The following is a 140552-nucleotide window of genomic DNA, read 5'->3' as shown; positions in this document are numbered from 1 at the left end:
CAATTTACTGTGGAAAACTGTCAAAAATCTGTCTTTCTTACCGTGAAGCAGTGAAAAACAGATGAAAATGAGCCTGACTGTCTTCACCTCCATCATCTTGTCTGTGTCAGCTGAACCTCATACCTTGTCCCACTGACAGCATTTCCAACTGGGTCACCTACATGTCATGTTTGTCAAAATAACAATGGTGTCATGTCAAATAAAGAAAAAGAGCAAACAGGTGAGTTTTGTTTCCCTTACATTTCATTTAAATGCAAGCAATGTTGTTGTCAACTTTTATTTGGTTTCACTTGTTAGGTCTGTTTATTTTTGGCAGTTTGGCCCACCCCGAACAAACCTTATAAATGCACACTTCAGCATGCAATGGGCCTGCATCAGTAGGCCAACTCAAATCTACTTCATGCACAATACAAAAGGGTCAAGATAAAGCTGCAGAAATCAGATTGAGAACATTAGTGGATGCTGATTGAAACACAATGCATGAAATGATTTCCAGTGTAGGCTATTTTTGTTTTTGAAACAGATGTTAATCAAAAACGCAAAGGAGGAACTGGGAGAGTTTAGACTTATAACATATTCTCTTTTGTATTAGTGCATCATATTACAGAGAAGTACAGTCAGAATCATAGGATCATCACTGTCATCAAGACTGTCTTTAAGGAAACATCTCTTAAGCTTAAGAGGTAAAAACAGATTTTACAATCATCTTTGCTTTAAGATGCTTTTGGGAAATGAGGTCCTGGACTTAGACTCAGGAGAAGGTCAAATAAAAGAACTTGTAGGACAGAGGAACATGTTTACAAGAAACCTCCAGGGTAGAGTGAATACTGTGGACCCAGCTGTTGCAGTATGCAAATATCTGTTGCGTAACTGACAAGTTGGGAGGAGAAACAACAGGAGTTTCAAGAAAATCTCTCAAATATTCATTTCAGTGCCTCAGTGCCCTACAAATTAAATTACCAAGATCATTTTAAATAAAAGAAATGAACACAAAATATCAAATTGTAAAGGTGGACAGCTCAGTGTAAAAATGGAGACGCGTTACTTTTAACTGCACAAATACAACCAACCCTCAGCCTTTCTCTGTAGTAATAACTGATGAGGAATATGAGGAATCACGTTAACAAATAATAATTCTGAAAAGTCCCCAAAATATTTAAAGACAATAATCATAATCAGCATAATCGGGATGTGTTGTATGACTGCACCCGGGGTTATGAAGATGACTAATATGAAGGAGATCTAAGTGCCAAAAAGCAGGCGGTCAATGTTGAAACCCACCTGGATCCACTCCTCCGAGCTCTGGTTTCCACCCAACTGCTGCTTCACCTGAAGGCAGAGGATCTGTAGGTCCCTACCCAGGCTCTTCAGCTCCTGCAGGGCCTCGTCCCCATATAGCTGTCCCTTCTGTTCTGGAGCCTCGCTGTCCTCCAACACCAGAGGGGAGACTTTCATTTCTATTGCAGGAGAGGAGGTGAGGGAGGAGGTGATGGCAGCTTTGACTGTTTGTATGGACTTGTGCAAAGATTTTCTGTATGATGCCCATGCATGAATCAATTAAAACCACATTCTAGGTCTTACATTCTACCTTGTGTGGCAGGATATTGGATGACTGTGACAGGTGGCCCAGGATGTGAAGAACAAGCTAGGGGCCGGAGAGTAGTAAGAGGAAGGACATTCTTCAAAAAAGTACCTAGTTTACAAATTACTTTTGGCTTATCTAATTGTAATAACAAAATTAATTTAAACATAAATGAATGGTTTAAATACTAGCCTGTCTGTACTTTTAATTTTCATGCAACAGATACTTCTCCAGTTTAAACTCTTGTTTAATTTAATTTTTCTTGTACAAAAGTAGACTAGAAACCATCAGAGACAGACACAGGAACACAGTTGTTGTTTAAAATAACATGATTTAGATAAAAAATAAAAGCTTTTGAATTAATAATTTACAGCAATGATGGAGCGCTACATGTTTTTTTTTAAAGTATAATCCAGAGATATATTCTCCCTAAAAGTCACACAACTGTGTTCATCGAATTCTAGGAAGGAGTCTCGCCTTACCTCTGTAGGATCCTTTCAAGGAAGGATTGTTAACTTTGAGAAACACTAAGAGGGTGCATGGCGCCTCACTGGCACCTGTAGCATCATTGACAGATAAACAGCAGCTGGTAAACCCTTATTTCTTTATTTATACACAGCAGCTGTGATCAACTGGTGAAATAATTGGTTTACTCCATTTTACACTGCCTGATGAAAAGAGTGTGAATATCTATCAGTGTTAACCCTCTATGGTACGATGTTGCCATTTGGTAACAAACCCATTTAATTCCTTCTACACACACACAATACCTCCCCTTTTATGATTTAGTGCATTGAAAGAGAGGTGGGGTCCTAAGAGAACCAATAGCAGTGTTTAAAGTTGTCACATTACTTTCTAGAGGGAATTTTGAAGCCCCTTTCTGCAGACCTCTTCACAGGGAGGAGCCTTTGACTCCTCAAAAATCATCTAAAAAAGTATTTTTACGACATTTTCGACGGGGAAAAAAATACATACTCAACAATAAGTGAGGTAAGTTCACTATTCTGTAGTTTATTGCACTGTACTTGATCATTTAATAATGTTAAACTGTTAAAATGTGGAAGTTGCCATATGGCAACACCGTACCATTATTATTAGCTACCATTGAATTGCTAGCCTGGCATGTTGATAGCATTTTGGATTAAGTTATAGGCCTACATTGTTCAAAAGCATATTGTACCATGTGGACTCATTTAGTTATTTTTTCAGGTCCATCAATTTGACAGATACACATTTGAATGTTAGATGTAGTAAAGTTAAAGTTATTAGCAATTACACTGGTATACACTGATCTTCTAGAGTCTACTATAATAATGCACTTTGTGAGTCCTTTTCGCATTGCATATGATTATATTTGACACTTTTTTCTTCCATTTACAGAATGAACGCAACAGTGTTTTATGGTTCCTCACGGAAGAAAGCCAAACTAGCCCTTCCTGTAGATGGTAGTGAGGATGAATTAGGTTTTAGTGATGAAGAAAATGAGCAGCTTGCAACCAAGCAAGGAGAGAGTGAGGATGATGGAGACAGTGAGAATGATGAAGACTATGAGCCAGAGAATGAGGACAGTGGAGACAGCATGGACAGTGGAGACAGTGGAGACAGCGAGGACAGTGGAGATAGCGAGGACAGTGGAGACAGCGAGGACAGTGGAGACAGCGAGGACAGTGGAGATGGCCAGGACAGGGAGGACAGTGAGGGTGAAAGTGCAGACAGTGGAGATGGCCAGGACAGGGAGGACAGTGAGGGTGAAAGTGCAGCTATTATTTATGTATTGCATTAAATTGGTAGATTCATAACATACTAAGGATATTTGTTTGGCAAAGACGGCAGCATCAAGACACTCAGATCAAATCAAAACAATTATTCAAATGATATAGCACACAAATTTGAATGAAATGATGAAAAATATCTTTTTAAATGGTTTTAACTTTCAAATGAGATGCATTTTTAACTGTTGATGCAACTGGGGACTGTTGAGACTATAACCTGAGTTTTTAAATAAAGGTTTTTACAATCATAAACAAAACTCTCCTGTTTTCATTAATTTCCACTATCGTAAAGTGTTGCCGCATGGCAACATCAACAAAAAATTACAAAAAAAATTATATTTTTTTGAAAATGTCTCTTGATTATGTTTACTTGGTCTATTTTATGACAAAGCCCTGCAGAGCTGTTGCCCTGCATTGTTAAGGGCTCTTCCTACTCTATTACACCTGATTCAAATGATCTGCTAATTATCAAGCTCTTAACAAGCTTTGAGTGCTTGATAATGAGCAGATCATTATAACCAGCAGAGTAGGAAGAGACCTTAAACATGCAGGGCAGTAGCTCTCCAGGAGCAGGATTGGACACTGCTGATCTATTTTATTTTAAAAACCGAGCCAACACCAAAGTCACCACTGTGAGCTCCTGTTACCTGGTTAGTGAATCACCTGAAGAACCTAAGAGCAGAAAGACTTTGCAGGAAAGCTGGAAGTAAAGTTTAATAGGCTGGAAGCTGAGATAAATAGTCAAAAAGGCCTCTAAGAGGAAATGCTCTGTATTATTATCATTACTACCTTTATATAAAATGAAGAGAAAGCAGAGAAATTTTTAAAAGGCAGAAAAAAGCAGATTCACAGCAGAAATGCCTTTAAAGCAGTGGTGGAAAATAGTGGTGCATGGTGAAAATGGTATGAAATGAGTATTTCTACTCCATCTTGGAGGGAAATGCTGTACTTTTTACTCCACTCCAGCTTTAGTCACTCGTTACTTCACAGATTATGATCGTTAATACAAAATATAATCAACTAATAAATTATGGTGTTTTATTATAAATTCACCTACCCATCAGTATATATAGGCTAGTCATTAAAATTAGTTCCACCTTTACCAGCTGCAACATTGAAGTGATGAACACATTATAAAAAAATTATATTTTATATATTTTTGAAATTAGCCAAATACTGCACAGCGCTTACTTTTACTCTCGGTACTTTAAGTATATATTTTGATGGTAATACTTTTGTACTTTTACTAAAGTAAACATGTGAATGCAGGACTGTTACTTGTAACAGAGTATGTCTGCACTGTAGTAACTTTTACTTAAGTAAAAGATCTCAGTACTTCTTCCACCACTGCTATAAAAGACCAAACAGTTTGACATTTGGATGGTGGGTGAAAGCATGCAGAAGTCATAGAAATTCAAAGTGGAGATGAGATGAGATGAGAGGAGAGGAGAGGAGATGAGACATCTCATCACACCACAACTGGACTGGACTGTGGAATGGGCAATTTTAATTTAATTTTAATTCAATTTTTAATTTCTATTTATGCACTTATCTATCTATCTATCTATCTATCTATCTATCTATCTATCTATCTATCTATCAAGTATTGCAAGTAATGTAATTTAATTGCACAAAAGTCCTGCCCTACTGATCAGGTTTTTATTAGTAGTAGTATTAGTATTATTAATAATTTATTAGACTTTGCCCTGATTTCAGCACGCGCCAGCAGGAGTCTCCCGTTCCCATAGTAACAAGTCAGAGCCGTATGTAGACGGAGTTAGCGACACAGTGCCAACCGCTTTGAGACGTCCAACATCAATCTCTGCTGCTTTCTTTCCGCGACTGGTGGTGTTTTGTGTATTAACTAAAGGGTCACTAAGAATTCAGGCGGCTTTATATTTAAATATTAATATTAAAAGGTGAGGGGAGCAGCGTAGAGCTCGTCGTGTAGCCTAGCCAAACTCTGTCCGCCACAGACTCTGCCTGTGTTCTAGTGTCCGGAAGTTCTGAGGGGAAAAACTAAGAAAGGCATGAAAAAAAGTAGCTGGAAGAAACTTCTGACCAACTTTCTCCGAGCCCATTGAAACACAGCTTTCTCTCGGAAGTCCCACCGAGGGCACGGTGAACTCGTTTTGCTTTTGATATCTAATAATTATCTGTGTGCGTTAATTTATCGATGGGTCTGCCGACGCTGGAGTTTAGTGACTCTTTCCTGGACAGTCCGGAGTTCAGAGAGCGACTGCAGTGCCATGAGATAGAGCTGGAGCGCACCAACAGGTTTATAAAAGACCTCATCAAAGATGGAAACCTGCTCGTATCTGCCCTCAGAAGTGAGTACAACATGATTAATATTTTGTTTTCGGGGTAAGAGTGCGTGTTACAGTAAACAGTTGCACGGTCTGCTGCCCGATAACAAGGCAACCCCAAGGCCATCTATTCAGACAGAGCCAGTGTGGGGACTTAAGCACACATAAGACTTAAGTATCTTCATGCATTCAGTTATTTTGGGGTAAAATGAGCAGCACTGTTAGGTAGGTAGTTACACTGTTATGTATAGGCTACAGGTTTGTAATGGTCATACTTAAATTACCATGAAAGGTTAGAAACAAACATGTCCTTGTCTGGTTGTGTGTGATGGTTTGTAATTTGGAGATGCAGTTTTTAAACCTAGAGATGAGTGAAAAGAAGAATCATTGCTATTAATGATTTTGTTATTTGATGCATGGGCGGATTATGAGACAATGGGCCCCTGGGCACAGACATGTAAAAGGCCCCCACAACTACACAGGACTGAAAACACACACAAACTTTGCATTGATTTTAATCGGTTGCGATCATTTGTTGCAGTCATTTTGTGTCCCTTTATAGTAGCCATTTTCCATCACTTTGTATTTGTTTCGCCTCTATTGTAGTTATTTTTTGTTTCTTTTCAGCTCCTTTGCATCTCTTCCTGGTCAATATGTGTTAATTTGAGTGACATTTTGCTGATGAAGGGCAGGGGTAGGCCTGTTCAGTAATCTATCCATGATTAGCTGTAACATAAAGAGGACAAAATATCACATTGGTAATGTTAACATTTTTATCACTACTGAGATATTTCTCAATGAACAATGATGTTATTATTATAAGTCGTCTTTACAGTGAGGTATCTGTGTTGTCATGTACTGGTTTTAGAGTAACACAGAGCAAAGCTGGAATACCAACAGGGCAAAGCAGACTCACTGTGTGCCAACTGTTGACTGAAAATGGACTCAAGCACAGTATTCACCAGAAAAATGCCCCTTTGATTTCTCAGGGGCCAAAGTGACGTCTTCAGATTGTTTGTTTTGTCTGAGTAATGGTACGAAACCCAGAGCTAGTCAATACAATTAGCTATACAATACAGTCAGAGGTGTCACTTCCTCACATTATGTGAGACATGAAGCAGCAAATGTTTGGAATTTTTTTTCTTTATAAATGATTTACATGATTAAATACTAAAATAGTTAACAATTCATTTTCTGTAAATCAACTGATCCACTAATGGTCTCAGCCATTATGAGTTTGGTACCTTCTTGTGACAAAAAGATAGAGTATACACATAACAAACCAGTATTTGGCTGACAGAAAATCTGTCAAAGAACACATAAGTGATTCATGCTTGGACATTGTGCGTTTAACTGTTGCACAGTTTAATGGTGGTTGTCATATTCATATATCAACATCAACTAATGAAGACTTTGAAAAGCCAGGCACCTCCCATTTGTTATTAGTTTCTTTTGATCACGTCCAGTTTAAGCTCAGACACACCTACACTTTGTAGTTGCCTGCGGTTTCTTTGGCTCACCTGCTGGCTGAGGTCATTGTTGGTGTGAACACCGCTGCAGCCTGCCACAAACACACACACACACACACATACACGAGTGTGTTCGGCTGGTCTGTGAACAACTTGAATAACTACATCATTAACATGAACAGGTCAAACTGTGTACAGAACACTGGCGCCTCAATCACCAGAGTCACCACAATAGGACATTACCAAGATACAGTACTGCTGCTATTCATGATACGCTAACATTTCAAAATCAGAATGCTTTATTGATCCCCAGGAGGAAGTTGTGAGAATTGTGAAACCTTTATAGACCAAAAAGCCTTTTCAAAGTCTGGCCATGTCATCAGTGTGTTCCTCTCTTATCGGTGTTTTTAGTGCACCAAATGAGAGTTCACTGAAACTGAACAACGCTGTCATAAAAGTAAGTGAAACACATTAAAGTTTTGTAGGCATCCGACCACAAATTATTTGCATTTAAACAGTCCAACGTCACTTAATGGAAACATACAGCATGCAGTAGGTAGACTGCAGTACGTAAGATATTTTGAACACATTTCAGATACTGAGAATTCAGGGCCTGATTATTTTTCTTGACCATATAAATGACAGATGTATTATGTGTTATCACATTTTGTAAAATTTAATTAACACTAGAAAACATCATAATAGTTTTGTCCACATCTTTTAAATAACAATATGGAAACAACTTCGTTTTTGTTTCCTGCAGGATAAAACTGTTGACACTGCTTTTGTCTTTCATGCATTGAACTTGACCACCGTTGTTTGTCCTGATGTCCAGGCAGTAATCTGCTAAGAACCTCTACTAAAGGATAGTCTTATGTTTTTATAATCGCTGTATATAAAGCAGTGGTGTGATTGAAATAGTGCCTTCAGCGGCTGGCATGCAGACCAGTGTTACGGGTGTGTAAATGAGAGAACGCAGCCTCGTGGTGCCAAGTGTTGTTGCACCTCAGAGAATAAGAGGTGGTATTAAACTCTATTGGAGTGTTGTTTGGACACGTAAACACAGTTATCTGAGACTAAAGGCTGTCAAGTGGAGTTTGTTGCGGGGTGTGGCCGTTTGTTTATATCAGACTTTGACACCTCATGTCTTGGCAGTGGATGATGTGCAAGTGGCTTGTAGGAAAATACATTAATAGTTTATTACAGGAGGGAATAAATGATGCTGTTTTTAGCCTGCAGGGGAATGGGAGCAAAACTGGCAGAATGCAAACTCATGCCAGTTGAGCATTCTTGTTCATAAAATGGAAATAGTGAAACTATGTTCGGTATAATAAGTGATGGCAAAAATAAAATTGTGAGACTAGCTTTAAGTGACTGAATGAACTGCTTTTTGTTTTTCTCAGGTCTTTCTCTCGCTGTTCAGCGGTTCTCTCAGTCTCTACAGGATTTCCAGTTTGAATGTATTGGAGATGCTGAGACTGATGATGAGATCAGTATTGGTAAGATGAAAGTGTCCCCAGTGATCTACAAAACAAGATGTTCAGACTACAAAATATATCGAATATGATCCACGTTTGAGGTGTGAAATTTCTTTTACAGCTCACTCCTTGAAGGAGTTCTCGCAGCTCTTGAGCACCATGGAAGAGGAGAGAAAACGTCTGGTAAGGAAACGCATGTGTGAGAAAGAAAATTAAAATGCAGGTTTATGCTGTCCATTTTTGAAAAATAACATACGGAAAGTTTCAAAATGGAGGACATTTTGTTGGTTGAGACCTCGAAAAGAGGCCGTTTTAATCTCAAATTAGGGCCTAGTGGTGTATGGTAAATAGGTCAACTAACACAATGTAAAGCGTTGTTCTTATTTGTTCATATTAATGAGATGTAGCAGGGTCAACCTTTTATGTAGAGATATATATGTCAGTTTAAAAAACAATCCAACAACAACTTTGAATGGATATTAACAAAAAAGCTGTTATTTTTTTTACATTTCTGGCTTTTCTTTGTTCTGTACACCATCATCCACGACATAATTGACATCAATTAAATGATCATGAGTAATATATCTTTATTTTATAGAATAGAATAGAGTCCACTTCTTAACAAAGAAATGATACAGAGAAAGAATTCTGCTTGTTGCTCCGACTGTCAGTACTGATCTGAATACAACATTAGACTAATTGCCCTTTCTAAACCAAGTTGTTAACACCAAAGTCAGATCCAATAGCTTCCAGGATTTCAGTTTTAAACTTTAAGTCTGAGTCAGGCACCATGATGCAACGCGCTGACTTCCTCAAGCCTCTTGTCTTAATCTGGTTTTCCCACAAGTCTGATTGACACATTTGTTGTGAACTCTGTGCCAGCGGCGGTGAGTGCTCCATGGCGATTCGGAAAAAACATCTTTGACTCACAGACCCTCCATCAACCAGAGGGCTTTGTGTGGGAGTGATTGGAGTTTGGCACAGTCTGTGTGCAGGCAAACCTCTGCGCTTGCGCAGTGTATGTGCAGAGTATGCTACCTAACGCATAGCCCTCTGTGTGTGTGTGTGTGTGTGTGTGTGCTTGTGGCTGTGTACATGGTCTGGTTACAGAGGAACCATGTGGAACCTATTCTGCCAATTCCCCTGTGAGACTGTGAGCTGAGGCCTGACTGCCTGGGAAAGTCCATAAAAGGGTCCTATGTGTGTGTGTGTGTGTGTGTGTGTGTGTGTGTGTGTGTGTGTGTTTTAATTGTATGCTTTTCCACTGCATCATTGCAGATAGGTCTCAACCTCCACTAATACCATCATTATTGAGTTAAAGGGTAATTCCAGTAAAATGGATTCCTCTGAAATACCTACCTGTTGAACCTGAAAGCACTATTATTGCAGTGTAACAATGCCCCTCAGTCTCTTAGTGTTCCGTTTCACCCTGCATATTGTGATGTGGTGAAAAAAGAGCACTTTCCGGCGTGGCACTAAACTGAAGTGAAGTGAAAGTAAAGTCATGGTGTAGGACTGAGAAGCTATTTAAAGTCTAATGCTTGAATCAACCAGAGGGCCGAGACTTTGTGTAAACACTAGAGCACTGGTAACTGCTCTGTTGCCGTCGTTAGTGCTCGGCTCATGTCTAAACATCAACTTTCTCATACATACTATACAGTCAGCTGCAGAAATATTACCACAACAGTATCATGATTACTTTAGCTGTGATTGGTGAAATTTTGTGAAATTTGTGTGTGATCAGATGAAATTTTAGACATGTATTCATCTTGCCCAGAGGATTTGTTGGAATAGCTTTGGTGATCCTCTGACCTTTCATCTAGCACCATCACCAGATCAAAATTTTTATTTGTCTTCCACATCAGCCTCAGCTGTAGCTTGTGATTAATGCTAATTAACAAATGCTAGCATGCTAACATGTTCAACTAAGATGATGAACATGATACTTGCTTTGCATCTGCATGTCAGTATTGTCATTGTGAGCATGCTAATGTTAGCATTTAGCTCAGAGCACCACGCTTAATGCAGCCTGACTGAGCCGTAAGCATGGCTGTAATCTCTTGTGTGTCTGTGGAAAACAACCATGAGCAAAGTCCATAACATGCTCCATTATCACAGTCATAAACTGACTATAAACTGGGGTGTGTGTAGTGTGTCCCTATGATATTATTTGAAGGTAAACAGGAAGTAAATAAGCCAGTTTCAATCGATCAATTTAGAGATATTTAAAATTATTTTTGAAATCCCCTGAATGCAGCAGAGAGATTCTAATTCGGATCAAATTGGACCATTTCCTCAGGGTTTAATTTCAACATCTACTCCTAAATGAAGCAGAAATGTGTCACAAAACGTCACAAAAATAAAAGACAAGCATCTGCTTAACAATTAGATTTGACAAAACCTATTTTTAACACTGAAGTCACCACTGCAGCCCTCGTGGAACAGTGACTGAGTCGCTGCTGGTCTTACTGTTGACACACTGAGCTGACTGTTGTTATTTTTTCCTCTCAGATCCAGAACGCTGATGATGTGTTGATCTCACCGCTCGAGAGGTTTCGTAAGGAGCAGATTGGAGCTGTCAAGGTACAGCTGCAGGTGTTAAATTAATTGAAGGATAACTTGAAAGCTGAGTGGATTATTAACACAAAGTAACTGAACTGGTTAACTTTTCCTCTGACTCACAGGTGACATTTAAACTTTACACAGTCTCTGAGGTTTTAAAAGGCCAATACATGACGTTCAGTTCATTAAGCATGCTGCGTGCGTTAGTTATCTACCACTGTGGGTGGTGATCACACAGATCATCCTGCTCTGGTCTGGTCCCTGTATGTCTCTCAGTCAGTGGTCAGAGAATCTAATTTGTTCAGATAAACGATGGATCACAGTCCAGTGTCAGTAACAAGGTCATGGGAACGGACGCTGGGAGGGAAGACAGGGAGCGCGTCACAGACAGAGAGAAAGTTGAACTCAGTGAGGCAGCGTAAACACAAAGCCAGTCTGGTGTCTGGTTTCAGCAGCTGTCTCAAGGCTTATAATTCAATTTATCAAAAAAAAAAAATTCTCTTCATTCTCTCTCAGACAGAAATAAAGGCGGAGTTAGCAGTGGCATGCTGTTTACAGGGTCTCAAAAAATAGTCAGAGCAATGACCAACTCTGAAAGTGAAATCACAGCTCATTTCTGGGTGTTGATGGCAGCGTCTCCTTGGCCTGTAGAATGTAGCAGGAGTGTGTGAGCGGCACATCCTCACACTGAAGTTGTGGAGCAAGACAGAGTGGTTGGACATGTGGAGCTTAGAGCTGCAGCTGGTTTGGAAAATAGCTGTTGTCCTAAATATTTTGGCAGTGTCTCTTCATTTAGATTATTAATGGTCCCTCTGCAGCTCATGATAGCTGTGTGGCTTCTCAAAGCTCATCAGTTCATCCCAAAAATCATCTGAACTTGTCACTTATAAAGATCAGAGGAGTTGTGCAGGTATTTGCACAACTGTAGCAACCTCACTGTGTCAACTAATTTAATAGTTGACAGCTAATTGATTAATTAATTATTTATTGCAGCTCTAATACGAGCAGACTTAATTAAGATGGTGAGCACGGCAAACAATATACATGCTTGATAACAGCATGTCAGCATTGTCTTTAGCTCAAAGCACCAATGTGCCTAAGTACACAGTCGTAGACTAGTTAGTCTTGTTGCTTTTATTTATTTACTTATCAGGATGTTGGACTGGTTTAACTGTCAAGATCTGAAAACTAGCATGTCTCATGACCTCACCTATTTTTTGTTAGTTATTTACTGATCAAAATAATGAGTGTGCCAGTTTTACACTATTTTATTGAATTATTAAGTTCTTGAATGGCTTATGTTCCCATTACATTAAATATTAATGCATTTGAGAAGTTTTATGAACAATAAAAAAGGTTTTTGTAGAAAAACATGTTTATGTTCCTCAAAGTTAAGTATCATAAAATGTCATATCGACAGTGGTATCTTAACTGAGGTATCACATTTGAACTCGTATTGACAAATTTCAGCCTCAGTGGATGAGACTTAAGGACTGGGGGAAACATATATTCCAGTGTGACATTCTTTATGTGTCATGTAAAAAAAAGTGAATTTAAAGACCTTTATTGACAGATATAGAGATTGATATGGTTGCTTTTATTTATTGCTAACATCCTCTCTACGTCCCTGTCATCCTCTAGGAGGGAAAGAAGCAGTTTGACAAGGAGACAGAAAGATATTACTCTGTTTTGGAGAAACACCTGAGCCTGTCCTCCAAAAAGAAGGAATCACAGCTACACGAGGTAAACCATTCGATTTCTAAAAACGTGCACCGACTTCCTCCCACATGTGTTAGGTAATGAAAAGTATTGCATGGGTGTTGTTTCTGTTTCTGTTGCAGGCTGATTCACAGATGAGCAAAGACAGACAAGTTTTTTATGATGCTTCGCTGCAGTACGTCTTCAAGATCCAAGAAGTGCAGGAGAGAAAGAAGTTTGAATTTGTGGAGCCGGTGAGTTCACAGACAAACATTATGATCATGTTTAGCACAGTTTTAACTGAGCAGCTGGGCCGTCATAGCTCTGGGCAGCAGAGGGGAGGCACAGTAACGAACACAAAATGTTTCATCACAGGAAAATGTGACTGATGAGTCTATTTTTTGCAGTGATGTAAACATTAAGTCATAATTGCAGCCAAGCCAGTAATGATTGTGTGTACACACACAGATGTGATCAAGGAAAGACAGCGAAGTCAGATTCTGAAAAACACACATTACACACTGTTTGGCCGGTGATAAAAATGTTTTAATGATACATATCAGCAAAGCCCACTTCCTGTTGCTGTAGAAGCACTTCCTGCATGGAGATCTCTTCCGTCGGACAGAGAGGGAAACTCTTTGTTGTAGAGTAAACAAGGGCAGCAAAGCAAACAACAGACAGAGTTTCAGGGGGTTTTCTCCCATTTTGATTGATTGAGCAGATGACAGACAATCAGTCTTTTGTAATCCTCTCATTATGCTCTACACTCCCAAGCCCCCAGCTAACATTTTTCCTGTGGATTTCTCCCTCTGATCTTCAGTTATTAGCCTTCCTGCAGGGTTTGTTTACGTTCTACCATGAGGGCTACGAGCTGGCCAGTGAGTTTGAACCCTACAAGCAGCAGCTTCAGTTCAACCTGCAGAATGTAAGTTTGTATGTTTGTTGCAAACCTCGGGACCAAATGTGGACCTGATATCACTTCTTTTATCTGGTCAAACTCTTAAGCCAGTTAGAGAATGTGAAGTTTCAACTGCATCTGGCATTGTCGGCCCTCAAGTGGAAACCTCACACACCTGATACTTCTAGCATGTTGAAACACACAATTTGAACTACCTTCAGCCACAGTGTGAACACAGTTTGGCCTAGACTCGCAGACTCACATATTTTACTGCCTTGACAGCTACAGCTCACACTTTGTCTGAGCAAAGTCAAAGTTAAAATGATCAGAAGCTTAGTAGGAAGTCCTGAATCGATTACAAGTTTGTCTAGACTGCAAAGTTTCACTGGGCATTATCAATCCTTTCAGTTTCCCTTTAAAATGCAGTGTAACCTTGTACGTCATTTTTGCAGCCTCAAGGTTTGGGGTCTTACATGTATTTTTCTTTAAAAAAAAAAAAATAGGCACTTATTAAATGCAAATGAGAAATCAAAGTACTGCTCGATTAACAAAAATAATCATTACAGAATAACTACCTGTTTTAAAGGGGACCTTTTATGCTTTTCCTTATTTTCTGTCCTTGATAAACAGTGTGACAGTGATGGATGTTCATGTTACACTCGGTCAAAGTTTCAAATAATGAGGTTAACCTATGTAAAAGTATTCCCTGTGAGCAAAACCCTCAGGCTCAACCTCAGGCTTCAGACTATTGTAAATACTTTGTTTCCAACTGCTTTTTTTTGTGAGACAAGCTGACATCAGCTCATGACGCATTTCTTTTGATGCTCATTTGCTTCAGGCACCCTGCTGCAAGTGTTTACACTACATAGCACAATACATAAAACAAAGCAAACATGAAATCGCGATTGCTGAATTGTTAATTTCTCCCTGTTTTTAGATCATATTCCTGTTGGAACATGTCTGGTTGTTTTTAGAAGTTTTTATTGGTGATTTTTCAAACTAGATAGTGCTGCTATACTTCGTTACCATCTTTCTTGGGCTGCAGTGGTGGTGCAGAGACCCAGAGATCACAGACAGGTAATGTCTCGAAATGCTGACCAATCAAAGCAGACTAAGCTTTTTTGCGAGGGAGGCTTAAAGAGGCAGGTGGTTAAACAGAACGTCTCAGACAGAAGGTGAATACAGGTGTTGACACAGACAGTATGAGGAAAAGAAAGTGTTATATGAATATTAACGCATGTGAACCTGTTCTAGTACAAACCCAGAATGCTGTCAGGGCCCTGTGGCACTGGAACAGTCTGCCCGAGGAGATCAGGTCGGCCGAGTCAGTGATCTCTTTCAAGTCCCTTCTTAAAACATTCTTTCATCGGAGAGCCTTTCCTGATTTTACTTGTGTTTTAAGTTCATTTCGACTGTCTTTTATTTCCTTGGTTTTTATATACTCAAGTGCTTTTATCAGTTCTTTTAAAAGTTGTTGTTTTCAAGTCTTGTGTGTTTTAATTATTGACAAGCACTTTCTAACTCAAGATCATTATTATTATTATTATTACAAGTATGAACTTGAAAATGAGCACAATAGTTCCCCTTTAAGACTTGTAGTAATTTACTTAGCTGTAATTAATAATCTTTCCCTGACTAAACTTTTCAGATTTTATATGTTTCACATCTATAAATATGACTAATTTTAACGCAGTCTCCTTTGTATGTTGATAAGGCTCGCAATAACTTTGAAAGTACACGTGCTGAGGTCGAGAGGCTGATGAAGAGGATCCGGTCTGCAGAAGAAGACTTCAAAGCCCCCAGTTGCTTCACCATGGAGGGATATCTGTATATACAGGAGAAACGTGAGCTGCACAAAAATAATCTTTTCTCTTCTCTCAGTTAAGCTGTATGGAAAAGCAAATGCCAGAATTACCTGAGCAGACTTTCTTTTGTCGAAACACAGACACTCATACACCTGCCTGAATGTGTGTCATGTATTACAGGTCCTTTGGGCAGCGTGTGGACCAGATACTACTGCACTTATGAAAAAAGCTCCAAGCTGTTCACCATGAGCAACACAGAGGCCAGACCAGCCAGCAGACAGGTGAGCTGGTAGCACAGATGAATAACCACACATGTTAAAGCCCAATTGCTAAAAGGCATTAAGCATTAAAATCCACTATGGAAATGGTAATGTAGTTTTAAGCAGGCAACACAAGGACTTGATGCACCACCAAGAAAGTGCACTATCAACTTAAGTAACTGTTAATGCCACTTGCATTACTTACTTAAAGCTAGTGTCAAGTTTTTGTAAATAAATGTTTCTGATTTTTGAAGTAAATTGAAATGTGGAGAGTCGATGGGTTTAAACATGCAGACACCAAAATGGTCCTAATGAGCAATGCTGTTTTGTTGCTACGATATCAAAAGCTCAGACTTTGTGAGAATCCTTTGAGAGACCTTAGTACCACATGTCGAGTGCATATTGCACACACATCTGTCTGTTTACAGAACGGCGTGGTGAATGGGACACCTGAGATGTTCAAGCTGCGCTCGTGTGTCAGAAGGAAGACGGATTCAATCGACAAACGCTTCTGCTTTGACATCGAGGTGGTGGAGAGGTGAGAGGGGAGATAACTGAGAGACTGTGTGCCCACACACACACATGACTATCTGTGGATTAAATACATTGAGATATGGCTGCTGTTGGATTGTGCTCTGGTAAAAATTATCTCTGCTTGTCTGCAGACATGGCGTCATCACCCTGCAAGCGCTCTCTGAGGCCAACAGGCAGCTGTGGATGGAGGCAATGGATGGAAAAGAACCAGTATGAATATGTCCACCATTAAATAAATGATAACAATGATACAGCAACATCATTTGAAATGTCTTACTTGTCTTACTAACACATAAACATTGTTTCTGTCTTTGTTCAGATTTACACTCTGCCTTCTTTGCTCAGCAAGAAAGAGGAGAGTAAGTATCCTAATTATGCTGTTCTTCATTTAAATTAGAAGTTTTAATGTGTCTTGCAGTTTATCAGAAGTTTTGGTCACTGTTTGTTTCACAGCATTTCTCAACGAGGCCGGCTTCAGCTTTGTCAAGAGGTGTATTGAGCTGGTTGAAACAAGAGGTATTCCTCCTCCTTAAAATATTCATATGAGAAAAAGAATTCACAGTATTGTATGCATTTTTGATTTGTGACCTATTTCACAATGTGTGTGTGTAGGCATTACCACCCTGGGACTGTACAGGACTGGGGGAGTCAACTCCAAAGTGCAGAGGTTGATGACGAGTGTATTCTGTAAGAGACGGCCCACTTTTCTCTTTATTATGTTCCTGAGGAGAACAATGAATAGTAGGTGTACTCTAATCACTGCAGATAAATAATGTATTATCTACTCTCCTGTAGCATCCACAGCTCCCCCTGACATGCAGCTGGATGCAGACGCCTGGGACAACAAGACCATCACCAGCGGCCTCAAGAATTATTTCAGGTGACATACAGTACAAAGACGGCTTTTCGAATAACACCTCTTGTGAATTGTGAATTCATGATTTCTAATGTGCGTGCAGGTGTCTGGCAGAACCAGTTCTGACCTACAGGCTGCATAAAGAATTCATCAAAGCTGCAAGTAAGATGCCTTACTGACACTTTTAAAAGTACACACAATCTGTGTGGTTTGAATTTACTACCTCATACTTTGTACGTCATGTAAACAAAAGCACATTGTGTCACCATGTTATCATATCCCTTCCTCTGCACTCTTTCCTTGTTTGACAGAGTATGATGACCAGAAGTACAGAGTGAGAGCGATTCATGCTCTTGTACACAAGCTGCCAGAAAAAAACAGAGCAATGTTGGACATCTTAACCGACCACCTCTTCAAGTATGTACATATTATTACATACTGGGATTTTATTGGATCGAGTACATGCACTGAAACTTTACTTGACATCTTTTCTCTCATTTCTCTGTTATAAGATATTTAAAACACATGTGTGTGTGTGTTGTGTGTGTGTTCAGGGTTTCCTCTCACAGTGACCAGAACCAGATGACTGTGTCCAACCTGGGAATGATCTTCGGCCCCACACTGATGAGGTCACAGGAAGAGACGGTGGCTGCCATGATGAACATCAAGTTTCAGAACATCGTGGTGGAGATAATCATTGAAAACCACAACAAGGTGCGCGTACAAACACACACACACCCACACAAATACACAAACATACAGACACACATCTAACAGGCATGTTCACTGTATGTTCCTGACAGATTTTTGGTGAGGCCCCCGACCTGTCGGTGCCTTTACCTCAGGCTCCATCCTCTCGGTCGACTCCTCGGAGGAACAAGGCCATCTGTCTTTCGTCAGGGAAGAGGAAGGCCCGTCTTTATCCTCCGGCTCTCTGCCTGGCAGACAACGACAGTGAGTCTCTCTGCAGCTTACGTCTCCTTTATCTCATCCCTCATAAATACCTTTTCATGTCACAACATTTATTTGACATATTTGTTGTGATGGACTGACTTATATGTTGCCATTGTCATTCAGTCTCTTTATAATGTGACTTGTTTGCATTTCTCCCTCTAGGTGACACTTTCAGTAGTAGCCCCAGCACAACTCCGATGGGCAGTCAGGAGTCTCTGTCCTCACACTCCTCTGAGAAGAACGGATTGTCTCAGACTTCTCCTCCGTCATCTCCTGCTGCCGAGCCCAGCTCGCCCTCCGCAACACAGGTGTGTCCTCCAGCTGCAGCTTCTTCCTCCTCCCTGTCCGACAACGCCACAAACGTGACAGATCACAAACACCCGACAGACAGCGCCACCTCCCCTCACCTTACACCTCCCTCTTCCCGGACTTCCTCACAGATCACTCCGACCCAGCAGACTTCCTCTGTGTCCTCCTCCACGTCCTCTTTGCTCTCCACAGAGAGGAGTCTGTCCGTCAAAGGAAACTCGACTGTCTCCTTATCGTCTGTAAAAGAGTCAAGATCTCCCTCCATAGCCTCCACATCCACTGCCTCCATCCAGCACCCTTCAGCAGAGCGCGCCTCCTCTCTCAGGGAGGGTCGACCTGTTCAGAGAGTGTCGTCTGTCTCCTCTCTGAAGAGCACTCATTCAGTGGATCAAAGAAATGTATCCAGTGTCTCCCCCACTGTCACAGAAACTAAAGTGACGGACTCTACCTCTCCTTCTCGTCAGCTCAGAAAAACTTACAGGACTGCCTCCTCCTCCTCTTCCTCCTCCTCTTCATTATTCCCCTACAGGCTTTCTGCATCCTCCTCTCTCACCTCCCTGCACATCTCCGAAGGTGCGTACATTTCCACAAGATTCAGTGTGATGACAGTAAGAGAGTTTTAGGTATCTGTCACCTCCCTTTTTATGTTTAGTTCTGATTTCTTGTGTTTCTATCCCAGATTACAAAAGCTGTCATGGATCGGTACAGAGTCTCATGTCGCTGGATCCACAAGAGGCAATGCTAAGACGTAAACCTGCGCATGTCCGCTGTGGCTCCGATATAACCACCAGACACTCTGCAGCCGCCACATCCAGCAACGGATACCAGAGGCCTGGATCAGTGTGAGTGTCTGTAAAGTCTATCTTATACCTCTGACGCTAATCACATAGCACTTCCTCGCCATGGATAGATTACCCTTAGAGAAAACAAGAACACATGGTCTCAGCTACCCACAGATTAAGATAGAGGAATTGTCGCTACTGTATGAAAGTGAAAGCCAACTCCAGCTTTGTCTGCTTTGCGTTTTGCCTCACTTTGTTAGTGTTTTTTGGCATTGTATCCAGGTATTTTTGTAGCATCCTTATGGATGAGTGCTGCTTATGATTTGGCGCCTGGTCACCTCCTTCTTATAGTGTCACTGTGCCCAGGAACATCACAAACACAGCAAAATGAGAATAAGAAAATACAGACAGGGTGGAGTCTCTGCAGATAAATACACTGCCACACACTTCTACTGGGTCATAAGTGATGAGGGGTTTAGACGGGTTACTCTTATATGAGTCTATACATTGTTTTTTTTAGGAACAACATGGCCAAACGCAAGTATGACACTGAATATATGAAACGTTTTGGACCTTGAAGTAATGACTAAGGAGAAATCTGGACCCTGTGGCTTTTTAAATTAAAAAACAAAACAAAATCATTCACCCATGTTAATGGCATTGGCTTAACTTCAAATTTCAAAGGCATCTTGTTTTTCTACTATTTTTAACTGTGACTATTTTTAACTGTGACAGCCCAGACATCACTGTTCTAATTCTGGGTATGAATACTTTATTTTCTGATTGGTTCAAGATTTATCTGCTTTATTTAAGAAGAACACAGTTTAACTGTTTTGTGGGAGAGTGGGTTTTTGAAACTGACATGCTCACCTTCTTGGTAATAACTGGAAATTTCAGGGAATGCGTTCAGAGCAAATGTTGTGTTTGTGTGTTACAGATTATCAGTCAGACTCCCGCAGCGCGAGAGTTCAGTATTCTCCTCAGCATTAGACATATGCTCAGGAAGGTATGTTGATTTTGAGCTTATATTTGTATACATTTCAGTCTTGAAGTTTGCACAAATTAAAAACAAATTGAAACTTACCGATGAAAGAAATGCTCCTTAGCTCATTTTCTAAATCTCTTTTATTTACTGATTACTTTTATTCTCCCAGGGAGGCGAAAGCTCTTTACTCCTGTGAGGCAGAACACAGCCATGAGCTGAGTTTTCCACAGGGGGCGCTGTTCTCAAATGGTAAGTGAACTTCTCACAGGTTTCTTTGAAGAGGGGTCTCTGCATTTAAACCAGGTATTTAAATGTAGTACATTTAAATACTAAACATTTATAAAAGTACATGTCACATTTATAAAAGATTGTGTCAAATTCCTAAAGGGACAGTTCACCCCAAATCAAAATGCATATTTTCCCTCTTACCTGTTGTGCAATTTATCAGTCTAGATTGTTTTGTTGTGAGTGGGTGAGTGTTTGTGAGAAAGCAGACATCTCTACGGGCAATATCTCCAACACTCGGCAACTCACACCAAAACAATCTAGACTGATTAATAGCACTACAGGTAAGAGTAAGAGTATGCTTTCTTGATTTTGGGGTGAACTCTCCCGTTCAGTTATTTCAAAGTTAGGTAGAAGATTATGACCCACTTCATAATAATGTAACACAAATGTTAATCAACTTGCTCCAAGGACTTACATCACAAAATGAATACAAAATGGGTTTTTTTGTATCTTTTTCTGGCTTTATTTTAACACATTTCCTGTAATTTACTGTGTGACGGCCTCTGACCCCTCACTGAGATCGGGCTATGACAATTGCAAAATCATTGTTATGTTTGGAAACTTCATGATCTGGACTAAAGGTCTGTTGGTCTGAATAGTGCTCACTCAACATGTCTTTATATTAATGATCCAGCAGTGGGACAGATGCAGTTTACTGTTAACATGGGTTGTGCATGTAGGGAGTGTGTGGCGTGGCATTATAGAAGATGAAAATTGGTCGTTTCATATATAAAGGGCCTTGTCTTGACATGCAGACTTGTCTGTGTCTGCAGTGTACCCGTCTGTGGAACCTGGTTGGCTTCAGGCAACGTACAACGGCAGAACAGGCCTCATACCTGAAAACTACATCACATACATGTGACAGAGCTGATGATGTCATTGCCAAAATAACACAAAGATCTAACTTAGACTTTAGGGATCTACAGTGCAAACAGTAATCCTCTGTGCTGCTGATCGAAGATATAATATATTCATCATGTAACTGTGACTGCTATCACTGAACTACTGGGGCTAAGTATGAACGATGCATGTACTGTATGTATATCTGACTACTATATGTGAACCATGTTAAATGTTATTAACCATTTTATAGCACAGTAGATGTTAAAATCTGACTTGTCTGACTTTTCCTCCATTCATACGTGACAGTGTCACTTAACGTCATCAGCTCCTCTTTTATGTTTGTGTTCAACGCCGTACATACATGAAATGTGCCTGTAAGGTACATGAAAACAGTATTTTTTTTAATTAATCCTGGTAATTTATGGTTAAAGTGTCATATTAATGTTATAGTTGTGTGTCACACCTCTGTGCCTGAAACAGTATGAACTGATGGTCTAAGACTGAATCCTGCCGTAACATCTTCCTTCTACTGTCTGTCAATTTTCTTGCTGTCTAAATAAAAGACAAATACTTTGACCAGTTTGTATTTGTAGTTTTCGTTTACACTCAACAGCCACTTTATTAGGTACACCTGCTCAACTGCTCCTTAATGCAAAAAGTTAATCAGCCAATCACATGGCAGCAACTCAGTGCATTTAGGCATGTAGACGTGGTCAAGACGACCTGCTGAAGTTCAAACTGAGCATCAGAATGGAGAAGAAAGGTGATTTAAGTGACTTTGAATGTGACATAGATGTTGGTGCCAGACAGGCTGATCTGAAACTGCTGATCTACTGGGAATTTTCACACACAACCATCTCCAGGCTTTACAGAGGATGGTACGAAAAAGAGACAACAGCAGGAAGCAGCAAACCATTGCTTTGTCTGATGAGTCTAGTTTTCAGCTGCGACATTCAGCAGAATCCAGATCTCAATCCAATAGAGCACCTTTGGGATGTGTAAACGGGAGATTCACATCATGAATGTGCAGCCGACAAATCTGCAGCAACTGTGTGATGCTATCATGTCAATATGAACCAAAATCTCTGAGAAATGTTTCCAGCACCTTGTTGAATCTATGACACCAAGAATTAAAGCAGTTCTGAAGGCAAAAGGGGGTCCAACCTGATACTAGGAAGGTGTACCTAATAAAGTGACCTGTTAGTGTATGTTTATTATTTTGCACATTTATCATTCTTTCAATCATTCTTTATATTCTAGATATGAAGGCAAGCACTGTATGCTTGATTTGGCAAGGTGCAGGCATTTTTGTACTGAAATAAATATGCAAATAATTTGTATGTATATCACTAAATGTTTTAAAATGTGTAAATATTCTTACAAAGTCTCATGATGGACTGTATTATTTTTCAGGACGGTAAAATGGTTCCACAATCCTCGCTTTAAAAGATGTGCTCCCGACAAGTTTACTTTGTGTGCATTATAAACAGATAAATAACACATACTCATGCCATCTGCAAGCTACATTTTAATTTCAAATTCACATTCTTATTTTATATCAATATTTTGTGTATCTACATGTAATGATTGAGAGCAGGCACTTAAAACTCTTTGAGCTGTTGTTTTTTTATGTACAAGTCGGGGTGATTGGCAGCACTGCTATGAAGGTGTGCTGATCTCTCCCAGCCTCCTCAGCAGTCCGTCCAGTGTCTCCATGTTCTGTGATTTCTCCTCGAGCAGCTCGTATCGCAGACTGGAGATGTCCTGCTTGATCTCTTTCAGCTCACCTGACGGAAAAAAAAAACATACAAAAAAGTTTAATTTCAAAATGGAAAATTTACAATTCAGTGGAAAAAAATACTATAGATGTGATAAGAGTGGCTTTATTTCCAAAATGGGCATAGAAATTGAAACAAGCTCAGTTCAATTTTAGTATCATTGTGTTGATTTTACCTTCAGTGATCTCGTCACTCTCCTTGTCTGCTTGGGCTTTGATGATGTAACGCTTTATCAGTCGTTTCATGATTTTCTGCAACCAGAGATGGAAAGTTGCTCTTTGAACAGGTACAATACAAAGCGTAATAAAATGGGAAAAAATAATGTTTCAAATAGTCCCACATTCAAATTTTTATTTGGACAGAAAGATCCACAAGTACTAACTCTTCAGAAAATTATTTTATTGCTGAATTAACATTAGAAGTACTTAAATTTATAAATGTAACAGTGTAGTGTACTGTTGGGTTTCATTTATTTTGTATATAAAATCTAATTCTGCAGGCAGAGTAACTAGAGCTGACAGCTGACACATAAAAATTTAATTTTTATCTGACATGATGTGAAACACGCAGAAGTAAATACCTGATATCTGGATGACCTTGTAGAAGCACCATATCCTGAATCTTTGCCTGCTCCGAGCTAGAAGATTAAACTGAAATTAACTTAAATGAACACAAGTGTGACATTTTACAGGTTAAACTTCAGGTCTGAGGTGGAGCCTGTGGTGCAGCAGTGAATCCACTGGGAGGTGCTCAGGCTCTGCCTTTTAAAGCTCCACTCAATGTCATGGTCAAGGCGGAAACATGGTACCTGGTTGAGCTGTGTCTCTGTTTTCTTCTCACTGTGTCCTGCCACATACCGCAGGAGCAGGGACTTGATAGCCGTCGCAAGTCCCAGCATAGATTTTGGACTGGGGACCAGGTTAAAGGGTACAGGGAGCGTCCTTCCCTCCTCAAAGTAAGAGAACCAGAGTTTGGCCCGAGCAAACTTCCACTCAACATCAGCATCATCCTAAACACAAGAGGGAAACAGAAGGAAGAAAATATATTCTAATTTACTACCCACATGGGCCCCATACTCACAATCCAATGATGTACTGAAAAGTAATTTTGAGAAATACACTCATTTGCTTTCATGCCGGGAGTTAAATGAGCAGAACAATACTGCTGTCTGTGAGTTTGTACGGTAAATAATAAGCTACAGCCACCCAAACAACATTTATATGTGGGGCCCATGTGGGCAGTAAATTGGCTGGAAAAATGGGTCCTATATCGGACTGTACACATGTTCCATATTGGCCCCATGCCAATTGTCTAGATGGGTGGGTTAGCCCCACATGGGTCACGCTGGGGCTACGTGGGTTCAAAGTGAGTATGGGTCCAAAATGGACATCTTATCTGGGGCCCAAGTGGATAAGTCCCATGGACATGGATACCGTGGACAGTCTGATATAAGGCCCATTTTTCAGCCCATTTACTACCCACATGGGCCCCACACACAGCAGCATGTTAACTTAGTTTAACAAAAGCATCTGGGAAACAGCAGCAACTGTGAAGCTCAGTAATAGGTAACTATCTTGTTGTTTAGTCCACACAAAAGCCAGTGTATAAAAGAGTTAAGTTATGGTTTTACACGGGGTTATGTTCCTGACTAGGAACGCTGAGTCTCTGCTCCTGCGCAGGCAAGACTTAAGGAAGTCACTGCTTCAAGCTACAGAGCCAGGCTAGCTGTTTCCACCTGTTTCCAGGCTTTGTGCTAAGCTAAGCTAATCAGCTGTTGGCTGGAGCTTCATATTTATGGGAGTGGTATCAATCTTCTTAACTAGCTCTTGGCTAGAAAATGAAAAAGGCTATTTCCCAAAATGTTAAACTATTTCTTCAGCAGAGACTTTAAACATAATATTCGTGCATCAAAATCGTGCACATTTGATCTTCAACACATTCATTTTTAAAAAAGCGTTTACTACCCTAATATCAACTGAAATGAAAAGTTAATAAAAAAAATTTAATAGATATAAAAATTTCCAGTAGAGTTTATATTATCGTAACTCATACATCTTAATGTTGAACAACAGCGACAAACAGTGACCTAGCACATTCTGTGCCCTAGGCAAAATTTTTGGCGCTCCTACTCTGTGTAGTGCCCTAGGCAGCTGCTTATGTTGCGTGAAAGAAGATCTGCCACTGGTGACAAATAAACTAGAGCAGGGGTGTCAAACTCATTTTAGTTCATGGGCCACATACAGCCCAATTTGATCTCAGACGGACCAATAAAATCATTGCACAATAACCTATAAGTACCATCAGCTACAATATTTTCCCTTTTTTGTGTGAAGAATTGCAAGTACATTGTGTAGACGTTCATCTTTTTACAAAACAGACAAACAGCTTGAGATATCTTAAGAAAAATTTCAACAGTATGTCTCAGTTTTTCAGTCAGTCTACTACTCACTGTCATTACATGTGCATTTATCCACACATTTCCTGATAAAGATTCTTTTGAACTGAAGCTGCTGGTTGACAATATTTGGCACAATGTTCAATATCTTTAAACATGATCACAGTAAGTATGCATTGTTACATCACAGCACATTGTTTCACCTGCTCCTGAAACCTGGCACCTTTTAGTCTAGTCATCTAGTGGGCCAGATTGGACCCTGTGGCGGGCTGGTTCTGGCCCACTTGCCGTATGTTTGACACCCCTGAGCTAGAGTATTGTGTTTTACCTGAATTTTTACTCCTGGTCTAAACTACATATTACATAGAAAGTATTTTGACCACATAAGAACATGTGCGACATGTGAAGGCAGGAAATGCTGTGCAAATCTGTGAGCTTGTATCTGAAGCACATCATGATTCAGTATTCGGATGACAAACCTCAATCTCCTGGAAGGAGCTGTTAATCATGGCAATGAGCATGTTGAGCAGCACTATCACCATGGTAACATTGTAGACCCCATACAGCACGTAGCCAATGTTCTCAATGAATTTGTGCCCGTTATTGATCACGACGGACCTGACCTCGGAAAGTCCAAATATGGCCCAGAACAGCGTCTTGAAGCTCTCCTCCAGGCTGGAAGAGAAGGAGAGAAGGAAATGGAGGGAGATGAGAGGAAAGTTATTTTTGGATTCAAACAAACTGTTAATCATCAGAGCGGCGATGTAATAAAGATGCTCTGTGGGAAAAGCAACGGAAGAATAAAAGGTCTTAAGGTCATTTTGAACTATGTGTACAACTTGCAGAGAACAAAAGCTTGTTTAAGATGGATGACGCCTTCGCAAGGAGAACAAGTTGGTTCCCAACAAGGGTCGGGACTCCGCAGTGGGTCCCAAGATAAAGCAAAAGGGTAACAATCTGATAAACAAGACAAGAAAGATCGAAATCTTACAGACAATTTCTATTTTATTTGATTTATTTCTGACTTTTCTGTAATTTTGCTTTTGTTTTGATATATTTCTATCTCTTCCAGCCTCTAAAAATTCTTTGAATGAAAATAATCTAAGAAGGATAAAGGACTTTTTGGTAGCACCTCTGAGCTGGTGTCCACACCAAGGCTATAACCTGTAATTTGGAGTCCTTATAAAGAGTGAGGTATTTTTGTCAGTGTATTTAATTGAAGATGCTCTACTATCCATGATTTTAATACCTAAGAGCAGCTTTTCAATGTAAGTGATTACTAGAATGTGAATTATGCTTTTATAACATCCATGTTTCTGAAAACCAACCAAAATGTTTAAAGAAACTGATCATACAACTGACTATACAAGCTGATTTTCATAGCTGAAATAACAAATGCTAAACACACAGCTGCTGGAGGGTAGAAAACTTGTGCAAACAAATGCAGGTGTCTCTCACGTGGTGAAGGCGTCATTCTGCTTGGCCCCCAGGTAATAAGAGTACAGGTTGAACATGCCGATCATGAACGCCAGAAAGACCAGGATGAAGATGACCATGAACTTGAAGATGTCCTTGACAGTCCTCCCCAGAGAGATCTGCAGTGGGCCGAAGCTCTCATTGGCTGGGAGGATGTAAGCTATCCGAGAGAAACTCAGCACCACTGCCACAGCGTACAGGCCCTCCGATACCAACTGGGGATCTGACGGCAACCAGTAGATGCGTGCTGCAAAAGAGACGGTGAATGGGTCAGTAAACTTTAGTAATGCTATTAATACAACTTTTTGAAGGCAAGTGAAGGCAGCTATGCTTTTAAGGTAGGGCATTTTAATAAATTATTAAATTAGGTCACAGCATTCATCATTTCACAGAGTATTTATGTAACAGAGTCACTGGGCCTGAGCTTATTATGATTATAGGGATAGAAAAAACATTTTTTGGGTTTCTAATCTTTGTTTTTCAAATACAGATTATTATGAAATACACATGTCCCATCTGTGACTAAGAGATTTCAAGTAGATTATGTGTATTTTAAAGGACCAGCGTGTAGGATTTAGGGGGATATATTGTCATATTATAATACTGTGAGTATGTTTTCTTTAGTGTATAATCACCTGAAATAAGAATTGTTTTGTTTTTGTTACCACGGGGAGCAGGTACTCATCTACAGTATGCAGATCACCATGTCGCAGCACCATGTTTCTGGAGTAGCCCAGAATGGACAAACCAAACATTGGCTCTAGACAGAGACACCATTTAAGGTTTTTCGTCAGCCATCATAGATTACAGCCCCTCCGCAACAAGGGCAGTGCTGAAGAACTCTGGTTTCTTAACGTGAAACTGCATTATTCAGTGTGTTTGCCAGTTTTAATCCCCGGGTCTGTTTGTTTGGCAGAGGACGAAACCTCTGCAGACGATTCAGCTCTTGGTAAAAACCTCCTGAACGTCTGGGGCTTAAGTTATCAGAGAAAAGAGATGAGCACACATTAGCAGGTGCTGGGTTAGCAGCCCATCTCTGACATGCCAAACAGCATGAGAAGCACTTAATTGTAACACGAAACTGCTTATTCAGTGTATTTACCAGTTTAAATCACCTATTCTGTTTGTTTTTTGGACATGAAGAGACCTCTGCAGATAATTCAGCCCCTGGTAAAAACCTCCTGAAGGTCTGGATCAGAAATAGGGTGAGCACACATACCAGGCGCTAGGTGAGCGGCCTGTCTGTAATAACAAACAGTGTAGGAGAAACACTGATTTGTAACGTGAGACTGCTTTAGTCAGTGTTCTTACCTATTTTAATCACCAGGTCTGTTTGTTTTGGACAGTAAAAGACCTCTGTGGATAATTCGGCTCCTGATGAAAATCTCCTGAACGGAGGAATTCTAACCGGGATCAGTTTTACCTGGTTGCAATTGTCAGCCCTCATCACTAGATGCCACTAAATTCCCCTAAATCGTACACACTGGCCCATTAAGGAGTCACAAGCCAAAAATCTTTGGAACCACTCACTGAAATAAGCCACTGCCAAATTTGTCTTCAAGCTTCTTTTGAGAATTTGATTAGACTACTGTTTTATCCTGTTCCCAATAAAAACAGGCAGACTGCTGGTGTTCACAGCCAACAGACGTCATCTCTGTAGTGGAATGCATGCTCGTATATGTACCGCCTCATGCTAACTACTGTTTATACATTAAGTAAATTATGTTATTTAAAGCGTGGCGGTCTGTTAATCTGTGCAGTTGTGTGAGCATGCTCACCCAGTGTGAAGTAGTGTATCTCTGGGGGCAGTGTGACATTAATCAGTGTTGTGTAGTGTGTGTGTACATAGGTCTGGGCTAAGTCAGCGTGTCTCAGGGTGGAGAAGCGGCAGCTGAAGGAGGCGAGGAAGATCGCCAGCATCCCAAAGTCCAGGAAGTTCCACGGTTCGACCAGGTACTCCCCCGGCCCTTGACTCCAGATCTCCTTCACCTCAGCCCAGATCATACCTGCAGCAGCACAGCGACACATGATGTGACACACAGAAGGACATGACTTTCCTCCATCATGATGGTCTAATGCTCACCCATGACCCATGCAATGATGAGGGTCTCCATCCATGTGAAGGGTGTCGTGGTCATGCGGTAGAGCAGTAGCGGGTCAGAGCTGAATCCTTGGAGATGATGGTGGGTCATGTTTGGCAGCAGGGTGGTGCCTGCGAAGCGGTCAGCAGCATTCAGGATCAGTAGACCCAGAAAAATTGTGAAGGATGAAGCGTGGGCCACAAACTTCATGAAGGGGCTTCGCATCACTTTCCCAACCTGAGCGAGAAACATGAAGCAGTAGGAGGTTGAGAGAACCTGCGGGAAATTGAATGTGCAGTTCATGCATGTGGGATGTTGTGTGAGTGACATTTATGAGCATACATGTTACATACTCTGCTGCACGGAGCAATCCAGTAAGCCACAGCCAGTCCAGGCAGGCTTATAGCTACTGCCAGCACCACCAGCATTTTGATAGCAGTGGTTTGTTGTCTCAGGCCGGGCAGATTCTCATACCAGATACTCAGCAGCTGCTGCTGGCAGTTAGGATGAGCCACAAACTGATGACATTACAGAGTAGGACACAGGGATATTAGAGGTGGTGAGAGGATAAGAGAACAAGGATGAATACTTGATACACTCCCCCAAACCCAACGATTAAAGGTATTTCATTCAAGCTTGTCACTACAGTCACTTTTACTTGTTCATTTATTTGTTGGTATTTTGAAAAACTCTGTAACCATCATGTAGTGATGGAGCTGAGAGCTGAAACCCTTTCTTGTATGACCAAAAACAGGCCTGTGTGTGAGCATACTAACCTTCTTGAGTTCATATTTGATGGCTAATTTGAGTCGTGTGAGGGAAGGGCGACCTGGTAGATCGTAGCTGTCTTCAGAGTTCGTTTCTCCGCTCAGTATGGCCTCCACCTCCTCTGTGCTGCGACACAGATCCAGAAGGCCCACCACATAGTCTTTACACTGGCTCGACAGACAGCAGTAGTCGTTCTACAAACACAATGTTCTTCAGTTAGCAAAACATTTGAGATCTATTGCAGGAGATATGGTTTGATGTTGGGTTTACTGGTGTAGTCCACCCATCTGGCAGCACCCTACCAGTGAAAATCAATTTAAAAATCAGGATTCTACAGAAAATGCGGTCTAGATTTTTAGGAAATACAGTCAGTCAAATCCTGGGCCCTTTGCATAGGCGGGGTGAGAGAGGTGTCACAGAGCTTCCACTATGTATACATGTATTATTTTGCGAATACCAAACCTTTCATCCCAGGCTTTGGAGGAGACCTCCTCCAATTTGGGCTCTAGATATTCCCACTTTCCCCCCATTATGACACCCCTGAGTATACAGGCCTACTGTGTGACCAGTAACGATTATAGTTGTTATATGTGTGTCAGACCAACAGTGTCAACAGGGAGTACAAGATGTAGACCCCTGTCTGTTTCTGCCTTCTCTCTTAAGGCTCATAAAATGTTCTTGTGTTTACTGGCAGCTTTTCCTGGCAGCTGGTTGGAGGCAACATGGCAAATATAGTTTTTGTGTACTTGATGATGAGGCTGGTTTTAAGGGCACTACCAGGATGTGCACAGCCATGACAGAAATTATTCTGGTGGTGATTCTGATTCTTAATAACATTTGTACCTTAAATTCTTTCTCAATATTAGCCAGCATGGCCAGCTCGTTGCTGAGCTCCAGGGCTGCCAGCACCGGGTCTTCGTTGGACAGGGAGAGGTAAGCAGGACTGGCGAGTCCTCTGTAGGCATTGATCCGTGATCGGGAGTGGCTGAAGGAGTCAAACTGCTGCTGGTAGTTACAGGAGTCGCAGCCACAGAAGTAATCGTGAGGGGGATCGATGCGAGCACCTTTACTGAGCAGGGTGTGAACGATCTCGTATTCCTGGCAGTGCGCTGCAAGGATCACTGGAGTAACGTCATGAGAGAACCTGTGGGAATGCGCACACACACACACACACACACACACACACACACAAGGCCATTTACATAGTGCCAAAATTCATTAAGTTAGCATTTTGCCACTCCTGGTTCCCTCATCTCAAAGTCAATGGTGTTTTGATGAGATGCCTGAAATAATGTGGTTGGCACAAGTTTAAGAGACTTTCACGACATGAAATACATCAGTAAATACCCCACTTGAGAATTTTATGTGTCTTTAAAAAGGCGGTTTGTTTGCCACAGAGCTTATTTTCTGCAATAATCCAGAATCCAACAGAAAAATCCCATATAGGCTTCTCGATGAGGGAACCAAGGAGACATAAACTTCTGCATCTGCCTTCAGAAAGATCTCATCCCTATAAGCTACATTGCTCTCTTGACGAAAGGCTGATACCATAAATATGAAGCTATCACCAGCAGTTGCTAACATAGCCTAGCACCAAGACTGGAAACAGGAGGAAACTGCTAGCCTGGCTCTGTCCAAAGGTAAGAGTATCTATCTAACAGCACCTCTAAAGCTCACTAATGAGCACGTTAAATCTCATTAATTCAGTTTATTTCCTCTCCAGGGCCTGTTGCCAGGCAACTAGCAAAAACATCAGGAAGTTAGTGAACATATTAGTCTGACTCTGTTACATGCAGCATGCACAGAACACACTTTAAACAGTGTCATGTGTTTAAACATGTCAGGAAATTTAGGTATTTATTGCCACAGTGTTAAACTGCTGTCAGAAGCCACGACATTTTTTAATGATGCTTTAACTACCTTACCTCGTCCCGTCCTCATCATAAGCATAGAAGTCATCCAACATGTCTGCTTGAGCAGGGCTTGCTGTCAGACGATTGGCATCTCTGAACGCTGGGTGACACAACAGGGCCTCTGTGATGCGAACATAACCTTTACCTACAAGACACAAACACACACACACACACACACACACACAAAGCAAAGCGGTTAGTGTGGTTTGGTACGTGGCTCCTTTGACCTCAGTGCTGTTGCTAATTTTGTGGAGCATGAATCTCCTGTAAAAATGTAACAATGGTCTTTTTGTTAAGATATTTATTTATAATCTTTTTGTTGTCATGACTGTATATCAGTGCAAGTACCCTATACATGTATTTTTGGCCCTCTACACACACATCCACCGATTCACACATCTTACTGATGGCTAACAGGAGGGCGTCACCCACTCTGGACAAATCCGGCCTCCCCAGCAGCAGCTCCGTCACCTCCAGATGTTCGTTGGCTACAGCCAGCTGCAGTGCATTCTGGCCCATGTAGTCCACAGCATTGACGTTCAAGTTGGGCACTTGGAGCAGCATGCGCCGCACCTCTGGTATGTTGCCGTATTCAGCCGCCTCCAGAAAACGCTGCTCGACGTCTGACAGGCTGACTGAGGGAGCAGAGAACATGTAGGCTGGACCACGCAGGGCCTGGCGACGTTTCACAACACTGAGAGGAGCCATGAGCTGTCTCTCAGAGCTGCTGTGGCTGCCAAGAGAGTTGGGAGACGTAAACACAGTATTTAATGTCCACATCGTAACTTATATGCAAGCACATAAAGCTTTTTGGAAACCACACTTCAGTTCCCAGTTTCATCCCACATGTTCTAGGACTAAAGTGTTTGACAGGCTCAAGATGCAGTTAACAGGATTTAATCATTAATTCTCCATATGTGGTGGTAATACCAGAACAAATCCAGCTTCACTTGTCTTAAAAACACCCCGAGTGATCTGGTGCAAGCTTTTATTTTACAGTTTGGGAGATTTAAAGGTCCATTGTGTAGGATTTAGGCGGATATATGGGCATAAAGGGAATATAATATAATAAGTGTGTTTTATAATCACCTGAAAACAAGAATCGTCACATTTTTGTGACCTTAGAATGAGCTGTTTATATCTACATAGAGAGCATGTCCTTGTCCACAGATTCCACCATGTTGCACTGCCATGTTTCTACAGTAGCCCAGAACAGACAAACCAAACACTGGCTCTAGATAGGGCAATTTGCATTTTTTTTTCTGTTTGCAGTTTGCAAGTTTGCAATTTCTGCTTATTACATGCATTGTATCTTTTCAAAATATACTTTCGTTTCCACAGGAAATGTACAGTTTTTGCTGGTTACACACACAGTTTTCGGCAGCAAAAGCACGTGGTTAGTTTTAGGCAGCAAAAGCACGTGGTTAGGGCTCCCAGGTGGAACTCTGGAGTTTGTTTGACCCATGCACCTCCCCTCCCGCCTCCATTACATATAGTCTTTGACGCCTGTTATATTACAGGTATTTGCTTGCAGCATTACAAACTGCCGTCTATCAAGGTGCATCATATCATCGCGATGTCTCTCTGCAACTGTGTCTGACGCCAAAGTCCACTGACAAAAGAATTTGATGACTTCAGTTGTTCCGAGCTGCCTCTAACAACGTGTAACGTGAAACTGCTTCATCCAGTGTTTTTATGGGTTCATCAACACCCTTGTCCATTTGTTTTGGAGAGGAACAGACCTCTGCGGATCATTCGGCTCTCAATAAAAACCTCTATAACAATGAACACTGAAGGAGAAGTTTCAGCCGGCTGCAATCTGCAATCCACCCCACTAGATGCCACTAGATCCCTCTAAATCACACAACTCCTTTGATACCCAACAAGAAAACCCTCAACGACAAAAAATAAAATAAAGGTCAAATGTTGAATGATCTGATTTCTGATAGAAATATATCACAAACTTAAACAGGGACTTTTTATATTTGTAGTCTCAGTATTAGATGCTAATATACCAGTTTAGATTTTAAACATTACCCTATAGAAACTTCCCTGTAATGAAACATGTTTGGATAAAAATCTAAAAATAGATACCAACAGACATAAAGTGTACACGCCAAAGTTTGGAAATGTCATACTTTTAATCCTCAGTTACACAATTGTCTCAGGATTGAACAGATAGATAGCCAAAAGATCCATATATCTCTAAGTTACCAAAAATTATCCATAATTCTACTGTTATTCTAACAAAACCTGTGGCTGAAGAAGAACACACAAACATACCTGCCCACTACATGCACATCTGGCTGATAAGGCGCTGTAAATGAAAGACTCACGTGAGCCATCGACCGGAGCAACAGTTTTCCTCTCCAAAGTCATCATACATCAGCAGGTTGTCTCGACTCCGAGCCCTGGGGCTGTCGGTGTAACCCGCAGGTCGGCTGTGGTTCATCCCCGGAGGTGATCAACAAAAGAGGGTCCTGGTTCATATGAAGGGGTAATCAAGTGTCTGTGGCATGACTCTCCCTCCCTCTCTCGGTCTCCCTCCCCTCTGTGTCTCTGTGTCCTTGAGAAAGAATGCATCCTTCTGGGTCCCACTATACTTTTATTTACACGACTCACTGAACTATACAGATGTGGAGGGCAGCTCAGTGTTATGACTGAACACACTGAGGGTCAGTGGTGATACATGGCTATATTTGTCTTAATTGCATAAGCTGAATCTCTGGAAAGTACTCCCTGCTTTCGTTTTGAGAATACAGGCTAATTTGCAAAGATTAAGAACATAAATCAAAACAGATTATTCTCAAAATATTGTGCTTTCCCAACAGTTTTAAAGCTCAGACTGTTAAATGCTATTTTAAACCACAGTGTTTAGAGTACATGTGGAGTTTTATCAGTGTGTGTGTGTGTGTGTGTGTGTGTGTGTGTGTGTGTGTGTGTGTGTGTGTGTGTGTGTGCAGGAGAAACTGATGGCTGATGAACAGCAGATGAGATTCCTCAGAGTTTAAATTCCCAGTAGACTTTACTTCCTCTGTGCTCCCACTCTCCACTGATCTCAGTCCAGTGTGGGAAAACAACTTCCCACCGTGCACATACACACACACACATGCACACACACACACACACACACACACACACTTGTATACATACATATGAGTGTGTTTGTGTTTATGCATTTCTGTGGTCTGAAGCGACAGCAGGTCGAGGGTGAGTCACAGCACCCAGTGTTTTCATTACACACACATGTACACACTTGAATGCATTATATCTAATGCGTCCTTTTTCATTGTCCTCGCTAGCTTTGTCACTGATGTTATTACTTCTCCCTCTCTGTTTTCAAGCTGAATTTCACATGACATCACGCCGACACATCAACATTCAAAGATCTGATAAAGCAGAGTCTTTGATGTACCATTGTAGCAGTGAAAATTGCCTTTTAAGGCCCTGATTGCTGAAGATTAGTCACTTTGGACTTTTCAAGACGTAAGAGCGTCACATTTCGCGGGGAGGATGGCAGGGTGAAAGGGGGTAAATGCTGACAGATGTCACAGTGTGAGTTTTTGTTAAGACTTCATCCCCAGAACAAAACAGACCCCAGATCTGGAACGTAAACACTGTCAGCTCAAACATACACAATACTTATTGGGGGGCAATTAGTGGGCAAGCACCTGACCTGGATAGTCATTTTTTTCTGTGTGTGTGTGTTTTAGTGCCACTGATTCTGGTGATAACACTGTGGGATCCTTGGCTCTTTGTGTGGTCTGGTATTTGTATATTGTCTGGGTTAATGTACGCTTACACACACACACACACACACACACACACACACACACACACACACACACACATAGAGTTATCTGTGTGTGCTACTGTGTAGAAATAAGGCGATAGCAGATTGGAGGGGAAAGTTTCGGTGCTACAAATGAGTGTCCTGGTCTCTAGAGGGAAATGTGGCGGTCATGGGACACTCTTCATATCAGCCACACAATGGTGGGATGTTTTCCGTTTTTTTGTTTGTTTGTTTGTTTGTTTGTTTTCTGACAGCCAACACATTCTCACTCCGACCTCTTTACATATTGATGTGCTTCGTCGTGGACTTTCCACATCCACATACGACACGAAAGGTACCCTGGGTGCGTTAGCTGTTGACGTTCTGGGACACCGTGTCAAGTTCTGTTCTTTCAAGATACTTGCGTTTTTCACAGGAAATTAAAACTTACATACAGTCTCTTTAAAAATCCACGCACTACACAAGTACAACACCGCAAATTGATTCTTTCTTCCAACAACAAATACATATGATTGGGTTTAGGCAACAAAAGCACGTGGTTAGGTTGGGGAAAAAAGAACAGGGTTTGGCTTTAGAATCTTACGTGATGCAAACACCACTCTCTCAGATTAAAATCTGTGTTTGTTGCATCGTTAAACTATAAGGGCAACCGGTCAGCTGTAAACACAAGTGTGAACTGCAACAGCAACCAGCTGTGTATCATGCCAATGTTAAAGAACGCCTTTTTTTGTTGGTTCTGACGCCACAAGTCACTGTCCAAGCGCTGGATTTTGACGAGTGAGACCGGGCTGTAATTTTCATACAAAACATACGACGCTTTTAAAAACAGATGCACTGTGCAGTGAAAAAACATCTCCCCCTTATCAAGTCCACCAGACCCAAGGTGGTGAGAGTGGGCAGACACACCTCTTCCACCCTCATCCTTAGCATCGGAGCACCCCAGGGCTTTGTTTCGAGGCCCCCTTCTTTACTCCCTGAACACACTACAACTGTGTACACATCCTCTCACTGTCATTTTTTGTTTTCCTGTATACTTCTATTTTTACTTTCGTACTGATGCATTGTTTTTTTTATCACATCTAAAAAGGATGAGAAGAAGGAGGAGAAGAAAAATAAACAGTGTCTTCTCTGGATGTGGATGTTTTGCTGTAGTCTGTGCAGCAGTTGCCTTGACAACCTGACAACCTGACCTGCACTTCACTTCACCTTTTATTAAATAAGCATAATAATAATTCTACTTGAAGTAGACATACCTCTTCTTTGTTGTGTTTCTGATTCAATGTTATATTCTATCTGCCATATGAATTCCTAAATACTGACGGTATAACTGGTTTGTTGGACACCCACATGAAAATAGTGAACTGAAACATGTGTTTCTCTGTTACTGAGGAAAACAATCATCCGTCTGAAGTCCTGGCGGCATGCTGTGGAGGCTGCTGTGTTCATTACAGCCACCAATCCTCAGCTAGAGAGGCAGTATAGGTGATGCTTGATGAATGAGGTTTGTGATGGCTGGAGAAAGTAATTAAGTAAAATGTATTTATATAGATGTAGGTCACAAAGTGCTTCACAGGGGTGATATACAACAAGATAGAATACACAGAGCCTATGTGAGCCATGCAGTGAAAAGTGCACAGCCAGCAGAACTATTTGCACACACACGACAAAAAGAAGAATTCACACTACACAACAGCAATACACAAACATTTAAAAAGTACAGCTCTGGTGCACACAAGTTATCCTTTAGCTGGCTTTTTAAAGAAACCACAGAGTCAGCAGAGCGTCAGGGAGCAGGGAGAGCTTTCCAAAATGTTGGTTGCTACGGCCACAAAAGCTTGATCACCACGTGTTTTGAGGTGAGCGCGAGGGACAGACAACAATTGTAGCATATTTGATCAAAGCGAGAGCGCTGAAGAATACAGGTGAAGCTACCTAAGAGGGAGCCTGATCGTGTAATGCTCTGTCAGTAAGAATGAGAATTGATCTGGATCCTAAACTCAACAGGGAGCCAATGAGGGGATTTTAGTATAGGGGTAATGTGAGAGCGTCTATTAGGTCTAGTTAGTAGTTTGGCAGCAGCAGACTAATGGAGTACTTCAAAACTTGGACAGGCATGAAACTCTTGGCGAATGGTTGAATCAACAGGACAAAGGATAAACAACTGGGCTAGAAAACATCTGGTTCTCTCTGCAAACATTGAGCCCAATCCAACCTGTGGACGTAAAACTGAGGTGATTCCCAACATGCATTTCAAGAAAAGTCCAGTCACAAAGCTTCAAATTCCGTGTGTGCTGTGCTGATGGTGAGATGATGCTGAAGATTGTACTTTGATATAAACATTCATAGATTTAAATTATTACACTCTCAGATTATTGGTCAGATTTGGAGCAGGAAAAACACTGAATCCAGCAGCTGTTTCCCATGGGACCTGAACAAAACAGCACCCTCCTCTATCCTAACAGATAGGAGTGCATGTATACACAACAGAAGGTATATAAATCAAAATGTTAAACTAAAGTAAATAACCAAATTTAAATGAATCACTACTGTGGGCTGAAATAAACATCAAATATCACCTCTGATATTTTTAGATTTGTCCATAGGGTCTATTGTAAAATTGCAAATGTTACAAATACCTGCAGCCTGGAGCTCAAGTACAGTGTAGGTCTCAACTAACACACTATGTTGTGAGAGATTCACAGCACCGTCTACTGGGATGTGTTGGTAGTTCATTCGACCAGGAGCGTAAGTTTCACCTGCTGCTGCCAGTCACATTGTAACTAAGACTCGGTGCAGATGTACTCAGCTTGAGATGCATTCAGGGTCGCTGCCTTTCATACTAACCCTCTATGATTTGTATGACAGGAACATGGGGAGTGCTTACAGTTGAGTTTGTTCATCTGTATGTTGTTAACTGTAATATAATTTCAGATATATTTGCATTCCAGAGTCAAAGCAAAGTCACACTAAAAAAATATTTCTGTGAAAATGAGATGAAAATGAAAATGAGACGTCCTTCCATCCTTCCTTCCTGTTTTATTCAAACATCAGGCTGTACAAAGATGCAGTGCAACTTATACAATATGTGCTTTCTCCCTCTGTTTCTCCTCCTCCTCCTCTCTGTCAGTTATTGGTTGCAATCCTCCTGATCTTCATCGTGACAGACTTGATGGTGTGAGGGACCCCGTTCTGTCTCCAGGTGTCCCACAGGATGTGTGTCCTCTGCCCCCTGTTGTGCTCTGCATCTTCAGGAGAGCCGTTGAGGTTTGCCAGGCCGCACTGGTTGAACCACCATCCTGTGTGATTGTACTGAGCGCTGCAGCTCTCCACCGTGCGGTTGTTGATGGAGCAGGAAGGATTACAGCCGTCGTTGTCCACGTCTGAGGCGCTGAATGGAGCCGTGTCCTGGTTCTGATCCTGGTCATAGCCACGAAATGCATCACCTGTACAAAGACACACACACAGAGGCACACAGGCATGCAAATGTGCACATGTGAAAATATTCATAAAGCAAATCATTTGTCACTGAGGGTGAATTTTTTCTAAGTCTTGATTTATTAAGTTTTACCTGCGCTGCCTGCATATCTGCCCAGGTGTATCCCGAAGAACATGGTTTCAGTGTCCAGCTGGAAATCATCATAAGATGCATAAGAGGTGATGTCATCATGGGACACCAGAGCGATGTGGAGCTGGAACCGAGTATCTTTCTGGTTTACTATATGGTACACCTTTTTCAGACCCAACCAGTGTTCTCCTACACACACACACACACACACACACACACACAAACAGAGATTGTGCTGTTAGGATTAACATTGGTGAGAGCAAAATTAATCCACAGCATTTGATATTTGTAGGGCTCGTTCAAAGTGAGACAGCTGTAAATCTTACAGTGCTCACTTACAGATAAAATAAATCTTCTAAAACCAAAAATATAGTGTATATATAGCACTAAAGAAACATTTAACATCATATGGGTTTAATATGCAGCAAGTTCATGAGAGTAAGACCATTTACACAAAATATATAGCAATAGCATTCAAAGCACCCTCCTACTGTAAATCTTAAAGGGGACCTATAATGCTCAGTTTCAGGTTCATGCTTGTATTTTGAGTTTCTACTTGAACGTGTTTACATGCTATAATGTTCGAAACACACATTTCGCTGCCTGTTAATATACCTGTATTAACCTACTGTCCAAGATGCACCATTTTTACATTTGTCTCTTTAAAGCCCCCTCCTTGAAAAAGCCCAGTCTGCTCTAATTTGTTAGTGTTTTTGGATGTTAAGGCCAATTCACGGTTTCCATGACCACAAGGGTCCGCTTTGGTCCGTGTGACGTAAATCTTGTCATCCACCCATGTCCGTGAGCAGTCATGCAGACTCCCATGTGGACATCTGCGTGCAGTCCATTTCTTGTGACTGCACCGACTGTAGGCATAGCAAGTGCGCTGACTGCACATGCTCCAATCTGCAGTTTAGTCCAAAACACTAAAGCCAGCCACCTCACCATGAAGGTAGTTTTAAGTTGGATGTTTGACAGACATTCACTCCAGACCCAGCAGCATCGTTTAGTGTCACTTTCACCCGATGTCGGCAGCAGGAGGACCTCCCAGCCCTCCTGCTTACTGACAGGGGCTGAAGCAGACAGTTGTACTATGAATAGAACCGCGTGCGCATCCGTTTGACAGCAGCTCTCCATGGACGTTCATTACAGTACCCAGGGAATGGCTGTAATGAAATAGAGTCGCATTTCCTTCCATTAAAAATGAACAATGAAAGCTTCTAAACTAAATCTTTATAACCGAACATGCTCCAGCAGGAATATGGTTCAAAAATTTGGGAGAAATTAGCAAAATCAGCAACCAAGATTACATGTTTTCCTGATGTTAGCATGTAGCTACATGTAGCAGTGTTGGCTACGTAATGTAAACACGCAGTAACGCACCTGGAGAAGATGACCATATGAAATCTGTCACAACCTGATGTCAGCGTATTGTGAAAGTAGACAAAACCTCTGGAAACAGAGTATTCAGAACGGTCTGAAGCCTGAGGTTATTGCTCACAGGGGTTTACTTTTACATGTGTTTACCTCATTATTAAAACTTGGGCTACATTTAATATGAACATTCGACATAGTAAAACTGTATATGTGACAGAAGATAAGGAAAAGCAAACTAGGTCCCCTTTTATGTAACAGCAGACAGTGGTATTTTAGAATAGAGTGTGCTTCCAACTTTGTGTGTATACTTTGGTGCGCTTGTTTGATGTTTTTGGCCATGTAGTGTTTATCTTAATGTCTGTCTTAAAAACAGTTAGTGTCTGGGTCTGTACTGTTAACTGATGTTCAGCAGCAGTCAGCTGGCACATCTGGTATACAACAGCTGTTGTTCCTCACACCTCAACCTCCTCCTCATGTTGTTTTTTAAGCTTAAAACAGGAAACACGCGTCTGGTAATGCCTATAGTAACTTCATACAACCTGCAAGGTTTCCAAAGCCATCAACATAATCAGCCCAGGATCGTTTGAAGTCAGTTAATCCGTCAGTCCGCCGCTGCATCACCGTCCATCCACCTCCCATATAGTCCATCTCACAGAAAACCTGCAGCACATATCATATGATGAGTAATGACTGAGTGAGAGACTGTGAATGGCTGAAATTATCAGTGTATATCTACCTCAAATGAAGTGTCTGTGTTCTCTGGGTGGACGATGTAAATGCCGCTGGGGATCTTGGGGACGACTGACAGAAGATTGTCCTTGATGTTGCTGCAGTCTCGTCCTAATCAAAGCAAACACTCTTTAGTCATCAGGATGAAAATTAACATCCACTAAAAGATGAAGAGAAGAGATTTTTTTCACCAATTTCACCATATATTGCTGTACAATATTAAAGTGGCTCCCAGCTGGTCTAGAGTTCTCCTTAGTCATTAGGTTGAGGTCCACACAGTTTAATATGCATGGGTTTGGCTGTGTCTCAAGTTAGTTTGCTGTCTCTGTCAAGTACCTGTCCATTAGTCACTCACTCTACAGTAGGAAATGGCACTTCAAAATAAAAGTGCTGTGCCAAAAATTCACTGTTCTTAGAAATAAAGAGTGTTTTTTGTTTGTTTGTTTTTCTCAAATTTGACACGTTTGCAAGTCACTTGTGGCCCATTCAGAATAGACCAGCAACCCACCAGCTGGGAACCACTGTATTATTATTGTTACAGCTGTGTCCCTTTTCCCCTCCACTGTAGATCTGCCCAGGTGTGCTGCATTACTTAACGAGATGCATTGCACCTGGCATGGAGGAGGCAGTTAAGAGCTCCTGTGCCAGCAGCAAAGGAGAGAGGCCTCTGGTGTGGGGACTGCTGGTCCTGCTGCTTCTCAGCATGGGACTTTTGCTGTCTTGTTTGCTTGTTTTATTTAATAAATCTCACTTACACTATGCTACACTGCCTCCACAATCTCCAGTGGTACTGCTCCGTTTCATCCTTATCAATAAGCTTTCCCAAGACATACACAAATACAGACAAAATGAATGCAGAGTACAGACAAAAGGATCTGTTCATCTCTGTCTCCACATCTATTATTGAGCATAAATGAGCCTTAAGAAAGAAGATTTGTATTTTTGATTTTGGGGGCAAATTGTCCCTTTAAAGGCATAATTTTACGCATCAAGATCAGTGCACTCATCATGAGGATGTTACAAAACTGGACATTTGGAATTTGGAAGACGTGGCTATTTGCTGGACAGGAAGGGTCTAACAAAGCAAAGCTATTAAGTTGCATTATGGGACTTGTAGGATCCAGTGCTTTTGGATACACTAGAGGCGAAAAGTCAGGATATTTTGGCCTCAAATGTCTCTCGGACAACCCGGTCTCACTCTGAAATCGTTGCTCTGGCGCTTGCTTGGGCAATGACTTGTGGCATCAGACACTGACAAAAAGCTGTCCTTTAACGTCAGCATGATACGCAGCCAGTCGCCATTTAAAATCCTTAGTATGAGTGAAACCCCAAAAACCCTAGATCCTACACTTTCCATAATGCAACGTGATGGTGTCCTTTGCTAAACTCTTTCTGCCTGGTTAACATCCTTGTTTTTCAACTCCACAGCCCACAGTTTCTAATGCAGGCTTTTTGTTGTAAATTTAAAGACTGAAGGCCAGAGATAACTCCAATGACATCATCAGGGTTTCTTTGTCAGCAATTAGAAAGCTCTGTCAGAGACATCCCTCATAGTAAACTACTGTTCATGTGTAAAACTGATGGTATTGGTATGTATGAATGTCGGGTCACTGCATGTGTTTGTTGTGTGAGTTACCATGGGATTGCACAGGTTTGATGGAGTACATCTCAGCGTTGCTTCTCTGAACCTCGAAGCTGAGCGTCTGCACTTTGGTCATCAGCTCTGTGACCTGGAAATGTGACACGAGAGTGTTCATGCAGCCAGCCAATCAGAAACCTAGAAACTCTGTTACTGAGAGAGAAGACAGAACATGTTACCTGACTGCTGAGGATGTCCAGGGCTCTCTGTTGCTCCTCCATCACATCCCTGATCAGCTTGCGGGTGCTGCGTCCAAATCCCAACAGAGACTGCTGTAACTGACCTGCACACACAAACACACACACACACACACACACACACACACACACACACACACACACACACATGTTCTGAACAGCAGATGAGGATGATAGACATAACAATACCACCAGGAAGGAGGAAGACATTTTACCACAAATTGAATGTTTCTCATCTCGCAGCAGCTTGACAGTGATGTCACACGGGATGGAGCATGCGTCCCGACCTTTGACCCCTCTGGGAAGTTTCTCGCCTTTGTCAGGAGTGTCGGAGAAGTCCTCATTGATTATTTCTGACTCATTAAAATTAGCACTGTTTCCTGTGTCCTGGCAATAAATAGAGAACTGTGGTCAGCGTTTAAATCACAGGTGTAACTCTGCAGTTATACAATGCGTTATGTGTAACAGCCTCCATGTCGGACTTCACAGAGCAAAACAAAGTCCTGACCAGCTTCTGTATCTGATTCTGCCTCTGCCAAAGATGCATGTATGAAAATATTTAATATTTTCTGGAGATCAACAAAGTTTTAAGGTCAGACGCCCTGGTTGGCTACAAACACACACAGTGTAAACTGCAATATCCTGTCTTTAAATCCTGTAAGAAAACACTTGTAACAAGAAGTAGAGAGTAAAAAAGTGCATTTACTCAAGTACAGTACTGAAGTGTAATGTTGAGGTACTTTACTTGAGTATTTGCATTTGATGCTACTTTATACTTCTACTCCACTACATTTCAGAGAGGAAAATACTTTTTACACAACTACATTTATCTGACATCTGTAATTATTATTTTATATATTTTGCACTTTATCTCAACCATCACATATGATAAAAAAAACACGTGACTTACCAACTAATTTTAGAATTAAATCCTTACATTTTTATATTCTTGTAAGAAGTACAAAAAGAAAAAATAGAAAAACAATCTCTAGTCTAACAACTCAAAAGAACTTGTTTCTCACACCCATCTACATGTGTTGGTGTGTGCATGTGTATATTTATGGCACCCGTCGTCATGCCACCCTGAAAATGCATCCTCTGACTTACCAACAACTTATTATACTATGAAGCGATATTAATGTAACCAGTTAAGTTGTGTCCTGTTAACTCATATCTATGTCATTTTTTTAACAGTTTTGACTTCTTTTTTTTTTTTTTTTTTAAATATATCAACAATTCTTCATTATAACATTTTTATTTATATTTTTAATTTTCATATTCTTTCTCCCCCCTTTGTTTAAAATAGTTTGTCACTTCGATATTACTTGGTCATATAATTTTGTAAAGTGCAAATTTAAAAAATTGTTTCAAGAATTTTCTGAAATCAACTTTTTTATAATTCTAGTGCAGCAACTTTTCATTTTTGTTGTTTAACATTTTATAGTCTATGGTTGAACTTTTATTGTACTGCAGAACAAAGTTTTAGGACTCAGCAATCAACAGAAAAAAAAATCCAATCAGCTCCACATCAACCATCCACAACAAAGATGCTGTTCACACCGTATCAGTGATAATAATCTTAAATAACACCATAAAAGGGGCTATTTGATATAGCACATACTCCTCTTTGTATATTTTCCTGTTAGTAATCTATTGCTTTTACTTGTAATTGAGTAATTTTACTTACTACTTTACTGAAGTAAAGGATATCAATACTTGTGTTTAACACACACTCAAAATGACTACTGTAATGTTCTAATTAATAAAAGAAAAGAAAAATATAATCCCTGATCTACTCACAATGCCTGACTCATAGCCCTTAGATCTCTTTGATTGCATCAGCATTTCTTGAAGTAATTTAAAGTCATCTGCAAAAATAAACAGTACAATGATTCCTGATAGAAATGGGAGTGACAAAACAGATGACTGACTAAAGTTAAAATCATTTACCACATGCATATCATACATACTGTGGAGGAGAGCAGATGAGGCACAAGCAGCAGGAGGACAGTTGTTGTCCACATCATGTCAGTGTCGTCTGACTATGATTATTCCCTGAAATCTATCTGTTCCGTCACCAGCAGCCACTCCTTCATTTATGCTTTATTTTTCCACAGACTCTGCGCTTTTCCATCCCTCCACCAAGTCTTGCCTGCATCTGCTCCTTCCTCTCAGTTGTCAAACTTCACTCTCTCCCCGCAAGCTGCCTCCCTCTCTCCACCTCTGTCAGTCACTCCCACTTTTTCCTTGTTAACTCCCATGACAACATCACTAAATTTGTAAATGGGTTGATGACAAAAGCCTGGATGTGTTTCTGACAAGTGGCTGAAAATGCTGATTCCAGAGTTGTGGTAAAAAGCGATAACCTCCCCCCTCAGTTACCTCTATTACCAGGCGTTGTTATTTTACAGGTTATATCCTGCCACCAGCATGAGAAACAGATGTGGGGAGAAGGGAAATGAGCAGCTTGTTTTAATATAGGAACACTGTCTCTCTGCTTGTGTCTTTGCGTGGGAGCTGGAGGTAGGGTGCAGTGTAGTCAGGGTGCCTCCTGTGCTCAGATTTCCCCCTCTCTTCTCTCTCAGACCACTGACTCATACATCTGAAAGCAGCCTCCCAGGGGGTCAGACCAATTACTTCTGTTAACTGGGCAGTTAAGCAAGTGAGGAAAAGTGAAAAGAGCAACAGCACATTCCAGTCGGGGTCCAGCTGGAGCCGGTCAGCCTGTCGCTTCCCTTGGAAAACTTTGCAGTGAGAGCCAAAGAAAAGCTTCGCTGTGGTTCTGAACCTGCGTGAGTTTACAGCTGTGGTCAGTGAGAGGAATGTGAAAAGCCTGGTGCCGCAGCCTCGGGGGCCCCACATCTGTCCTATGTTATATGCTCTTGTAAAGCGGTCTATGCATGTGAGTGACACATTATATCTGCCAGGCCAGCTAATGAGAACATTCAGACAGCGGTGTCTCTTTATATAGGCTTCTCCTCGTGTTCTTGTAAAGGTATGACAGGTTAAAAACTGTTTGATCGGAAAAATAAATAGTTGGACATCTTCAGAAATACACTTGTTCACTTTCTTCTGAGAGGATTGACACCACTTTCATGTCTGTATCCTAAACACTTGTAAGGGCTAGAGCAGGGAAACAATTAGCTTAGCATAAAGGCTAGAAGCAGCTAGCTTGGCTCTGTCCACAGGTCAAAAGATCCACCTGCTAGCACCTTGAAAGCTCACTAATCAACACATTATATCTAGTTTGTTCTGTGCACTCCCCATAAAACCACAAATTATTGTTTTTACATTTTGGTTTTTATAAGTGTCAGCAAACGTATAGTGAGACACAGGATGCTGGTCTTTAGATATTATAGACTTTTCTTCACTTGAAAAAGGGAGAAAAATCTAATTAACATTAATGAAATTGTTCTTTATAATAGGTCAACAAATTAGAAGTGAATTCAAAATACAGTATACTGAACTACAACAGAACCAAGTGAGTTAAAGGTCCAGTGTGTAGGATTCAGGTGGATCTATTAGCACTCGCTAATTCCTGCTATCAGCTGTTTCCTGTTTATCCACCGCCAGTGGCTCGCATCAACAGCTCCTCCCACAAGTCTTCAACAGCCCCTCCCGTTGCGGAAGGCCGCTTCGGTCTGTTTAAACTAAAAGGATTCCGCCGATATGACTACCCTACAAGGCGGAAAATTGGGCACCTCGGATCAAATCGCCAATCCGGCTCTGTGTGTCTAAACGCTCGCAGCTTGCCGGCAAAATGGCCCAACAATTGCGGAAAATCTGGCAGTGTAAAAGGGGCTTATGTTACCTGAAGGCCATCAGAAATTCTCCTACACGCTTGGAAAGAAAGGGCTGAGGGAAGGGTTATTCAGTTGGTCTCAATATGAAACTTCACCATTAGAGGACACTAAATCCTACACACAGGTCCTTTAACTGACCCTCAACAAAAGCCCCTTTTACACTGCCTCTTCAAGGGGGGAATTTAACACCATTATGCCGCCTTGCTGTGCTGTGTAAAAGGTGCAATTGCAGAATGGGGGGACGGAGCTGTCTCACCTTTAAGTGGGCAGGCAGTAACAACGCCGAAACGATGTCTGTATAAATGGAACAGCTGGCAGGACGGGATTATAGGCAGCGCAGGTGTGATGTTTTGACAACGTGTTAGGCCCTGATCACACAGAAAGTGTTTTAGCAGCTGGAGGCGGCTTTTGTATATGTTTATTAATGAGAATTAACGTTTTTGCTCACAGTTTTTGTGTTGCGATGTGCTTTGCATTTTTGCACTCTAGGCACCTGCCGTCTTTGCTGTAGTCTGAAGTCCTCGAGGTGAAAAATGCCCAGCATCGTCTTCTATTTACAGTAAACAATTGAGGAGAAACTGGTGGTAGCAGTTGGTAGCGTTTGCTGGATACCCAGAGCTATGTGGCCCGACGATAGACAGCAGGATGCAAACTGCCCCCAACCGCCATCATGGAGGAGAAGCTCATGGACCATCTGGTGGTACTCCCCGTGATCCACCCTCTTTTTTAGGGTCTCATGTACCCACACAGATCTCTGTTTCCCTGTGACCAACAAACTATTTCCTGACAGCCTCTCACCCTCAACCAGAGCTACAGCAAGCACCCTCTGCCTCAACATTTTAGGAACTAGATACTAATAACTGTGAAAAAAATAAATAAATAAAGGGTACATTGATCACATAGGAAGGATAGTGTAAGGACATGATGAGGTGGTTGCCTATTAAAAGGTGCAACAAGTGTTTTTTACTGGTGGCATGCAAATGTTTTTTTTAAAAAGGCAATGTGGTGCGCCTCATGTTTTGCAAGCTGCAAACACTTTCTGTGGTTTAGGGCCTTGTGCATGCGGGAGATTTAAAAAGCAGCTAGAAGTAGTTAGCGGCTAACTCAAAGAAGAAGAACAGAGGCCAAACATGTCTGTCAAGAAGGAACAAAATGGGGTCAGAGAGCTCATTACCCTCCAAGCAAAGGACGAGATCAGCCGCCATTTAGTAGGGACAGTAAATGATTGTATTGTCATGTTATGCCATTGTTGTTGTTTATAAAGCACTGCTGACCTATATGTTATGTGTCACATAGTGAGACAAATGATGTTTTGTTATACGTCATGCTGCTTTTGCTTCCACTATGGTGACATGCTGTCTAAAACATCACACTGGCATGATGCTGCTGTTATTTGATTCTGTGTAAAAATGCAAATGCAGCACTTAGAAGTGACATCATAGCGGCCCAATCGTGTGATCTCTGTGTAAAAGGACCAAAGGCAACCTGACTTAACTAACAACACATGAGGGGAACATATGTGCTGGCTGACCAAACCAGCAGAAAGAAAATGATATTAATGCAACTTAAAATTCTCAAGTGTTGCATTGGAAAACTGAATAAATATGTATACTTTCTATAAAACGTGTGCATCTAAGAGAAATATTATGAACCTAAATGTAAAATCAAACTGTGTTGGTTGTTTAACAAACGTTGCCTGTAACTGAAAGGTCAAATTAAGGTGAAAGTGGGGGTTTAAATGACATCACCAAGTGTTTTTGTCTGCTGGAGTGGTTATTAAAGTTATTTTGGTTCCTTAATGTTCGCTTCATCACTCTGTTTTTGCTTTAATTTTGACATTACCCTCTTCAGTGCTCTCCAGGGTTCAGTCCCGAGCTCCTAAATTAATACTTGAGAATAAACTGACTTGCCTGGATAAATTAGACCAATTAACCACTCTGGCTGCTTTATATGTGCTGTGTTGTGAGGCACCTGGTAAGTCGCATGTGGCAGTGTAAGAGCACTGATGAAAAAGCACACAGTGTAGGGATGATTACGTTCTTAAGAAATCCTGCGGAGGTAATAATCACAAGACCAGAGAAACAGTTACATAACCGACATCTGTTCCTCCTCCACTGCAACAACAGCTGCACTGTGTTTGTGGATCATTATGAAAGTAATGAAAAACAAAATATATTACAGGTGTCGAGGTGTAACAGTGCCATCTGCTGCGCTGTGGTTTGTATTACATCACAGTTATTCTTGTGCTGACCTTTTGCTCGTTGCCAGGGTGCAGCTCAACACAGACACAACTGACAATTTACAAACCGTACATACTGTCACATGGCTGATGACTGGACCTCGCATATAAAAAACATTTCATACAGAGTACGATGCTTAATGAGACAGTCTTTATACTTTTTAGCTCATAAAACATTTTGCCACCTAAAGATACCAGATTAGAATGACAAAACATGAAAATATTTTTATTGTAATTGGTTAAACGGATCATTTAACACAGAATAAACATCAAATCAGCACTTGAAAATGTGTAAAATTTTATGGATGCCCGACTACTACAACTAAGATTAGCAAAATGTGAGCAAAAGACTCCAGAGAGGCATGTAAATCATGACAGCTAGCAAATTAAAAAATACACTTGGAACCAACTGCTAAAATCTAAATATAAATCCTAAGAATAATACCTATTAAATATCAAGTTTCCTCCTGATGTTTTCCCTTGAGCGAATGAACATTTTGTGTATATTAGGGGTGGAGGGGAAATCGTTACAGTCTAGTATTGCAATATTTTTGCATGGCAAGTATTGATTTTTTTTAATTACATTAATCATTAATATCACAAAATACATATTAAATGCTTGGTGGCTTACCAGAATAATAAAATCAATTACTTTCATAGCCCACTAGATACAGTTTGCCACACTGAAAATAGTTGAAGTGAGCTGGACAGACTGAAAACTTCATAGTAAAACAGATGTTACTGTTTTCCTTTTGGGGTGTCATTTGAAGCTGAAATGGCAGTAAATTGCAAGATATGTTCTATATATCAACTGAAGCCTCATGATGTTTACACTCAGTGAAATATTTAAAAACAAGACTGCATGTTTTGACAGTGGCAACAGTCACTGAAATAGCAATACTCTTTTTTATTTTATACATATCCTTTTCCTTAAATTGAACCTGACATACTCTTCAGTAGATGCTGAAATAAAGTTCTGTGGGTTTGAATAATGTTTGGCTGCACAGCATGAGTTCAAAATCATGAACAATAGCAGTCAGTTGCTTTTTAAAGGGTGCATTTGTGTAGTTACATTTATTTATCAATTTTGTTATTCCCTTTAGAAATGAAAAACTCCACCATTGAAATACAGAGGACCATCTCTTTGGAACAGTCTTCTCCCATCTCTGCATTCATCCTCTACATTATCGTTATTCAAAACACATCTGACAAGGACTCTTATTTGCAAAAACTCTCAACACTTCATTGATTTATTTGTAATACGTTTGTGGGGTTTTTGTAAATTGTACATCTTTACTCATTTTTAAATACTTCTTAGTCTGGAACTCTTATTCAATTATGCAATTTCTGTTTTTATCCATTTTATGTATGATTGTTGTTATTTAATAGGAGAGGTATCTTCATGAGCCATTTTTGGCTTCTTACCTCTCCTGCACAATGTTTTAACTTTTAATTTTTTATCCTTGTGTTTTATATACGCGTATGTGCAAATGAACTAAACTAAACTAAATTATGTGCATGGTATTTTGAACAATTATCCTCCTGATACCCTACGTCCTCATATGAGGTCGTCACATTTTTGATTTATTTGACCTTATACCTCATTCTACTTAACTCAGACCTGTTGTCCTTGTTCGTGGACACTTTTAGTGCCATCTAGTGGCAGTAAGACCACAATACACTAATCCATGTAAAAACAAGATGGCAGACATCTCTGCCAAGTCAGTCTGCAGCCGACCCCGACACAGAAGTGGACAAGGTCCAAAACCTGATCACATTTTATGGTTGAAACGTGCTTATTTATGATTAATAATGTTTATAGTTTGATATGGCAACAAATTTGACCAATTTTAGCAACAGTAACAAGCTGTTAATTAGGAAGTACTCATCTGAGGACGTTGGGACTTTAGTATCATTTCCTTTGAAGACGTTGGGACTTGATTATTGTCTCGTTTGAGGACACTGGGACTTGATTATCTTGATGATAAAGTCCCAATGTCCTCAAACAAGACAACAATCGCCTCGCTTGAAGGCGCTGGGACTTGATTATCGTTGACAATGTAAATGTATTATCAGGTCCTATTGATCCCAAATAGCTAGGAGAAATTTAAAAAGCATACCAAACAGAAGTTCAGATCTCAGTAAGTTATACATTCAAGAGGTGTACAGTTGAATAATGTCCACTGTGACTCCATAACTGAATATGTTATTGGATGCACAGTGCAGAGGGTAATAACACCAGTCCAGGCAGACATTTTTTCATGAATCCAATCTGTTGGCCAGCTGAGCTCCGGCTCACTGTGCGCATGTTTTCCACTAGAGGGCAGGATACTGTGGCTGCGGCTGCATGGAGAAACAGGCTCCGGCTGGGTTGGCCTCATCAGGGGCGGATGTTTTCTCAGTGCAACTTCCCAAACTCCCCTCCCCAACCCCAACCCCTTAAAAACCAGAGTAGACCCAGGCACGAAAAATGACTTCCAGGCTGATGTCTCCCTCTCTTGTATATCATCTTAAGCTGTCTCCTGTCACCTCTGCCTACACTTGGCCCTCTGCCTCTTTCCTTCAGCAGGAGAAAACCGCACTAACTGGAAACTGCACAGAGGAGAATTAAATCACGGCCAAAGGATATTAGGTGACTCTAATAGCACTGATTTCTGCTCATTTTAAAGGCTGAAAGTGGCTCTTTTGATGCATTTGGAGCTTTGAACACAACAGCAATAAATAGCCTAACTGAGAGTAAGTCTTGTGTTGATGGTTTATGTCTGTGCTCAGACTCAAATATTTCCCCCTGTAACTGCGGCAGCTTTAAACCCTGCAACCCCGCCCCTCAGCAGCACTATCACATGAATCTGGACTCCACAGTGGATGTGAAAAAAGTTTGGAGGTCTCGCTGAAATCATTTTCTCCAACTTCTCATATGTTTTTTTTTTTTACTTGAGGAGGCTTTTAGGTGGAGGTTTGCATCGGAAATCAGAGTCCGTCTGAGTGATTTCCCGGCTGTGATTTCTCCAATTTATTTTTTTCCCTGCAGGAATACGCAGAGACAGAGAGAGAGGGGGGAAACGGTCTGGCTGCTTGAAGGTATGTGGGAGGCATGTAACGTGTTGTACGCTGCTCAGATTGACTTAAGTCAACGATCACTGCTTTATATTGCGCTCAATCGACTTATATACCCGATGATTGAGTTTATTTTCACGGCTGAGTGACTTCCGAGATGTTACAGCTTGAAACAGACAGACAAGGACACAAAAAGTTCAAATGGGGTGGGGGTGGGGGGGTTTAAAAGTGTAAACAAATCCGATCATAACTCTCAGCACTGCAAGCGCATCTGGTATTAACGGGCCTGACGTTTATTCTCTCTGTTTGTTTGTGCGATTGAACTTTTGTTGACAGATTTGTTTCGACACCAAACTTTGGGCGACATGGACGCGCACCGCGGCGCGCCTCCGGCCGGGCAGCAGATCGTGCACGTCCGCGGGGACTCGCAGACGGAGCTGGAGGCCCTCTTCAGCGCCGTGATGAACCCCAGCAAGTCGGCCAGACAGCCGTCCTCTCTGCCCATGAGGATGAGGAAGCTGCCGGACTCCTTCTTCAGGCAGCCGGACTCACGGGGCCACTCCAGACAAGTAACTGCTGCGCACTGCACCATGCTGGTTTACACAGCAAACACTCGTGTGTCCACACATCCACCTCCAACTACATCACCCACACTGAACAGTAGCCTACACTGTACACGGGAGCAGGGGCGTTTCTAGGGGCTGCCTGTTCTCTGTTTGGGGGGTCCACCCCTTGATGCTTTTTTAATGAACTCTGGCCTCTTATTTACAGGGGGTGTACATCACCAGTTTCATCACAATATGATGTCATACTGATTCTTTCAACAACGATGCAATGTTTGCCGGTATTACAATGTCTGCCACGATTCAATGTGATTTAAGGGCCTGCAATTAATATGAAACAATATTATCTCCCCATTTAACAAAGTCAGTTACAGAAGCTGCCACCCCTTTCTTTTTTTGCTTTTGGCCCTAAAACAGCATTGTTTGTTTTTTTTTAAAGATATTTTTTTGGGCATTTTTTGCCTTTAATGGACAGGACAGTTAAGTGTGAAAGGGGGAGAGAGAGAGGGGATGACATACAGCAAAGGGCCACAGGCTGGACTCGAACCCGGGCCGCTGCGGCAACAGCCTTGTACATGGGGCGCCTGCTCTACCACTAAGCCACCAACACCCAAACAGCATTGTTTACACACACTATATGCTCGGTCTGTTGACCTGTAAAAATGAAACTGAAAAATATTTCAACACTGCTGATTTATTCCCGAGTATATAACGTTATCCTCTTCGTCCTTCTCTTGGCTGCTTGTCATCTGCTTGCCGCTGTTTTACTTTTTCAAGATAAAAGCGTATCCTGAAGATGACGATATGGATCAATATTTCACTTTGCATTGATGATACTGGATCATTGATCATTTAATCTCTATATTGATCCAGATTGATGGATTGTTACACTCCTATTATTAACCCTTAAAAACGTTATTTTCTCCTACATCAGGGGTAGGCAACCTGTGACCCTGGAGCCACATGTGGCTCTTTGGCTCCTCTCCAGTGGCCTCCTGTAGCTTTGACAAAAAGTTGTGTAGAAATTAATAATGGTTACTTCAATATTTTCATTTTCATTTCATCGTTGCTGGCCTAAAGTGACTTTCACACTCTTCATTTATAAAAATGTGTAGCCTATGGACTGAATAAAAAATAATTTAACTAGGGCTGCCTTTGACCAAGAATTTTCCAGTCAACTAACAGTCATGTAGAGCCATTAGCCTGCATGTTTACAATAATTTAATTATTAAGTTATATATTTTGGGCGGGGCAACACAATGGTTGAAGTTCAAGGTGTGAGAAAGAATAGTATCAGTAACATTGTTAACACTGTGCTACATTACAGAGAAATAGTATCAGTAACATTGTTAACACTGTGCTACATTACAGAGAAATACAGAACCATACTAATTAACCTTCATTAATATAGGCCTATATTTTATCTACAAGTGCACGTCACACACTGAGCGAGCCGCCTGTTAATGACGCTGTCAGTTACTTTATACTTGTACTCCTTTATTATACTGTTAACTCTACTACATTTATTTGTGTGCTTTAGTTACTTTGAAAACTCAGATTAATGATACAAAATATAATCAATTTATAAATGCTAAGGTATTATTATAGATTTAACTACCCAGTAATATATAAAGCCTTCAGCATTAAAGTGATTAATGCTGCACTCCCTCCCTTGCATGCGATCACAGAAGATGCCAATTTAAATGACACAAAATTTTTGTTTGTGATCAGCTTCAATACGGAATGACAGATTATTAATTAGGGGGCTTTTTGTTTTGATTATTAGACCTTTACTTATTTTTGAAATATACATATAGCCAATATATTTAGACCCGAGGCTGAGGTAAGGTAATCACCATGGGTCCCAGTGCACACTATTGTGACACTAGTTACTAGTTATAAGGCTCACACACACACACACACACACACACACACACACACACACACACACAACTGGCAACTGTTTATAAAAAAGCCAAAGTAGTCAAATTTAGGGAGCTTTGCTACTTTTTCCTCTTGTTCATTTCTCTCTTGTCCTTTCTTACTGCCACTTTTATGCTTAAAAGGCATGACTGCTTCTTGAACTTGCACCTAAACTAGCTACTGTATCGTAACGCCTTTTCACATGATCAAATAGAGACTTGACATTAGGCAACATCAACATACATGTTACCCAACATGCATCACTGCACCTGTGTATGACAAAAATATCAAAGAAAATAAGAAATTACTCATTTAATTGAATAGTTTTTAAATATATAGTTTATTCATGGTTTTTGTAGTTTATATAGAATTAGCATATAATTTGATATAGATCACTACTTAGTATTTTACAAAAAGAAAACCACCCACCCCACGGGCTCAAGTGCAACCACACTGCCTGCGCTGTCTATATTTATGCACATGTCCGGGGCTATTGAAACATTCAGGTCTGAAGCCTCGGACGCCCAGGCCTATCAACACTACTGGACTATATTACAGGGCTACTGTACTCAATACAGTAGCCCTGTAATATAAAGTGACCAACCAGAATAAAAGAAATGTGCTGTAATAAAATCTCATACCTGCTGTATTTCAGTAGTTAGTAGGTGTTCTCGTATGGAAATATATGGAATGATGTTTCATTAATATTTTGTCTATCTCCCTTCTCATGGCCTACCTTAGAGAAACAAAATACCAGGGTTACTCAATCCAATGAAGTCCTGAAATTGATCAATTAGATAATTAAGTTAAGTCACAATAAATGTTTAGACTCACTATAATTTCCATAATTAAGTCTGAAGATTATTTTTGTATTATTTGTTTGCTTGGTTAATGAAATAGTGGAAAAAATAATCACAATTTCCCACAGCCCACACGGTGCCTTAAACGTCTTGTTTTTTAATTCAGCATAAAGTCCAAAATCCAAGTGCCATCTGGTTCCATTATATTGGAGAGAAGGCAGACATCTCTACAGCTGATATCTCTAGGCAACTTATGCAAAAATAGCCTAGATTGATAAATAGCACTTCAGGTAAGAAGGAAAATATGTATCTTTGATTTTGGGGCAAACCATCTCTTAAAGGTGTTTGTGATGAAGAGTTTTCCCCAAGGAACCCATCTTCCTAGATGCAGTTAAGGTATATATCTGATGTTGATGCCACAGTGAGAGTTAATTCTCGTATTTTTCATGGTTATGTCCAGGTCACATTTTTGGCTGATCCCCCTCAGACTAGAAAGCAGTCACAGAGTTTCACCAGTACTTCCACAGGCTTTGCAAATTAGCTTATGCTAAATGCTGTGGTGTGTGGGGCTTTTTTTATGCTACATACGTGCCCTATACAAACAAACACTAAAATCCCAACTGGCTGATACAAACAATGCTGCCTCTCCAAATTTTACGTTATTTGTTTCATGACCTGCAAACACACACTGACTTTATCTCTTAGATTTGCAGATGTGGCTCGAACATTATAATTCCTGAAATTTGTGAAACTCCATCAGCACTACAAATCTAATGAGCTAGTAAATGATCTGTTCACGAGATTTCACAGAGAACTACGTGATAAGCTTGTCAAAGATATTGGACTAACTAACGTAAACGTCTTGGTAGAAATAATAAAACTGTATTTGTTTTAGCACCATGGCTCTCTCTGTTTACTATCCAAGCTTTTTCTTCCTGTTGGTTTATGTTTCTGGTTGCTGTTAGTGACTCGTTGTGGGAGTTGTTAACCCTGCTTGTTTCCCGTCAGGCCAGTTCGGATGGAGGCGTGTGCGGCTCCCTCACTCCTCATCACGTCCGCGCCCATTCCTCCCCTGCCTCCCTCCCAGTCAACTCCCTCTCCACTCAAGCAGCAGATGTAGCGGCGGCACCGATCATACCTGACGACGTGCCACTCCCCCACGGTTGGGAAATGGCCAAAACACCTACTGGCCAACGTTACTTCCTCAAGTAAGGTCTAACTTCTGTTTATCAATGTGTTTGATCTGTCGTTCTGCAGGATACTTGAAGGGTTTCTCTCTAGAAAGACCCAAAGAGTCTAACATTCTCATCTTTAAATCATTAAATAGTGAAAAATACTCCTCACAAGTTCCCAAAGCTCAAGGCAGTGTCTTCAGACAGCTTGCTGATTGTCCACACATCAAAGAGGTTCAACAAATAATGAAATAAAATTGAGGCTGAGCAGCAAATTTTAAAGCATTTTTGCTTGATGCCTGTTTAAAGATGATTCAAATATCAAAATTTTATCGACATGATTAAATCAACCAATCATTCCTGCACTAATCCTATTTTAAATGCACCAGGAGGAGTTTCTGTAAATGTTTATTGGAGTCTTATGCTGTTACCTCTTTAAGATTTCGTCACAGAGGGACTACAGTTACAAGTACAGGGAAACAGAAGTGCAGCAGTGCACATATAACCAGGACTCAGACTAATCAGTTCCACGCAAACAGAAAACGTTCCAACTAGTTTTGCAACCCGTGTGGTTTCAGCCAGTTTCATTCACGAGAGCACATGGCCTGACAGCTCACACTCCTGTCAAAGGCTACTGGTAGTACAGGTAAAGCAGGTCCGGGGTTAATACGTGCCTCGTGCTTCTTATCCATCAGGTTGCAGTGGTTTTTGACAGATGCAGATACGTTTAGACTTGTTGTGTGTTCGCAGTCACCTGGAAAAGACAACCACTTGGCACGACCCTCGACTTGCGCAGCTTCAGTCGGCTGCGTCTCAGCATCCCATCCCTGGCCCTCCGGTCCACGCCCACTCTCTCAGCAACCCAGCACCCACTACACAACCACAAAACATCAATCCAGAGACAGGTATCACTCTGCTCCCTCCGCCCTTCTTACTATCCAGTTTCTTTTAAAAGGCATAGACCTGCTTTTCACAGTTCAACTCCGTCAACAGTGGGCCAGGTCTTTGCTGCTGGTTGTGATTTCTTTGGGATTTCCTTTTTGGTCTCTACATCCATGGCTCTGGTGACTTTGATGGGAACTATAACATTCATACTGTAGATTACAGCCTGATGGAAACCGCTATAGAAGAGAGCTTTCAGAGAGCATCCCCCTAAAATGAGAGAGCTTGTTGGACTGTTGCTGTCTTTGAGATAATTGCACGCATGTCAAAATTTTAAAGGGTCAGTTCAACCAAATTACAAAAAAACAAATCATGATAGTTTTTTGCTTTAACAAAAAATAAACAATAAAGAGCTGAAATGAAAAGTAAGAAGAGACAGAGACAAGGGTGTCATGAAACGAAAGTCATTTCTTTAAACAATAGTTAGGTGCCCGTTAGGATATGAAAACAACTGTTTCGGCATGGTGATGCAGTGGTTTGCATTGTCGCCTCCCAGCAATAGTTTCTGGTTCAAACCCTGGGATGGGGAGACCCCTCTGTGCAGAGTTTGCATGTTCTCCCCGTGTCAGCGTGGGTTTTCTCCAGGTACTCCAGCTTCCTCCCACAGTCCAAAGACATGCAGGTTAATTGGTGACTCTAAATTGTCCAGTTGTTGTCTGTCTCTATGTATCAGCCCAGTGATAGTCTGGCGACCTGTCCACGGTGTACCCCGCCTCTCGCCCAGTGTCAGCTGGGATAGGCTCCAGCCCCCGCGACTCCTTACAGGATAAGCGGTTACAGGAAATGAATGAATGAATGTAATAATTGCTCCTGTTCATACTGGGTTACTTGTAGATTCATCCATGGATGTGCATTGGATTTTAGTGGATTTTGTCTCCCATAACTTACAGTGGAGGTGTGTCAGAAAGGGATCATATTGTATCCATTATGAACAGGAGGAATAATTACAGCAAGCAAAAACTGTTACCTTGTGCACATAGGCACCTGATTATTGTTTAATTACTGACGTAACATTACAACAATATACTTATTTATCTTGTAATAACGTGAAACATTTTACATAATCGACTCCAGACTGTACAGAATTCAGCTGCCAGAATTTTAACCAGAACCAAGAGCCATGATCACATCACTCCAGTTTCAGCCTCTTTACATGGGCTCCCAGTATGTTTTAGAATAGATTTTAAAATTTTACTTATTTTATTGTTTCTCTCCCAGCTATATTTCCAACCTCTTAGTACTTTGAGGTCCTCGGACATGTCTTTTCTGACATGTAAAGCTCTTTGTATCTCTGTTTTAAAAAGCGCTTTATAGATAAAAAGAATTATTATTATAATAACATTAGCACGTATCATGTAATAACAATAAAATACCTTCTAAAAATATCTTGTTATAAAAAGAAGCTTTTCATGTTATTACCTGATACTGATCTGTTTTTTTCTGGCATGGCAGTTCCACGCTTCGGCACAATCCTAGCGTGAGTCAAAATAATTTGCGGCACCTGTTGCACTGAAATGTAAAAACAATTAAACACCATTAAAGCAGCTTTAATATTTTTGTTTATGTTGACAATGTATTGCATGACTATCTGTATGTCAAAGAGGTCACTGGAAGTGGTGAACCCACCGAAAGTGACCACCCAACTCCGCAGTTCCCCTCAGCTCTACAGACCAATGTAGCACCCTTCAGCTCTTTGTTTTCAAGCCGCAAACTTAACTGTTTTGGTTCACTCTCACTGCTCTCATCAACAACTGTTCAATATTAAAATGTCAATGAATGCAGGTTTGATTTTTTTTTTTTTTTTTAACTGTGGATAATCCTCGCTGTGAACAGTTTTAATTGGAACTACTTTCTACTGAACAAATAGTCCCAATGCAAATGCTCCAGAATGTATATCATCAAAAATCAATAGGAATAATCTGGATTATTTAGAATAAGGGGGACAATGGTTCTGTCAGAAGCTGTCGCTATTGAATTTTAATTTTGTAACTTGGCTGAACTGACCCTTTAAGAGTATCCATTTTTTCCTACAAAGAGCAGTGTTGCATACTTTATGGCATTCAGGTGCACATAGGCCAGTACATTTTTACTCTACAGAACTATACTGTCGCTCTTTACCCACTAACCTTCCCCTCTGTATATTAAACCTCTACAACCTACAAGTTTCACAGACATTAAAAGACGTGGGCCAGATTTTTACTTCTCTCCTCTCAACGCTCCATGCACTCCATCCACCATTTGCCTTCTCACTGTGTACTTTCACTGCTGTTCAGGTCCACTGCCTGAAGGCTGGGAGAAGGCTGTGACTGCAGATGGAGAGGTGTACTACATCGATCACATAAATAAGACCACCTCATGGGTCGACCCGCGTCTAGGTAGCACACTATCAAATTTGTGTCTCCTGAATTGACAATTCTTGTTTGTCAATGAGAAGCTTTTTTTTTGTTCCAATGTCCACCATCAGAAGTTGCTGTTTGGCAACGAAACATAAGAAAGATCGCAAAGTTTTCAGTACTTTTCTTCATATATGTCATTGCTGAAATGTTGAAACTCGTAGAAATGTTAACTTAATTGTCAAAATTGTTGTTTTCCTATGAATTTTATGTTCCAGCCCAGAAGATGAACCCCGGCATCCTCGGCTTGGCACTGCAGCAAAGGCAGGAAAAGGAAAGGCTTAGATGCAAACAAGGCCTCCCTCCGCAAATCTCACAGGTCAGAGATCAAATAAAACTTGACTTGGATGTGCCGCCCAAAACTCAAGGGTTTCATTTTTGTGTCACGCAACACAAACTCTTACATTTAAGTTATGTCTTGAATTATCTGGTTGTAGGCTGTTTATTCAGTTCAGATTTCACAGTAATTGAGTTATTGTTTCATGCAAGCACAGTTTGAGTTTAACATGACATTATGCAAACCTTTGTTTGTTATAGGAGGCAGGAGGAAGGAACCAGATGCCCGGTGGGATGGACCATGACAGGAACGCACAGACACTTGTCCCGTCTCTGGATGTCAGAATCAGAGGCTCAAACCATGAACCCACACTAAATGGGTGCGTTCATGTTTAAGATTATTGTCATGCACTGTAGATTTATTTTTATTGTCAAATAGCTGTCACATGTCATTGAAGAGATAGTTTCGATTTTTTGAAGTTTGGTTGTATGAGGTACTTATCCACAGTTAGTGTACAGTAGATGTGAGTCGGTATGCCCCCACTTTGGAGAGGCAAGCAGGAGTACCGCCATAGGGGCTTAGCAATCTACTGCTGTCAATGGGTCAGCAACAAAACCTATTTTAGCTACCTAAAAAAGTGCCACCTCAGTATGTGTTAAAGTGTACGACCTTGTCGTCAGACAGCAATTTCTGAAGGGCAATAGAAGCTGTTACATCGCTCTTTTCAAAGCCAGACTCCACTGAGAAAAACAGTAATTTAACATCACTGGACACAGGAGCAACTGGTCTACCACTGCCTCAGTCCGTTGTTGTTTGTATTATTGCATGACTCAATCGTTTTAAATGGTTACTTCGGATTCACCAAAGTTGCACAATAACACAAACAAACTAACCAGTCTAGGCAGCAGCAGACCAGTAACTCCTTTGTTCAGCGAGCCAAAATTACTGTTTTTGTCAGTGGAGTCTGGTGACTTTGAAGAGAGCATAGATGGGGAACTCAAGCTGTTAACAGCTTAACCATCAGAACTGGCTGTCTGACGGAAAGGTTCAGTGGTAAAAATATCCTCATTATGGCCTCAATATGTGGAGTTTTTTTGGTGGGACTTTTTAAGGTGGCTAAAATACATTTTGCCCCTGTTCCCAGCAGTAAATTGCTTAGCTTCTGTGTCAGCACTCCTGCCACTTCTCCAAACTGGGGCATATCGAAGGACATCTACTGTCGGTAATACACTGATTATGGATAAGTTCACCATACAACCTCACTAAAAAAAATATCTGAACTACCCTTTTAAGGGACAAAAGTTGAAAAATAGTAATCTAAACAATGTTAAAATGTCAAAACAGCGATCTATTACAGAGTAGTGTCAGTGAAAACTAAGAATTATTGTATATGTAATTCCCATAAAGTGTAGTGTCAGTTCAATGCAGAGTTTCTTCTGGTCATTCTAGTTTTCAACAGATGACGATCAGATTTAAAGGAATGTTTACTGTCTTTGTTCTTGTGCAGCGCTCACTCCCGTAATGAGAGCACTGACAGCGGTCTGAGCGTCAGCAGCTTACCCCGCACATCGGACCACATGTTGAGCTCTGTGGATCACATGGACACTGGTAATACACACACAAACATGCACACACTAAATTCAGAAAGATGGTAGCGGGGCAAAGTGGAAAGTCGTCACTACAAACAACATTTATGAATGTGTATTCTGAACATGGTGTCCAGATGTGACATGAGTTTAAATAATTGTACAATACACCCAATGAGAAGCAGTTTATTTGGGGATTTTAAGAGTAAATGTGTCACAAATTTAGCCAGCTATAATGCCATAATGTTGACTTCAATTGTAGTACTTAAAATTATTTGTCTTAGAGCTAAGAACTATGGCATGCTTTAGGAACTGGTTGTAAAATCTGACTTTTTCACTGGCCTTCCAGTAGCTTCTGGTATAGTTCATAGAGAAAAAATGATTCCCTGTGACAGTAACATTTCCAAAACAATGCAGAGTTCCAACGGATTTATACTCTACGTAGAGCCTACGCCATAGCCCTACGCACATGGTCTATGCCGTTGCAAGCATTTATACTTGACCGGTGGTGTGTCCGTGTCAAGCACACACATTAAACATGGCATAATTGCATCAATTTCAAAAACAAAAGTACACAAATCAGCTTCACTAAAATAAGTTCACAGACAAAGCACTTGTCTTTTTCTAGACACATTTTCCCCACATACAACATGCTAATGTTTTTAACACAAGCCTATGGCATTTTACTTTACAGCCTAGTGGCTAGCAAAAGTTTCCTCTACTCGTATGAAGCCAGGGACAACAGCAACATTTAATAAAGATAACGTTACAAAATTTGTTTCCATTATAACTCACAAGATCCACCAACAAAACAACTGTCTTAATTTAAACAGGTTTTCCAAACAAATACAACAAGCTAACGTTATTAGCACAAGCCTATGGCATTTTACATTGTAGAGATTAGCCTAGTGACTAGCAGACATTTCCTCTACACATATGAAGCCAGGATAAATCACACACAAGACTTAAAACACTGTTTTGTGGAGGCTTTATTGTCTTCACAATTTATTGTTTCTGATCTGTTAAATAAAGTAAATAAAAGCTTTGTTTCCACTGAGGGAAATGGTTTTCATCTTACTAATATACACAGGAGGTCTGCATCCCTGCGACCTGTAGTTACATGTCTGGGGAGGTGCAGGTCAGGCTGCGGCGTACATTACAGCATGGCTCTACGTCGATGCAGAACACAGAAGTATAAATCCAGTTGTTTTATTTTATTTTTTTTAATCCACAAAAACAGCATACCCAAACGGGTCAGTAATAATACAAAGAAAGAGTTAGAACATTTAATATGCCATTTACATGTACAAAAAATACATTTAATGGCATAAGAAACACAGAGAAGATACAGCCTGGCAGCTTCTGTGGTTTGCAGTGCATTGCAGGCTTTGAGCTCTTCCTCAAGTAGCATTCAAATAGTGCCACGATGATTCCTATTTATATGTGTCCTATTTATTTATCTATATTTGTGCATATATTTAGCTCCTCCAAGCTCACCGTCGATATTTAAATCCTCACCGCAGTCATGTTTTGTCTAGGCGACTCCAGCGAGGCCTCCTCGATGACCTTACAGGAGTCGATGCCTGTGCTCCCAATGTCTGAGGGCGAGGAGCTAATGCCCTGCATCCCAGAGGGTCTCAGTTCAGACCTCCTGATGGACATGGAGACTGTTCTCTCTGGGTCGCACATGGACAGAGACAGCCTGCTCACCTGGCTATAGACACACCCAGCCGCCGCCCCGTCACATCAAACCACATCAAATCTTCATAACATGACTGAGAATTCTGGAGAATCTTTGGTACAGAGTGACGTTACAGAGAGATTATGCTACTGTTGTGTGATGGATTCCTAACACTACTCGCACCCTGAGGAATGAAAAAACCCTGACTCGCGCAGAAGGTGGTAAGCTGCTGGTGTTCACTCCTTTTTTTGGGCCTGGTTTTACATAGATGCATGACGGAGCATCCATTCTGACAACACTCCTTTCTCTTTAGTCATCGACCTCAGATCATCTCTGGTGAAGCGCGTCACAGTTAATTTTAGACTACAGATTTCTTTTATTATTCCCACTTGGGTAATAGTGTTTGCTGCAAGCTTTTAAAAACAGTGTCAAGCCAATGAACTCTGCATGTAGCAGTTACATGAATGCACAAAAAGACATGTTAAAACAGCATGAAGGTTGAACAAACGATAATTAACAGAAACAAAAGATATTAGGAATGGGAATTGACAAGATTTCCTTGAAACCAATGCCATTATCCTGATACCTGATTGATTTCTCTGTGAAAAAGGTCGGCTCACACAAGTTTTCAGCATCAGCACCTCTGTTTTATTAACATATCTGTCTAAGCACAGTCTAGAAACAGAGTAGAAAAAAAGCATTATCATTTTGAACACATTACAAGCAACACTGTTGTCATCTTTGTGAAATGAAGCCACCCTTTCCTCCCCTCCGCCATGACTCTGTTTTGCAAGTTTACAGCTGTTAAGATGCACAAGTTTGACGTCATTGTTTTGCAACAGCATCCGTCAGAAAAACATGTCGACATCGATAAAAGATACTGATAAGCTCCAAGGCATATGACTCCCAAAGATCAGACAATTTGGAACCAGCTCTCAATCCCCATCCCTAAAAGGAATACCCACATTCCCCTTGATTACTTCATATAGTTTGTGGGATAAAGAGAAAAGAACATCTCGTGCTGCTGTGTCTAAGCAGCCTGTAATTTGGGATTTTAATGCTCATAGTTGTCTGAAACATGTTCCTAAAAAGCATGAGGATTGAGAGCGAGGGATGAATCAAATAATTTAACACTACACTGGTTCCATAAACCAAAACAAGTCCCTCACATTACCAGGTTACACAGAAACACCAAGGAAGGGAGGGGAGGACGCACCCTTGTGGTGAGCTAATGAAAGGTAAAGAACACTAACAGGAGCACAGTTTGCTGTCAAACTTTAATTTAAAAATTCACACAAGCCAAAAAACAGTATTAACAGCCTTGTTAGAGTCACTTATAAGCCTGCATGGAATATCTTTAAGGTTTTTAGTAATTAAGTGGAGGATAAGCTTTCACTGATCACAGTGGAGACGATCAAATCAAAGTCTGTCAGAGGCCTTCACACTTAGAGAAATAAAGGCTACAGGATAATGAACTTCAGGCACTACAACTACAAAAAAAGTGTGATTTTAGGACGTCTGTTTACAGAAAGGAGCGCTGGAACATAAAGTGGATCCACAGTAAACAAGCACATGTTCAGTATAATGCAATCCGACACAACTGAGGGTTTCCCCCACAATAATCCTGAAGCATCTGGTCGTCTGATCAATTTAGTTAATGAATGACAGCCTCACTATAGTCACATAAGATATATATATATAGCCGTTCCTGGGTTAAGTAGTTTTATTTTATGAAAGTGTGTTAACGAACACTGCAGACAAACCCGCAGCAGTGTCGCTATAAAACACATTTTTTAAAGTTGCTAATATTCAGGTTTTGTTAATACTGTTTTTATTGTTGTGCTGGATTGCATTTTATTGCAGTGTTCCAGTCGTTTTTTCCCACTCCAGCATTGAATATAAGCTTCACAAAGGTAGTATTTATTGGGGATTTGTGTTACTGGATTGCATCATATTGTACAGTTGTAATTTTATTCTGTCCACCCCTTGTTTTAGAAAGGATGCCACATAGTTGCCATCAGGGCCTGACAGTTTCTCTCCTTAGTGTGCAGCAGATTTTAGCTCTCATAAAACATAAATTAAAAAAACATTCAATTAATCCCTTTTCTTACTTCTCCCATTATTGGCTTGATACATTCCTAATAATTTCCCCTTTTCAAATCTGAACCGTCTCAGTCACATTTGTAAAGTTTTAGCTCTTTAACTACAAATTGTATGTCCATGCATCTCCAAAATCAATAAGCAGACTCTTGAAACTTGTTTGTTGTGAAATTTCTCAGTCTGGTTTTGTACACATGGTATAGTGGATCACAGTATCATCATCCTTTTCTTTAAATAATACACCTTATATAAAGAAAACTCACAACAAAAATATAAATGACCAAAAATAAAGGCCAAAATTAAAGTCATCTTTACAGCAGTGGTTCCCAACTGGTCCAACCCTAGGGTCGGGATTTCTCCTTGGTTATTAGGTCTACACAGTTTAATATAATCAGAGTCATACTTGAGTTTGGCCATGTGGTCAAGCTAGTTTGCTGTCTCTGTCAAGTAGCTGTCCGTTATAGCAGGAAACAGCACTTCAAAATAAAATCTCTGTGCTGTCAAATTCACTTTTTTCACTGTAAATATATATAAAGTGCATTTTTTTATTACTAACTTGACACATCTCCGAGTCACTTGCGGTCCATTCAGAATGGACCCACGACTCACTTTTAGACCATGACCCACCAGCAGGGAACCAATGCTTTACAGAGTAGTCTCCAGCAAATACAGTCTTCCATTTTAAGCCATTAATAATGTGTAAAAGGGCTTAATATTAAGGGTTCCCACACATTTTCATTTACAAAATTTTCAAGGACCCATATTAAAGATTTTTTTTTATGTCTTGCCCCACTTGCCTGGCATTTTTAAACATATCAGATTGGAACTCTATTCAAACATAATTTCAGCTAGCTGGCATATCTGAAGGGAGAGACGAAATGTATGTGATGATAAATGAAACACAAACATTAATGCATGTAAGAGCTACATTATGTCGATGGCAACAGAAAATAATTTTACTGTTATCTTACATTACATTGAAGGTTATTCACAGAGGATTACTGTAACAGTGTCATTATACACAACAAAATCCTTTGACTTCCATGACTTTCCCAGGCCTGGAAAGTGTGGTTGTGAAATTCCATGACGTTTCCAGGTTTTTCATGACTGTGGGAACTCTGAGTAACAGTGTTAACTCCCTTCCATGTTAGAATATTTATAAAACACTATTTTAAGTCAGTCTTTGGTAATTAATTGCACAACAGAAGCAAGTTTCAAGATCATGCTAACATATTTTCATACTGTATGGATTAGATGCCTGAAACAGTAGGAAAACTTGTTCATATTTCTAAAGTTGCTTAATACTCAGCAGTGACGTAAACTGTGTGTTGTAAATACACTAAAAGATGCTGGTAGAATCCTTTAAAAATAATCCTGGTCAATGCCCTTGAGATATTAGTTTGCTACCACTCTACTGAGTTATGATTTCCTCTGTCTGCAGCTCAGTTTTCCACTCTGAAAAAGCTGTATTGTGAGTGGGAACCATTAAAATATCATGCTTTAAAAATGGATTTCAGTCAAAGGGTCATAGCATAAGTCAAGTATTCTGTTCTGCCTCCTCAGAAAAAGCAACATACTAATTGCAGATGCTGTGTTCTTGGTGTATTTTGTTCTAACTGTCTAAGTGCTATCTGGTGCTGTAATACAGAAGGCAATCGTCAGTAAGGGGAGCTCTTTAACTCTCCTCTTTTAGTTAAACTATATAATAAGTATATAATCTGTTTTTGTTTTGTTTTTGTTTTTATCCGCTGGGTTGTTTCTGCAGTGTGTTTTTATTTTATCTGAATTTGAAGCTGTTAATTATTGGTGAGAGCATTTCTTGTAACCAGCTTCCTGTTTATATATATACAGTATTTAGCGGTCATTCACAACATCCCCAAATAAAGAGCCAAGTCACCCTTATCTTCTCTAAGTTAAAGTACCACAGGCCTGGAGCGACTTACTGTCCACACACACGATGCAACACACTACCTAGCCTTTTATTTATGTTAGCATGCATGACACCTGCTATGTATGTTCCATATAATGATGTTTTATTATCCCATTTACAGAGAGTTTGGAGGCAATCAGATTTGTTTTGTACCTTTTTATGCATGTGCTTTATATAAATATATTTCGTCTTACTCTCACTGTAATCATTTTAAAGGAGTTTCTGTTTAATAAACTTTTAAATACACACGGCAAGTGGTTGTTTCTACTTTGTAGTGATGTGTCTAGTGTGGCGTGTGGCCTGGTTGTTTTTATTGGATGATTGGCTTCTATTGTGTTTGTGTTTCTATTTACATACTATGTTAATTTCATGGACGTCATTTGGGTATGGCAGGAAGTGACAGCCAGTGGAGATTTGTGTTGTACTTCTTATAGCTTGCCACAGTATGCAACTGTTCATACTCATACTGTAAATTTATGGAATTTAAACATCCTGCAGCCGAGCATCATGTCTTGAAACTTTTGTCTTCAAAAACACTAATATGGAAACAGTTTTTTGAATATGCAGATGCTTTTTTAAAGATATTTTTAGGGGCTTTTTGCCTGTATTTGATAGGACAGTTATGGTGTGAAGGGGAGAGAGAGGGGGAATGACATGCAGCGGAGGGGCTGGGGGTTGAAACTGAGTAGGCGGCCACCTGCTCTACCAGGTGAGCCAGGTGGTGTCCCATCAGTAAGTTACTTTATCATAAATCAGAAATACTTTATCGATCACTGGAGGGAATTGTGATATGTTAAAATCACTCTGATGTATAGCATAGGGAATTGTAAGAAAGTGAAAGTAACAAGAATGTAAAAATATAAAAAAATGTGTATTATGCTGCATTATGTTTAACACTAGTATGTAAAATATTTAACCATATAAAAATATGTGTATTATACTAAGTATGTAAAGAATGTAAAATATGTGTTTTATGCTACAGTGTATAAAACTAGTGTGTAAAGTTTTAGAAATATAAAAATGAATGTAATATGCTACAATTTACAACCAGATAGATAAGATAGATAGGATATTTGATATTTATTTCGAACATGTAAAAAAAGACATGAACATACAAACAAGCAGACAGACAGAAAGAATTGTATTTACAAATATTTAAAAGCATAATAAAAAGCAATTGTCAGTGTATAGTTAGTTTGATTTACTCATTGGTAAAGGAGTGGGAGGAGGTGTAAACTTATTAAATCCCACCTCTTCTCCATCAGTCATCGAGTGAAATGAAACAGACACCTTCCTTATGTAGAGAAACCTATACCTAAGACTTTTCTAAATATACCATTGTTGTTACCTTTTAACTTTGTCACACAAAAATAACCCATGTATGTGTATATAATAATTACCAAATATCTATCTTACAAAAACCCATCTTAGCATATGATGTAAATGATCAATTATCCATCAATATTACATATATATCTTCATCAACTTGTCCTGCTATCTTTTTATATTTAAATAAGTGAACATGAATTATTCAAAGTATGAATATATGTAATTCTACCAGTATATACATGTGTGTACACCCACATACCCATAAAAAATAAATAGTTATATTAATACATTGTTAATTACAGATATATATATATATATATATATAAAGTAAAGTAGATAGATAGATAGATAGATAGATAGATTATTCACTCAGTGTCAGTTGCTTTCCAAAGAGCCTTGGATTTTATACATATATTGAACTCAACATAATCACACAATCAAGTCTCCACACGTAGGATGCATATTTTGTTACACATTTGTAGATCGTTTCCTGCTCTTGAACGCATCATTTTAGGCTGCAGGGATTTAGGGATTTCCTGGAATGGGGCTCTCTGTAATTATATATATATATTTTTTTTCATATCTGACTAACTCAGTCCTAAATGCTGTGTTTTTAAGCACTCAGTGATGGAAAGTTATGTGAACTTCACCCTGGGGGTCAGGGGGAGAACCTTCTGAAGAAATGACAGGTACTTTACAAAAAGCAATGTAGGGAGAGACAAGGCACCTGCTTTTGAAAGTAGATTGTTGTATCATAAAAGGTCAGTAAAATCCAGGCAGCCCTGAGCTGACACATCTTTAGTAGTTAAGGGGGAGTGGTTATAGAGGAGGAAGTTAGGGGAAGTACCTCATGTGAGGCATTTTTTGAATGACTTCTGAAGTGTATGAGTCGTCTTCTTTTTCAGCAAGGACTCGACCTCTGTAAGTATCTTTTCTTATGAGAACATTCCTTGTACCATTAATTAACTTAAATTTAAAACTTTAGTGACAAGTTTTTAACCAAGTACCTTAACTGAAGAACTGTACTTATGTATATTTTGAGGTACTTTACCTTACTTTAGTAGTTCAGTTTAATACTACTTTATAGTTCTACTCTACTACATGTCAGGGGTGAATAATGTACTTTTTATTCCAATATATTTATCTGAAAGCTGGAGTTACTTTAGATTAAATCATCCAACAGTATGTAAAGTGGTTAGAATATGGTTCACTTCCACCAGCTGTAACATTTAAATGCTGCTTATGTGTTAAACTATCTGTTATTATATTTAAATAATATGTTATATATAATAATATAACACTCAGAAAGGAATCATTTGGCCCAACCAGTACTTTTACTTTAATTCTTTAAGTACATTTTGCTGTTTCAAACATTTATTTATGTGAAATCTTGGATTTAAGACAGACACAGAGCATTATTGCTACTTTTATTAAAGTAAAATATGCAAATTATGTTCTTCCAAAGCTGCATATTTAGGAATGTTATATAACATTTGTACATTTGTATTACACAATTTGTACACAAATGGCTGTTTTACAGAAGTCTGCAGGTTGCTGGGGTTGTTTAATGTGATTTTACTTAGCAAATTGAGGTTTTCATTTTTTTTTTTTTATCAATTTAAAATATAGTTAACAAGTAAATAAGATTGTTAGATGATCACAGAAGCCACATGTAAAAAAAAAAATGTAAGTATGATAGCCTGTGAAGATGATTACACATTCATCTTTACAAAGTATATGGCTGGACAGGTCAGTGCAATTGAGACAAAATTAATAGTCACAGTGTTGGTCTTCATTTTCTATACAAAATTTGGAAAATTACAGTGTGTTTGCTATGATCAAATGTCCCAGTTTCCCAGTAGATGATGCAACAACAAAGGCATTCCTGGCAACCGTCATGCTTTATTGATATGTGAGTGTACTGGTATTTTATGAGGGCCTAATTAATCAGTCAGAACAGGGGGTTTACCCCACAAGAAGCTGCCCAAACCAGCTGTGAGACAGCTGACATTACCTGAGGGACTTACCTGAGAGAGTGCTAACCCATTTATACATCTGCTCTGTTCCATTTTCATTTCACTGATAACCGGAAGCAGACAGAGCCGTGACGAGAACCTCCGCCGTCACACTGGGACTTTCCGTACCCACTGACTTGCGAAACGGTGAGTATGGTCCACAATCGGAAAGGACTTGTTAGTCAGCTGTCTTATCTGTTGTCTCAAGTGTTTGTGCCACTCAGAGCGGACATTTTCGTTTTCCTTTCTCCGTGCTTGCTGCACAGATTCATACGCAGGGCGTCGGAGTAAAGTTTAACAGCTGTTAGCATTAGCAGCTAGCTTTAGCAAGCTAACGCCCGTTGATCTTGTCAAGCTGGTTTTTGTGGTGCGTTGAATGTCACGTCATTCGGCAACTGCTAGCTTAATGTTTGTTTTAGTTTATACTTGACTGCCCAACCCAATTTTAGTTCCGTCTAATGCCCTCACTAAATATTAAAAGACATTGATAACGTTAGCTAAAACAGAATTGAACCACAATAATACCAAAGCTAAAACCGGAAGTGCCTGGTGGTGGCGGCGGCTGATCATGTAACCCGATCAGTAAGCTATTGACATGTTGAGGAAAGTACCTAGCATACCCTGCTGGAAAAACATACCAGTCATATAAATATTGATTGTTTTTTCCCTGAAGTCTTTAGTTTATGGTGTCATATTTACCAGTAGACCCTAGCTTTACTGCCTTCACTTCCTGGTGATTTATCAGATAATAACCTAATTGTCAGCTTTGTTAAAGGGGCCCTCCACAGATTTTCCACATAAAATGTCAGTTTACTCGTCATGAGGAGTACCACACAGCCTGGGAAAATAGTTGTATAATGTCGTCTGTGGCTCCGGAAAAGTTTTATTAAGTCAGAGAAGATAACCCTGATGATGTCATCGGGGTTATCTCAGCTTGGGCTTGGAGACTAAACATTTTTAAAGGTTTTACTTTACTCCTTCTAATCTCCACAGGGTGGGTCTGCTGACTAATGATTCATGTTTGAATTGTCAGACAGAAGCAGGAACATTTCTGCATGCAAATCTGGGAATGTAAATTGGTCAACCCATTTTGGAAAAAGTTGTGGATCACATAGGTAAGTGGTTGGGTACGACAGTATCTAAATCACCAAGGTCATACCTTATAGGGGACTGAACAGAATTTCCTGTTGTGTCAAAATATGACCTTGTAATAAATGTAGAGGTTGTCACAGCTGCTCGAATCATTCTCAGACTCTGGAAAAATGCATCCCCTTCAGATTTTGAAAAATGAAGGAAATCTATGTTAGAAATTGTGTCATAGGAACACATGTTAGCTAGTGGGAACGATGAAGTTGAAAGCTTTCAGAGCTGATAGGCAGGCGTTTTTGTTTGTGTCTGCCTGCTGCACTGTAATGATTGGTGTTCACCTGTACTGCTGTGGTTGCTAAATTACTGTTTTGGGTTTAAGAAGGTGCAGCTACCAGGGGCCTGTGGATGTGTGAGTTCCATTAACAGTACTGTCTGTTCGTTTAAATTTGACTGAATAGATAAAGAAAAATTTTAATTATTAAAAAAATTGCATTAGAAACGGGGGGAATGAATACTGAAAGGCATATATCACATATAAGGAGTCAATACAATGATGTTATCAGTGGCATTATGACCATAGACAGCAAAAATAATGGACTTAGCGACTGTGACATCATCCTTTGGTTTGTGGACTCCCATTTCAAGCCTCGAGTTCAACATTACAGAAGTGAGAGAAGTGTCAGAAGTGACTTTAACTCAAAGTGGCCCACCCTTAATTATGCCTAACTTAAAGCCTCAATAAGATGTAAATGGGTGAGTTATATAAAATGCACCCCCTGTACAGTTGTCATGAAGGGAAAAATTAGCTATAGAGACCAAAACCGTCAATTCTGCTGTAAAGTTGAGCATTTTAACATAGGGGTCAGTGGAAACCAATTTGCTTTTGGTTATTTGCCTGGCTTCATTTTTCAGCCCTGCAGGTTGTGGCTCAATTGTAATGTATATAGGATCCAGTGATCAGGATGTCTTGGTCTCTGTTGCTTTGGTTTTGACCAATCTTATTAAAATCTGTCCCCTGTGACTTTCTCATCTTTGTGGAAATGCAATACTATGTCACATGATTACTCCTGTAATGAATAATTAACAGAAGGTTTAATCGTTAAAGTTATTTGTAAAGCAAAATTCCCAAACAGTCTTTGTTTCTAGCCTCTTATATGCAAGAAGTTGCTGCTTTTTTCTGTTTAATATAATTATAACTTGAGTATCTTAAGTTTTTGGACTCTTGGTCAGACAGAACAAGTAATCATGTCACATTGTTCTCTGGAAAATTGTTTGTTGAAGTCACATGTACTTTGTTATTATTCAACAGTGAATGATGACACAAACTCTTGTGCATCCTCTTTGCTAATATTTGTTTCCTCTTTCATTTTAACATATTAGAATTATACTATTTAACAGCTTAAAAATATAATACTCCTAATTCGTGAAATACTCAAATCCTATAATCTCTACCATTATATTAAAGTGGTCAGTTAGGATCTGAATGTATTTTTTATCCTTCCATGAAGAATTTCTACATGAACACAATTAAACATTTTTCTGTCTTTGTTTTTTCTTTATTTCTACAGATACTGCTATAATTAAACCAGAGTGGAGCATCCATTATCCTTACCAAAGGAGGATTAAATTTTTCTTATTGGGTTATTAGTATTCAATTATGGCAGCCTAGACACCTTCAAAAGGGATGTCCAAGATGGGGGGAGGGGTTTGAGAGTATATATCCCTTGGTCTGTGTGTGTGTGTGTGTGTGTGTGTGTGTGTGTGTGTGTGTGTTTGGGCTTGAGATACTTATTTAATTTCTAATGTTAGTACACATAATCACTTACCACATGTTTAAGTTTAAATGGCTAGTTGATTTATTAGACATGTCTTCGCTAAATATACAAGGTAATAAAGTGTGTACTGATCCTGGGTGATGTGACCACAGGGTAATATTCTGATTATTGATTTAAGGATGCATTTTGATAAAATTTTAATAGAATAGTCCATCCTTTTTTCTGCACAGGATGTGTTTTGTTGGCCGTACATTCACTGGGACTCTTACTGAAAGGTTCAGAGGTAGCACTCACTGCTAGGTACAGGTAAAATCCACCCAGGTGTTAAGTCTGGGCTACATGTAGGAAACAGGTTGTTGGAAGAAAAGAAATGACGTATCCCCAGGCACGTCATGCAGTTTGTATCCAGTACAGTGTAATGATAGTGGTTACTGGACTGGTAATTAAGTTTCACACTTAGCCAAGCTTCACTTTCTTTTTTCGGTCTCTTTACTGTTTCTGTTTTTTGATTTGAGTTGATTATCTGTTGCAGTGTGAGTGAGTGTGTCGGTGTGAGAAAGCAAGACCTTGGGTTTTCTCAAACCCCTCTCCCTTTGACGGACATTTCTTTTGCCTTATATTTCTAAACTTAAATCCAAAAATGGAAACACTTGTTCAACTCAAAAATAACCCGTTCTTAATGGGGCTGTGTCGCAATGGGCCCCCACCTGACCTGCAATATGATAACTCCTCAGGTATCAGTCTCTTTCATTTTTTTTTCTTCATCAGAAATACATTAAGATCATTTTTGTATCCAACCATCTGATATGTTCTCAAAGAAATGTGTTGCTATGATGTTGTTTTCATCCGCAGAGCTCTTCCGCATCTCTACCTTCGCCCGATTCCCAGCTTCAGGAGTCACAGAGCGAAGTCTGGCGAGAGCAGGCTGGTTCTACACTGGCGTGGGCGACCGGGTGCAGTGTTTCAGGTGTAACGTGACAGCAGAGGGCTGGCAGGCCGGAGACTGTCCAACAGAGAAACACAGGCAGCTTTCTCCTTCCTGCTCCTTCATCCAGAGCCTTCCTTCTACAGCCAACTTGCTCTCCTCCTCTCACTCCGCCTTCTCCCCACTACGCATTGCTCCAGCCATGCCAGTAAGATCAGCAGAAGTTTAAAGAAATGAAATAATATCAGAGAGTAACGTGTATACTCTTAAACTACTGTAGTCGCCTTTCCTAATTGTATAAGCTATCTGAGAAAATTCTTAAATTTTGCGTCATTTTCTTCCAGCTTTCTGGTCCAGGCCCAGCCGCTCCTAATCCGACAGTAAGCCAAGGTGATGAGCCAGTCTACCTAAATATGGGCTTCTCCGCTCCACCGCCCTCCAGCCCACTCAGCTCTCGTGGCGTAGAGGACATGTCCCACCAGAGACCAACATGCCACAACCCTAGCATGCGCAGAGAGCAGGACCGCCTGGACTCCTTCCACCCCTGGACACTCTCCATTATAACTCCCGCTGAGCTCGCCAAGGCGGGCTTCTACTACCTGGGCCAGGGCGACAGAGTGGCCTGCTTCAGTTGCGGAGGACAGGTGCGGATTACAGGGACACAAACCCAGCTGCTGTATGGAAGAGTGTTTGACATTTATAAGTACACAGAGTGCAGTGTAATGCAGGCTATAGTACATCCACCTTTATTTCTTGATCAGTAGATATGACTGAAGTTTCTGTTTGTGTTTACAGTTGAGTAACTGGGAGCCAGGTGACAGAGCCGTATCCGAGCACCAGAGGCATTATCCAAACTGTCGTTTTGTGCGGGGGGACAGAGCAGACAACGTGTCGCTGGCTGGAGCTGCGTCCGGAGGAGTTACTTCCCAGCTGTCTTCTGGAGCCCCAGCTCTCAGTAATGTGTCCAACCCTGCCATGCAGCAGAGCGAAGAGAGGCTGCTCACTTTTGTCAACTGGCCGTCTCGTATCCCTGTTCGGCCCGACCAGCTGGCTAAAGCTGGCTTCTACTATGTCGGTACGCACAATATCAAAGTGGCACAGTTACTCCATCACTGTGACCTGATCAGAAGAAGCATTTAACAGCGAGAGGGAGGGTGAATACTGGACTTACATTCATCAGGTGGCCAAAAACAGACCTCCAAACGTCCAAAAGTCCCTCAGAGAATTTATGTATGTGCAGATGAAAGGTTGGAATTAGGTCATTTATTTCCCCGTTCCTGAAATAGTTTTAATACCAGTAAGAGTTTTCCCCTGTTTGCGGGTAGCTACTGCAGACAGATATTTGTCAGTTTCAGTATTTGTCCAGTTTTTTATTGGTGCTGGAAAGTCCTAACAGAAATCTTTCTCGGGACTTCTTGTGATAATACTAAATTTGGCATCCAGATGTGATCAGATTAATAGTAATGGTTTCGCCCAAAAGAGAAACCGAAAGATGAGAAACAAACGTGTATTCAAATTGGTTTCAAACAGTCATCTTTATCAGAATCCATAGAAATCCCCCAAAACTACTGGTCACACTGACAGCTCTTTGTTTATCCTCAAGGTCGTAACGATGACGTCAAGTGTTTCTGCTGCGATGGCGGCCTGCGATGCTGGGAGTCCGGAGATGACCCTTGGGTGGAACATGCAAAATGGTTCCCTCGGTAAATGCTACGGTTTAAAATTATGCTTTATTATTTATCATTCAGTTTGGTGTTAAAATATGTTTTCCAGAGCACTTAGTAAATGTATCAACGTTTGTATTCTTGCTCTGGGTTGATTTCAGGTGTGAATATTTGCTCCAGGAGAAGGGACAAGAGTTTGTTCACCAGATTCAGGCTCGCTTCCCGCGGCTGTTTGAACAGGTCAGTACAGAGCTACATAAAGATCTGATATTATTTCAAACATTTGCATTCAAAAAGTTATTTTAAAAAAATGCTTATTTTTCTGTTTTCTCCCCAAAAGCTCTTAACAAATGGAGACAGCAGCTCCAGAGAGTTTGTGGATCCACCTGGTTAGTTTGACATGATTTATTGTGTCCAAGTCTGAATGGAGCTTATTGATGTTTAAAGACAGACATATCATCCAGCCTGACATTTGTACCCTCTCTTTCCCCTCAGTTGTTCACCTCGGTCCAGGAGAGGAGCGGTCTGAGGATGCTGTCATGATGAACACCCCCGTGATCAAGTCTGCTTTAGAGATGGGCTTTGAGCGTAGTCTAGTCAAGCAAACAGTACAGAGCAAGATCCTGACCAGTGGAGAGAACTACAGAACAGTCCAGGAGCTGGTTTCAGACCTGCTGAGTGCCGAGGACCAGAAGAGGGAGGAGGAGCGAGAGATGCTGGCGGAGGCGATGGCATCAGGTACAGCTGACAGTGAAAATATGATCTCTGCGATGTATTGTCCTTAAAATAAAACCACCACTATTAGTTGCATTATCAGCTGCTCTCAGGCCAGTTAACATGTGAAGACCATGAACAATAAATTAATTTTATCTTCATTTGTTTCAGATGGTTTCACCTTTGTGAAGAGACACCAGGCAGCGCTGATTCAGCGACTGAAGAGTGTGGAGCCAGTGTTGGACCATTTAAGAGAGCAAAATGTCATATGTAAGTTCCTCTCATTTGTTTTTTTTAATCCTAAAATCAGCAGATTTTATTTCATTTTGTTCAAAAATGCTCACTGTTGTTCAGTGGTTAATAATAATCACGTAATATAGATGCTCATCAAAATTAATAATCATAACTAACTTCCCTGTTAACCTGCAGCAACAGAGGACTATAGTGGTCTCAAAGCTCAGACGTCGGCTCAGCAGCAAACCGCCAGGCTGATAGAGCTCATCCTCACCAAGGGAAACGCAGCAGCCGAGGTCTTCCGCAACTGGATCCAGAAAAACGACGTGCACCTGCTCAGAGATCTCATGGGTAAGACTTTCCCACCATGTCACAGAAAGAACACACAGTATGAGCTCAAGCTTGACAAAAGGCCTTTGATGATAAATATTTGGCTACTAAGGATTCAGTGTGTATGTGGATCAACTCTGGGAACACAAACCATCAACCTGGACAAAACAAAGTTGAAACCACTAATACAGTGTTCAAACTGTGGCTTAATGGTTTTACTTCAGTCCAGGCCGCATCCACAGCACAAAGCATGACGCTGTTCTGTCCATAAAAACAATAAAGCCTTAAGATAGCCCTTAAGAGTGCATATTATATATTTAGAGCATGTTTGTTTGCAATGAACAAGGCCTGAGCTAACTACATGTTGTCTTTCACATTTTCAGCTCAATCAAATGAAGCTGCATCACCGAGTCAAGACCTATCAGGTATTAAGACACACCCAGTTTTATGTTTGGTGCTTAATTGTTTAATTCTGAAGCTCTCTTTAACTTCTGTTTTAATTGTCAATCTTTATTTAATATTATGATGCGAAATTCCTAAATGTAACATGAAACAATATACATGTTTTTGTCAAATGTGTAATACAGTATTTTCTGCGTGAACTGGAGGTACAGCCATCAGTACTGTGTGGAGCATTTTAATATAGAGATGAACCTGTGGTGTAACCTGTTTTTAAAACTATGGGTCGTCTAAAGAATGACTGTAAATAAGACGAGCAGGAATGTAAACCAGCATGTTGGATTTTAAAATAAGAAAACATCTATTTCTTTGCAGACCTGCCCATGGAGGAGCAGCTGCGGCGCCTGCAGGAGGAGCGAACCTGCAAAGTGTGTATGGACAAAGAGGTCAACATCGTCTTCATCCCATGTGGACACCTGGTGGTGTGCAAAGAGTGCGCGCCATCGCTGCGAAAGTGCCCCATATGCAGAGGCCTGGTTAAAGGCACGGTCCGAACCTTCCTCTCATAACCAGCAGTCTCATGTGTCACAGCGATGTGATTAAGTGAATGTAAGCAATACCATATAAACTTATATTTATTGATTAAAGCAGGAAGGTGGTTCATCTTTTCTTTTGTGCCTCTGTGATATATCTTACCATGTTAATCCTTTTTCTACATTTATCTTAATAATTACATATCACTGAACAATGGAACTTTATCTGACAGATGTAAGAATACACTAAGTAATACTCTTAATATTAATCAAGGCTATTAATGGGTATATTTCCACATTATTGCTTAATACCACAACATAGGAAAATGTTTGAAAAATATAATCTGATCAGTGCATTGACCTGTGTTCTGTTATTACAATAAACTTAACATATTCAAAACTGAACTTCAGTAAATTGTTCTGATAAACATGATTGTACTATGCTAACACAAGTAGTAACAGCAGCCCTGCAGTAAATGTCAGTTTGATAATGGTCTAAATGTCTCCAGACTCAAGTGTGTTGAGCAATGGCAACAGCTACTGTACCTCATGATTACTGGAGCAGCTACATAAGCTGCTGTGGTCTGATGGTGACCCAAGGTGCTGATGCATGTTTTGTAATGCTGTTGTCATCACTATGGTGAGGGAAAAGTTCAAATGAAGCAAGTGTGCTTAACAGCGGTCACGAGTACACCCAGTGCTGACTACAGCATCAACATCTGTGTGAACAACTGTCTTGATAATTTACTGTAAAAAAAATTCTAATCACCCTGTAACCACTTCACCAAGGAACAACGGATAATGTAAGGCATATTCTCATGATCTGTATGAAAAACAGTAATGATACTACCCAAATATCAAAGTGAACTGACATTTATTACTGTGTATCCTACATCTCCAGTGTAACTGCAGCTATTGTATTTTAGATTTTTAACCTAAGATGGATATAATTCTGTTGTAAACACGAGATACTAACCCAGCATTTTCCTCAAGCTTTCACACCAGTGACAACTGTCAGTTAAGTGGTCTGCACTTGCTGTGATTTATTCAATGAATGTAGAAACAGCATTAATAAACTTGGAAGTTGACACCAACATGTGCTCCAAATCTGCCACTCAAAGCATGTGTTTTTACTAAGTGTAATGTACCAGTTACATATTACAGGGTTCCCATGGTCATGGAAAACCTGGAAAAGTCTTCCCAGTCACATTTTCAGGCCTGGAGAAGTCAAGGAATTAGTAAAAATCACTGAAAGCTTTGGAAAAGTCATGGAAGTTTGTTTTATCAGATTGTTTCAGTATTTATCCATGGATAACATTTCACAGTGTCACCAATGAAGATTAGTATAAGTTTGATGGCATGCTGAACTTCCTACTTTCTCTCTGTAGGTCACCAGACCATCAAAATGTGATGGTCAGTACAAAAGATAGTCACTTGTGACCAACACTCATGACAGAAAAATATGCTTCCATTTGTCAATAACACATTCAGAAGCCTAACTGACCAAATCCATGCTTACAGTATTTAAATCCCCTGCCCTCTACAAACAAGACTTAAATGCTGGATACTGTTTGATCTAACAATCCAACAGGGAGGCAGTTAAAAAGCTTTATGAAGATGGTTTCTAAAAAAAAAAAAAAACACCTCAGTTTTGTAACACTCCAATACACTGACTGATCAAGACAAGTTAAGTGTCTGAATTAGTCCTGATGTCTGGCAAAAAAAAAAACATCACAAGGTGGCACTGTTTGGAGAAATCAATGCTTTCAGACACTGCTGACAAACACTCCTCTTAATTAACATTACATTAATAATCAAAGGGTTCTTGAAGAAAGTTGCACACATTAACTGCAAGATGTAACTAACAAGCTGCCTACTCTATTTAGTAATAAAGCTAGCTATGAATTCAACACAGCCAACAAGTCTCTCACGTTTATTCTAATTAACTCAGGCAGTGGTGTTAAGTGTAAAACCTCATTTGCTGTATGTACTTGTGCGTGAAGACAACTCACAAACACACCGACACGTAATCAGTTGTAGTTTATACAAATATTTATTCTTCCACAAGTCTCTTCAGCCACAGTTTAGATGATGCCAATCTGTAGAGAAGAAAAGGACATGATTTAAACAATGTTCACTGACAGAGTGAATACATCTGTATCTGCACTATCTGGCATCAGTGGTTCCTTTGAATGCATCACAAACATTCAGACTTGTAAAAGTTTACATCACTTGCACAGGATTGACAACTTCAGAAAGCAAATACACCAATCATGCTGAAGTGAACTTGCTTTTGAGACCCATTATTCCCCTTTACCCTGCTGAATGATCAAAGACTCACCTTGTTTGCAACATCCAACGCATCATAATCTGGTGCAAGACGAACGTACGCCTTCTTCTCACCATCAGGCCTGTACACAGGTTAGAACAGAACAGGCATATGAGATGAAGCAATGAATGATGGTGATAAAACTATATCACATTTATATTTACAATGGAAGACAAGATGATTGAGGACCTATGTTGACCAGACTTTGAACCAATATTCTAATCTCAAATGTTGGTTCAAATTAATGCCTTAAATTCTGCAATCACCCACTGAGACTGTTCATTCCTGAGCCCAACAAACTCTAAACACATGTGATTACAGTGAGCTGATATACCATTGGCCACAGTTCTGCCTTGAATTATGAATGGTCTACTTTAAAGGATTGCACCCTAGTGTCATCAGTCCAGTAGTCAAGTTTCCAACAAGATAACATGAAGCTGGCATTCAGCTCAGCCTGGATTAAGATTTTACCTGATAAGTGTGTTGACTTTGGCGACGTCAATGTCATACAACTTCTTGACAGCGTGTTTAATCTGGTGTTTGTTTGCCTTGACGTCCACGATGAACACAAGTGTGTTGTTGTCCTCAATCTTCTTCATGGCGGACTCTGTTGTCAAGGGGAACTTGATGATGGCATAGTGATCCAACCTACAGGAAAAAAAAAAATGTATTAGGCCAAAAAAACAAAAGCCATCACATTTTTCTGGTCCACGGTCTATGAAACAGGCCTGTTAATATTTACACGAACACAACATAGCATACACACGCCTTTACTTGTTCTCATGTAATGAATTGTTTTACTTTGGTGCATCAGTAATTTATAAAGCTGGAATCATGCTTTTTCATACTTTGATCGCTTAAACCATCATGTGCACCAGGCTTCATCTCTGTATTTTTCAGCACCATGCACTCATTGACTGTCACTCACTTGTTCCTGCGAGGAGCACTCTTGCGAGGATACTTGGGCTGTCTGCGGAGACGGAGGGTTTTAGGGCGACGGAAGGTGGGAGAAGTCCTCATCTTCTTCTTCCTCTGGCTGTGTACGCCCTTGAGCACAGCCTTCTTGGCCTTGAGAGCCTTTGACTTGGCCTCAGTCTTGGCAGGGACAGCTTAAACAGAGAAAAACACCAGTTAAATTTATTCACAAATAAAAAAAAACCAAGAGTTAAAAAACACAAGTACAATTCATGAGACTAAATGAAGATGTGCAATGGGACACCCCAATACGTTATTTAAAGCTTAAGAATAGGGGCCCAGACATAAAAGCAAATGTATTTAAAATATGACTACTAACATGATGTCTAGATTTATGAGGAAAAAGGTGCATGTATTATGCCGCTACATTTGCAACCTACAAACCTAAGACGATCCAAGAACCTAGAAACTAAATAACCCTAATGCCAACTACAAAACGACTGCAGGTCAGCTTGTTCATGCTCCTCCAATTTGTAATTTGGTAATGAGCTACAAGACATTTTGATAAATGCTGAAAACAGCACCATCATGCCATGTTGTTATAATTAACTCCACTAAAATGAGTCCTTAGATGAGGTTTATAGCTGACCCGAGTTTGCTACTCCCTTTACCAAGTGTCATCAGGAAGAGCTTTATTTGCACTGACAAGCTGAGACAGTACAATATTCACGTCTGTATATCAGATAAAGCAGACCTCTGTCTAAATCACAATAAATTGTGTGAACATATCACTAAAGCACATTTTCCAAAATTAGTTGTTTTAAAGTTAAATAGCGACAAATGTATACACATCAGTTTCCAGATAAATGCTGACAGTTTCAACTCACTACTTTACATATTATAACCACTGATATGTTCAACTAACTCACCCACACTGCAGGTAGCTTTCTTCTAAGAAACAGTAACTTAAACTATCACGTGTAACTACTGAAACATTTCAAACACCGCCAAGGTGCCGCATGTGCTAACATCATATCACCAGCTAATCCACGAACCTGTTACACAATAACGTTTGGCATTAACTAGCCAAGACTCATCTATAATACTGTATGAAGATATTAGGACAGAATAACATCGTTAGATTATAAATAGACAGCGTTCAGTGAGCAGCGTCAACGCTAAAATGCTAAGTTTAGCTTAGCATCTCGCTCTGAGATACACGCCGGAGAGACAGGCTGCGTTATCTGCATATACAGGTAGTTGCCACCAATATGGTGAGGATATTTAAACCACTGACATTATACTTCTATAATAGACTGTATGATGGAATCAGTACAGAACACTAACATTAACTGATAAATACAAAACGTCCAATAAGCAGCGTCAACGCTAACATGCCAATATTAGCCTAGCATCATGCTCCGGGATACATGCCGGAGAGACGGGCTGCGTTAACTACACATTTAGGTAGTTGACAGCGATATGGTGAGGAAATTTAAACCACTGTCGGTTTATCCACATATTTAGGGCACGTCTAATGTACCTTAGGTGCTATACTGGTGTAATTATTAAGAATTATTCATTTAAAATCATAAGGTTGACAAACCTTCCTTCTTCACCTTCGGTGCCATGTTGAGAAAGGAAGGCTGAACGGGGTTTCCTGCAGTATAATGCATGGGCGAGATCTCGCTGCAGATGCATCGCGATAGCTAAGGAAATGGAACTGACTCCAGACCTTCAGTGATTTTTACCATGTGTATTGGTAAGAATGATAATAATAATTATAAAAGTCATAATCATAAGTTAATTTTACATTAATGCCATAAAAGTAAAAGGATTTCCCCTTTTGTGTCAACTTTTACATCTTTTAAAGCTCAGCAACAGTCAGAGCCTATAACTCCCAATGCGCACAAACTCACCAAACAGATAATTCTTAACCGAAATAAGTGTCTTTCATCTTACCCCAGAAGATTATAGATTAACATATAAACTATTTGTTAACCCCACTGTTAATCAGTCAACGTTGGAGTGATAATCTTTTGTTTTCCCAAAAGCTATTTGAATATTACTCATCACTCACTCACTCACTCACTCTGGTCACTTTACCTTTCTTTAAACTAAACAGTTTGCACCTCTGTACGTTTATTTATAGTCTTGCTAAGCATATACATTTTACCTAAGCACATTCCTGTTATATTCTGCATAGGCCTACTCATGCTACTGATTTATTTCACCTATGTCATGTTTTATCATATTTTACCTTTTATTATAACTTACAATATCCTTATATTCATGCATCTTTTTACTTGTGTGATTTTCTTACCTTTTTTTAACATACATACTTAAATTGCATTGTTGGAGGGAGCCTGTGACTCTAGTATTTCAATGGTAACGACTGCTCTCATAATTGTTCATTTGACAATGAAGAACCTTGAACCTTGAATACAGCACCATATTTGGTTACGTTAAAACAAGGCGGCTGTGAAAGCGTATGATTGTTTTATTTGTTGAATATGGCACTGTATATTCCCATGATGTGTTGCTTTGATTTTTTATTTGCTTGTTTCATTAAAAATTGCCGCTCTGAAGCAACTCTTACAACCAGTCAGCTTTCTTTACTTCAGATTGGCACTTTTTATTGCTAATATAATTTATTTTTGAAGGTATTTTCTTAATTATATATACTGTAGGTATAAAAAGTATTGCTAAGATGCAAAATTATCCAATTTTCTTTCCATTAAGCCATCACATGAAGTACAATTTATCTGTTCAATAGTCTGCGTATTTTTCTGATCAGGTCCAGTGAGCTGTGTCAAGAGTAAAATTCTGATGTCAAGTAATGAATGTATATTATATTGTTTTCCCATCTCTCTCACAATTGCCTTTAATTGCAGTTTCATTTATGTTACAAATAGTTTAAAACTTTCAGAATGTTAAATGTTAAATCAATGTCACAAGTTACAAGTGAGCAATTGTAACTGATTAAGAAACACAATAACACAAAAATGTGTAAACCTGTTTATTTTATACTCCGATATTACAAAGCACAAATGTGAAAATTGGCAGTAGATCAGTCAAATAAAATACAAAAAAAAAAAAATCCACATCCATCTCCGAATCAGTCTGCTTGTTCCACTCATCTTTGTTTGTCTTGTGGCTTATTTTTCTTCCCCTTTTTTCTGGTGGACAAAGTTAACGAACAAAGAAAAGAGCATTTTGTCATGTCATATTTCTGAAGCACACGGTCAGATTAAATGTCAGTTATGGCATTAAACAGATCATTAGACAATGATGTATATTAGCAATAATACTAATAATACTTACTTTTTTAATTTGGCTCCAGAAGAATCTGACCCCGTCTTCTGAGATGTCTTCTTGTGCTTTTCTCCTCCCCCTTCTGTCTGTGTTTTATTTTTGTTCTTCAGCCCCTGTCCTTTGGGCTTCTTTTCCTTTTTCTGCTGCTGCACTGCTGTTTGAGTTCCACCTTCTCCTTTCTGCTTCTTTTCTTTCTGTCCTTTATTTGGTGCGTTGCCTTTCTTCTTCATTAAGAAGCGAGGAGTCGTGCAAATGGTGCTTCTCTTGGGAGGTTTCTTCTCAAGTCTCCGCTTCACTTTGCTACAAACAGACAAATACAGATGGACTCTTACTGTCATATTACAAAAATGAGACTGATCAGTTAAAGCAAGAAATAAAAGCAAAAATGTGTTTTAATATATTCATTATTGTGGAATCTATCTCTTTACCTGTGTATCTTCTTGAAGCCAATCATGTAGTCGGGTACAGGGCAGCCAGCTTGTTTTATGACATTGGCGATGCTGTTGGAAACAGATGCAGATAGAAAGAGATTCAGAGAAATATGTAGATTGTAGAAAATTTTGGAAGCTTGCAATACTAAGTGTCCTGCCTCCATTCGTGTTCTTTGCTTTCAGCTACTTGGCCAACACTGTAAGGGAGATAACACTACCTACCGTTAGCTTATAAGGCTTACGGTCATAGACATTTACCTCATAGCAGTGACGTCATGTTTGGCCTCGTGCTAGTTACCATCAAACATAACATCTGATGACCTGTCTGCCTCACCTGAAATTTGCTGTGTTATCAAACTTTGATTTAAACTAATTTTCCAGAGTCAAACGCAATAACAAGCTGTACGTGTTTCACAGCAAAGGACGTCAGTTTGCACTTTTTGCATCCATGTACCTGCGCAGCAGGGGCTTATCATTTTCTGTGAAGAAGGTGATGGCCTTCCCCTGATGTCCAGCTCTACCTGTCCGACCTGAGGAGCAGCAAAAAGAATGATATATGAGGAAACCAATGAGCAGACAGGAAGAGATAGAGGAGAAATACATCAATCGATACATATAATTGACATTTTTGTTGTTATGAAAGATATAACTATGCAGGATTTTCCTAAAAAACAATGTATAGACTTGTACAGAGGTAATCCTTCTCAATCATCACTTATGACCTACTAGAGGTGTGTGGTGATGTATTTTCCAGCAGAGACTCTGTCCTCTGCCTGTATTTATTCATTTATTTTCTGTGCTCAGGATGTTTATGAGTGTGTACCATCATAGCACTCAGTGCCAGACAGTAAGCAGCAGACATCCAAGAGACCCAGCGCAGAAAAAACCACAAATATAGCGAGTCGAAATGCCACATGAGAGTGAATCTAGGGTTGCCTGCTGAGCATGTTTACAAACAGTAACTGACAATCCTCCATAGTGTACCTTAAATCGATTAATCATCCCTGATACAGGATGATCTTATTGTGAAACGACTGATTATAAATACAAACTAACCAATCCGGTGGATGTACTCCACAGCGCTGGTGGGGAAGTCGTAGTTCAGCACGAGGTTGACTCCTTTGAAGTCGATTCCTCTGGCGAGCAGAGCCGTGCAGATCAACACCCAAATCTTACCAGAGCGAAAACTGTTCACCACGTTGTCCCTCTGAAACAGAGAAGCCACGGAGCATGAGTACAAGTTTGCACTTCAGTGACAAATACAGGACTTTTGATACAGTGCATTAAGTGTCTGAACATACCTGCTGCTGTGTTCGGTCGGCATGGATCACATCCACATTGATGCCTTCATATACCAACTCATGGAAAAGCTCCCGTGCTCGGTCTATAGACTGCACAAACACCAGCATGGGAGGAAGGAAACCCTGAAAATAGCAGAGGAAATGCTCTCATTTAATCTTAGGTGGTAAAGAAATAGAGTTTGTATTAATTAATTCATGAAACATGAATTCATCATAAGCTTGAACAGTAACCTTTCTGGAGTGTCCTTACTTTTTTGATGATGTCCCTCATGGCCACCAGTTTGCCATTCTCCGTCCCAACAAACAGCAGCTCCTGTTCCACCGTCTCAACTGCCGTATTTCTGAGATGATAAATTAATTTTTCTAAAGTGAGAATCAGATTTTACAACTCAATCAAAGTAAGGAGTTCTACATGTAGATCATTACCTGTGTCCAATGTTGACAGACACCAGGTTATCGAGGTTCAGACGGCACCACTGCTCTACATCTGGCGTGCAGGTGGCGCTGAAGAAAGCCCTGCGCACCTTTGAACCAGAGCAGGCCAGAAAAATTGTGGCGAGCTGCTCCCTGAAGCCCGTCTTGCCGGCCTCGAACAGCTTATCGGACTCGTCGACAACCAGCCACTCCACGCTGAACACCAACAAAACACAACAATCAAGCTCCCATTTCATTCAAGATTGTTTTTGACAGTTGACAGTGGAGACAGAGACAGGAAATGAGACGGGAGTGACGGGTAAGACACACAACAAAAGGTCCCCCATTAGAATCAATGTTGTGGTTGTATGGTTAGTTAACTTTGTGGTGATAACTGCGGCAAAAACCCCAGCTGAGACACATATTACGAATGTATGTTTGAATGTCCAAAGAGTGCTATTAAAACAAGAATAATACCAGTATTTTCCATGTATCTAAAGGGTTTAATTTGGGACATACAAACAGAATACGCTGTTTACATGACCCAAATCAACCAAATCAAAAGTATTGTCATATTCGGAATAACAGTGGAATATTAGTGTGCATGTAAACATAGTGTATACATAACTTTTGCTAGTTTGCAATAAACCTTCATGGGGCACCTTTAAGAAAAATTTCAGAGAGCAACAAATTCAGAGTTACCTGCTGAGGTCGAGACCTGGAGGATCCTGCTTGAGAAGGAAGATGAGTCTGTTTGGAGTACTGACGAGTATATCTGTACAGGAGCGCAGCAGGTAAACAGTGAGGTGAGGTAAAGCCAGTTCATATCTCATATTTTGTCTCTTCTGTGAAAACATTTTTCTTACCATATTTTTTGTTTGACTGTGGTCCATATTTCTTGGCTGCCAGAGAGGCTTTGTCTATGATGTGAACTCTAAATCCCACTCCCTCTGACAGGCGGAGCAGCTCTCTGTAGGTCTAAACACAGAACATCAAAAGTGATACGTGCAAATGTGTGTGATCATTTCACAAAACAGCTTTAGCAACAGCTGAAACTCTAAATGTATTCAATAAAACCTGGACAGTCATGTTTTCAGGTCGCCTTCTTGTTACAATAAAAACAGCCATTGAGTGTGTTTGTGTACCTGGTTGGCCAGTTCTCTGGTCGGAGAGATGACCACAGCTCTGAAGCCCAGGTTGGCCGGTTGCTGCAGGTGGGCGAGCAGCGGAAGACAAAAAGCCAAAGTCTTTCCTGATCCCGTGGGAGCGCAGGCCAGCAGCTCCCGACTCTGAGCAAGAAACCAGACACACAGAAACCATCACATAACGTCTCTACGTTATTTACTAACCACTGAATGTGTGTGTCTGCACTCACATGCATCATGAGCGGTATCGCCTGCATCTGTATGGGTGTAGGGGAGTTCAGCCCTGCATCTTTGAGGTTCTGAAGGACATGTGGGTTTAGACGATATTCGGACTGTAGCTCTTCAAACGTGCACACAGGGTCAGGCACGTCGCAGCCGTGTACGTTTATACGGTGTTGAGAGCGAATACGATTCACCTAAAATCAAATACAGAGAAAAGGACGTTACAGAACTCAAAGTCAGATTAGTATTTGTCAGAATCATATAGAATCTCTTCATCGAGTTGTCTCTGTATGAGGACCTTTTCCTGGTGAAGATGCTTCAGCCTCTTCAGCGAGGATTTCTCCTTCCCATCACCTGACAGGTTTTGGATCTTTCTGTCCAGCGAGGAGGTCCAGGTGATGCCATTTCCCTCCGTGTCTTTCAGCGCTCCGCCATCAGCTTCAATCAGACAGAAGACAGTAAACAGCAGTGAGTCTCTGACATTAAGAGCTACATCCTGTTCATTTAAAATGGCGCCACACACCACTGTTGTGATGTGGAATTTACATTTTAAACACATTCCAAAGAGCCATGTGGGACCGGATGAAGTGGATAATATCACAGTATATGTCACTTTGTATTAGTGTGATAATATATTTGGATCTAGTGTGTTATTTGAGAAACTGTTTATGGATAAAAAATGGAAAGATAGGAACAAATCTATTACTGTTATAAAGCAGTCCTGCTCATTGATTTGCAACATTGCAAACAACAGACTGATATGCACGGAGATGTCACAGCTACATCTGTATAAACAGCATGTAATCTCTCTTACAGACAAATTTATATCATCGTCATCATCGTATAACCCATATCCAGAAATACAATATCACTTCCATACAGCCAGACAAGTGACTTTTTTCCACATATAACAGATACAAATTGACTGGAGTCATTTTTAACAATGTTCAGCAGCAAAGAGAAACTGGAGGAAACCAGGTGAGCCCTCTTTCAGGAAAGGTTCGCATCATTGGCAAAAGTTGTATCACACAAACAAATCTCCTTCAGCTGTAAGGACAGGACTGAGATATATGTGGCGAAATGCGGAGACTACTGGGAGTACATCGCTAATGTGGACAGATCTTTAAGTAAATCGCTCACCATGTGCGTAATACAGGCATACACACTCCTTATGTGTCTGAAAATTAATTAGCTGTTTGGAAATTAGATTATATTATGGTGCATATCAATGTAGGAATATAGATTTAATTTGTATGTGCGTGGACCTTTTATTTTAGATTAATCCATCTATTTTTTATTTTTATATTGTTTATAGGAGTCGTTAGGTTTTTGTTTTGTTTTTTTCTAGCTTTTGCCTTTATTTGACAGGACAGATTACTGGTGTAAAAGAGGGGAGAGAGAAAGGGGGAATGACATGCAGCGAAGGACCATGGGTTGCAATCAAACCTGCAGCCGCTGCGGCAAGGACACTGCCTTTATACATGGGACACCCGCACCCGCTGAGCTGCTGGGTGTCCCAAGTTGTTTGATTTGTTGACCAACAGTGACCCTGTTTAAATAAGAAAACAGTTCAATACAATATTAATAACATAAAGTTGGCTGCTTAACTTTTATTTTCATCTCTCCATCACTAAATGTTTGATTTGAAATGGCCCATCACACTAGGGCTGCAACTAATTATCATTTTTATTATTGATTGATCTATCAATTATTTTTAGATTTATCCTGAATGAGTAAGTATAAAATCTGTTTTTCTTGTAAGTAAAGAAATACCAATCACAAGCTCTCTGAGCCTAAGGCAGTGTCTTAAATACTAGTTTAATAAATTTAAGTATAATAAAAATATAATAATAAAACCTGACAATAATCAAATCACAATGGTATAACAGACTAAATCTGCAAATTCGGATTGAGTAATGATTAATAAAAACAGGTCATAGATATAAAAAATATCTAGAAACTTTAGATAATCCTAACAATATCTACGGTCAGCTGCTGATCAGTTTGTAATGTCTGATGTGTTCAGCAGCACACAGCCACATGCTTTACCTTCCACCTGGTTGCTTTTCATCTTCTTCTTTTTTCTCTTCACGTCCCTCTTTTCATCCCTCTGCTTCCTTTTGCCTTCTGCACCTGAATCTCCACTGTCACTTCCCACCTCATAATCCTCTCCTTCATCCTCCTCCTCTTCCTCCTGTGAACTGCTCTGGGATCCATTATTTGCTCCTGTGCCAAAATAATCGATCGCAGAGAGAGCATCTGTGGACGCTTCCCCACTGTGAGACCTGGCAACCTATGAAATACAACACGAGTACAGTCACTGCCAGAGAATATTACACTTGTACCTCATCACTTATCAAATTAAATACGAAATTAAAGCATTCAATCTCACTAAAATGTCAAAACATGTCCGAAAAACAAACACTACGGCACACTTCAACTCGTTGCTAGCCAAACTATATGAAACCGGGGCTCATGCGGTTATCAGTCTCTCTTTTAAGGCAGTGTATAACCAGCTACACCTGTTCAATTTACCTTAAACCGAGCAGCGTCTTGACCAAACCTCTTCAGGTCAAATTTAGCTCCGGCTCCGAGTTTCCGAAACAACTCGAAGGCGTCCATTCCTGCAGCAGCGTGGTCTGTCAGCACCCAGGCATCACTAATCAACCACCGGATCATCCACCGGCAGCTCCTCCCCTCCGGTCTGCACTCTGCTGCCCCCTGCTGGCTGCGTGATCATGTTGTAATATCAATCAATGACAATCATTTTTGCCAAATAAAACACTAAAGCTTGATGATTTAAGTGTGAATATAACTGAAAATATTTATTATTATTACATATTATACACTGAACAAAACATAACACTTTTGTACTGCATTTAAATTATGTTCAGTATGGATAACATCTTCCTAGCTGTTTCATGTGTCCAGTCAACATCATTGCTGTGTTCACACAGACAATGCAGTGGACTTCACAATCTGATTTATTGCTGTGAAATAGTAGTTTTCATATATCGATAAATATCTCATTATGGCGGATGTATGTAAATTACAACACCAAGGAAAGAATAATCAAATTGATGTTCAATGCAATCAAACATGTTCAGACAAAACTCTCTTTACATCAAAACAATTTTAAAAAATCGTCTTAATTAACTTGGGCAACAAAATTTTGTTAAACAACAACACAATATTTTCATCACTTAAATTATTTTGTTCTCAAAACATGATTACATGGCATGTCTTTGTACGTCAGATGTTAATCCATAAAAGAGTGCGAGTGCAAATAGATGAATAAAAAGGAAATAAAAGCCACTGTGACCTTCAAAATGTCTTGAAATGTACATAAGAAAAAAAAGTGGCCTTTTTTTAAGACAGTCTTGTGGTTCCTTGTGATGTCCTACAATCACATTATGACAAAGCTGGTTACAGCTGCTTCGATATTTCTCCTCCAAGTGCCCAACCTGAGAGCGCCGTCTTCTTGATCTCAGCTAGTTTTCTAACTGAAACCCAGCGCTACAGCTGGTTATGACAGTCTTCACTGCTCCTCACAGGTCTTTAACAAATCCTCCAGGAAATAAACCACCACCTCTTTACCGCTCTCCTCCTCTCTCCATCTCTCTCCTTCAGCCTTCAACTCCTTCAGTCTGATCAGGGTCTGCTGCAGACCTCCGACTCTCTGCTGAGGGGTGAAACTGTCCCCTCCTGCATCTTTCTCTCCCTCCGCCCCATCTCCTCCTCCTTCCTCTGCTCTGAGATATTTAATCAAATGCTCTTTGATGCCCCCACCCTCCTCCCCGGCCAGTGATGCCCCCAAGGCAAGCATGTCCTGAGACTGGCTGACGCTGAGCAGGTGTAGGAGAGCTTGTGAGAGCGTGTGTCGCAGGCTGGCGCTGTAGCGGTACTCTAAGAAGTCATTTGTGTCTTCGCTGTTCTCGAGCGCTGCAGCCAGGGATCGCCACACACAGCTGAAGCGCTCTGTGTCCCCGTAGCAGGCGCGGTTGGTAGGAACTGCCAGAGCGGCAGCAGACTTGATCCGCACCTTGAAGTTCTTGCAGGAAGTGACAACATGGCAGAGGGAGGAGAAGGCATCACAGGACCACGAGGCTGAGTCTGAGAGGAAGGAAGAGACAGAAATCATTAATACAAAAACTTAAATTCAGATCCATCACTGTTGGGTACAATTTACACCGTTTCAACAAACAAAACCATGTGAAAGATACCAAATATTGACAAAACTCTCAACCAGCTGCTTGATATAGTTCCCAAAAGATCTTCTATAAATCTCTCTATTGTAAGTATGTTCACAGTCTGATCTGACGACCCACACTGACCATGTCATAGTGAGGGCAAACACAGGTGAATGAATGAACACTTACCGAGCGGCAGGGCTGGATTTCTGAAAGCATTTCCCAAGGCGTAACAGGCATTCCACCTGACCTTCATAGTGGCCTCTGACTGGACGGTTTTAACCAGAGCACGTACTGCCTCTTCCAGCGGACGTTGGAACGCAGAGCGGGTCAGCTGGCTCTGACGCAGGAAATGAAGCAGATTTCCGAGTGCTCGCACCGCATTACACTTCACCTGGAGAGTTCAGAGAGGTGGGAGACAGTCAAAAAGAAAACTAGAAAATAGTGTCTTCACAGGGGCAGATATTGATGAGTAGGATATCAAAACACAGTCAGTCATACTGATGAGGTTATACCAAGCAAGCTGGCATGACTTTACATAATTACGTCAATTAACAGTCTCACAGATTCAGTCGTTTCAGTTGCAACCGTTTTTAAATAACTTACATAGCAGAACAAAATGTGGCAAAACTTCACAAATCTGAATTTTGCTCCTGTGTGTAATGCCTAGTTCACACTACATGACTACGCCCAGATTATCTGTTCGTCGACAGTTTTTGAAACTCGTGGATCAAAGCCCAGATCAGAGGCAAATTGGTGCTGGCTCAACCCTCACAAATTGGCGCTCAAGCGATATGTGTAAACTGTTCAAAGACGCAAGCTGAGAGGTTCGCTGATGCAACGTGGACACTCCCCGGTATGCTACATATCTGAACCTGTTGGGGACTTTGACAGCGTGCTACAGCCAACAAGAGAGCAAGACACTTGTTGAGGACAGAGACAAGTGGTGCATGTGTGTTTGCAAGGGGTTTGCATCACATGACTGACTCATCTGGGATTCCTGCTGGTCAAAGATCTCATAGTGTGTGACCCCCTGTTGCCAGTCAGTCATGTACTACTACTTCAAGATTCCCAATTACAAGACAGCAAGTTGAGTAGTGAACAATAAAGCAATCTGAAGACTTTGAAAGTCATGTGGTGTAAACTTAATTTAAGAGTTAATGCTCTCACCCTGTCTTTGTCGGCCGATGCTCGGGTGGCTGCCTGCAACATCTTGAGCAGCAGCATGTCTGATAACTCTTCTTGGAAGTCCACACCTACACTCTCCCTGATAGAGACACAGGATAAAGAGATTACAAAAATAAAATCTCTATGAACAGACTACAATCCTTAGTATCCATGTTTTCTTACATATTAACAATAAGTGTGTCTGTGAGGTTGCCCAGGGACCAGGCAGCCTTGGCACGGACATTTGGGGATCGATCTTCGAGGGCAGCGAGGATAGTGTTTGCTGTATCTGCCACAAACATAACATCCTGAACAGAGAGGAAGAGATAAAACGGATCATCATGGGTCAGAAACATGTTTCACAGTGCTCAGTATGCTCATAGTTGCTGGTCAGAGTCCCTACCTCTCTCAGACAGGGGAACAGTATGTAGACTCCCAGAGCTCTGACGGCTGCGGTCTTCACCAGATAGTTTTCACTGTAGGTCAGCCCCAGCAGCACGGTGATGCACATCAGCTGCGTCTTATCCTTAAGAACAACATTACACACATTACACCTACAGCTGATGACCGTATAGCCCAGTGTTAGCTGTATAGAAATTATCAAAGGGGAACTCACAGGCAGCTGTGCGAAGGCCTGCGGCAGGATGGAGGAGAGCGTGTCGCATGCGCTCGTCTGCAGCGTGGGGTGTTGTTCGTTCTGCAGTGCTCCATTCAGTGGACCACTCAAGACTTCTGACCAGAAGAGCACCACCTATTTCATGGAGTGAAAACACATCAATATATCCCAGTTAACTAAACCTAAAACTCTCTTATCTCTTTGGTCCTTCTTAAAAAGTGACATTGAAACTATGTTAAACCAAGGGTACAACAGCAACAGGAAATCAGAAAAAATCTTTTAACAAATTTAAACAGGTCTACCTTGATACAGTTTAAAGACAGTTTGTACTTACTTGGTTCATGGGGACCCTGGAGCTCTCGGGTACGTTGTTTTCTGCTCTGTACTGCTGGATTATTCCTGTCCCCAGCTCCTCCAGTAACTAAATAAAAGATGAAGATGTAGACGTCAGTGCAGAGATCTTGACCCCATGAATGTTGGTTTTACAACGTACATTTACACAATCTGGACTACTGAGGCTAAAAAGTGCAAGGGACACACAAACCACAACTTTTGTGGAAATCACTTAAGCCTGATTTACAGTTGGGTGCTGGACACTTTCAATATGTGTCACTCGACAGAAATTATGCATTTTTGACTGAAAAAAGTTACACCAGTTACCTTTCCTTTCATGCTGCACACCTGGATAATTTTGTTATGTCGCTAAAACCGTCACATTCTGTTGCACAATGTGATTAGGTTGTCATGGCAAGCCTCTCTGACACATCTGCTAGAGCAGTAAAAGCACCGTATAAGGGTGTCAAGATCATCAAAACGTCAAAAAGATCAGACATCTGGAAATACTGTAAGTATATTTGCTCATCCATATCCTGCATTTGTTGGACAGGGACATATTCACTCTGTAGCTCCCTGCCTGAACTGCCTCCATTATCAAAATGCAAAAGGATGATAAAATGTAACTAAACAAGCCGACTAAAGGTTAGCATCTGGTTACCATTATGACGACTGTAACTTTTTGAAGAAGCAAAAGAAGAAAACATTGTGTGTGTTTTGCGTGTTGTATAATTTCTGTGGGGGGACACTCCTCACAAGTGTCAAGCGCCCTACTATAAATCAGGCTTTACAGATGGAGTTGGAAACTAGGAGGTGTTACCTTTGCTCCGTGCAGTTGTATGGAGGGGTCTGTCTCCCCAAGGCAGCGAGCACTCACCTGCCCAATCTCACACAGAGATACTTGGGCTAGAGAGAAGTAGCCACGCACCAGGTGGGACATGACCTGAAGCATGGCACAGGAAAGACTTTAAAAAAAACAACATCTTCAGATTTTAGAAATATCAGTTTGGGGCTTTCTTTTGTCACTTTCTGTCTCATCCACCATCTCTCACCTGTAGAGCCTCTAGTCGGACGGGAGAGGGCTCTAAAGCAGCGCCCCCTCCTGTTCCTGCTCCCTCGCTGTCTGATTGGTCCTCTCTGGGCTGAGTCACCAGCGACACACACAGCTGCAGAAGCCACGGCGGGGTGCTGTCCTCCTCCCTCGGTGTGTGAGAAACCTGGGGGGAGTGCGTGTGCAGGGAGGATTTGACTGGTGTGCGAGAGGGCGAGGACACTCCGTCTCTTTGTCTCCAGCTGAGAGCCGAGTCCAGCAGCGTGAAGGAGCCAGTGCTGCTGCTGCCGCTGCCCTCTGGCTGTCGGAGGAGGAGCTGCACCTCAGGGAGAGGCGCCTGAGTCGTCACCAGAGCCCCATAGAGTGTCAGGACTGACACACGGACATTCACATCTGTAGACAGGGAGCAGCTGTATTAACAGTGTTATGTTCCCTTTAATCAATGTGTGCAGTTATCTAAATGCACTGACGGAATACAGACCTCTGTGGCGCACATAGGGACGCATCTGCTTCCAGAGTGAGTTCAGCAAACCAGGTCTGAGACGGTGGTAGGGAGCATTCGCCACCAGGTAGGCCAGACACTAACAGACCGGAAAGGTGGAGATAAGCTCATGTTTGGGTGCTAACTTTGTGCAATAAAGCTTCACTCTTAACATTACAGTTGAAAACAATCTGAATCAACATAATCATTCTTGTAAAAAGTTTTTTTTATGTTTAAGACACTGGGGAAGAGAAGAAAATAGCAATAACCCAGAGGAAAAAGTTTCAGAAGGTAAAGGGGTCATCCAATTGTACCTTTATGACCTGTGTGAGCGTCTGAGGGGACGTCTCAGCCAGCAGAGCCAGACTGAGAGCGCGGTGCAGTTCTCTGACGGCAGTAGCCAGCGTGAAGGAGAAAGGGGTGTAAGACGTACGAGGAGACGCTGTATCTTCAGCCACAGCCAGGAACTGACGGGAGCCATCCAGCATGGCCGACAACACCTGAAGCGCACATGCACGCACCTGGATGGAGAGGAAGGAGAGGGATGCTACAGCCATTCAAGTTGAGAGGGTTAACATGGGTGAGATTGTCTCATACCTTTGGTGAGGGGTCCTTCAGGATAATTGTGAGGAGAGTGAGAGGCGGCGGCCCCCCAATAGGGGAGTCAGGTATGAAGGAGGACCAGTAGCCATACAGAGTCCTCTTCTCAACACCTTTTACCACCGCTAGCAGACAGTGCAGTGCTCTCTGACGCACACGACCGTGGTAAAGCCTAAAAGAAAAATTATGCAGGATGATTTCTCACCCGTTCATGAAGCATTACGAGAATAAAATAACAGAGCGCTTTTTCAAGACATCTAGGCTTGCAGCAATAAAAGGCATCTTCAATTTCCAGTAAAAACTAAAACCAAATAAACCAAAAAAGAGATGGTGAGATGGATGGATATGGACAGTGTTTTTCTGTACCTTAATTTGCACTGTGCACTGCCCTCTGGGTCTGAAAACTCAGAGTCAGAGCTGGCTCTTTTCCAGGACGGGTAGAGAGATGGGCCAGAGAGTTTAGACATGAATTCTCCTTCACCTCTGCCTCCATCTCTTCCCCCTCCTTTCTGATATACAGGCACTGCCTCTCGATCATCTTCCTCTCCATCATCCCCTCTGCTCTCCTCAGTGCTCGTCTTCTTCCCCTTTCCTCTTGATTTCTTCTTTTTATTCTAAGGAGAGATATTAAGCACTGATTTTGAAACTGTCCTTACTTAAATCTCTATCAACAAAAAAATAAGACTTGTCTTACTCCTGAGGTTTTGCCTGGCACAGCTGCGTCCTTTGCTGGTTCGGGTTTTATTGGTTCAGCAGGTTTCGATGAAGGGAGACCCTCATATTGAGGGAGAGGTGCTGGGTAAAGCACTGCTGGCCACTCGACACTCACACCTGGAGCTCCCTGAAACATGAGCCTCTGCAGAAAACATGTACAGATTTCAGATTATTACAACATAATATAGCTGTCATTTTGTTTGTGCTGGAAAAGAGATTTAAAAAAGATAAAGCAACAGATGTTCTACAATTTGGTACCTTTAGTGCAGCCAGTACAGACCCAAGCTCCTCCCCTCCACCAAATTTCCACTTCCCTCCTGAGAGACAACACTGAAGTCCCTTTAGTGCTGCCTGGATCACCTGCACAGAGGACACATGGACAGGTGTGGGTCAACTATGATTAAATGCATTCTATCCCAATGAAATTCTCTTTTCAACACACCAATTATCCGTACCATGCAGTAGAAGAGCTCATCAGTGTTGGGAGGTTTGGGTGACTGCAGTGTTTTCAGGAAGACTCTGAAAGATACACTCCTGTACTGATCATCCAACGGTGGCTGACCAGGAATCCTGGAGAGAAACAATACAACCAACCAGAAACAAGAAGTTAAACCTGCAATAACTGAACTGAAAGAACACTGATATATCGCCATCATCATTTAGGTTAGTATGGCAGACTTGAATAATTGAAATTGAAATATCTGGATATTATTTACTGTGATGCCCTAGTTATAACCCTCATTATAATCCAAAGTGAAAACAGCTGCAGCCAAGCCACAACCTTTTCAGTGCCACCTTTCAAACTCTTAAAGCCAAGTGTGTAAAATTTAGGCGGATTTAGTTGCATCTAGCAGTTTGGATTGCAGATCGCAACCTGCTGAAACTTCTCGCAGTTAGAATTCCTTCAGTGTTCATTGTTCAGGAGGTTTTTACCAGCTTTAGAGGCAGCAGGCAACAGCCCAGGTTGTCAAATACTGCTGACGGGTATGTCTACTGACAAAGCAGCAGTATTTGACAGGTTGGAATGAGAACATGTTGTGGGGATGGGTCGCTAACGATGAATAACGCAGTTTTACATTTTTAAAAATCTGTGTTTATTCGATACTGCTCATTGCAGAGGGGCTGCTAACTACGGTGGCTTATGTGAAACCGTGAATGGCCCTGTCTAGAGCCACTGTTTGGTTTGTCTGTTCTAAACAATAGTAGAAACATGGCTATGCTCCCTATGTAGATATAAATGTCTCATTCTAAGGTAACGATAACACAACAATTCTTATTTTCTTTTTTATAAAGATATTTTTTGGGCATTTTTAGCCTTTATTTGACAGGACAGACAAGTGTGAAAGGGGGAGAGAGAGAGAGGGAGAGACATGCAGCAAAGGGCCACAGGCTGGAGTTGAACCCGGGCCGTTGCAGCAACACCCTTGTACATGGGGCGCCTGCTCTACCACTAAGCCACCGACGCCCCGACAATTCTTATTTTCATGTGATTATACACTCAAGAAAACATGGTTATTATATTATATCCCATCTGCCAGTATATCCCCCTAAATCCTACACACTGGACCTAAAAGAAAAACATTTCTCAAGTCATCAACTACAAAAATGATCCCTGAAAGCACAGCCACCTTTAAAACCTACTGGTGAAAATCCTTGAATTCTCTCTTGAAATGCAACGTCAATACAATTTTCCCATGGATCTGATGGTCTTATTTCACTTCTTGTGACGTGCATCTAGATGGAAATCTAAAGAGTTATTGTTACACTAAGAAAACATTAAGGACTAAGATTGGTTTGCTTGTTTCTCCCCTGGTTCACCCCAATGTCCAATTTCATACATTTTGGCTCCAACATTTGAAGAGGTGAACCCTACCTTAAAGTTTTAAAACATCTCTTCAGAAACAAGTCACACACACCGTGTCCATGTTTTTACATTGTCTAAAAAGCAGGCGAACAGTAGACATAACTGCACTATGTATATATAAATATATAAGCATGGTAAAGTACCTGAGACAGATGTTGGCCATACAGGTGAGAGCAACACGGCGTAACTCCATATTTGGCTGAGATGGAGAGCTATACAGCAGGAGGACTCCATCTTCACCCAGTAAGTCACTGAGGTGCTTTGAAAGAGAAAAATCTTTGTGTAAATATTCAACAGTTATCACTACAATACACATTCACAGAGCTTGTACAAATGCCTACCTGTTGGCACTGAGGTCCGTTCCCGTACACTACTGTGGAGAGTGCCAGAAGGACATCTGAGTGTGTCCATGTACTGCACATTTTCAGTGCTTTGGCGGTATAGTTCACCAACACGTCTAATGTCTGCTCGTCCATTATTACCTTAAAAAGAGGTGAGGAGAGACAGTGAGAAAAAAAGTGCAGCACATTTCAGGTGATTGCATACCCAGTCACAGTCAGTATATGAGTAGATGTGTACAGTTAGAAGTTAAAGGTCTACTGTTACTAAAGGCTGTTTGTTACCTTGAGCTGATTGAGTAGATGATGTATTAGCTGGCAGAGTTTGATGACTAGATGTTCTTGACTCAGTGGCACAAGACAGCTGACATGTTTCAGCAGAGTGCAAACATCCTGAAATGGAAAATTCAGAAGCTCAGCAAAGACTGTCTTTCACAGCAACAAAGTAATTAATCCTGAACACCACACATGTTGATGCTAATGCAGAGATAAAATAGAAAAGACAAACATTTTTTTAAAGAACATTTAGGCATTTAGGCAAAACGTGTTTGCACTCTCTTTTTTGCTGGGATGTTGGAAAATTGTTGGTAGGACATTGCGGGTGCTGGATAGGTAGCTAACAAGTCAAAAGGTGGCTGCTAGTTTTACAACGTTATGGGTGGCTGTTTCTAAGTGGTTGCTAGGGTGTTCTAAGCAGTTGCTAGGGAAGTACAATGTTTTGGGTTTTTTTTTTGTTCATTTACAAACAACAATGCACATAATCCATAACCACAAAAAGCACTTGTTAAGAAACAAGGTACAACAAGTAAGAAAGACTGAATTATATAAAATGATAATATAACACAGCGTGGAGAAAAAGGCGGCATGGTGTTGCAGTGATTAGCATTGTCGCCTCACAGCAAGAGAGTTACTGGTTTGAACGCAGAGTGGGGGGGCCCTTCTGTGTGGAGTTTGCATGTTCTCCAAGTGTCTGCATGGGCTTTCTCCGGGTTCTCCGGCTTCCTCCCACAGTCCAAAGACATGCAGGTTAATTGGTGACTCTAAATTGGCTGTAGGTGTGAATGTGAGCGTGAATGGCTGTGTCTCATGTGTCAGCCCTGTGGGCGATAGTCTGTACCCCAGTGTCAACTGGGATAGGCTCCAGCACGCCCTGACCCCTAACAGGATAAGCGGGTATGGTTAGTGAGGAGTCCTCATATATTTTCAGTTCATCACCATCAGAAGAAGAAGAAGAAGAAGAAGAAGAAGAAGAAGACATACTTTATTGATCCCTCTGGGGAAATTGTTGTCTCTTGTCATATACACACAGGTCCGAAATACACACACATGCACAACAGGACCTATACGTGCATTATATGGAGGGACGTCAGAGTGAGGGGGCTGCCCATGGACAGGCACCCTAGGAGTTGGGGGTTCAGTGCCTTGCTCAAGGGCTTCTCAGAGGTGCCAAGGACACTGCATATTAGTTCTGGACAAGGAATTTGGAACTGGTGACCCTACAGTTCCCAACCCGAGTCCCCATGGACTGAGCTTCTGTCGCCCCATAAGCTCTGAGACGAGACTTCGCTTGTTTTTTTCTTCATTAGTCTTAAAGGACTGAGGTGATTGTCCAAAAGGTCCCTTTTAAAACAAAGAAAGGGGTTTAATTTCCTCCATTTGGATGTGTGAGTTGAAATATTTTGCCAGTGTCAGGATTTTCAATATCAGGTTACTCTTACTGCCCTTTATATTAAAACCATATACAATATTTTCTCTTGTGAGAGGAGCAGGTAGTTTGATTTGAGCTGACAGTCAGTCCTGTAAATCCTCCCAGAATGCAGCAGTGTATATACAGTGGAAAAACACATCAACAGGGGGGTGGTAGTATGAGGGGTTGATCAAATGTTCTCTATTGGTAGGTCGTTGGGTGTTTTGCCAGAATGCAAAATGGTTGCCGGGGTGTATGACGTGGTATGGTGATACAGGCCGGTTGCTAGGGAATACTGGATGGTTGCTAGGATGTTTTCACTCAGGACAAAAATGGCTGATGTTGCCCGAATTTTTACCACACAACCTAATTTCATTAGTTTGCGTTTTAAGCTAAATAAGGTAACGTAACAGTCGTCGCAATACGAGCAAAAAGAGAATAAGTTACCTCTGGTCGGATGTTGATATTAAAGTCGAAGGTTTTGTTGTAGTTTTCGGACAGCAGCTGGTCAAACAGTAGGTTGAGCTCCTCTCTCAGTTGGCCGGAGTCTGCCCGCAGGGCTCGGAGCTTCGCGGCGCAGCGGGAAAACTGTTTCTCCACGTCCGACGGTGAGCCGAGCCGCCAGCCGTCCGTCCCGAGCGGGGTGAACGGGGCGGCCTCCGCGGACAGAGCCACCGGAGGAAAGGTAGGGACATCACTGCGGCTCACAGAAGCCGGTGCCAACCCGGTTTGAGCCGCCATTTTGTTGATCTCGGAAGTATTTCACTTGCTTGTGGGTTCACGCTCCTCGTGTCAAGCTTGACATCCAAACGTCAGGATCATTACTGCCCCCTACAGTGTAGTGAAGAAACTACCACACCTTTAACGAAGCAGTATCACTATGGAAAAACACACATTTTTGTTGAGTTTTTGTTTTGTTTAATAAAAGTGTAAATATTTAGATTACGTATTAAAATATCTATTAATGCAGTATTTTATTATTTTGTACAAATTGTCTTGTTGAGTTTGTGTATTTGGCTGAAGGCACACAGGGATGGCATTGTAAGCAAGCTGTGGCATTATTCCATGCTGTATGTCTATAAAAAAAATAAACAAATACTGATCCATTAATGTGTGAGTAGCATTTAATGTTTTAACTGGTCATAGTGGAGCTCATTCTGATTTATTTTTATTCAGATTAGTAGTTTACATCCTTGTTTGGATGAACTTTTTGATCAGACACAAGATGTCTGACTGTGAATGTCAGGTAAATGTAGGAGTTCAGATAATATTTATTTTAAACTTAGGGGAGAATAATTATCTTGAAATCCTAAATTGATATTATAGTGTCCTCTGTTATATGTTTCCCGAGTGTTACCCCCATCACTTTCCCTGCTGCGGGTTTATGAAACAAATTTAGAAACTATACTTTGCTTCAAAAGAGTTCCACCAGATCTTAATTTTAATTTTATTTTTTAGACATAAGCAGACTTTGATACCATGTCTGCCTGCCTGCATCTAGACTGTTATTCAGGAGCAGTAAGTTATGCCCTGTGGGCTAAATATGACCCACGATGGGATGCCAAATGGCAATCCAACTATTTTCTAATTCATAATAGTTTTTGTTTTCTCATATGAGATGCTAGAGTGCATACAATAAACATAAGAAATATTGTTGCTTAAAGTGAAGTGGAAGGGGAGGATGCCTCAGATCTTCCAACAGTGGTCCAGGTTTCGCTTCAAATGTCCTCAAATCCTTGAAACGCCCCTGCCTACATCTGGCCTGTGAGGGACTACTGCGACTGTATTTGCTTCTTGGAAAAGATAAGTGAGGACAGCCAATATCCCCTTTGTCTGGTAAATATTGTTTATTAACTGATTCCTAATCTCCTGTCATTTTCCAAAACTTTTCCCGCAGGAAAAGCAAGATGAATATCCCTGTTCTAGGGTGCTGAAGGAAATCTGACTGGTTGGTAGCCTCAGCTAACAAATTGTGTCCGTCATGATTTACAATAACAGAATACGAAGACATTTGATCTTTGTACATGCAAGTGCAACAAATTCAAGGCACACATCCACACAATACACATTTTGAACCAATTTACTGTGTCAAAGTTGTTTTGTGCTCAACATGTTGAAAATATCACAATACCAAACTGCACACTAAATTACATTCCAGAGATATACAGCAGTAACATTGTAAAGATTCACAACTGAAGTGGGAACAGGAATGTTCAAGCATGTACAAAACCTGAAATCTCTTGGCATGTAACTCTCTTTATTAAGTGTAAGCAACAGTCTTGGAATTTATATTCAATCTCAGTCAACACTGAAAAGTAAAGGCATTTCAACAAAAACTGTCTGTTGCTCTTTTTAATATCATGAAAAATAAGTTATTATACAACATATCGATATGAAACAATGTACAAGGCCCGTGCATCAACGCACAGCAAAAACAATACGCAGAAACTATGCATCATGGTGAGTCTGTCAGATGTGAAAATGCTGACTGAGTGCTGGAATGGAGAGTAGTTTGAAATTGGCATTTTCTACAAATGGCACATCAGTCCAGGCATGACTAAAGCGCCATTCAGCGATGGTTGTAGTGTTGTAGGTGGCAAACAATAACAGACTGACGCAAGCAGGAAACCAGGAGGTAGGCATGTCTGCAGAAAGGTGGTAGCCAATGTACAGCATGGCACAGAAGTATTGTGGGCTGAATTTAAAGTAGTTTTGGGAGGGCATGTTTGGATTTCAGCCCGACTTGAAGAGTAGAATGGCCACTTGGCCCAGGTAGAAGTAGATGAAATGCTTCGTCTCATGCGTCACATAGCTGCCAAAGTTCCTCCCGACTATGCAGTGCCATGTGGGGTTGTACTTCTTGTCAAACTCCTGCAGGGGAAACGGTTACAATTAGCATTATCATAGATAAGAGGCCACTCAGCAGGTTTTGATGAATTACATCAGTGGTCCCCAACTGGTGCAGCCACAGGGTCCAGATTGCTCCTTACTCATTATTCCACTTAATACATTTAGCATCATTCTTGCATTTGGCCATGTCACTAGTTTGCTGTTTCTGTCAAGTAGCTGTTCATTAGTCACCAGCAGAAAGCACTTCAAAAATTCACTGTACTAATTAATAAAGTGTATTTTTTTGACAAATAACACAAGTATGCATGTTATTTGTAGTCAATGCAAAGGGATCCACGACCTGTCAGTTGGGAACCACTGAGTTACACCTTCGTACTACCCGTCTGATATTGATATCATGTACCTTTTTGACAAAGGCGGCAATATCCTTCTCAATATTGTACTTATCCATAGCCTGCATGGCACAGTCCACAGCATCCTGCTGCATCTCTTCAGGCATGTCTGCATTCTTTATCACTGCCTTCCTGTCAGTCATTTTGGCTTTTAGTCTGCACAAGAGAAAAAATGTTACAGGTCATTAGTGCTAGTGTTAACAGTGAGCCTTGTTGTTTCATTTCTATGACTACAACACTGCTGCAGCCATTTGCTTATGGAAAACAGTCACCAACTGCAATTATGAGTCTGCTTATTTGCAATTACAATTTATGATTTGCAACTGAGAGTTACTGTAAATCTTCAATTAATTGCCCAGGCTATTATTTGATTAAATCACTGAACTCAATGGACCTATGTCTGAGACTGGCATCTGTATCATGGGATAGGCCTTTAACTCCTTTTACATAATTCTGTTGCTCAGCAAAGCTGGGAATACAAGTTAGTTACTTATTTGAACCAGTAAAAATCTTTAAAAAAAATAAATTAAACTTCGAACATCATATCAGTTATGAATCATTCATTTGATCTAGCTCTGCCAGGCAGTGCAGAGATAGTTATGGCACTCAGATTACGTCACCCAGCACGACCTCATCCTGTCAAAACAATACTCATAACTTGGATTAAGTTTTATTAAGAGCCCTTTTGATTCTTTTGATCTGGAGGACCATTATAGACTAAAGGAATATCAATAACTTACAAGGTAATCAGGGTGGATACATAATTTAAGGTGGCCAACATCTTGGTTTTAGGCATCTGAAGAAATTCTATGAAGAAATTAACTGCTTAGCAACCAGACCAGGCCTCTATTTGAGACAGGCCTTTAAATGTTAAAACATGTGGCTACAACAGGCTTGTTAAAAAGGGACTGGGCCTTACATTACAACTGGGCTTTTGGGTGAAGTTTTACAGTAAATGACACTGACACCTATCCAATCCAATGGAAAGGAGGCCCCAGGAAGTAGGATTACCAAGTCATCTCGATAACTTCCAGGAAAAACCTCAAACCCCTGTACATGTACTCGGTCGGACATATTGAAGCAACTAAGAGATTTAAGATAGATTTAAACTTCAAATTATTCACATCACTGGAATACTTGACTTAAAAACCATGCATCTGAATGCATTTGTGCTAAATTCAATTCTTTCACATTGTGATTTTCTATACATTTTAAACATTCACAAATTTAGATCCAAAGAATCAAGTTAATTAATTAACATACACAAGAAGTACTGTGTGTTGTGTATAATGTGAACACAATGGGTCCTGGTTCATGATGAGACATAAAGAATGTGGTTGACGCAGCTTTCATTTTTTAACAGCATTACAACTTTGACTTGGTGCTGCGTGCATCTGCCATAGACTTACCCAGACCCAATTTACACCTATAATTTAAGTCAAGTTGTCAAATGTGCTAACTCCAATGCAAAAAGATAACAAGGTTCATTCACACAGATTCTCAAGACACACACAGGGCGAGCTTAGCATGCAGGCAGCAGAGGACTCTCACCTGCCGACAGTGAGCCAATTACATAGACATTCAACACGATAATATGTAAAAACAGATATGCAGATGTCTGGAGATATCACTTACCGTCTAACGGCTCCGTTGAACAGTTTAATGTAGCACGTTACGGGCAGCTGCACAGTTTTTGGTTCATTTATGCAAAGGAAGCGTGCGTCTCAGTTCCGCCCTCCACAGCACAGCCGCCCTCTGATTGGCTGGAAGACAGCCTCCACCCCGGTGACGGCGTTTTTCACTTGCGGACAGTGCCTGCATTTTATTTCCACCCAGAATGCACCGTTTTCACCCACACACCCTCCCTCCCTCCCCTCAGAGGAAGCGATTGATCCAGGAGGTGATCGGGTTGATCGATGGTATTGATCTGCAGAACTTGGAGAGCTTGTGACGATGTATTAGAGCCAAACAGGGAGGTTAGGCATGTGTGAAGAACATTGATCCTGTGCCTGACATAAAAGAGCATACCTCTACAAAATAATAACATTAAAAACAATTTGATGCAGCTCAGATTTTTTTTTTCAAATTAATTGCCTAATCCCATATTACCAAAAACTATATAATCACCATAAAAAAAATTAAGCATAAGGCACAATTTGACAGTCCACACATGTCCTAAATGATCTTTTATGAATATTAAAGGCATCCAAACTCAGTTTCATCTTTCTTAAATGCAACATGATGGTTACAGTGGTTTACTAATCAAGGACTCTCTCTGAACACATGTAAAGAACTGGAGGGAAAACTCAGTTAACCTCTGAAAAACAAAATGAGATTTTATGCAAAATAAATTGTGCTGAGTTTGACACTAGCAGGCTGTTTTATCTGCTGAAGGGGGAAAGTTTCTTACCTTAAATCTGATATTAAGACTTCAAACAGGATTTTGTAACATCACAACAAGTAAGACAGTCATAGTCAAGTTTGCAACTTCCTCAAGTGTAATATGAAAACCTCTGAAATTTACTTCACAGAGAAGTAGGGGCCAACTAGGGGAAACATCTGAAATGTACAATATATTTAAATACTCGTGAATTCTGGAGTTTGCAGCGAGAAATTTTTTTTAAAGGAAACTTGAAGGAAACACAAGACAAAATTTAGTTTTTTATTCTTAAAATGTGTGGAGGGGATAACAGGGTACAGCACTATCTTAAATTACCTAAAATAATCATTCAGCTTCCACCTTTTATGACTGCTAACACAATATATGGTAACTAAGGGGTGAACATTTAGAACTGAACATTGATTAGGACTCTTGGGCAAGGATAATCTACAGTGCAGGATGGTTTACAAGAGAAGCTCGGGGGGAAATTTATACATTAAAAGATACTTAATCAATATTATTTTACAGCCGTCCGTCTCCATATAATAGGTTTACTAGAAGAGAATCTATGCTGCAAATGTAAAAGGCAGGAAGGCACCTTTATCTATGCAATGTGGTCCTGTCCTTAGTTCTACCTTTCAACACTGGCTCGGGGTGCCTGTTCCTGAATTAGTTCAACTGTGCCTCTTGGGGGACACGCTATGTCTACCCAAGATCTCAAAACCAACATTTGCTCTAGCCCTGACAGGCTTTACCTCAGCTGCTAGGGTCATCCTACGCAACTCGACTAGTCAAGTTATATGATAGCTAATCTGCATAACTGTAGATTTTTTGCCTTTTATAAAAGGACTAAACGTGTCATAGGAGCTAGACACTGAACTGAAATGAAGTACAATTGTAACATACAGATTGTGGGAATGGGTTTCTTTGGACTTGGCTGTGTCATATGTGCCATTGTTTGTTTGTTTGTTTGTTTCCAGGCTTGATGTGTAGAAGAGGTCACCTGATGATATGAGGATTGGTGCTGTGCTGATGGACTTTTGAATCATTACTGTTAAGAACACTGCAGAGATGTGTTTTTGTTTAGTGTGTGCTGTTTGTGTGTAAAAAAAACTTAAAATGAAAGAAATGTGTGGAGAGGATCTTTAGGGGATTACTTATGGACAAAGGTTTACAAAGTTTACTGTCTCAGACAAATGTACTGTGTTGAATAATGTCCTAATGCAAAGACGAGCGCTGGCATTAAGAGATTGTTGGGGTTTCCTTCTGCTTTAACACCTACAGGCACAACAGACAGGCTCTGACCTTTCTTTATTTGGGGCCAAATGAGAATTGTTATTAGCGTTTTTAATTTATCTCTGGTGACAAGAAAATAGAAACCCTGCCCCTGCAGAGGTGGGATCATCACTACTGTTGCGTACAGCCGACAGCAACTGATGACCAAAGGCAGAGAGAATGCCACAGATTCCACCTCTGCAACGAAAGACTGCCTAGGAGAAAGAAAAAAACATTGAAGTGTCACATTCCTCTGTCTTCCCTCCCCCACTGTTCATGGTTGCACTATTTACCCCTCTCCTTGTGTGTGGATCCATCCTGCACTTTGCAGCCCTTCTCTTGGTTTTGAGCCATCCCAAAGGACTAGAGACGACTTTGGATACAAGAAGTTGCAGAAACACCAGGGATTATTGGATCTCCAAACAGAAGTGGTCTACAGTAGGCCTATATGAAAACTGTACTGATACTGTCCAGACCCAACACAGCATTTAATTATGTTTAAAAAAAACTGCAACACCTGTGTGAAGAACCACTGAGCTTTAGAGCTAGACAGGAAGCAAGTAACTTTGCTGGAACTTAGCTTGCTTGGAAAAAGTACATGTTATAGGCCTAGAATTGGAAACTACAGGTCTGTCCACATAGTTTCTGACTGCTCACCCTTTAAAGGTGATTCTAGAAGCAGAAAAGTGCTTGGGGGGTTCAGCTCAGGAGGTTTTAAATATTTTTTTTTTACTTACATAATAAGCGGCACAATATGGAGAGGTTAAATGATAGTTACAGTGTACATCGATCTGATTCATATCTAATGTCCCCAATTGAGACATTTGTCCAGTTTTTAAATGCAGAATACATTTAAGTCCCTGAGATTCCAATGATTTCTTCCATTTCTGCAGAAAAATATGACTCCTTCCATCGATATGATGTCCTATTCTTTCCAGAGTCACAACCTCAGAGGCCAAACACTTCCACAGAGAGATAGAAGTAGGAACCTAGTGCCTATGTGAGTTTTACATTTGGGACAATATGGTGAAATTCCTGCTGGTAGTTTGCCAACTATAAATATACAGTGATATACAGATATTATGTAGGATATTTTATTGTAACTTTTAATATCTGTTGCAGATTGAGTTTCTTGAAGGCAACCATAGGATCCCTCTATTATATATTGTTGAGGGACGCTCCAAGCGAGTAGATTTACTGTGAGAAAAGATCATAAGGACGCACAGAGGAACAGGAAGTTAACTCAGGGCTGGCTGACAAAGATAGAGTGAGCCAGGGAGTGAAACAGGTGTGCTGCAATCAGTGTTATAGAGTAGAATGTAACAAAGGAGGATCTTCACGACAATTCAGAAACAATATGGAGCTATTTTCAAGTGTGTACTACGATTAAAAAGTTAACTAAAGCTATATTTTATGCAGATTTCTGTTCTGAGGGGCCACAGATTTGACTGCTCCTCCTCCTGTTTCTTAAAATGAGCCTCCTGTTTTCCTTTTTCTCTGTTCCAGTTCCTGCTGCAGTCACGTGAAACTGTGCTGTCAAATACTACTGTTCAATTTTGTTAATATTTATATCAGCCATGTGTTTAATTAAGAGAATTCAGGAGATACAAGGTAACTTTACACCAGTGTACTAGATGAAATATTTTCAAGACGATTAAAAAGAAAAAGTCAGTCATATAGTAGTCTGTTCTTACTGGTTTGATTCAAGCAAATAGCATGTTGCTGTCAAAAATTACTTATTAAGTACATTTTTAAAAAGTTATTTATGTTAACTGGTGGGATTTAACTAACTAATCCAACACTATACCTAAATCCTATTTAGAGAAACTTTATTTTAAACTTCACCTGTAATCAGAGGCAAATATTCCACTTTTTACTCCACTGCAGTAATATGATTGCTGGAGTTAGTAAGTACTTTACATATTTAGATTCAACATATAAAAGACACAATGATCTTATAAAACATGACCTAATGTTGTAAGAGCAATGGCAAACCACACCTGCTTAGCTACACTTCACTTTGTCCTGGTAGAAAAGTTACAAACTAGAATGACCACCATGTGGCAGTATGCCTCTGCAAACCAGTCAAGGTGCAGTTACAGTTTACATCGTCTGTCCAGACTCAAATGTGGCCCTGATAGTGACAGTGCTTTAAATATGGATGTTGCTGTTAAGAAGCTACAAATCCTAAAACAACGATGCTCTACAATCAGATTCAAGGAGGACACCCAAGATTAAGTTCACCAATTCAGTACCAAATGTCTCCTCTTCTGTTCCTGAGTTATGACACTGAATGACGGCCAGAAGTGTTTTTGCAGAACATTATGATGTCATAGTGAAGTTGACCATTGACCTTTTGGATATACAATGTCTTTTGTCAAATTTTGTCATAATTAACGTATGAATTCTTGAGTTATGGCCAAAAATGTGTTTGAAGAGGTCACAGTGACGTCGACATTTGATCACAAAAATCAGATCAGCTCATCATTGAGCCCAAGTGGAGGTTTGTGCCACATTGGAAGAAATCATGTTCAGGAGAATGACAGACAAGATCACAATGACCTTGGCCTTTGAATACAAAATTTTACTTAGTTCATCGTTGAGTCCAAGTGAATCTTTGTGCCAACTTTTAAGGGATTCCCTCAAGCCATTTTTGACATACTGCGTTCACGAGAATGGGATGTACAGCCTGAAAATAAAATTACTCCAGGTTCTGCTATTGTTGGCACGGTCATATTTTAAACTTTTTCGAACAATGTTTGGACAGCTGGTCACCCCATCTATGTCTTTGTGTATTTGGAGTAACTTCTCTAGATGTTAACTTAAGCAGAGCCGAAGGGAACACTATCTCTGCTTAATTCTGGCCAGAAGGATCATCCTGTGTAAATGGACGGACTCTTCTCCAACTTATGGACGTTGGATTAAGGACGCCATCTATCATTTACAACTGGAGAAAATCTGTTTTGTCAAAGAATAAACTGCATACTTCTTCGCCACCTGGCAATCATTTTAAGCTTTTGAGGCAAAAATGGAGGCTGAAAAACTGAAATGAAACATGTTATACTCTACTTATGTCACACAAGTTTATTCATTTCTTTTTTTCTTCTTTATTGGATTTCCTTTGATTGGTCTGTTTGTTCTTGTGTTGATGGGTGAGGTTGTCTTTTTGTCCTTACTGTTTATGTGTTTGCCAATTAATACTCTGTATATCTTTATTAAATTGCCAATAAAAATACTGTTAGAAAAAATAAAACAACACACCAAACATTATCAGGCATCAAGTCCTCCAGAAACAATCGGTATTACTTACGACTACCCCAAACACAGCTGCATGTGTTGTGGATGCCTCCGTGTATTTTTGTGCCCAACCCTCTGTGGTATCAGACATTCAGAGGAAGAAAAACACCGACACGTAACTCATGTTACTGAACGTTTTATTAAAAGAGAATAAAGCTTTAGGATACTGGAGATTATACTTAAGAAAATCTGAAATCCTCTGCAGCAAAAGACTGACCTATGAAAAAGATACAAACCACATTATGTCACATTCCCTTGTCGCGTCCCAGTCCTCCCTCCTCCCTCCCTCCTCCGCTGTTAATGGCCACCCACTATTTACCACTCTCCTTAAGCGTGTGGATCCATCCTGCACCTCCCAGCCCTCCTCCTGGTTTTGAGTGGAGCTTTGCTCTTCTTTTTTTTTTTTTTTATTACAATTTTGAAAAACAAAAACCTGAAAAATAATCGCTCGTCACAGTGTCGTCAGCGATTGTGTCTCTGAGGTTCCACACGAAATGGGAAAAAAATTTGAATTATATGAAAGCCAATTAGGTTGGATATTTCACTATTTCCAGTTTGATGGGGTTATGTGGACAGGGCCGGGGGTCAGGATCCTCTCCCGGTAAAATGCTCCCATGCTCCTGATCCATGTATCCATCCTGAAGCCTAATCCTAATCCTGATCTCATCCTGAATCCTGATCCGGCTCCGGAATGGGGGGACAATGTGCCCAGTCCAAACCTTCAGAATACCAGCAGAACCAAAGAGAAGGAGGCAAGTTAGAAACACACCTTCAAAAAATACTAAAATAAAATGTCAACAAATGCATCTACCAGGGAGTTTACTTTGAGAAAATCAGGGAACACTCTCTACAATCAGTCCCAAAAAAACTTAAGATTTACTTTGGAGACTTAAAGAAAAACAAAAGCAAAAAAACCACGAGCTTTGGGTCTCTGAATACAAACTGGTAAACACAACTTGTAACAACTGAAAACATTCAACAACGGCACTCTACTGTCAAGTGTATGTAAAAAAAACTGAACAGCCTCATAATGCAGATTTTAAAATTGACAAGGCACAGCCATCATACCATTGGTGCCATATTTGACTCCTCCTCCTGTTTATCTTAATATGAAATGTTTCCTCTGTTCCCCATCCTATCCTGTTCCTCTGAACTCTACAGAGAGACACACAAGAAGGTCAAAGGACAGTAGTATATGCTTAAAAGAAGCAAAATCTTTCCAAAGGAAACAAAACATAAAGCGTACAACGAGGACAAGCAGAAGAAAAGTACAGAGAGGGGTGGGAGATGGTTGGCAGAAAACGGATGTTGATGAGAAGGGGAAAAGGGAAAAACGAGCAGGCCGTGTACAAAAATGAAAACTAAAAAAAGAAAAAGAAAAATGCAACAAAAAGTGGGGGAACAGGTAACACATAAGACAGTGTAAACAGGTAACATGAGGTGATCCGTGGTGAGTATACAGGATTTGTTGAGTGATGTGAAGATGTCCTCTCCGGCTCTGCGGCACACCATTAGCTAAGATGGATCTAGGTGCGGGAGCGGGAGCGGGAACGGGAGCGCCGAGGAGAGTAACGTGGAGACCCTCTTCTGCGACGTGACCCACTCTTGCTTCTGCTACGGCTGCGACTTCGGCTTCGACTACGGCTACGAGAGCGGGAACGACCATAGCTGGGGCTGCGAGGACCGTCCACCTTCACACGGATGTAGGCTGTCTCTCCCTACACACACACACACACACACACACACACACACACACACACACACAATTAAGCATCCATTACCATGTTTAAGTTGCTGCATGAGACTCAGGTAGACAGAGGAAGAAAATAACTGCAGTCACAATAAATGTTAGGGATATCATATCAGAGCTTAAAACTGCATCTGTACATTTAATATGCTTACAGATGCAGTTGCTGAAGTAGCACATGGACCTGTGCTTTGGTCCATATCCTCGGCTTGATAAGTGGCAGTGCACGCATGCAAAGATGTTCATTAGCCACATCAAATCCCAAATTGGACATCATCTTTAAAGCCCAGTTCAAAAGCCCAAGCCCAAGTTTTAAAAACTTCTATATTACACTGTACGAACACTTCCCCAAAAGGCAACAGGTCACACTAGACTTTAAAACTGAAAAGTAACTCTTATGCAATGAAAGTGAAAATTAAACTGCTTGAGAGCAGCAGGAATAATGAGTTGGGCTCAACTCTCTGTGCTGCTGAAGCTGACTGGGAACCTGCAGAGAGTATTTTTTTGCCAGTGTTTAGTTTGCGCTTCTCATAGCGTGACTGACTCACACGCCTATCTGCTTGTTATACTAACTTAAGCAAATGTTGCTAACGGCATACAGATAAAGGTTTCCGGGTGGAACCGGGTGAGCTTTTGTACCACATCACGTGCAGTAATGTGCATACTGTGTATTTTGCATATGGCTTTGTGCACCGAACCGTCACCCCCATCTGTGATGATTCAGTATGAAAACACAAACTGTTACAGCTTTACTATATATGAATGTTTGTTTGGCCAAAAGTATTATGATCATTACAGCTTATTCTTAGCATGCTACCATCACTGTCAAATTCACTCCATCATGGATAACAAGTATAGCCAGAATTATGATGCAAAGCAACATCACATAAGCATTCAAACTTTACTTACTGCCCGGTCATTTTCACCTTCACTCCCTCTTTCTTCATCTGAGAAACATTTCAATTCCAAACTGTAGTCCCACAGCCATTCCTTACTAAGTTAGCCTGAGGCTGTAACCCTGTACGTACCTCATGAGAGCGAAACTTGGTGTTATTCAACTGACGGACAGCGTAGGTCATGTCTTCTTTGCGTACAAACTCCACCACTCCGGTGCCATCACGGTACACATCAGCGTAACATACATCACCTGCCTCTCGCATGTGATCCTTCAGGTCCTGCCAGCTTCCACTGGAAGGAAGACCTGACAGGAAAAGGTGGTTCAAGACTCAGAAACACATCTTAGATAAAGAGATAAGCAAAACCTGCAGAGTGAGGAACACATCACCCACCTGACACAAGCACCCTGTACTCCGAGCGTCGGGAGGGGGGACCATGCCTTCCCCTCTGGGGGCCCATTGGTCCACCTCCACCTCCACCTCCGCCACCACCACCACCACCTCCTCCACGTCCACTTCTAGGAAACTCAACACGCAGGCGGTAGCCATCGTAGTCGTAACCATCACGCCCACTGACAGCATCCTCAGAGTCCCTGAAATCCAACAGTTAGCAATCATCAAATTTCAAATCAGCCAAATTAAAAACACTCATACAGAGCATTACTAGTTAACTAATCTATAATTACAGTTCTAAATTATACCCATCGTCCTGTGGTTTTATGAACAAACTGGTTGGCCAGGTTACAGGCAGCACAGCATGTGGTTTTTAAGAACCTGTTCTTAAAAACCACATGCTGGTTGGGTGCTACCCAACCTAAACTCACAGGATGGTTTGTAAGACACACCCTAGTACCTGGATAAAACTAACTACAGTCTACAACAGCTCTGGATGAGGGCAGCCTAAATATTAGAAACACCTCTCTCAATATAATACAACACTATTCAACAGCATCACAAACTACTTCCTGAAAAATGACATGTAAATGTATCAATAAAAGATAAAATAAGATACACCTTTATTGAATTATTGAAACTTGGTTGTTGCAGCAGTACAAGGACAGAAAAATAAACAGATAAAATAGGCTATAAAAGTATATAATCAAAAACAGAATCAAAATCGAAAGCATTTGGAGACAAATGACGTGGTAAAGTGATTGTCAGTAATGGTGTGTTAAGTAAAGTGACATAAATAAACTGACATAATAGTATAATATGGTACATTATTATATAGTAGAGGATCTGAGACATCGTTTCAGGTAAAGTATAGTGATACAGAATAGTAAAACATTTCCAACTCAAATGCCAAAAAAGTTGGTAAGCTGAAAAACAGAATGCAGTGATTTGCAAATCTTTTCTGACCTTCATTCATTCATTCATTCATTCATTCATTTGTGCCTTATCTAAATATACACTTATTATGAATTTGATGCCTGCCAACACCAAAAAATGTTGGGACAGGAGCAACAAAAGACTGGGCTGGAACATCCCATGTGTAAATAGGTTAACTGGTAAATTATAATATCATGACTGAGTTTGAGAGAAGCATCCTGGAAAGGCTCAGTTGTTCACAAGCAAGGACGATCACAAGGACAAAGGGCTGTGTGGGCAAAGTTTCCAGCTGTTTAAAAACAACGATTCTCAAGGCAAGGATTTATTTTTTTTTTTTTTTAAATCTCTGCACATATGGGCAAGGCTGATAACCAACATTATATGCAATGACCTTTGACCCTTCAGGCAGCACTGCATTGAAAAAACCAACAAGACTGTATAACGGATATTGCTACATTGGCCTGGAACTGTTTTTTGGAAATCATGGACGATGTGTCCTCTGGGACAAAGGACCATCTAGATTGTTACCAGCCCAAAGTTCAAAGCTAGCATCTGTGATGGTGTGAGAGAGTACCCATGGCATCATGGGTAGCTTGCTGATCTGTGAAGGCACCATTAATGCTTAGAGGCACATATGAGTTTTGGAGCAACATATACTGCCATCCAGACGATGTCTTTTTCAGGGACAACACTGCTTAATTCAAATTTACAATTCCCAGACACATTCTGCACGTGTTACAAGAGCATGGCTTCAACCGGACCAGCTTCCTTATAACGTGTTGCAGGCATTAAATTCAGAATGAGTGTATATTTAGAAAACCAGTTTATCAGCTTGAACATGAAGTATCTTGCCTTTAAAGTGATTTCAGCTGCTTACAGGTCACAAAGCTTTTATAAAACACTGCATTCTGTTTATATTAACGAATTCAAGAATAGTGCAGCAACACAACATAGTTTATTGTGTGTGCCTATTTATGAGTGCATATCCATCTTCTGGAAACAGGTTAGGGTGTAAGATAGCACAAGTGAACGTCAGCGTTGAGACACGGCAGCTCACCTCGGGTCGTCGAACTGCACGAAGGCAAATGGTGGCCCTCCTCTTCGGTTTTTCAGATCAATATCCCGAATGGGTCCATATTTGTAAAACAGGTCTTCGACGTCCTGTGAGCGGATGTCCGGAGGGAGATTCCCCACGTAAATACGACAGTCGTTACTCCCTGCTGGTCCCCGAACTACACCGCCGCCGCCTGACATGTTAGCATAAGCAAGCTAACAATAACAGTTAGCTAAGGAAGTTAGCAAGCGGGCTAAACAGGTTTCCTCCGACCGAAGAAGCGACGGAGTGACGCTTCGGTAGCTCACGGAATATAAGATACTGTCGGGGATTTTCTCGTTAATTACTTAGCTAATTTAACAGCTGAAAACCTTCAGGTTGATATCAAAACGATCAAGAGCTAAAAGTTGTAAGCTGCAGCTCCGTACAACTACCGCGCCGTGTTCTTCTTCTGTGGTGCGAAGGAAATGAATCACAACTTTTAAAGGTGCGCACACCGCCACCTACTGCACTGAGTGTGAATAACACCCTACAGTATATGTGTTAGTTGAGCTGAAAAGTTCATTTAGTCTTGGAAACAGAAGTTTATAAAACAGTCTCACATCAAGGTCCATTCAAGAGCTGTTGTGGAGCTTTCTGTCATAACAAATGATCTGCAATCCGTACAAAAAAGTAAATTTTAGCTTCTTCATTGCAAAACAACTGTGGAAATATCATCTGCTGAGGGACTGTTTGTTACTTATGGAGGAGAGGTGGTGGTGCAAAAGGGGGAGGCATGTCAAATCATTTTTCAGCACTGGGAAGGGACTTGTGTTTTTTATTTTGGCTGAGGCACACAAATTTAAATGGTTGTATGTTATATTTATTTTATTACAGATTTTTAAAGAAAACATGCGGGCCGGTTTGGAAGGCATGTTCTCTTTAAAAATCATGTAAATTACACCATTTATCATTAGCCTGAAACAGTAAAATCATAAATAATCATTGAATTTCCAAACATCTGATGGTCCTCGGACACATCATGGGGATGCTTATGTCATAAAAAACCCCGCAATAAATCTGATCTTAAAATAGTGATATTTCATCTAAATCAATTTATTCTACGTCTAAAATTTGGCCAGAAATAAACCATTTGCACGAGGATTCTGTATTCAATTTTTGAACATGAAAGGGTAAGTTTTAAAAATCTAATAACTAATTTATGGTGGAGGGAGGGTCATGCATTTTCTGACAGTCACTCAGGGAGGCTCACAGAAACATACTTGTAGCTTCAGGGTGGGTCAAAATGAAATAATAATAATAATAATAATAATAATAAGTCCCATCCAAGCCACCACCCTCCTCTGAAAAGTAAAGAACAGTACCCAGTGAAAACTATGTGATATGGAAGAGTAAAAATAGAAATAAACATCAATAGTTATCATTTAATGCTGTGTCCGTAATTCTTTTTACTGATAATCATGCTCTGTCAGCATGATTTACATGTGTGCTGTCATAGGTGTAGATTAGGTGGGGACACAGGGGACATGTCCATCCCAATATTTAGAACATACGTTTGTCTCCCCTAATAAAAACATAAAAGACGGAGAGGACTTTTATTATGAAAAAAAAAAAGACATTTACACTTTAAATTGATGCAGAAAAAGTATAAAGTGTTGCATAAAAATTCAGCAGAATACAGGTAAGCATGTGTTGATTATGAGACGGTGGGCAGCTGGGCACAGAAATGCATGAGGCCCCACCATCTCTGCAACACAGCGGCAAGTCACACAGACTTTGTAGTGGTTCTGCCTCTTTTTTGTTCTTTTGCGTCTTTTTGTAGTTGTTATGCAACTCTTTGTGGTTTTATGTCTCTTTATGGTTGTTTTTCCCATTTTTGCAGTTCCTTTTTATCTTTTTTTGTCTTCTCGAGTCTCTTCCTAGTTGGTACATAGGAATCTGATTAACATTTTGCAGATGAAGACCAGGGAGGACCTAACACTTTCGGCCCCTGGGTCTGTGCCCAGAATTATTTAATGGTCAAAGTTTTCTGGCGGAGGACACCCAAACTCCAAACGTCCCCCCCAGTGCTGAAATTAACGCCCTTGCTTACTGGTCAGAGCGTGGATTCTGACCTCATTTTTCAGGAGCTATTAATAGGCCTCCGTGTCAGGGACATTCTCATCACCGGTGAAAGATGTGTTTGCTGTAATAGCCAATTTCTTTTTCAGTTAAACTTGTATTATGTGCCGTTTGGGATAAGTCGGTGACCTCATGTAAGCAGTAGAGAACCGGTCCTGTAAAACTGTTTTGCTGTAAATGTAAATTATACTGACTTATTCTGAGAGAGACACAGCTTTTTTTTGTCTTCTGTACGTACAAAATTGAATTTACTGTAAATATTTTATTTGTCTTCAAACCCATCATTTGCTTCATGTTTATTTCCTTAGTGTGTGCAGACAATGTCCTCCACATATTCAATTAAAAGCAGTTACAAAATGAGGCTTGAGGTGAGACTGTTTTGTCAACAGTCTGTATCTTTTCTTGGCCCTTTTCACAATTAAAAAAATATGAAAATACAAAGTGAATATATCACTGAGGATGCATTGCCGACTTGCTCATGTCACATTCAGGATCGGTCAATGACCCCTGCTGTAGTACAAACACAAATGCATCGGACTAGCAAGACAAACAATTCAAAAACCACTGAATCACAAACTGATGAAGACAGCAAGATGCAATGCTGTGAAAAAATATATTAAGTGGACCTTATGTTAATGTTATTTAGTCAGTTTACTTCTTTCAGCCTCAACTTAGACAAAATTGGTGTAAGTTGCTTTAGGAGTGCCTGCTCAACTTTATATAAATCAGGTTATTCTTATTCTCTTGCTAATTAAAGCGCAAAAACATGAGTTATTATTTAAGTCTTTATTTGTTAATAACTTAGAATAGAAAGTGGAATTCAAATATAAAACTTGTTCACATTTACAACAATTCAAGCTTTCCAGTATACAGTGTCACACCTCCACACTAGCCGTTCATTAAAATCTTACAATAAACACAATTCCTGGCATGAAACAATAAAAATCATACATGACTGCAATTCCACACCCCAATGCTGCAAATGAGTCTCTCTTCATGCATACCTTTGGGCCTAAATGCCACGGCCACCGATAAAACCATTTGTTCATGTTTTTTGCTGTTGCTGTCACATTGGTGTTTCTCAGTCCTTCTTGGCTTGCTTCTCTCTGCGTCTCTGTCTGGCCTCAGACACTATTTTGAGCAGTGACAGCAGAATGGGCACACACATGGGCAGGAAGAGTGGTATGTAGATGGCAAACTTCTGGTCATCGGGAAAGTAGAGGAGGTGGAGGAGTGAAGGGTCAAAGAACGCCCTCTCTGATGCCAAGATGGCCTCTTTACTGTACTGCAGAGCAAAGCCGAGGTTCCCCGCCTCCAGCTCGGCCACAGCCAGCTGCAGAGATGTGACGGCACTGGACACCTGAGGGGCAGCAATGACAATCACAGGTTGGACACAACCAATGCAATTATGGGAAAGAGAGTGGCATAATACACTTTGTTTAGAGTCTACATATCGAATTAGGTACTGTAATTCCTTCATTCACTCTTTCAGCCTGACGTTTTAGTAAGTAAGTATACCTTTTATACACACTCATACCTGCTCACAAATACACACAAACCTACTGATTGATGCAGCTGCGTCTTACCTGTTCAGCAATGTTGTCGTTGATAACAATGTTTCCTATCTGGTCCAGCAGCTGTGCCAGTGAGGTGATGGTGGTGGTTGCTGTTGCGACATTTTCTACACTCCGACTCCACATGAGACGGTCCAGCTCCCAATCAGCTAGTCCTGCACTGCCACATGGCGCCACTATGAAGCCAGGGGGAGGAGTGGACGACTGCACTCCCAGCAACAGTCTGACAGGACATGGTGAAGGAGAGTTACCTTTTGTCTACAGGAAAACCAATATCCGTCATACTGTAGGCGTCCACTTACCGAAGCTGTGCGAGGAAGACTCCCATGACTTTGGCCATGTTGATGCTGATGTCAACGGGGAACACGGCCTCTTGTCCATAGAAACCATTAACATTATACACCTAAGAAGACATGGATAAGACATTAAAGACAACAAATAAGAGTGTAAAATCACTAACAATGCATAGCTAACAAAGTATGAACAGAACATATTCACTTATAATCAGTTATAACCATTCGTAGTATTTACACTACTGTCACCCAGCATTGCTCTTTATTATCTTACCATGATGCCACCCCAACGTGGGGAGTGAAACGCATTAGACGGCACTTCCTGTTTCCTGTGGTCATGAATGTAAAGGGGTGAATGGTGGGCATCTGGGACGTACAGAAGAAAATTCAACACCGGGTTGGAAGATGCAGCATTTGAGCCTAAAAATCAAATACAAAAAGATACAGATATAAACACACCGGAACAAACTCCACCACATTTCTGCTTTTGGCAAACGTGATAAACCTTCAGTGTGTGTGTGTTGTTGTTTTTTTTACCCAGTCTAGCCTCCACAGGGTTGATGACATGTGCGAGGCTGTCAGAGTTGAGTATGTAGGCGCTGCGGCTGCTGTCAAAGCGTGGGTTGACACCAAGCATGGCATAGTACAGGGTCTGTAAGGGAAATATGTTTATCAAAATATAGTAGCTGCACATCTTGTCATTGTGCACATTCACTCACTTGCACTCACAGTACCTGAGAGTCAATGCTAAAGTTGGCCACAGGGGCCAGTTTTGTAAGCAAAGGTTGGATGTAGGTCTGCACAGCTCCCTCTACGTCCCAGTATAGCCGGTGTGACTTTGGGTCTGGGTTCAGCAGACTGAATGTTATCTCATAACCTCAAGAGAAGATAAGAACAAGCAGTGTTCATATAGTTGAAGTATATACTGACTGGAATAGAAGCTAAGTCTACTTTATGACAGTGCTGAAACAAACCTGGGCTGGATTTAAAGGCCCTCATACTGTCAGCGATGCTCTCTTTGTTGCCAGGGCTGAGACGGACCCTGTCGCTGAGGGCTGCAGTGATGTCGGTGTGGCTGAAAGACATCACCTGCAGCACCTGCTTGATCCGAGGCTCCAGGTGAGCCAGCAATTGATCTATTGTCTTGCCCACTCTCATCTGAGCACCAACACGCAGCAGGGCTGTCCGTCGCTGACCAACATACACGTCCACATTCTGAGGGGAATTAAAGTACAGGTCAGTATTGGGTATTGTATTATCTTCTGCTTATCCAGTACTGTGTTTAGACAGTTACTGGTTCAACTCTTAGCAGTAATGACAGTATATATTTGACTGATTATATCCTTTCAGTAGATATGCTGCTTGACTCCACAGAGATCCATGAGCTCAGAAAAGCTCATTTCAACATTCATCAAAGCATTAAACTACACAGAGACTTTTAATTAGACTATCAACACATACACACATATAAAAAACTTAAGACATAAAGAATACGAAAGGGTTAACGGTAGCCAAACAATACTCTTTAAAACTGAATCTAGATGAAGACAATCAAGAAATTGAGAGTTTTAACCTCAGGCAGAAGTGAGGATGACTCTGGGATCACATACACAACCAAAGAGCCACACGGACTCTCACTGAGTGTGTGCAGAGAAAGATCTGCCTCTAAAGAAGAAGAATGAGAAACAGAGAGACATTACTGCCTGTGTTCTTACACCGAGATAACAAAATAATGGGCTGAAGGCTGTATATGACAGGCAGACAACATCTCACCTGCAGCAGTGGGCTGGTTCAGAGCATCCTCCTCCATGATTGTAGCTGTGCGGTACCTTGTCTCGTACCTGTACCTCAAAGTTGTGTCCTCTGGAAACAAAAGAATTTGAGACAAGAATTACCCTGCAGTCTTCAAATTTTGTTACCAGCAGCTCATAGACAGAGTTCATAAATAAATCACCATCTACTGCATGCTCCTCATCTTGTGTCTGTGTCAGTGGGACCTTCTTCTGCTGTTCTGGTGTCACCGTTCCACGTGCAAACACAACCTCCACATCAGCACTCAACTGAAGCTAAAAAATAAAATACATAAAGAGAGGGACATTTTTATAAAGTTACATTTGTGTATTATACCTGGAAGATAGAATGGATGTGTAAGTAATAGCAAGAAGCATGGACACACCTGCAGATCTGCCAATTCATTTATCTGACTGACAGGCAACCAGGCGCGGTATGTTTCAGTTGTTCGCCACCACAGAGGGACTCCTACGATGATGACCACCGCTGCTATGGACAGAGCAGCAAGCTGGCCACGTCTACGCTCTGAGAGACAAACAGAGACAGTGAGACAGATTAGCCTCAAGGCATAACATACACATACAGTATATATACTAGGGGTGGGGGAAAAAAAAAATCAAAACAGCATAGTATTGCAATATTTTGAGTGGCAATATTGTATTGATACATGGGTGCAAAGTATCAGTTTTTCATTATAGAAATTATTAATTCTGCAAATACAAATTAAACTTTTGGTAGCCTACTAGAATAATAAAAATCAATTGTTTTTTCAGTCCATTAGATACATGTTGCTGCAATAAAAAATAGTTAAGTGAGATGAACAGAGTGAAAACTATCTTATGAGATAAAAACAGATGTTGATAAAGTTTGCAGTTGAAACATGTAATAATACGTAATCAGACAACTTTTACCACTGTCTCAGACCACAATTAGCTCGTTAGGGCTACAGCTTGTTCACAATCATCGTTAGGAAAGGCCAGGTGATGTAAATGTCAAAGCCTTATAAATATTCTGACTCCTGCAACCTTGTCCCGTCAATCAGCAGCCATGGGTTCCTCTGAAAAGCTGCCTAGAACTCTGAAAACTAAAATGATTGATGCCCACAAAGCAGGAGGAAGCTTTAAGAAGATAGCAAAGTGTTTCAGGTAGCTGTTTCGTCAGTTTGTAATGTAATTGTGAAATGGCTGTTAACAGGAACTGTGGAGATCAAGTTTAAGTCCAAGAAACTTTCTGAGACAGCTGCTCATAGGATTACAAGAAAGACAAATCTGTCAGAGGGTTTGCCATGGCATCATGGCATTTACACTGTGGTTGTTGTCTCTGTATTATCTCTGGTTATGTTAGGCCATAGTGGGCAATTTTGCAGATCAATGCAGAGGACAGTTATATACCAATAATGGATATTATATGTGTTTTACATTGTTGTGACAGATACCTTGATTTGTCACTAGATTAACCAATGACAGGAACTCCTGTCTCGTATTTTACACGTTAACAGTCTGCCAACCTAGCTGACAAAATGAAGTTGAAGTTAAATAGTTCCTGTATCATGGCATACAATATATATACTTTTATTACACTTTACCTGTAAGTGCACACACTATGGCAGAGGATTAATCATTGGTTAAATTATGTTTACATATATTTGTTTATTCCATAACAGGCTAAGATAGGTGCTGTATAACAGACCTACTCAGGACTTTGTTTAGTTAAGTATTACAAGGCAAAGATGTACAGTCTTGCAGAGGCAACATCAATTGGTCAACACAGGAAATTGCAGCAAGAATCTGGTTTAGTTTTAAAGCTAGAAAAATACAATATATGGGAAAATATGGCGTTTTAGTCCGTCTGGAGGAATTTAATAACTCTAATGTTTCTGCTAACTATAAAATAAAACATACATAATGAACACTAAAGACATAAGGCAGCAATAAAACAGTGAAAGCTTGTGTAGAGCATCATTGCTGCAACTGCTGGTGCGGCTAGCTAGCTGTTAGCTTCAGAGGGTGTTGGGGAAACAGTCTCGTGCTCGGGTCGCTACGACTGTTGTACGCGTTAAATATGCTCTAACAAACTGCTGTAAATGTGTGTAATCTGCTGTAAACGCTGCCTGTTTCTGTAGGAGGAAAATAATTCATAAAAAATCCAGTTATGATGACTCTACTCACCCACTTCCGTGGTAGCCATTTCTGTCAATGAACTGAACGGGGTGCGTTTGTTGTTGGGACACAAGCAGTGAAAGTCACATGACCGCCATTGATCGGAAAGCTGGCAGGCGATTTGCCGGTGACAAACAACAAACGCACCCCGTCCAGATACATGGCAACAATTTCATCACATTTAACTAGAGATTGTAATATACAACTCTCCGTCTCTCCTTCCTGACACAGAGAAGGCGAGAAGACAGTACGTCGGTTCGAGATCCAGTGAAGGACAGTTACCGCCGGGACACGCCGTGAAAATATCAAACGCACAAACACTTTGTGGGAAGTTGGTAACCAGCGCCCCCATGTGGTGGTTTAAATGTTAGCCGACACATTTCCAAAAATGCACAGATTAACACTGATTTTTCCTTAAATACAGTGTGATCAGAAATGTAGAAACCGTGTGTCAACTTATTTTTTTTTCTTATTTATTTATTTTTTTGTTAAGCATTAACACCACATACATTTTTATGCTTTCTGTTGATATTTGTCTGCACTCTTCTGTGCAGGGTTTTCATTATTTTTATCCACCTTGTGTACACACCTGAGGGAAGGAAGTTCATAAATTACTGTAAGAGATTGACAGAGAAACAATTCAAAATATAGGCTAATTTCTGTTCACTGTCATTGATGCAAACAAAAGTGGACGGCATCAGATAAAAATGTAATCCTTTTTTGATTTATTAACTTTAATTATCCAGAGAGATTTTATGGGAAAAAAGGCTGTGATTTTCAGAGACACCCTGTGCAGCAATGATAGCACATTCACACAACACTGCAACAGCTGCCCAGTACAACCACAGTGTGTTCTGTTGACATTGAGCAGCTTTACTGGAGCAGTGGGGAGCTAAGGGGATTGCTCAAAGGCAACTCAGCGGTGGCATTCTTTTTTTACTTTGCCCATCCAAATTTATTAAGCTGATCTCAGGCCCATACTGGTGACTTTCTGGTCTGACCTTCAAGCCACTAATGCAAGATTTAGCTGTCTTGTATTACTGTTGCTGAATATTTGTGGGTTGAAGAAATTCTCCCACTTATTAAACTAAATTAACTTTTTTTAAACTCTCTTGGATCAGCTGGAAAATGCATCAACACAAAGTTAAAAACATGGCTGATTTTCTGAGCTCAGAAAAAGTTGGCTTTTTAGAGATACATGCTTCTCACAGGATGTCGTTATGACCCTATAGAATATGATGCATTTCTGTTAAACTACCCAATTGTATTCAAACAGTTTAAGAATAGCACAGCCTTAAACAATTACAGCAGTAAAAGGCAACTTGCACACTATTAAAACTATAATATTAATTCATTCAACATATGTCGGTGTAATAGTGAACACTGGGGGCCATTTTTCTGCAGAGTGAGTCATTTTACTTTTGATACTTTGAGTTAATTTTGCTGATAATACTTACATATTTTCACTTAAGTACCATTTTGAATGCAGGACTTTTACTTCGAGTACTTTAACGGTGTGGTGCTGATAGTCAGGGTCACCACACCTTCTTAAACATCAAATTCAAGGACATTTCAACAACTGTTAGGGATGGATCCGGGTGTGTGTCAATTTTGAGGGCCCAGTGTGTAGGATTAAGGGCCATCTGCTGAAAGAAATGGTAAATAATATTCGTAACTATGTTTTCATTTATCTATGATCACTTTAAGCTAAAAATCAGTGTCTAAATGACCTTAGAACGAGCTGTTTTATATATACATATAGAGATGTTCTCATCTATGGATGCATGATAACAGGTTGTCTCCTATGGTGTCTGTTATGTTGTTTCTACAGTAGCCCAGAAAGGACAAACCAAACACTGGCTCTAGATAGGAGATATTTGTGTTTCACATTGGCCACTGTAGCTCTACACATTGGACACATGGGAGTAGTTTTAGTGCTGCAACCTCACCACTAGATGCCACTAAACCCCACACACCAGACCTTTAAGGACCCAAGGGAATCGAGGATGTTTTTACTAAAGCAAAGGATCCAAATACTTTCGCCAACACTGTATTTAACTAAATGTAAATAAACTGGCTGGAAGAACACAACATGGGGGGAGGTCTGGGCCTGCTAAACTAAATAATGTGATACAAGAGAACTACTGCATGACTGTTCAAGTGTCAGGAACGCAGAATAAAATAGCATCCAAAGATAAATGATAGACATATTAGGACTATTAGCAATAATGTCACACACAGAGATCTCTGCTAGGTTTTAAAGTTTTAGTTTATTTTTCTCCACTATTTGACACACCGAGTGCTTCAAGAACAATATTGACATCACAAACATCACAGTATTCCAACACAGCAGTGACTGTTTCCCCCGTCGCTAACCTCACGTATTGGTCCACATTACGTCAATAGAAACCATCTCCTGTTATCGTGGGGCGCGCTGGGGGAATCAGAAAGGGGGAATGACACACAAGCATCACATAATATCGACACCTTCACACAACTGAATACATTAATTACTGTATGTAATTTAAAGATAATGTTATACTGAGAATAGACACACAAGATGTTCCTCTGATTAGTGGTGATTAGAAGCTTGTGAACAGAAAGGTTAGGATGAACTGTTAGGGATGGATCCTGGTGTGTACTGGTTTCTTACAGAGTGTCTACCGACCTCTGCTGGTGCTACGGCTTTCTGAGAGTGCAACAAGCCCTCCGCACTTTTGGACAGTCGCTCAAAACATCAACTCAATCTGAAAAGTCAACACTGTGACACTGCTTGTCACGTAACGGATGTACTGATACAGCTAATAATTGGTTGGTCCCACTTGTCAGTTAGGATGTTAGTACAACGCTTTGAGGATGACACTGCGTTCTGACAGAAGCGAAACACCGACACACACACCTCCCTGCTTGGGAGTGGCTTAAGATTAATAATGTGGGGGAGACAGGAGCAGAGAATAGGCATGAATTGACCACTGACTGGTTATCTTCTGATTAAATTCTGCAGCCTCGGACTTCCTATCTCTGACACTCCACTTGAGTCACAAATTGTCTAAAAGCAGATTTGATTTGTTTGGTTAAATAGAAAAATAAAACAAGCCTGTTCACTGTAGTTTCACATTATGTTTTTAAATACATATATCTAATCATGTAATTTTAATAACTGAATAACTCTAAAGTACAGTAGACAGCGCAGGCCTGTGATTGATGGAAGAGTGAGGGGGAATAGCAGAGCAGATATAAGACTATAACTAGGCCACAGCGGAGTGTGGTACATGTTTAGTAGGCGTGGTTAGCCACATAGAGGGATTTTCCTGCAGCAGCACCACTTCCGCTGGACTCGTACTTGCCGAGGGCAGCCAGACCGTTTGCCTGAAAGAGAGACAGAAAAATGTAACTATACTGAACGAAGGAGCTTTGTTTTATTTTACTCTTGTCTGATGTCTGTTTGCAGTTTTGTCTGACCTCAGCACGCTTGATGAACTCCTCGGTGGCGGCCTTCTCGTTGCTCAGCTCTCCTCTCCATGCGTTCAGGGCAGAGGCCTGCAGGGCGCGGCCGTAGGAGAAGGTCAGGGCCCAGGGCTTGGCGAGCGGGCAGTTGTTAATGGCGTTAAGGTTAATGCTGGCCTCTTCTTCAGACTGGCCACCTGACAAGAATGTCACTCCTGAGAAAGAATGGACACAAGCAAAGACGCACGTTATTCATCTGTTTAAAAATGATTTTATACAACATGTAAGCCAATGATGCTCAACTTGAGGGCCCACTGGTCAAACCTGGTGACTTTGACTTCTAATTCACAATGAAGCAAAAGTGCATAAAAAAAGAGCTTGTTTATAAAAAAAAGTGTCAGGGCAGATTTTCCCGGACCCCCTAACAGAAGTCCCAGCTAAGCCCTGAATGTCATCAAATCCTACAGCCGCCCCTGCATGCCTCTCTTTCCTCTTGGCAAAGATGAGTGTGGACAGCAAACATCGAAAGGTTGAAAACAGACAATTCATTTAATGTATGTTCTGATAAATATAAAAAATGTCTGCTTATTAAGTGTCTCCTGACGTCCTGTCATTTGTCAAGTGGCCCCTGAAAATGCCAGTAGAGAATCCTCAATTTAAGCCTTGTAACTCTTTCAATAAAAGTGATCTGGCTTTCTTAATATCTGAGGATGGGAATAATTAACAATGCCTTAATGCCTTATTTTATGGGCCCTAAAATCCTTAACAATGTCCTACTAATTTATTATGTAGATTTCCAGAAAGTACTGCACTGTAATTTGGCAATAATTGTATGTATAAAAAAAGAGGCAGCATTTAAATGGTACACTTCCAATCAATTAATTCCAATTAAATGCTAAGCCAAAAAGGTCAGGTCGATTAAATACACAAAAATATAGATTTTTTTCTGGCAAGCAGCAATAAATGAATGACAAATAAATATTTACTTTAATTAAATGGTTTAAATGGGGCATGTGCTTCTAGGAAATTATTTTTTAAAAAGAACCACTGCTTTTAAACTTGCAGCTAACTAAATATTAACCAAAATAGCACTTATGGTACTTTTAAAAGTAAAAAGTATTTACACAATATATTTAAGTGTATTTTCTAGAATTACATATTAGTGATAACAGTAGCTTTCAGGTAATATTTCAAGGTATATATTCCTTTAATAATACACAGGTATCAAATGAATCCCTGCAAATTAGCTGTAGTTTCTTAGATTGATCTGTGTCTGACCTGTGACGGCAGGAGGCACAGTGCGGCGCAGGGCAGTGACGGTAGCCATGGCGATTTCCTCGCTGCTGTACTTGTGGGGGCAGGAGTGTCCGGCTGTGACCATGTTGGGTTTCAGCAGTGTTCCCTCCAGGTACACGTGGTGGTCTGACAGAGCCTTGTACACTGCAGCTAGGACCTAACGGCACAGACAGAGACACGTGAGAGCACTGTTGCTAACATGTTGTGAAATGAAAACTTTACAGGATGTATACAGTGGTTAGTGTTGTACATAGTCATCAGGAGGTTACCTTCTCAGAGACGTACTGGCAACGCTTCAGGTCATGGTCTCCATCAGGAAGGATCTCAGGCTCCACAATAGGAACAATGCCATTCTAAGAGACATTACAAAGCATAAGTTTAAAGGCAAACTCCCATATTCTTCCCTAAATCACAAATCAACGCTGATGTTTTCAAAATCAACTTTTGATTCTTAGATTGAGAATAACATCTTTAACCTAACTAACTAACATCCTCACACCAACCTGCTGGCAGATGCTGGCATATCGGGCCAGGACATTAGCATTCTCAAAGATGGCCAGTTCAGACGGGGTGGTGTCGCTGATCTTCAGTACGCAGCGCCACTTGGCGAAGTCTGCGCCGTCCTTCTTGTACTGCGCACAGCGCTCAGACAGCCCGTCCAGACCTACACTCCAACACATTCACAGAATATCCATTACAAACACAGCGGGGGGGGGTAATATTTGTGATGCTTTGAGAGTGTTTGTGTTCCTAATGTCTCGTACCCTGAGTGGTGGTCTCTCCATTTGTTCCAGCGAGGGGCACAACACCTTTGTCCACCTGTAGAAAGTGTAGCAGACATTCTTGGTTTTCTGTATCATGTAGAACATTTGAAACAAAATCCTGCTGAATTTCGCTCTCTCAACTAAACACAACTTTCCTGAGCGTACGTCCTGAATGATCTTTCACCCAGTTTTTCCTCTAAACCTGATCTGCTGTTTTGGGTGGGTGTCTGTGTGTGTCTAAACAAGCTGACAACCAGTCTGTGTTTTCATACACAGTGTAGGAGCCTCTCTAGTTTTACCAGCCAAACAAATGATAGCTGTGCTTCTGCCTGCTGACCTGAAATACTTGGCCGTAATCTAATATCAACACAGAGGCTGTGGGGACATTCGGAGGCAAAGAGCCACCAAATAAGGCAAGAGTCAGGAGACTGAGATGAAGCCCACTATTTCCTGATAAAATGACGTCTACTCAATAGGTTTAAATATTTAAGTTGCTGACGACAACACTGAACATGGCATACCTTGATCCCAACAACAATGCCGCGGTCTTTGATGAGCTTGGCAAAGGGAGTGCCATCGTCTGTGTTCTGGTAGAGGGTTTCATGGAAGAAGATGACCCCTCCGATACAGCTGTCGATGCGCTGGTCGGCTGTGAAGAGCAGCTGGCGGTAGCGACGCCTGTTCTCCTCTGTGTTCTCAACCCCGATGGGGTTCAAACGTTTTGCCATACTTCCTGTAGACAACACACACAAAGGCATTCAGTCATGACTTAAGTTAAGACAGACTTGGGTCAAATCCTATCCCTTATTTTTACCCCTACCCCTTGTATTCAAGTGCCCCTTTGCCCTTTGGAAGACCGTTAAAAAGAGAAGTGGTTGAAAACTTCCCCTGTGGAATGAGACCCTGATTTACCATCAGTATAGTCATAATCATTGATGGTGTTAATGTACACAAACGCAACTATGGCAATAATGGTATTATCACAATGACATTTAACTGATGGAGACAGCAAAACATGGACACCAGCAATTCCTTTTACAGCTTTACATGTTTCATGCTATCAATCAATCAAGTCGTCAAAAAAGCAAACAAAAAAAAACAAAAACAACAACACTGTTTCACTCACAGTGCTCTGTAGGCTAATGTTAGCAACCTGTGCTCAACCTGTGTAACAACATTTCATTATAAATAAAGTGAGTTGCAGAGATGCCTCGGCCTACAAATCATATTCCACACGTAAGGTAACATGTTTGTTTGGTACAGACCCCTGCAGAAATCACTTCGCCATCATATTTATATCTTTTTAAGTGAAAATGAAATGCAAAATTTACCATTCCCACTAAAATACTGTCACAAATCTGTATATCTATCCATTGCATAGTGTGCAGTCCTATGCTGGACTCTAGTTAAATTTTGGGCGTCATATGCCATCAAAGGGGGGGAATGCAACATGGAAACATCAAAATGTGAGACTGTCATGCACAAATCAGTGCTAGCTAGTTAGCTACTGAGACATCATTACTACTACATTGATACAAGGGTTAGGATTAGGGCCAGGTAGCACTGACAGAGGGGTGTGGGCTAAGAGGTGAGAGAAAGGGGTGTATTGTGATTGAGCCTTAATAAACAGAGGAAGAAAAGTATTGGTGATTTTGTGATTTTAATATTGGTAATATTGTTTCTCTGGCATATAGAACTTCACAGGAAAGATATGAGTGACGTTATATTTTTGCAACCACACACACAGACGTGCATACCGGTGGATTCATCGGCTGCGAGGATGCCTTTTCCTGGAGCTACTATCCTTTGAGCGATCTCCTGCAGCTCCTTCTTCTGCTCAGCAGTCAGTGCGGGATACTGGTGAGTCATGGTGGCTGAAAGAGAGAGAAAGCCATTAGGAGGTCACTTTGTTTCACGGTGTGTTGATTTGGACGACTGCCCAGCACTGGCCTCTTTCATGTGCCCCTCTATTGTCTACAACATGGCTACCTCGCTGCAGCACTACTAAGCTCTTCTCACTGACGGTAGGAGGATGGGAGAATCTGACAAAATTCCTACAAGATGGCACCTCAAGTCACACAATCCATGGACCCAGCGTGTGTGTGAGATGTGATAAAATGACTATGAGCAGAAGATGTGCTTCCTGCCTCCTTAGAGAAAATAAGTGTCAAAAATACATAGACAGAAACTGTCTGCGTTAAGAAAAAAAAATCTTTTTTATATGTTGCCTGGCCATATTGGTGGCAGCAGCAGCAGCAGCGCTGTCACGACGTGTGAACATGCACGCACACGCTTCAAACCAGATTATTATGTCCCCTATTCCCTTCATCGCTCTGCCGTAAATAAGCAGTTACATAACCCCTCCCCTCCCCACCCCACTGGTAGCACAGAAGACAGAGAGGGAGCGATTATGTAACGCAGCTCCTATATATTTTGCTGCCAGTCCCCTTTATAGCCGCAGGACTGGATGCAACACGGCTCGTTTCACTCTCCTCAGCAACACTCCTCCTGTCGTCCCCTAATGTCATTATATCTCTCTTTGTGCATTGCACGTATAAACGCCTTTTATGTCTTTGCCTTTGCCTTCAAACCTCCTACTGCAATCACTGAGGCTTACTACTAGACACATACAAGATGACCACGCATGGGATTTGTAAATTCCAGTTTTCACTCATCACTAAAACGCATCACTCCCACTAATGCAGGCTGCACTAGAGAACATGCTGTGACTTTCCTCTCTGGTCGACTGCTCCAGTTGCCAAGACACGCCCAGCAAATGGCATCACACGTTATAGCTCTGTTCAGCATCACAAGTGCACCAGTATGGGCCATGATATTGGATCAGCTATAGATTTATCTGCTTGATGGGTTGAAGCTCCTCCTTTAGTGACAAATATCTGAGGATAAATAGTATTTTGTCACCACAGAGAGAGAAATCTTAGTGTGAGACACTAGATTTACAATTTAAAGCACATTAACTGGATCATGCAACACAAAAATATATAACAGGAGTGTTAGCGTAGCTCAACATAAACTGACCACTGGATTCCCAACTGAGGCTGCTTTGCTGTGGTAGGACACTGCCTGACATTCCCGGTATCCCTTGTGCTAATCCTCAGCTTAAAGCTATGAGATAACAACCTTCAGAGAGCACATACACACAGGCCTCTCAAAGAAAACAGTGTGCAGATACCACGACACAAAAGTCAAGCACGGCTCACTGCTGATAGTTAAATTCTACACACAGGTGAAATAAAAGAGGCCAGGCCGGCAGGGAACAAGGTGTCCTCCGAGGGGAACACTTTGACCAAAAGATGTTCATGCAGATCTCTCCAGTGAATAAGAGAGGTTATCTACACTTCATAAAGGCCAAGCCAAGGGCAAAAGCATGAAGTGTGGGGCTTCAGTATGTTTATATTTGCACAGCCCTGCTCCACTGTTAGCCAGACAAAACTCATGCTCAGCAAATACCTGCTATCTTTTGTGAAGCACCTGCGTGTCTCAACAATACATTTTCACTAGTGCAGTGTCTGGTTGGGTTTCTGCTGAGGAAACATTGCAAAATACTTTGAAAGGCGACGTGAAATGTACATTTTGTGCAATATTCAGTCAAACACAAAGCAAAGTTACCAAATACGTGAGCTTATGAAACAACTTTCAAAGACAAAACATTCTTTTCAATAGGAAATACGGAGCTCAATGACACAATGATGCCTGGAAATGTTTCTGGTCACACATCTTTTATACTGGCTGAAAGCTTAAGAAGAGGACCTTGAGGGACAATGCCCTGCTGCCAACATGTGACCTGCCTCTGATATATGATCAGCCTGGAGCAGGTTTGTTAGAAAAACACAGACGCTGTGGAAAATATATATAGTTAGGCACCTTTCTACTTCTGAACACTTTCTGTTCTGTGGGCAAATTGATCCTATGAATAAATATCCATAAAGTGATGTTGTGGGAGCCGTTATGAACCAAAAATATTTCATTCTGTTTTTATTCTATTTAAAACATCATCTGTGAATCTCAGGCTTTGCTGACAGTCTCACTTCTCAGGATCACAGAACAGTTTATTTCTTGACAACACGCAGCTCCAGTGTGTCCCGCACACTCAATAATCATCACCTGCTGCTGGTGTGACAAACTAAAATAAGGGCATCCGAATTATACAAAACATTAATCAAGTTAAGAGTGAAGATTTTTATCCTTTAATGAACTGGTAACCTTTCTTGAACGACTGATTGGTTGAATTATTAAGTATCCTGCACTACACTTCATTTCCTCAAGTGGTCTATACAGAGAAGCTCCATTGCCCAATTGAAACCTGTGAAGCAAACTAGTTTGAGGCATTTAAATCCTGCATGCCCTTAAAATTTGGCTATCCTTCATCACAATTAGTCACCACAAGCTGGTGACATCTTTGAAAAGCCAAGTGGGAATGTTGCACAGTGAAACTGTCTGGTCAATGCTGCTTGGTAACAAAATGGAGGAACATTAACTGTAAAGAAATATTGATTTAATGACAAAATCTATCAACAGAAGCACTGCTGGATGAGTGATGATGATGACTTTAGTTGTAACTCATTGGCTGTCTGTCAGTGTTTTATAGTGGAGTCATCCCACCTCCCCTGGGGTGAACAACACCTCCACTGATGTCAGAAGAGATTAATTTTAATGTAATTTTAGGCATATTAAGCTTCAGGGGAAATCAAGCAGTGGTGCTACAGCACACAGCAAAGGCTGCACATTTGGCCTGATGAGTGAGGTGACTGTTTCAACAATAGACTGTATACATGGACAACATGTCTCCACTTCCTTCCACTGTACAAAAATGAAGCCAAAATATCCCGGATATGGCATATTGTGTTGGTGACATCATTTGGGCCAGTCTGTGCAATAGTGATTGGAGAATGGAGCTGCGATATCACGGTCCTGATTCAATGACGAGTCAAGGGTAGCTGTCAATCATCATGCCACACCCTCATTTTATAGTACAAAATTACTGATCAAAAGCAGATTTGAAAAAAATAAATACTTGAACAAGCATCAACGTGATGAGAACCAGGTAAAATGACAGAAACCATCTTTGTGAAAAATGTATTTGATGTGTACTTTGATTTGAATTTTGGCCCGTGTTGCATCCGCTAACATGGAGGGGGCGTTGATTATGACCTGTACTGCAGCCAGCCACCAGGGGCGATCGAGATGCTTTGGCTTCACCTCTGGGGAGATGTCCATCTTTCTACGGTCTATTGCTGTGTCTCAATTCCAGTACTTCCATTAGTACACTTCCATGTGGCACACTGTGTACACTATGTACTTACTTGTGTAGTATTTGAATTTTGACAGCATTTATTTGTTTTTTCTTCTTTTTAATGGCAAATTGCAACCGGATTGAGATTTAATGCCAACATTTGACTGCAACTCTGCGACTGTCGCACACCAAAATATCTGCCAACCTGTTTGCTTGTTCACCAGAACTACAGCAGCCGCTGCAGCTTCCTCGGCCGCCATTTTCACAAGTTAGGTGGTCCCTCCCCTTCTGCTATGTAGACAAGATGGCGACCATTGAGGGTAAAAATATCCAGCGATCCACACTGAACCGTTTGAGCGTTATGCGTACATCATCCGGGTACTTATACTGCACTGCATTTTGCCATATTTGCCAGTGTGAAAGCACAGCAAGTGTAAGTACAGAAGAATATGAACTGAGACACAGCATACTGTTTAACCCTAAGCTACTGCATTGATAACGACCAATCATCATCCTTTGCTAACGCATTAGGCTAATGTGATATATGATACAAGTCTCGAAACCTTTTAAACAATTTGTGCTGGCCCATTGAAATCTTAAGATAACGGAAGGAATTTCTTTTCTTTTGCTCAAGGGCACCTCAGCAGCACAAACACTGAAATGCTTGTTTTAAGAATCATCTTCCTTATCAGTAAAATTGACCCAGCTGCAAAATGTCACTCTGACATGATCTGAAGTGGTAACCCTCTGATGCCATTCATCACGCAGTATCACTGGTGACAAGGTTTATCTTCCAGACAGTGCTGTAAAGTGTGCATCATCAGTTATCTTCTGATGAAGGACATCACTGCAGATTTGACAACTATAGGCACTTCACCAGTAAAGTTTTAAAGTGGGCACAAAAAATGTACATTTTGGAATAATGTTTCATTCAAATTAGGCAGTATTAGGATGAAATTTGAAAATTGTTTAAGAGATGACAGGGAGAGACAGCGGATCACTAAGCTCAATATTTAGTTGTCTCTCCATCGTGCCCCTCTGTGATTTCCAGTCCAGCCTGTTGCTCAGTGTTCAAACTCAACACCATTTCTGCAGTGCGACATCAAGATGCAACAGCCAACTCCCTACTGTGACGTAACTTACCAACTACTCAAAGTGTGACTGCTACATGTTAAAAAACACCACAACTAACCATCGGTCAAATGCAGTGCACAGCAATCATACTGCAAACCAGACAAATCAAAGGAAAAACTGCAAATTCACATTTGCCATTTAATATGGTGACACAACTATTTAATTCAGGTTTAATTCAAACCCATTATCCCGTCAGTCATCACATATCTGGTGCTTCCATCTACTTTAAGCTTTCACGTTGGAAAGGACAGGCTGATTAGATCATGCTACAACAGTCAGATGCTGCAGAGGCTCACTTACCATCCCATGACACAATTAGAGACCACAAACACATTAACATCAAACTCAACCCAGAATCTACATCTATAGCAATCATGCAGCAACAGGTCTTTTTCTGAAGCATTGCTGCAAGCATTAAACTACTATATTTTTAAGCTTGCAAACTATATTGCGAAGTCAGGCTGTAGGCAGGGACTGGCACCTCTAACACTTACAGATAGTTAATATTTCATTTTAAGTGCGAGGGCAAGGAAAGGATGGAAAAGAAAATAGGATGTATTTTGTGTTGCTAGGTGTTGTTGCCTCAGCTGTATCATTATCACCATCTGGAGGTTTACCCACCTTGTTTTTTTTTTTCCCTCTACATTGCAAGCTGCGTGAGCTTTAAGCAGATGAAATGGCTCCTGCGGGGAAGCACTACTCAAAAGTAAAAAGCCTGCTTGGACTGCTGTGTTTTGTTACCAGACGGGCTGCTGCTGGCCTTGGCACTGACGGACGCTCCTGTGCTCGGGCTGTTACTATCCACAGGCCTTGATCCAGCAGAGCTAGCAGGAGCACTGTTTCCCATGCAGCTCTCTGATACAACAGCCTGTGGCGGACGTCGAGGCTGCGTGCATTGCGATTCAGAGAGAGGGTGACACTGGTGAAAATGGGCAAAGTACACAGGGTGGCATTGCCCTCTGAAACACAGGTGAACTGTTTTCTTGTTTTTCAACCTTCATGATTTGCATGACAAGTTGGATAGGTTTTGTGTTGCCATTGCAGATATAGTCAAAGGATTAAGGTTAAAAGAGTTATTGAGTAAAAAAAAAACGTGATTACAGACAGTACAACCTGTTGATGTAAAACTAATAAGAATTCCCATTAAATTAAATCATAGTGTATGTTAATATGTCCCCTGTGTTCTAGTGATATGCTAATGGGATTTACATCCAGTCTGATGGTACAAATAGCCAATGAACCTTCAGGGTATTTCTATTTTCTAGAGCTAAAACAAGTAGTTGGTTCATCAATTAGTCGACAGAATATTAATGAGCAGCATTCATTTAAGCTATTTTAAACAAAAAAAGAGGCCAAAATTAACTAAGCACAGTAAATAATAGCGATAAAATATAAGAAAACAGTGGAATATGCCCCTCATATTATCCCAAAACCCAAATCTGCATATTTAAATTGCTTGTTTAGTCTGAGAAACAGCCCAAACCCCAAATACATTCAGTTTAAAATCAGACAGGACTAAGAAATACAGCACAGTGACGTTTGTGTTGACGTCAACTGAATGAAAATATGTGATGTTCTAGTGTTATGCTTATAAGATGAGGTCTAATTGTACTAGTGCAGTGAGATATGTCATTTTATACATTAGACATTTAGTATAGTATAGTAACGTTACACTCCTGCTCAGCGCGCCCCGCCTCCCATCACATCAGGGATGGTCTACGTGCTCAGGGACAGATACACACTCACACACAGGCAATGACACTGCTACCATAATGATTCATCACCTCCATGTACACTCATCAAACATATAAAATAACAGGGTGTGCTGATTTAAACCGAGAGCAGAGGCCGCAGACTCGTGTCTGTGCACTTTCATCCTTGAAGGTCATCATTTTTGCGCACTTCCTGTTGCGTATTTCGACAGTGGGTTAAAATATGCAACTTTAATTGAATAAAACACCCCAAACTGAGGCAACTTAAATGTGTTTTTGTCGAAGGAGACGACGACAGAGGAGCAACAAGTACCAACGGTTGCTGTTAATTAACGGCAACTTAGCTAGGAGGAAACGTTAGCTTTAGGTGTAGAGCAGCATCACCTCTATCCATCATCATCAATATTATCATCTTTTTATAATCAATAACACATGAGGAGTGTATAAAGGTGTCGTATTGATAAAGTCAGAGTGAATTCTTACCTGCTGATGGGTGTCTGGGCACAGAGAGAGCAGGTGAGCAAGGTGCGGAGGATGCGGAGCGGTCTCCTGTTTCACTGCTGCAGCGCAACGTGACCCTTTACAAAACCCTCGAGCCGGGGGCGGAGCCTTCCTCCGCGCATGCGCAGGGCAGCATCATAGCTCTGAGGTTGCAGCATGATTCTGCATCTTTGTAGCACGAGAACATAGCATCGTATGTGATGGAGGACCTGTATGTTTTTTGAGAGTGTTGCAGGGAAGTACTATGTCTAATGAACAGTCAAACATTAAGACACATGTTTGTTAAATAGCATCAACATAAAGGAAACAACTGTGATAATAATATGTATAAACATGATGCACTGCCCTGTAACTTCTAGCTGCAAAAACTACTGGAAAAGTCACTTTGAGAGCATTTACTGGAAATCAGTCTGGACTTTTTACAACAAAAGTTTAGGCAACAATAAAGTTAGTGAAGTGTGTTATAAAATCATAAACTAAATCTATCCAACAAATCACTTTTTAGGCAAATATAGAAGCAATCTGTCTGAATCCTGTGTGCTGTGCTGGCACAGAAACAATTATACATTTATTTTATGAATGCATTTATGAAAAATTCTTCTGGACTGATGTTGAACTTTTGTTTAAGCTAAGATTAATTTACAGAGAAAAGATGTAACTTTTTATTATGGAGAAAAATTATATGGAAAGAGGCTATTTATTTTGAATTTTCTCATTTTATATGGTAAGCTTCTCATCCATAAATGCAAATGGTCTAAAAGGAAGACCAATATCCACCACTTCAAGCATGAACGAAACTGTGCTTTGAAACATTAAAAATCAGAAACTGACAAATCAGAAAGCCATCAGAACTATGGTCATTTACAAGGCCTTAATAACCTCTTTTTTTCTTTTTTTTTTTAATTTTCAAGATTATATATATCCCTTTTGATCTTTGGTCTTCTTGTTATTAATTGTTTTCTTCTGTCGTTCATTTAATTTCTCTGATGATTGAATACAGGATGTTAAAAAAGGGGGAACAGAAAAAATACAAAAAGTTTTATGCAACTTTTAAAAATAAAAACTGCTAATTGACTATCATACAGTGCCAGGCCTCAAATGAAACAGCCTCAAAACTATGTGCAAATGATTTTTATAAGCACAACAAGTTTGGCTTTTTTTCCCTAAAATATGTCCAATCCAGAAAATCCATTAAAAAAAATGACCCATATATTAATAGATGCCCTGGAACAGGGTCAGATCATGAGAGTCGCCTTAAGATGGACAACACCAAGCAAAAAAAACCCAGAAGGCCAAAACCACCTGGCTCAGAACTGTGACACTGGAGTTGGAAAAGATGAAACTGTCATGGAGAGAGGCGCAACATGCTGCCAAGGACTGAATGCAATGAAAAGAGCTCATTGAAGCATTATCTCCCATGGGGGATGAAGAGGAATAAGTAAGTAAGTAAAGTAGTCAATAGATGCTTATAATGGTGAAAGTCATATAAGGATTATAGGATACTTGCACATGTGATTAATGAATAAAAACTTAAATTCTATCAGGCCACGTTGAGAAAAAGAGATGGAAATATTTTTATAACTTCTGAGCGGAAATCAAAATAACTAG

At 40.7% G+C, this 140552-nt stretch overlaps 13 protein-coding genes and 1 non-coding gene across 18 annotated transcripts in view; 3 read left to right on the top strand and 11 right to left on the bottom strand.

Annotated features, from left to right (window-relative positions):
- LOC126388319 (5-hydroxytryptamine receptor 3A-like) overlaps positions 1 to 193 on the bottom strand; it is a 9171-nt gene extending 8978 nt beyond the window's left edge. Inside the window, exon 1 of the mRNA XM_050041377.1 lies at positions 42 to 193. Within this exon, the coding sequence (XP_049897334.1) occupies positions 42 to 96 (55 nt within the window). The 5' untranslated portion in view covers positions 97 to 193. The remainder of the gene's footprint in view (positions 1 to 41) is intronic.
- Positions 194 to 5132: 4939 nt separating this feature from the next.
- arhgap42a (Rho GTPase activating protein 42a) lies at positions 5133 to 21957 on the top strand. Its single transcript, XM_050040446.1, has 24 exons — positions 5133 to 5684; positions 8533 to 8628; positions 8729 to 8790; positions 11119 to 11190; positions 12811 to 12912; positions 13011 to 13121; positions 13688 to 13792; positions 15480 to 15609; positions 15751 to 15851; positions 16259 to 16368; positions 16496 to 16574; positions 16684 to 16723; positions 16818 to 16880; positions 16977 to 17051; positions 17160 to 17244; positions 17324 to 17382; positions 17532 to 17637; positions 17775 to 17934; positions 18024 to 18174; positions 18337 to 19056; positions 19163 to 19325; positions 20203 to 20271; positions 20420 to 20499; positions 21312 to 21957. The coding sequence occupies exons 1-24, from the start codon at positions 5531 to 5533 to the stop codon at positions 21398 to 21400; spliced, it is 2982 nt and encodes a 993-aa protein (XP_049896403.1). The 5' UTR covers positions 5133 to 5530; the 3' UTR covers positions 21401 to 21957.
- A 137-nt stretch (positions 21958 to 22094) lies between these two features.
- On the bottom strand, positions 22095 to 34309 carry trpc6a (transient receptor potential cation channel, subfamily C, member 6a). The gene is made up of 14 exons (XM_050040447.1): positions 34129 to 34309; positions 32197 to 32525; positions 31805 to 31937; positions 30723 to 31023; positions 29888 to 30073; positions 29465 to 29629; positions 29114 to 29348; positions 28809 to 29036; positions 27013 to 27277; positions 26034 to 26229; positions 23968 to 24168; positions 23740 to 23796; positions 23335 to 23410; positions 22095 to 23168 (listed from the first exon to the last, which is right to left on the bottom strand). The coding sequence occupies exons 1-14, from the start codon at positions 34242 to 34244 to the stop codon at positions 23041 to 23043; spliced, it is 2616 nt and encodes an 871-aa protein (XP_049896404.1). The 5' UTR covers positions 34245 to 34309; the 3' UTR covers positions 22095 to 23040.
- Positions 34310 to 38605: 4296 nt separating this feature from the next.
- angptl5 (angiopoietin-like 5) lies at positions 38606 to 45318 on the bottom strand. The gene is made up of 8 exons (XM_050040413.1): positions 45063 to 45318; positions 43308 to 43479; positions 43075 to 43178; positions 42893 to 42986; positions 41264 to 41367; positions 41067 to 41187; positions 39154 to 39339; positions 38606 to 39028 (listed from the first exon to the last, which is right to left on the bottom strand). The coding sequence occupies exons 1-8, from the start codon at positions 45117 to 45119 to the stop codon at positions 38709 to 38711; spliced, it is 1158 nt and encodes a 385-aa protein (XP_049896370.1). The 5' UTR covers positions 45120 to 45318; the 3' UTR covers positions 38606 to 38708.
- A 6249-nt stretch (positions 45319 to 51567) lies between these two features.
- LOC126387917 (transcriptional coactivator YAP1-like) lies at positions 51568 to 67827 on the top strand. Of its 3 annotated transcripts, none has more exons than XM_050040696.1 (10): positions 51568 to 51766; positions 52166 to 52215; positions 52528 to 52760; positions 56486 to 56685; positions 57400 to 57554; positions 59865 to 59966; positions 60203 to 60303; positions 60522 to 60640; positions 61769 to 61869; positions 63386 to 67827. In XM_050040696.1, exons 3-10 carry the CDS (start codon positions 52557 to 52559, stop codon positions 63565 to 63567), a joined length of 1164 nt encoding a protein of 387 aa, XP_049896653.1. In that variant the 5' UTR covers positions 51568 to 51766; positions 52166 to 52215; positions 52528 to 52556; the 3' UTR covers positions 63568 to 67827. The 3 variants fall into 3 exon arrangements, with proteins under 3 accessions (XP_049896653.1, XP_049896654.1, XP_049896652.1); XM_050040697.1 differs by lacking the exon at positions 51568 to 51766 and adding an exon at positions 51941 to 52018; XM_050040695.1 differs by lacking the exons at positions 51568 to 51766; positions 59865 to 59966 and adding an exon at positions 51951 to 52018.
- Positions 67828 to 69776: 1949 nt separating this feature from the next.
- Positions 69777 to 78974, top strand: birc2 (baculoviral IAP repeat containing 2). 2 transcript variants are annotated; one of them, XM_050036814.1, is made up of 14 exons: positions 69777 to 69808; positions 70984 to 71049; positions 73560 to 74500; positions 74619 to 74899; positions 75036 to 75335; positions 75487 to 75766; positions 76295 to 76394; positions 76517 to 76595; positions 76696 to 76744; positions 76851 to 77093; positions 77241 to 77339; positions 77499 to 77654; positions 78017 to 78058; positions 78408 to 78974. In XM_050036814.1, the coding sequence occupies exons 3-14, from the start codon at positions 74407 to 74409 to the stop codon at positions 78599 to 78601; spliced, it is 1917 nt and encodes a 638-aa protein (XP_049892771.1). In that variant the 5' UTR covers positions 69777 to 69808; positions 70984 to 71049; positions 73560 to 74406; the 3' UTR covers positions 78602 to 78974. The 2 variants fall into 2 exon arrangements, with proteins under 2 accessions (XP_049892771.1, XP_049892776.1); XM_050036819.1 differs by lacking the exons at positions 69777 to 69808; positions 70984 to 71049 and adding an exon at positions 71896 to 72017.
- Positions 78975 to 80599: 1625 nt separating this feature from the next.
- On the bottom strand, positions 80600 to 83507 carry rpl23a (ribosomal protein L23a). The gene is made up of 5 exons (XM_050036832.1): positions 83416 to 83507; positions 81823 to 82003; positions 81366 to 81542; positions 80907 to 80976; positions 80600 to 80664 (listed from the first exon to the last, which is right to left on the bottom strand). Exons 1-5 carry the CDS (start codon positions 83483 to 83485, stop codon positions 80650 to 80652), a joined length of 513 nt encoding a protein of 170 aa, XP_049892789.1. The 5' UTR covers positions 83486 to 83507; the 3' UTR covers positions 80600 to 80649.
- LOC126388407 (small nucleolar RNA Z17) lies at positions 81699 to 81770 on the bottom strand. Its single transcript, XR_007569755.1, has one exon. It is a non-coding gene; the product is annotated as a small nucleolar RNA Z17 (small nucleolar RNA).
- Positions 83508 to 84814: 1307 nt separating the features above from the next.
- ddx52 (DEAD (Asp-Glu-Ala-Asp) box polypeptide 52) lies at positions 84815 to 91316 on the bottom strand. The gene is made up of 15 exons (XM_050041244.1): positions 91173 to 91316; positions 90687 to 90930; positions 88936 to 89075; positions 88646 to 88831; positions 88416 to 88559; positions 88137 to 88248; positions 87973 to 88045; positions 87283 to 87486; positions 87107 to 87197; positions 86857 to 86979; positions 86612 to 86762; positions 86010 to 86085; positions 85553 to 85624; positions 85134 to 85424; positions 84815 to 84988 (listed from the first exon to the last, which is right to left on the bottom strand). Exons 1-15 carry the CDS (start codon positions 91314 to 91316, stop codon positions 84946 to 84948), a joined length of 2094 nt encoding a protein of 697 aa, XP_049897201.1. The 3' UTR covers positions 84815 to 84945.
- Positions 91317 to 91447: 131 nt separating this feature from the next.
- Positions 91448 to 102448, bottom strand: heatr6 (HEAT repeat containing 6). Its single transcript, XM_050041209.1, has 20 exons — positions 102126 to 102448; positions 100277 to 100384; positions 99995 to 100135; positions 99797 to 99912; positions 98245 to 98359; positions 98048 to 98149; positions 97770 to 97931; positions 97442 to 97689; positions 97073 to 97247; positions 96790 to 96996; positions 96476 to 96575; positions 95996 to 96387; positions 95764 to 95886; positions 94945 to 95031; positions 94611 to 94745; positions 94398 to 94520; positions 94178 to 94302; positions 93998 to 94094; positions 93017 to 93221; positions 91448 to 92750 (listed from the first exon to the last, which is right to left on the bottom strand). Exons 1-20 carry the CDS (start codon positions 102417 to 102419, stop codon positions 92176 to 92178), a joined length of 3630 nt encoding a protein of 1209 aa, XP_049897166.1. The 5' UTR covers positions 102420 to 102448; the 3' UTR covers positions 91448 to 92175.
- Positions 102449 to 103742: 1294 nt separating this feature from the next.
- Positions 103743 to 106686, bottom strand: dynll2b (dynein, light chain, LC8-type 2b). The gene is made up of 3 exons (XM_050041084.1): positions 106556 to 106686; positions 104932 to 105076; positions 103743 to 104549 (listed from the first exon to the last, which is right to left on the bottom strand). Exons 2-3 carry the CDS (start codon positions 105061 to 105063, stop codon positions 104412 to 104414), a joined length of 270 nt encoding a protein of 89 aa, XP_049897041.1. The 5' UTR covers positions 105064 to 105076; positions 106556 to 106686; the 3' UTR covers positions 103743 to 104411.
- A 5306-nt stretch (positions 106687 to 111992) lies between these two features.
- On the bottom strand, positions 111993 to 117355 carry srsf1b (serine and arginine rich splicing factor 1b). 2 transcript variants are annotated; one of them, XR_007569709.1, is made up of 5 exons: positions 116902 to 117355; positions 114909 to 115108; positions 114648 to 114820; positions 112941 to 113590; positions 111993 to 112591 (listed from the first exon to the last, which is right to left on the bottom strand). XR_007569709.1 is itself a non-coding variant. In XM_050040620.1 (4 exons), exons 1-4 carry the CDS (start codon positions 117096 to 117098, stop codon positions 113399 to 113401), a joined length of 762 nt encoding a protein of 253 aa, XP_049896577.1. In that variant the 5' UTR covers positions 117099 to 117355; the 3' UTR covers positions 111993 to 113398. The 2 variants fall into 2 exon arrangements, 1 of the variants encoding a protein (XP_049896577.1); XM_050040620.1 differs by having other exon boundaries at positions 111993 to 113590.
- Positions 117356 to 119790: 2435 nt separating this feature from the next.
- Positions 119791 to 124903, bottom strand: pigs (phosphatidylinositol glycan anchor biosynthesis, class S). Its single transcript, XM_050041301.1, has 12 exons — positions 124846 to 124903; positions 123063 to 123202; positions 122841 to 122952; positions 122660 to 122749; positions 122460 to 122551; positions 121861 to 122101; positions 121621 to 121763; positions 121424 to 121538; positions 121161 to 121306; positions 120896 to 120996; positions 120606 to 120816; positions 119791 to 120379 (listed from the first exon to the last, which is right to left on the bottom strand). Exons 1-12 carry the CDS (start codon positions 124862 to 124864, stop codon positions 120101 to 120103), a joined length of 1689 nt encoding a protein of 562 aa, XP_049897258.1. The 5' UTR covers positions 124865 to 124903; the 3' UTR covers positions 119791 to 120100.
- Positions 124904 to 127087: 2184 nt separating this feature from the next.
- Positions 127088 to 139057, bottom strand: aldocb (aldolase C, fructose-bisphosphate, b). The gene is made up of 9 exons (XM_050040813.1): positions 138927 to 139057; positions 132101 to 132217; positions 130865 to 131076; positions 130344 to 130398; positions 130083 to 130243; positions 129849 to 129932; positions 129562 to 129736; positions 128299 to 128498; positions 127088 to 128205 (listed from the first exon to the last, which is right to left on the bottom strand). Exons 2-9 carry the CDS (start codon positions 132210 to 132212, stop codon positions 128113 to 128115), a joined length of 1092 nt encoding a protein of 363 aa, XP_049896770.1. The 5' UTR covers positions 132213 to 132217; positions 138927 to 139057; the 3' UTR covers positions 127088 to 128112.
- Positions 139058 to 140552: the final 1495 nt, after the last annotated feature.

This window comes from Epinephelus moara, chromosome 3 (assembly GCF_006386435.1).
Source record: "Epinephelus moara isolate mb chromosome 3, YSFRI_EMoa_1.0, whole genome shotgun sequence".
In the NCBI taxonomy this organism is placed as follows: domain Eukaryota; kingdom Metazoa; phylum Chordata; class Actinopteri; order Perciformes; family Serranidae; genus Epinephelus; species Epinephelus moara.
This window is presented reverse-complemented; position numbering and strand designations above follow the sequence as displayed.

Bases quoted from the DNA above. Each gene is read 5' to 3' on its own strand.
- LOC126387917 (XM_050040697.1), top strand. From the start codon at position 51,978: ATGAATCTGGACTCCACAGTGGATGTGAAAAAAGTTTGGAG. The intron at 52,019-52,165 runs GTCTCGCTGAAA...TTTTCCCTGCAG, and splicing joins GATGTGAAAAAAGTTTGGAG to GAATACGCAGAGACAGAGAG. The intron at 57,555-59,864 runs GTATCACTCTGC...ACTGCTGTTCAG, and splicing joins AAACATCAATCCAGAGACAG to GTCCACTGCCTGAAGGCTGG.
- trpc6a (XM_050040447.1), bottom strand. From the start codon at position 34,244: ATGAACCACAGCCGACCTGCGGGTTACACCGACAGCCCCAGGGCTCGG. The intron at 32,526-34,128 runs GTGAGTCTTTCA...CTCTCTTGGCAG, and splicing joins TGCTCCGGTCGATGGCTCAC to CCACAGCAGCTCTGAGAGAC. The intron at 23,411-23,739 runs GTATTTACTTCT...CTCTGGTTGCAG, and splicing joins CAAGGTCATCCAGATATCAG to AAAATCATGAAACGACTGAT.
- srsf1b (XM_050040620.1), bottom strand. From the start codon at position 117,098: ATGTCAGGCGGCGGCGGTGTAGTTCGGGGACCAGCAGGGAGTAACGAC. The intron at 115,109-116,901 runs GTGAGCTGCCGT...GTTGGATTTCAG, and splicing joins GTGCAGTTCGACGACCCGAG to GGACTCTGAGGATGCTGTCA. The intron at 113,591-114,647 runs GTACGTACAGGG...GTGTGTGTGTAG, and splicing joins CCAAGTTTCGCTCTCATGAG to GGAGAGACAGCCTACATCCG.
- ddx52 (XM_050041244.1), bottom strand. From the start codon at position 91,316: ATGATCCGGTGGTTGATTAGTGATGCCTGGGTGCTGACAGACCACGCT. The intron at 89,076-90,686 runs GTAAAGCATGTG...GTCTGATTGAAG, and splicing joins GAAAAGCAACCAGGTGGAAG to CTGATGGCGGAGCGCTGAAA. The intron at 86,980-87,106 runs GTAAGGACACTC...TGCTATTTTCAG, and splicing joins TGAGGGACATCATCAAAAAA to GGTTTCCTTCCTCCCATGCT.
- pigs (XM_050041301.1), bottom strand. The intron at 122,552-122,659 runs GTGAGATGTTGT...CTTCTTCTTTAG, and splicing joins GAACCAGCCCACTGCTGCAG to AGGCAGATCTTTCTCTGCAC. The intron at 120,380-120,605 runs GTAAGACGCAGC...GCTGCCCCTCAG, and splicing joins ACGACAACATTGCTGAACAG to GTGTCCAGTGCCGTCACATC.
- rpl23a (XM_050036832.1), bottom strand. From the start codon at position 83,485: ATGCATTATACTGCAGGAAACCCCGTTCAGCCTTCCTTTCTCAACATG. The intron at 82,004-83,415 runs GTTTGTCAACCT...TCTCTGTTTAAG, and splicing joins ACCGAAGGTGAAGAAGGAAG to CTGTCCCTGCCAAGACTGAG. The intron at 80,977-81,365 runs GTAAAATCTTAA...ACCTGTGTACAG, and splicing joins AAAGTCAACACACTTATCAG to GCCTGATGGTGAGAAGAAGG.
- birc2 (XM_050036814.1), top strand. From the start codon at position 74,407: ATGGAAACACTTGTTCAACTCAAAAATAACCCGTTCTTAATGGGGCTG. The intron at 76,596-76,695 runs GTCAGTACAGAG...TCTCCCCAAAAG, and splicing joins TCCCGCGGCTGTTTGAACAG to CTCTTAACAAATGGAGACAG. The intron at 77,094-77,240 runs GTACAGCTGACA...CATTTGTTTCAG, and splicing joins GGCGGAGGCGATGGCATCAG to ATGGTTTCACCTTTGTGAAG.
- aldocb (XM_050040813.1), bottom strand. From the start codon at position 132,212: ATGACTCACCAGTATCCCGCACTGACTGCTGAGCAGAAGAAGGAGCTG. The intron at 131,077-132,100 runs GTATGCACGTCT...TGTTGTCTACAG, and splicing joins CGCAGCCGATGAATCCACCG to GAAGTATGGCAAAACGTTTG. The intron at 128,206-128,298 runs GTCAGACAAAAC...TCTCTCTTTCAG, and splicing joins AGTTCATCAAGCGTGCTGAG to GCAAACGGTCTGGCTGCCCT.
- arhgap42a (XM_050040446.1), top strand. From the start codon at position 5,531: ATGGGTCTGCCGACGCTGGAGTTTAGTGACTCTTTCCTGGACAGTCCG. The intron at 17,383-17,531 runs GTAAGATGCCTT...CTTGTTTGACAG, and splicing joins AGAATTCATCAAAGCTGCAA to AGTATGATGACCAGAAGTAC. The intron at 17,935-18,023 runs GTGCGCGTACAA...TGTTCCTGACAG, and splicing joins TCATTGAAAACCACAACAAG to ATTTTTGGTGAGGCCCCCGA.
- angptl5 (XM_050040413.1), bottom strand. From the start codon at position 45,119: ATGATGTGGACAACAACTGTCCTCCTGCTGCTTGTGCCTCATCTGCTC. The intron at 43,179-43,307 runs GTAAAATGTCTT...TTGTGTGTGCAG, and splicing joins TGAGAAACATTCAATTTGTG to GTCAGTTACAGCAGTCTCTG. The intron at 41,188-41,263 runs GTAGATATACAC...TATGTGCTGCAG, and splicing joins ACACAGACACTTCATTTGAG to GTTTTCTGTGAGATGGACTA.
- dynll2b (XM_050041084.1), bottom strand. From the start codon at position 105,063: ATGACTGACAGGAAGGCAGTGATAAAGAATGCAGACATGCCTGAAGAG. The intron at 104,550-104,931 runs GTACATGATATC...TTTCCCCTGCAG, and splicing joins TTGCCGCCTTTGTCAAAAAG to GAGTTTGACAAGAAGTACAA.
- heatr6 (XM_050041209.1), bottom strand. From the start codon at position 102,419: ATGGCGGCTCAAACCGGGTTGGCACCGGCTTCTGTGAGCCGCAGTGAT. The intron at 98,360-99,796 runs GTACTTTACCAT...GTTTCTCTCCAG, and splicing joins ATGGCCAACATCTGTCTCAG to GATTCCTGGTCAGCCACCGT. The intron at 92,751-93,016 runs GTAAGTGTTCAT...CCTTCCTCTCAG, and splicing joins AAATCCAGCCCTGCCGCTCG to ACTCAGCCTCGTGGTCCTGT.